This window comes from Eublepharis macularius, chromosome 3 (assembly GCF_028583425.1).
Source record: "Eublepharis macularius isolate TG4126 chromosome 3, MPM_Emac_v1.0, whole genome shotgun sequence".
Taxonomy (NCBI): domain Eukaryota; kingdom Metazoa; phylum Chordata; class Lepidosauria; order Squamata; family Eublepharidae; genus Eublepharis; species Eublepharis macularius.
In genome coordinates, this window is record NC_072792.1 from 87,280,235 (window position 1) to 87,411,566 (window position 131,332).

General features: G+C 43.9%; 1 protein-coding gene and 1 long non-coding RNA gene across 2 annotated transcripts; one reads left to right on the forward strand and one right to left on the reverse strand.

The window, feature by feature from the left end:
• Positions 1-39,902: 39,902 nt before the first annotated feature.
• On the forward strand, positions 39,903-118,211 carry MAOA (monoamine oxidase A). The gene is made up of 15 exons (XM_054973515.1): positions 39,903-40,074; positions 63,023-63,117; positions 71,961-72,098; positions 83,339-83,443; positions 84,339-84,430; positions 90,992-91,133; positions 92,784-92,933; positions 93,689-93,848; positions 95,908-96,004; positions 101,017-101,070; positions 109,219-109,276; positions 111,491-111,588; positions 112,792-112,903; positions 114,633-114,695; positions 115,444-118,211. The coding sequence occupies exons 1-15, from the start codon at positions 40,029-40,031 to the stop codon at positions 115,603-115,605; spliced, it is 1,572 nt and encodes a 523-aa protein (XP_054829490.1). The 5' UTR covers positions 39,903-40,028; the 3' UTR covers positions 115,606-118,211.
• LOC129325686 (uncharacterized) lies at positions 108,306-114,963 on the reverse strand. Its single transcript, XR_008596658.1, has 3 exons — positions 114,852-114,963; positions 111,200-111,349; positions 108,306-108,767 (listed from the first exon to the last, which is right to left on the reverse strand). It is a non-coding gene; the product is annotated as an uncharacterized LOC129325686 (long non-coding RNA).
• Positions 118,212-131,332: the final 13,121 nt, after the last annotated feature.

The window sequence follows — 131,332 nt, forward strand, 5'->3', positions numbered from 1 at the left end:
TCCTCATAGAAAAGGTGTTTAAACCCCCTAATCATCTTGGTTGCCCTCTTCTGTAGTTTTTCCAAGTCTGCAAAGTCCTTTTGGAGACACAGCGACCAGAACTGCACACAGTATTCCAAATCAGGCCACATCATAGAGCTGTACATGGACATTATAATATTGGCCATTTTATTTTCAATCCCTTTACTAATAATCCCCAGTGTAGAGTTTTCCTTTTTCATGGCTGCCGCTCACTGAGTTGGCACTTTCATGTCACTATGACCCCAGTTTCAGCAAATTCAGAGCCCATTAGTATATACTTGAAGTTTAGATATTTTGTTCCAATGTGCAACACCTTACACTTGGCTACACTTGCCACATGGTTGCCCACTAACCCAATTTGTGGAAATCCTCTGAGAGCTCTACACATTCAGCCTTGGTTTTCATCATCCTGAATTGTTTCATGTCATCTGCAAATTTGGCCACTACACTGCCCACCCATCAATTCCAAATCATTTATGAATAAATTAAATAGCACCAGCCCCAATACCAATCCTTATGGACCCCACTTCCCTCCATTGTAGAACTGTCCATTTATTCCTACTCTTTGTTGCCTGTCATTTAACCAATATTTGATCCATAAAAGTACCCATCCTCTTATCCCATGACTATTAAGCTTACCCAGGAGTTTTTGGTGAGGAACCTTGTCAAAACCCTTTTGAATGTTCAAATAAATAATGTCTACTGGGCCACCCTTATCTACACGTGTGTTCACTTTCTCAAAGACCTCCAGAAGACTGGTGAGGCAGGACTTGTCTTTGCAGAAGCCATGCTGATGTTAGTCTATAATTTCCTGTTTTTCTAAAAATCAGTTTAATATTTACTACTGTCCAGTATTCTGTTACAGTGATTGATTTTAGTCATAAATTACACATATGGGTTAGTAGATCAATGATCTCACATCTGAGTTTCTTAAGAACTCTTGGGTGTATGCCTAGGGTTAGCACACAGCCCCTTGGTGGGGGCGAGGGATCACCTGCTCCCAGCATCTGCTCACAGCTGCCTCTTACCTAGCTGGTGGGGGGTGGTGCAGGAACAGGGCTGGAAACTCCGCTTCTGCATTGTGCAGAGAATGATGTCATTCCAGGCACAAGAAACACAAAAAGGGTATACCACGGGCTAATTCAGTAAAAATCAGCCATAAACACTTGATTTGGAGCCAACATTTACTGAATTAGTTCCCAGAGCAACCTGGTACCTCTGAATTGTTCAAGAAATGACAACATTCCCATTATGATGCAGGAGCGTTGCAGAGCACATATATGCCACCCCCCAGCCCTCTATCCCCTGCTTTCAGCCCCAGGGGACCTGGCAACTCTATGCATGCCAAAAGGATCTGGAGACTTATTGGTTTTTATTTCCCCCAATAGGTCTAAAACTGCATCTCTAATCACCTCAACTTGACTCAGTTCTTCAGATTCCCTTCCTGTTCATCATTGCTGTGGTGTGGTTACATGACCTAAGCTTCGGGGCCAGGAAGCAATTTTCTCCAGGCCAATTTGGCCAGGGATCCTGGAGATTTTTTGCCATCTTCTGGGCATGGACAAAAGCAAAACAGAGTTATGGTAAAAAGCTAACCAAACAAGTAGGAAACCTGCTGTAGCTAACTATAAGAATTCAAAAATTCAAGTTATAAACACTGTGATATACAAAATAAGTATAATATGTAGTCCAAAATTCTAGGCAAAAATTTCCTTTTAAACAACACTACCAACATTGGCAAAAATTACAGCATATATACACCAAAGGATCTCTTAAAGTGACATAGTGCAAATATGAATCAATGTATAAATCAGAGAATTATACAAAGACGTCAGATTAATATAAACATTGTAGGTCCTAATTTTCTCAGGTAAGTCCAATGAAGTGTCCCAGTGCAATAAGTTGGCATGTTCTTGATAAAGGTTACTGGAAATGAGGTGGCAAGCTGGATGCTCATCAAGCAGAGCCATGAGGGTGTCTTCTCCTCTGAAGAAAAAAGAAAGAAAAAGGAATATAGAGTTAGCAACATTTGGAAATTATTGCATTGGGACACTTTATTGGACTTACATGAGAAATTTAAAACCTACAATGTTTATATTAATCTGATGTTTTTGTATGATTTTCTACCTTCACTATTGTTTATTTAACTGAGAACCTGATAAAAGGTTTTAAGAAAATTAATTCAAGGATAGAGTTATGAGTATGTTATATAGTGGTTTGCAATCTCTGCACAGTATGCATTCTCTGCCCCCTTCTTACATTTCAAGCATGCAGACTTAAAGGAGGCATATTACAGTAAAAACATTATTATCTGGTCTTGGGGATCTCATTGATCCTGGCATTAATTTATTACAAGGGTTCTTGAATTTTGAGCTAATTATGTCAAAGGCATGGATGTCTCAGTGTAAATATGCTTTCTTTTTTTGCAATCAAAGGCATAAATAAGAGGTAAGGGTTATTAGAGCAATTTCATGCCTACTTGAGCATCAAATAGTCAGCACTGTCCACTAATGAATTAATCAAGTTCACCGATCCAGTTCCTGACTTCTGCTCTTCTGCCCTTTTGTGCATTCTCTGGTTCATTAAATGTAATTAACATATAGTATGGGGCTTGTGAAGGCAATTGGTTAATTTCTTGTGCAACTGCAAAGAAAATGTTCTCTAGATTTAGTACGTCCTGATACAAATGGAGTGCATTCAAACTACAGGCAGAATCCAGCCCACTTTAAGCACATTTAACAGCACAATTCTAAGTGCTATCTCCATAGATCTTAGGATGGTGACTAAACCCTAAAGTGGCATTTTGTGAAGACATACCACTGTATCCACTAGACATGCTGACATATCTAGAGATGCAGCAGTGCATCTCTACTCTGACTCAAGCATAGACTGAACCACCATCATTAAAGGTGTATTGAATGTGCAGGGGTGTTGTATTTTAATAGGTGTTTTTCAAGTTATTTCATCGTTGAAATTTAGAAGAGTGTCCCATTAGGAGACCATAGTCTGTTGCTGGGCAGAATACTGTACACTGAAGGAGAAAGCAAAGTAAGGAGAAAGAAGAAAGAAGGAGGAGAAAGTAGAGCAGGGCCTATAAAATGGACAGAATATTAAAACCTGATGTTAAGAATCTTGGCTTGTGTTGTCTCTTTGCCTGCATTAAACTACAAAAGGAGGTCTTTGTAGGCTCCCAAGTCCTCTTCAGTCCAGGTCATGCCCCCAACACTAACATAATGTTACATCAGCAATAACCTTGGAGTAAGTTTTTAATATCCTTTAAAGCCCATTGTGAGTTTAAATACAAGTTTCCCCATCAGCCTCCCATTCTAGTGCATTTTTGATACCAACTAATGGCCTGACTGTACATCACACAAGGACTTTCAGTCAGATGGTTCCTGATAAATTCTGTGCTCAGAACTGTCCCAGGAATGAAGGGACCCAATTTGGATCTGAGTGGCTGCATGCAGGGAGAGGTGGGCTCAGTGGTCCCTGCCTCACACTATTTCCCTAACAATCCCAGGGAGATGGTGATATTTGCACTGTTGGGGAAATTTACATGTACTTATGATTACACGTAGGTTTCCTGAACAGGGCAGCAGCAGCTCCCTGGGGCTGTTTCAAGTGTGTGGGATAAAAGCTTAAACCCCTTAAACCTTACACATGCAGTTGCCTTATACTGAATTAGGCCACTGGTCCATCACAATCAAGATTATCTATTCAGACTGGCAGAGGCTCTCCAGGGTCTCCAGTCAAGGCCTTTCACATCACCTAGTGCCCGGTCCATTAAGTGGAGATACTAGGGGTTGAATCTGGGACCTTCTACATGCCAAGCAGATGCTCTGTCACTGAGCTACAACCCCTCCTCTGGGCCCACTCACTCCAACAGAAAGCCTAGGTGAATAGATAAGTTTTCACTGGGCACCAGGTTCATAAACCAGGAAGGGGCATTATTGTAATATGTTCAAAGCTGGGCTTCTCTGAAGATTATTTATGTCAAGCAAAGAAAGTTGGTCTAGAAATATTTTTAATAAATTCAGAAACTTCTGTTTATACAGAATCCTGCAACTAAGTTATTAACTAGCAAAATAATCAGAATATGCTTGAAAGATCTGGACTGAAAAGATCCAGACTGAAAGATCTGGAAAGATCTAGAGTATTTCTAGATAAAAAATAAAATATTTGTCCCATCCTTACCTTGAGAGCACAAAAACTTGAGACCAGGGTGCCTGAAGGTATCAACCTGCCTATCAGCATGGACCAGATATGAATCAGGCCCCCATGTGCCTGGGAACAGAGTTCTTGTCACTGAATTTGCACTGATGATAGTCCTCGTGGCATACAAAGGGGAGACATAAGGACAACATAACATAGTTAGGCACTAAATGTACAACCAATCACAGTCCTCTAAGCACTAGAGATGCCCCCCAATCAGGACACCTCTAGCTCAGATGGCACAGTGCATGGGATGGGACTAGGGGTGTGCAAGGAAAAAACTTTCGGCTTTCTTGTTTCGGGATTACCCGAAACAAGATTCTCTACCGGCATTAGCCGAATGCCGAAACAAGAATCTCTTTCGGGATTCGGGATTCGGCATTATTTCGGCATTCTTTCGGGATTCTTTCGGGTTATTTTGCTGGGAAAATGCCTCCGTCTTTCAGGACGCCTGGAGGAGGCATTTTCCCACCAAATAAGCCCAAAATTGGTGGGGACCTTCCTCTAACCCTTCTCTAACACCCACCCAAGTTTCAGACAGATTGGACTTTGGGGGGCCATGTTATGGCCCCCCAAAGCAGGTCCCCCCATCCTCCCATAAAGGAGCATCTTCTTCATTATTTCCTATGGGGAAAAAATGAAGAAGCAGGCTTCCTTTGCCAGGGGTGGCATTTTGCATGCAAAATGCCCCCCAGCCCTCAGGGGCCCTTCTCCCACCCCTCCTCCCACCCCCCACCGAGGCTCAGCCTGCTCCCACTTGGGGGGGCCATTTCATGGCCTCCCCAAGTAGGTGCTCTAATCTCTACCACTGACAGCTGGGGGAGGCTTGTGTTGCCAGGGGTGGCATTTTGCATGCAAAATGCCCCCCAACCCTCTGGGGCCCTTCTCCCACCCCTCCTCCCACCCCCCACCAAGGCTCAGCCTGCTCCCACTTGGGGGGGCCATTTCATGGCCTCCCCAAGTAGGTGCTCTCAGCCCCTAAAGTCCACCCTTCACAGCCCCACACAAACCCAATTCCCCCCCAGCTGCCACACACAGACCCAAATCCCCCCAGTAGCCCCTCACAGACCCAAATCAACCCCCACCTGCCCCACACCCACCATAACCCCAGGAACAGGCTGGCCTGCCCTCCCCTTTTGGGAACCCCTAAACTCTCTTTCCCAGGGCAGTTCTGCACAGACAAGGGGTGCCACAATGGTGGCAGTGCCAAATCGTCCCTGGGAAAGAGCACCTGCCCTGGCACACAGACAACCACCCCCCTGACCCCCCCACCACCCGCAGAGAAGGCTGGCCAGCCTGCCCCATTGTTCCCTATGCTGGGAACCAACCTCCCATCAAAGAAGGGAACACAGACACACAATCATTAAGTTTAAAAAACCTTTATTTTCTCATTTTCAAATTACAAGTGGTCAACAAATCACAACATATTACACTTATTGTCCCTCATAGCACAACACAACACAATTAACTACACATCAGAGAATCTTAAACACATTTTTTTTTTTGAAATGGACAAACAGTAAAGTTTTGAACATTACAACAGGTCACATAGTGAGCGGGCACAACAGGGCATGGAAACAGAAGATGATCATAATAACTACCAGCCTAATACAACTCTCCCTCCATAAAACGACTTAATGGGGGGGAACCACTGCAACAAAATCCCCCCCCCAACCCTCTGGGGCCCTTCTCCCACCCTTCCTCCCATCCCCCCACCAAGGCTCAGCCTGCTCCCACTTGGGGGGGCCATTTCATGGCCTCCCCAAGTAGGTGCTCTGCTCTCATCTCTACCACTGACAGCTGGGAGAGGCTTGTCTTGCCAGGGGTGGCATTTTGCATGCCAAATGCCACCCTCACCCTCAGGGGCCCTTCTCCCACCCTTCCCCCCACCCCCCACCACATGCATTCCTTGACAATCAAGAAATCTGGAGTTAAATATAATGTGCATGTAAGTCCCTCAAAGACAGAAGCAATATGACCCATTTGATTTCCACAACCTCAGACACAATTAGTGATCCGTTTCCCCTTGGTGGGGGATCCCCCACTCTCACCTATCACCCCGAAGGGGGAAAGTCAGTGAATGAGCCTTCAAGGTACGCTCCAGGGGCTGCTGCCGTGATGTCACTGATGTCATCTGGCTGCCCTGAGAGTATGCCTGTGCTTTGCAGTGGGCTGATTTGGGCCCTGCAGGCCAAAGCAGGATCCCTTGTGGCCCAAATCTGCCTGCTGTGAATTGTGCGTGCTCCCCAGCCTTGTGTGATGATCACATCACTTCCTAGAACAGACATCATCATGCCAGAGCATTGCCATTAAATGATCATGCGTGTGTGAACAGACCCTATGTATCCTGTAGGCTTCAGTGATGGTATAGTAATGTTTTCACTCACATTATAGAGAGAGAGAGAGAGAGAGAGAAGGGGGGGAGGCACTGAAGCTAGATTATTTCTTCTATTTTACTGTCCCCTTCCAAAGCCAGGGTGGCATTGGCACAATGCCCCCCTCCCCCCGGCCAGAGCCTTAGTACCAGTATGCATTGACAGGCCCATGCATCATAGTCCTTTTTGAGACCCAGCCAAGTTGTGTGCCTTTTGGAGAAAAATGTTCAAGTTGCTGGTGGGGGTATGAACAATTTTTAGATATCCACTGTAGTGCAATGGCTAGAGAGTTGGTCTAGAATCTGGCAGACTCTGATTCTGTGCCTTGTAGGCTTGATGGATGTTCTTGGCTCAGCCTAAGTAAACAATTGTGTTGTGTTTTCCAGAGGCAGTCTAGGTGATTTTGGGGCCCTGGACAAATGTTCTTGACGGGGCCCCAGAACCAGTGCCGCCCCACCACTGGCTCCTTGCCAAGGCCAAGCAATTTGGCAACCTAGGCCCCAGATAGAGTGGGCAGGAGTGCGTTGTTTCCTTCCTCCCCCCCCCTCCACCCCCTCATACAACTAAGAAGGCCATCGGTGGAGTCACTCCAATGTGAGGCATGGAGCAGCTGTCTATTGTTAGCCTGGTTGTGATGAGGGTGAAACAAATCAAGGGAGAACAGCAATGTGTAAACCACTCTAGGTTCCCATGGGGGAGAAAACCGGGGCATAAGATAAACCTTTAATTTGGTGGGGAGGGGGTATATACATTTTATGTGTATGTGTCTGTATGTTTTATGCATTCAAATCACTTGTGGTGTACTTTAGAATTATATTGAGCTCCACAGTATCCCAAAAACCTTGTCCATGTATTGCAAACCGAAGTCAATCTACCACATCTAGGGTATTCTTCTTTTCCCTACTGCCTTCAATTTTTCTTAGCATTATTGTCTTTTCTAGTGAACCTTGTCTTCTCATGATGTGACATAAGCACTATCATCAATTGATATCTTCAAGGGAGAAAGCAGGCCTGATTTGGTCTGGACATGTCTTTTTCGGAGTCCATGGTACATGTAAATTGAAACTTTCTTCCCACTTCACAGTGTGAATGTTTTTTCCTCCTATGAGCTTTGTCTAAATTTTACTGTACTGATACTGCTCATTTGGCCAAAAGGCCTGCCCTTGATCAATGCCACATTAAATACTTCATAATAAAAATATGTTTTTAGAACCATTTAAAAGTGTCCTTAAGTGCCATACGCCGATTTAAAAAACCATAAGCTAAATGTTTGGGAACACAACCAGATATGTGAATGACTGAAATGCAGCCCAATCCCACTGCTACTTAAAATCCATTTTTGATGGAGGTCTGGATTGTCTTACATTGGTGTCATTGGGCTTGGAATCAGGAACCTGGAAGCGTTCCATGGTGGCTACAACTTTCATGCCAAGGCTAAGAGGGTGGGAACGGGATCTCTCTGGGGTGGCAAACTCTGGCCTTGGAAGTTACTGGCAATTTGGGGGTGGGACTTGTGCAAAGGAAAATCTGAGTAGGGATCTCCCCCAGAATCCATGGTCCGCATTTGCCCTCTAAAGAGATTGCCCTTGGAAGCAGCCAGTTTATCTGTAGGGAACTACTCTCTCTAACCTGAACTCAAGCCCAACCAGGAGTTTGGCAGCCCTAGGAAAATTTCTGAAAAAGATGGCAAAGGAGGGCCAGCAACTGATAGAGGCATGGAAGCCCACACCAGGACAGTAGCAGGGGCCTACTTGGGCAAAAGGGACGACCAGTGCTCTCATCCCCCATAGTCCACTCCTTTCAGCCCCACACAAACCCAGTTCCCCCACCCCAGCTGCCACACACAGACCCAAATCCTCCACTCAGCCCCTCTCAGAACCAAAACCACCCTCAGCTGCCCCACACCGAGTACCCCAGGAACAGGCTGGCCAGCCTGCCCCATTGTTCCCCATGCTGGGAACCAACCTCCCATCAAAGAAGGGAACACAGACACAAAATCATTAAGTTTAAAAAACCTTTATTTTCTCATTTTCAAATTACAAGTGGTCAACAAATCACAACATATTACACTTATTGTCCCTCATAGCACAACACAACACAATTAACTACACATCAGAGAATCTTAAACACAATTTTTTTTTTGAAATGGACAAACAGTAAAGTTTTGAACATTACAACAGGTTACATAGTGAGCGGGCACAACAGGGCATGGAAACAGAAGATGATCATAATAACTACCAGCCTAATACAACTCTCCCTCCATAAAACGACTTAATGGGGGGGAACCACTGCAACAGGGTCCAGCAGAACCTATGTCATTTCCTGTGGCTGTGCTTTCAGTTCAGACACACAAAGCTGAACTGGGCACTTCCAAGGCACTGGACAATGGTATTTCTGGAGCAGTTCTGCAGAGGTCTCCCCCCACCCCCACACCAGCCTCAGAATTTACCTGGGAACATCTGTGAGAGATCATCATTGGCCGGTGCCCATCCACCACTCTTCCCGCATCCCCCAACCATGCAAACCCAACATTAACATCAAATTTTTTTTTTTAAACATGAACTGAACATCAACTTTTAAAAAACATAAGCACAACATTTTTTTTTGGGTTTTTTTCCTTTTTTTTACATGAACAGAACATCAACTTTTAAAAAACATAATCACAACATTTTTTTGGGTTTTTTTTCCTTTTTTTTACATGAACAGAACATCAACTTTTAAAAAACATAAGCACAACATTTTTTTTTGGGTTTTTTTCCTTTTTTTTACATGAACAGAACATCAACTTTTAAAAAACATAATCACAACATTTTTTTGGGTTTTTTTTCCTTTTTTTTACATGAACAGAACATCAACTTTTAAAAAACATAATCACAACATTTTTTTTTGGTTTTTTTTCCTTTTTTTTACATGAACAGAACATCAACTTTCAAAAAACAGTACAACAATTCTTCTACAATTTTTTTTACAATGATTTCATCTGATAAAAACACCTAAGCAATCCCTATCTAACCTGTTTCTCCCTCCAGTAGCAATCCATGTTTCTGGGGCATTATTTTTCATAATAAATTTGGTCCCACAGGGTATGTCTCAGTGATGGGAGATGTTTTGAATACCCTGGGGGGGGGGCTTTCAAATTGCTGGGTGTTTTCCCTTTGCCACTGGTTCCTAACCACCCTCCCTCTACTGGCCGGTTTTAACTGTATATACAGGGTTTTATACAGGGGAGAGCGCGATTCCAAAGGATTGGACTCATAGAGGATGCAGGCCACAAGTTGGGCTCACCTCAGTCACTCTGGAAGTCCAGTCCTGAGAAATCGAAGAGGCGAGAGTTGACCTTCAGGAAGGTCAACTGCTCGACTCTCCATGGGAGAAGGCGAGTGCGATGTGGGCCGACAATGTCGCCCGCATGTGAAAAGACGCGCTCGCTCTCCACGCTCGTCGGAGGGCATGAGAGCAGCCGCTGCGCCTCGAGGGAGAGGTCCGGCCAGACCGACTCCTTCCTGGCCCAGTAGCTGAGCGGATCGGTGGAGAGCGACTCGCAGGGCTCCGCGAGGTAGTCCCTGACCATCGCCTCCGCCGGATCCTCTCTCACGGTCCTCACGACCCCAGAGGGGACGAGGGCCCACCGGAGCATCTCCATCTCCATCGGCACTCCGGTGGTGGCCTCGGGGGGGGCCTGCGCAGAGGGGGCGTCAGAGGGACCCGCACGGCAGGGCCCCTCTTGCGTCCCCCCTGTCGACAGGCGTCCCCTCTTGGCCTGCCTGCGCCTCACCCAAGAGCAGAGCCCGTCTCTGGCTTGGGTGAGGTTCCCGTCCCGCTCGGCGAAAGTGCCCTTTATGCGCGGGTCACACATGGTCGCCAACATGTATGACTCTTCCTTAGTGAGAGGAGTTAGCCTGGCAGCTATGCCCTGCTGCAGCCTTCTCACTAATGCGCGCACCGCTGGAACAAGGTCAGCACGGGGCGCGACCCGGTCTGCAAGGGTGGCCAGATTCCTCTGGAGCGTGTGCACCAGGGGAATGACCAGACCGAGGGTCGCCGTGTCTGACGAGACCGCCACAGTGAAGTCCTTGAAGGGCTTCAGGACCTCCACTGTCTGGGTGATGGTGAGCCAATCCTCCCGGTTGAACTCACCCACCTGACTCGCACCGCGGTGCTCGGAGAGCCACGCGTGGAGTGCGGCCTGCTGCTCCACCAAGCGCTCAAGCATGGCGCAGGTGGAGTTCCAGCGAGTGCTGACGTCAGTGATCAGAGCGTGCTCTGGCACACCTGTCCTGACCTGTGTCTGGCGCAGTTCGTGCGTGGCCTTCACGCTGCGCGAGAAGTGACCCGTGAGCCTCCGACATTTCTGGACAAGTAACTGGAGTTCACGGGTCCGGGTATCCACGGGTTCCTTCGAGGAGCCCAACCCCAGCGCATCTCTCACCACTAGGTGAAGCTTGTGAGCGGCACAGTAGACGCTCTCTCGGCTCACTAGATGCGCCGCTGCCCTCATGTTCTTGCCACCGTCCGTCACCATGCATCCCACGGTGGCGGGTCCCTGGCCTATCCACTCGTCCAACTGTCTCCTTAAGGTGGCAGCGATGTTCTCCGCCGTGTGGGACACGTCGAGCACCTCGGCGTGAAGCAAGGCCTTGCAGTAGCCGGCCTGGCGGTCTCGCATCCTTCCCTGTCTAGCTGTGCTAGGCACCTCCCCCCGGCCCCCACCCAGAACCGACTCGGGTTCCCACCAGTGAGCAGTAAGCGAGAGGTACGCTTGCTGCACACTTGGGCAGGTCCAGATGTCCGATGTGAAGTGCACAGTTCTCCCGGCAACCCGGGACAGCTGTGCCTTCACATGATCCCTGGCAGCCCTGTAAAACGAGGGCACCACCGATCTGCTCAACGACGTGCGAGCAGGGACGGCGTACCAGGGAAAGCAATCTTGGAGCAGCCCTGAGAAGCCGAAGTCTTCAACTACGGAATACGGTTGCCCATCCACTGCTATCATGTTGACGATGTGGCGCGTGATGCGCCTGCTCGCCCTCCGGATCCCCTCTCTGGGCACACTAGCGCCCTGCATACCAAGCATCTCCGGGAGAGAGGCTTGGCGTCCCTTTCCTGCAGGTACCCTTGGGGGGAGAGCACCAGAGGAGCCTGCCTCCTTCTGGCTAGCTGGCGGCCGTGCGGCGCCACTCGAACCCTCCTCCCGAAGAAGCACCGCCTGGTGGTGCCTCTTCATATGGTACCTCATCCCAGACGTGGAGAGATGCCACACATCTTTGCCACGGCTGACGCGCTGCCTACAATGCAGGCACAGGGCTGCTCGGGGATCCTCCGTTGTCTGGAAGTGCTTCCAGATTTCGGAGGAAAAGGGCATCCCACGCTTCCCAGGAGAAGCGCGTTCGGGACCACCCTGCGGCACCTCCTGTGAGGTGCTCTGGCCGGACACACCGTGTCCCACTCTCGGCCGGGCAGGTGGGGATGGACGAGGCTGAAGGGGCAGAGATGTGGGCTCTTCCACCACAGTCTCTGCCTCTTCCTCCCGCGTCCTCTCCTCCTGCACAGCCGCGAGAGGCCTGCTGCTGGCCTCAGAGGAAACTGGGGTGGACCGCCCCAGGGGGGGTCTCACGGGCAGTTCCTCCAACATCCTCCGGGTTCCTGGGGTGAGCGGGAGCGCAGGGAAAGTCATGTGCTCCGCGCCCATCCCAGGAGACACCACATGCTGCCCCTCCTCCAGCAGCTGGCTCGCAACCACTGGAGGAGGAGGAGCCTCAGCAGCAGGCCCCTGCCCAGTGCCAGCCCCTGCCTCACGCACCCGGGTTGGGGGTGGCCCTCCAGCAGCTGCCTCAGGAAAGAGAGTCTTGCGAACCCTCTTCCTGTCACCAGAAGCCAGGCTGGTGAACGGCAGCAGCGCAGGGGAGGGCCTCCTCCGCTCAGATGGAGGGGCTGCCGCAGCAGTCCCCCTCCCCCTCCCCTCCTCCCCTCTAGATTTCTCCCTAGCCTTTCCCCCGGGGCCCCTCTCTGCTTTCCTCTCCGACATACTTTCCCCTCCCAAATTCAACCCTAACTAATCAGAAAAGATTTAGAAAACAAAGGTCAACTTTGTTTTCAAGACCTAACTAACCTGCTCTAAATCTGTGCTTCTAGTGGCTCTGTGACTTGGAGATGAACAATCAAGTGCCTTTTTAAGCAACCCTATTTATGTCAGGGAACCTGAGCCTGCCAATCAGCTGAATTCCTCTGGAATTGAGCTGGCCCTAAACCCCAATAACAGGTGACAAAGCCTTAAACACTCACACACTAGTATGCCCGGGCCGGCCTGGCACCACCACGGGTGCCAGAGATGGGCAGTGGAACCCTAGTTATGGGGGCACTAATGGGAAGCCTATTGACAGCTATTACAAATTTTTATATATATATATATATATATAGAATTCAAACCTAACACTCACTCACTAATGCTTTCCCTGCTGAGTCCCTATTTAGTTTTTTAAAAAAAACTAGGCTCGGTTTCCCTAATAATTATGTTGAGGGCAATTATCCACTGATCACCTACCAACTGGCCTACCTACCTAAGAGACACTATTTAGCGGGACCGATGTATCTGTGGTATGTCGGTGTGGGGTGTGGATGTGGTGTTTTGAAGATGAGCCTCCCCCCTCCCAAGCTAGCAAGAACCCACCCCCAAGGCCACCCAAATGTCAACCCGGACTCGCTCACACTAACACCAGTCCTGCAGTCCAGCGATGTTCAGGCGGTCTTGCAGCTGGTCCTCCTCTCCTCCACGATGCTGTCAAGAAAATTGGAAATGTTAGCAGAGTCAACACCACACGCCGCACACGCAACCCCAAAATTCAAGGCCCCGTTGCACAAGCCAAGTCAGCCCCCCCCCCCCTTAAAGGCTAGGGCCAACCAGCAGCAAAACAAAACACATCCACCCAGCAGAGCTTCTGGCCTGTGCAGGCCAGAAGCTGGCACACTCATTTTTTAGTCCTGTGAAACAGCAGTTCATGCCCACCCCACACTCAAACTTGAAAAATGAAACATGAAAGAAAGCTGGCACTGCGATCAATGCTGGCCCCCCTAACCCCCAAACAATATCCTCTTGCCCAACCAGAAAATGCCCCCCCCCCCCGGCCCAAGCCATAAAGACAGAGCCAAAGCATATGCTCGCAGGTAGGCACAGCAGCAGACATAAGCTCAAAAACCAAATTTAACAACAACCCTACCAGTCCACCAGTGCAGATGTCCAGCAATGTTGATCCTCCACGCAGAGATCTGCAGGCCGATGTCCACCAAGTGCAGTCCAGTCCAGAAGAGGTCCACCAACGATAAACAACCTGAATGTGAAGCAAAACAGTGAGTGCCAGGCCAGCAAACGGGAAGGGTTACCAAAGCCGGAGCAGCAGGCCTGTGTGTGGGCCGAAGGCTGGCACAGTTGATCAGGACGGAGCCTGTTGGGAATCCTTGCAAGCAGGGGACCAGACACAGAAACGCAAGCCACACCATTCCAGATTGTGGAGCACAACTGTGAGTGCCAGGCCAGCAACCAAAAAGGGTTACCTTGGCCAAAGCAGCATACCTGTGTGTGGCCCACAGGCTGGCACAGTTGATCAGGACGGAGCCTGTTGGGAATCCTTGCTAGCAGGGGACCAGACACAGAACAGCAAGCCACACCATTCCAGATTGTGAAGCACAACTGTGAGAGCCAGCCAGAAGAAAGGCTTCTGGCCTGTGTAGGCCCGAAGCTGGCACACTCTGGTTTTAATCTTCAAACAGTGGATCAAGCTTAAAGAAGGCAAGCACAACAACCAATGCTGAACCCCCCCCCCCCCCACCATCAAACATTGTCTGCCCAACCTGTCCCCCAGGCCATACCTGTGTGTGGCCCACAGGCTGGCACAGTTGATCAGGACGGAGCCTGTTGGGAATCCTTGCTAGCAGGGGACCAGACACAGAAAGGCAAGCCACACCATTCCAGATTGTGAAGCACAACTGTGAGAGCCAGCCAGAAGAAAGGCTTCTGGCCTGTGTAGGCCCGAAGCTGGCACACTCTGGTTTTAATCTTCAAACAGTGGATCAAGCTTAAAGAAGGCAAGCACAACAACCAATGCTGAAACCCCCCCCCCACCATCAAACATTGTCTGCCCAACCTGTCCCCCAGGCCATACCTGTGTGTGGCCCACAGGCTGGCACAGTTGATCAGGACGGAGCCTGTTGGGAATCCTTGCTAGCAGGGGACCAGACACAGAACAGCAAGCCACACCATTCCAGATTGTGAAGCACAACTGTGAGAGCCAGCCAGAAGAAAGGCTTCTGGCCTGTGTAGGCCCGAAGCTGGCACGCTCTGGTTTTAATCTTCAAACAGTGGATCAAGCTTAAAGAAGGCAAGCACAACAACCAATGCTGAACCCCCCCCCCCCACCATCAAACATTGTCTGCCCAACCTGTCCCCCAGGCCATACCTGTGTGTGGCCCACAGGCTGGCACAGTTGATCAGGACGGAGCCTGTTGGGAATCCTTGCTAGCAGGGGACCAGACACAGAAAGGCAAGCCACACCATTCCAGATTGTGAAGCACAACTGTGAGAGCCAGCCAGAAGAAAGGCTTCTGGCCTGTGTAGGCCCGAAGCTGGCACACTCTGGTTTTAATCTTAAAACAGTGGATCAAGCTTAAAGAAGGCAAGCACAACAACCAATGCTGAAACCCCCCCCCCCCCACCATCAAAGATTGTCTGCCCAACCTGTCCCCCAGGCCATACCTGTGTGTGGCCCACAGGCTGGCACAGTTGATCAGGACGGAGCCTGTTGGGAATCCTTGCTAGCAGGGGACCAGACACAGAAAGGCAAGCCACACCATTCCAGATTGTGAAGCACAACTGTGAGAGCCAGCCAGAAGAAAGGCTTCTGGCCTGTGTAGGCCCGAAGCTGGCACACTCTGGTTTTAATCTTAAAACAGTGGATCAAGCTTAAAGAAGGCAAGCACAGCAACCAATGCTGAAACCCCCCCCCCCACCATCAAAGATTGTCTGCCCAACCTGTCCCCCAGGCCATACCTGTGTGTGGCCCACAGGCTGGCACAGTTGATCAGGACGGAGCCTGTTGGGAATCCTTGCAAGCAGGGGACCAGACACAGAAAGGCAAGCCACACCATTCCAGATTGTGAAGCACAACTGTGAGAGCCAGCCAGAAGAAAGGCTTCTGGCCTGTGTAGGCCCAAAGCTGGCACACTCTTGTTTTAATCTTAAAACAGTGGATCAAGCTTAAAGAAGGCAAGCACAACAACCAATGCTGAACCCCCCCCCCACCATCAAACATTGTCTGCCCAACCTGTCCCCCAGGCCATACCTGTGTGTGGCCCACAGGCTGGCACAGTTGATCAGGACGGAGCCTGTTGGGAATCCTTGCAAGCAGGGGACCAGACACAGAAAGGCAAGCCACACCATTCCAGATTGTGAAGCACAACTGTGAGAGCCAGCCAGAAGAAAGGCTTCTGGCCTGTGTAGGCCCAAAGCTGGCACACTCTTGTTTTAATCTTCAAACAGTGGATCAAGCTTAAAGAAGGCAAGCACAACAACCAATGCTGAACCCCCCCCCCCCCCACCATCAAACATTGTCTGCCCAACCTGTCCCCCAGGCCATACCTGTGTGTGGCCCACAGGCTGGCACAGTTGATCAGGACGGAGCCTGTTGGGAATCCTTGCAAGCAGGGGACCAGACACAGAAAAGCAAGCCACACCATTCCAGATTGTGGAGCACAACTGTGAGAGCCAGCCAGAAGAAAGGCTTCTGGCCTGTGTAGGCCCAAAGCTGGCACACTCTTGTTTTAATCTTAAAACAGTGGATCAAGCTTAAAGAAGGCAAGCACAACAACCAATGCTGAAACCCCCACCCCACCATCAAACATTGTCTGCCCAACCTGTCCCCCAGGCCATGCCAAGAATAAACTGCAACACCTTTTTGCAGAGGCAGGCCACAGCAGCACATTGCCCAGCATCAAAAAAATTTACAAAAATTTTAAAAAGGCCTACCAGGTGTCCTCTCAGGATGTCCAGCACAGTTGATCCTCCAGGCAGATGTCCTCCAGGCTCCAGGTGCAGTCTCTCTTCTTCTCCTCTCTCGGTCACAGCTCAGCAGCAGCAGCAACAGAAGTGTTCCAGACAGTCTTGCTCCAAATTTAAATCCCCTGCTGCAGCCTCAGCCAAAGATTTAAATCTATTGGCTGGCATGAGAATGCAGCAGTGGGATTGGTGACTCCTAAAGTCCCCAGTCCCCTGCCTTTCCCCACCCACACTCCAAGAGCCACCCTCCTCCTGCTCCCCCTCCCCTACCTGTTAGTTTTGGCGGGAATCTCTGCTGCTTTGCAAATGCAAAGTGCAATGCAATGCTTGCACCTTGCATTTGCAAGGCAAAGCAGGATTCCCTATCCTCCTTTGCAAGAGGGGTGGGGGGTGACAGAAGGAGTGAGTGATTCACTCCTTCTCCCCCCCTCCCCTCTTCTAAGAGCCTGCAGGAAGCCTTTGCTTCCAGCAGGATTTTGCTAGCCGCTTGCTAAGGCAAACGGCTAGCAAAATCAAAATGGCGATTCTCGAATGCCGAAAGAATGCCGAAAGAATCCCGAAACGTTTCGGGTTTTTCTTTCGGCAATCCCGAAACGTTTCGGCATTCCCCGAAACGTTTCGGGATTCTTGAAGAATGCCGAAACACTTTTGTTTCGGCATTCTTTCGGCATTCAGAATGCCGAAACGCACATCCCTAGATGGGACGATAGCTCTCTGGCCTCATGTCATGCACACTTACAACATGTAGAAGGAGACATTAGAAGTGTGGATTCTGCAGAAACAGGATTTTGTGCAAACAACTAAGGGAGAGAAAAAACACTGTAACGTATGTCTACTGTCCTGCTTAGAACTCTGGCAGGCATTGAATTTCACACATGCTATCATGCTACCATGCAATTTAGGGACACAAGAACCTCAGCCACAGTTCTGGATGATGAGCTCTACCCTGTATGTCACTTGTCACTCCACCCTGCATGTCACTTTTACTGGTGCTTATTGCTTTTCAGGATCTGAGGAGCACTCCTGGCACACAGCACAAATTCAATGCAAGGGAGGGTAAGTATTGGGGCATTGGCTACACCATACCCCCCAAGAATTACATCTTGCCATACAAGAATCCCCAAGGCAGAAAGGGGCTAGGGGGGACCAAAATAACATCATGTGCAGTTTGGAAGCCCACATGCTGTTTGCTGCTACTGCAGAACATTACTCACTACTGCTCTTGTGACTGGACTCTTTGCAAGCAGCCATCCTGCAGAAGTAACTACTGTGGACTCCATTCACAGTGTAGTGCTAACTGCAATCAGCAACATCTGCAGTAGCTAGTGCAAATCTTGCTCCTTTACTGTGGGTTGCCAACTTTTTTGTACTTGCCTTGCTCCTCTGCCACTGCACGTTGCTTAACGAATGCAGTTGTCCCTCTGTTAGACATGCAGTATATGGGACAGCTTTCCCTTTAACCTTGTAGTCTGTCAATACATCTTGAAAAGGCACAAGAGCCTTGCTAGGACAAAAGAGTTGCCACCCCATTTATCTGACTTGCTTTCAGTATTTCTGATTCTGTTGAATAAACATCATAGTTACAGGTGTGTCTCTGCTTCCCATTTCCTACTCCTTACTGATGCTAGAGGCCTTCATAATAGGACTCAAACTAGGAGGCTGACAGGGAGGAGGTATCTGATTATTGCACATGCATGTTTGGGGGAAGAAGGTACACAGGTTGCTCATTCCCTCAGATCACTCCTGGCATCTAATGAGCCATGCAAGTTAACAAAGGGGGTGGTGAAGGATGAGGCACAAGGCTTTCTGAGAAGAATAGGAGCAGAGAGACAAAGAAATCTATTATAATAACCAGTACAAAGAAATAGAAGAGAACAACAAAAAAAGAACAAGAGACTTGTTCCAAGAGATCCAAGAAATTAAAGGGAAATTCAAGCCATGGCTTGGGATGCTGAACGATCAACATGGAAATACAGCATCTGATCAGGAAAAAATAAAGGAAAGATGGAAACAATACACTGAAAAACTCTACAAAAGAGATGGAAGGATGACAGATACTTTTGACGAAGAATCTTTTGATGAAGAACCAGAAATCCTAGAAAGTGAAGTAAAAGCTGCACTCAAAGTAACTGGAAAAGACAAATGTCGCAAGTAGACATGGGCACCATCGGAATTATGGACTGAAAATTGCCCCGATTTTGGCGTTTGTGCCATCGGGACCGGGCTGATTGGTTCCGTCCACGGCTCCCGGTTCAGCGCTCTGGTGGGGCGCTCTATCAGGACTCGATCGGATCAATCGGTTTATGTTCGGGATTGCAGTCTGCAGACAGTCTGGTGCCAGCCATCTGTTCCCAAGGGAACGGAGCCCCATGGAAACAGAGCCTGGGGAATGCCGGAGCTGTTTGTCCTCCTTCTGTCACCCTGGAAACGCGAATGGATGCCCAGCTTTCCTTGATCAGCAGGGCTTCCTTCCAACCATGGAGCAGCCAGAAAAGCGCACGCCCGTCTCGTCCATTTGAGAGAAGAGAGGGGAGGGCGAGGGAAGGGGGTGTTCTTCTGTAGCCATGGGCACTCAAATCTCATCCCTGCAAAGCCTGAGAGGCAGCTCTTACAGCCAAACACAGCCCTCCTGCGTAGCAGACTCAGGCTTTATAAATAGCCATGTGCTGCGCAACAAAGTTTCACTTTCTGCTCGCGGATGGAGTGAGACAGAGGCGAGCTCTCGCTTGCTGCTTTTGGAAAGAGAAAGCGCAAGAGAGAGGGGGGGAGCTTTAGCTTTGGGCTTCAGCGGATAGGGAATTAGGGAATAGGGAGCTATCTCCTCTGGTTCCAGGGCTGCCGCCTAGCTCTGGGGCCCAGCTCGGTGGGCACCTCGGCTGAGGGCTCAGGTCTGGGGGGGAGTGTTGCAGCTGAGGTTGGGCTCTATTCCTATTCTCTCTCTCTGCTTCCAGAGAGACTGGCACACTCCTGTGGGGACAGACCCCCCCCCCTGAGGGGAGGCGGCTCGCCACCGCCTCCACAGGCCTGCTGGGCTCGGCGGCCGCCATCCTCCTCACCCACCATTCCTTTAGTGCTGGAAACTGTGGGGCGCCCTCCCACGTCAGCCTTCCCGATTCCCGATTCCCGATTCTGTATCGGAAACGGAACTTGATCGGTGAGGTTCGGGTACCTGGGTTTGGCACCGCTGCGGAATCATGATCAGCTAAAGCGGGATTATTTTTTGGATCGTGCCCATGTCTAGTCGCAAGTACACTTCAGTTCCCCCTCATCTTGGGACTTTCCTGGCTCAGTCTCCATGATCCCATCATCAGGTGGGCCCAACTGGACCTCCGATTTTGGGACTCATGTCCGCACCTGAACCAGCCTACAATCCTGACCACTATCACAGCTGCTGCAACCTCTCCTACTCTCCCCAACCTGTATATAAACTTCCAGGATGTGTTCAAGAAGAAGGGAGTGGACCAACTTCCGCCACACAGGCCACATGACTGTCCCATTGACCTGATTCTTGGCTCACCCCTGCCATTGGGATGCCTGTATTTGCTGTTGGAGCCTAAGCTGGCATCACTCAGGGATTTTCTTGCCAAAAACCTGCAGCGGGGGTTCATCCACCCGTCCACCTCGCCCACTTCTGCTCCCGTATTATTTGTCAAAAAGAAAAGTTGGGAACTCAGGTTACGCAATGATTACTGGGCCCTGAATAAAATCACTATCTGAGACAGGTTCCCACTCCCCCTGATCGCTGACCTTCTGGAGCAATTGAAGGGAGCCCAGATCTATACCAAACTTGACCTTCGGGGTGCATATAACTTGGTGTGCATCCGGAAAGGCAATGAGAGGAAGACAGCTTTTAATACTCAATATGGACAGTATGAGTACCTTGTGATGCCTTTTGGGCTGACCAATGCACCAGCTGTGTTCCAGAGGTTCATGAACGACATCTTTTGTGACCTCCTGGATCAGTTTGTTATAATTTATTTGATGACATCTTGATTTATTCTTGGGATCCTGCAGACCTCCCACAGCACGTGCGAACCATGCTCCAGCGACTATGGCAACATGGTCTGTTTGGTAAGTTGGAAAAATGTGCCTTCCACCTCCAAGCAGTGGAGTTCCTTGGCCATGTAATCTTGCCACAAGGGATTCGGACGGACCCCAGAAAAATTGAGGCCGTACAGACTTGTCAAGCCTCCCGCTCCCGAAAAGATGTACAGCGTTTTCAGAGCTTTGCCAATTATTATCACCAGTTTATCCCAGGCTTCGCTGAGATCACTGTCCCACTGATGCAACTACTACAACCCCAGGTGCCATTCCAGTGGACTCCTGGAGCAGATCAAGCATTCCAAACCCTGAAGGTCTGAACCAGTCTTGCATTACCCAGACCCCCAGCTACCATTCACTGTGGAGGCAGATACTTCTAGCACCGTGATCGGGGCCGTACTATCCCAGCGAGAGACCTCCTCACGCCCTCTGTGACCCTGTGTCTATTACTACTGCCAGCTCACCCCAGTAGAGAAAAACTACACCATTTGGGAGCGGGAGTTACTCGCCATCAAGGCAGACTTTGAGGTTTGGCGGCACCACTTTGAGGGGGCGCTACACCCAGTCCAGGTACTCACTGACCATTGAAACCTGGACCACCTCCAGACAGCTCATCGCCTGAACCAGAGGCAGATCCAGTGGTCCGTATTCTTTTCCTGGTTCAACCTTAAAATCACCTACGTGCCTAGCTCCCAGAATAAACGAGCCGATGCCCTCTCAAGAAAGCCGGAGTATGCTTCACTGGCTGGAGAAGAACAGCCCCTGACCACCAGATTGCCTCCAGAAACTTTTGCAGCCATCCAACCTGCACAGGGACTCTCCGCCAGAATTCGCACACAACAATTGAAGGACTTGTTCGCCCAGAAGCAGCTCCAGGACCTTCATGCTTCCCCACACCCAAATGCAGCTGGATTTGTGGAAGAGCAAGGCCTGCTCACCCATCATGGCCGGGTTTATGTTCCCCTGGGTCCGTTGTGCACCAAGGTACTACAACTGGCACACAATGCCAGGACCGCTGAATATTTTGGCTGTTAAAACCAGCCACCTACTGACCCCGGAATTTTGGTGGCCCCGGGTTCAATCTGATGTGGCCCAGTATGTAAGCCTGTGATACCTGCAGACGGGCCAAGGACCACCCTGAGAAACCCTCCGGACTTTTATCACCCCTGCCTACACCCCCGGGGCCCTGGAAGTTTATCTCCATGGACTTTATCACTGACCTGCCCTTCTCCAAAGGTCACACGTGTATCCTGGTGGTGGTGGACCTGTTCACTAAGATGGCTCATTTCATTCCCTGTCCCAGACACAGAATAGGACTCTCCCCTCTACATGGACATACACCTAGTCCTCCTACAAAGCCCAGGTCTTGAGTCAACAGCTTCAAAGTAGGGTAAGAGATACAAGCCCTCTGTACCCACAAACAATCTTGCATGGCCCCAAATCCACAGTACTGCACTCACTAGCCTGCCGCATACAACTAGACTGGTGCTGGTGCCCATCCAAACACTAGTTCTGGAGCTAGGACCTCCTGTTTGGGCTGACTTCCAGAAGCTGGTGTTTGGAACAGCCTTAATATCATATTTTTTATCACTAGTATGGGTTTTCTTTCTGCTATTACCTGCTTTGGGTTAACTTCTAGTAAGGTGTCAGGGGCTGTAAACTTTGACCAAATGGCACAGAACCCCTCATCTGAACCTGCTTTGATCAGACAAGGGTGACTTTCATTCTTACTTTTATTTTCTTTGGACTCTCAGAGAAATAAAAAAAAGAAGGTTTTTTTTTCTTGCATGTACAGTTGCCTAAAAAAACAAACAAATCCTCACTGAGCCATGGAAGCTTGCCGGGTGACTTTGGGCCAGATATACACTCTTGCAGGCTTTCCAACCTCCAGCGAGGGGCTGCAGGTCTCCCACAAGTACTAATGATCAGCACACAACAGAGATCATTCCCCCTGGAACAAATGGCTGCTTTGGAGGGTGGAGTCTATGGCATTCATTATACCTTGGTGATTTCCCTCCTCTCCCCCTAACCTGGCTTCACCAGACTCCAACCCCCTATTCTCCAGGAATTTTCTAACCCAGAGTTGGCAACCATACACTCTCAAAGTATCTTGCCTCGCAGTGTTGTTGTGAGGGCAAAATGGAGGGGAGGAGAATTATGTATGGTGCTTTGGGTCACCATTGTTGAGAAAGGCGGGGTGCAATACAAATAAGAAATAATGTTTTGTTTTAGGCAACTGTACATGTAAGAAAATTCCTGTTCTTTTTTTTAAAAAAATATTCCTCTGAGAGTCCAAAGAAAATAAAAGTAAGAATGAAAGTCACCCTTGTCTGATTTCTGGTGTCTAGATGTTAAAAGTGGTGTACTGGTAATTAACAGCCCAAAACAACCATTTTCCCACTGACACGTGAATTACTCGATTCTGGATCAAAGCAGATTCAGGGAAGGGGTTCTGCGCCATTTGGCCAAAGTTTACAGCCCCTGACACCTTACTAGAAGTTAACCCAAAGCAGGTAATAGCAGAAAGAAAACCCATACTAGTGATAAAAAATATGATATTAAGGCTGTTCCTAACACCAGCTTCTGGAAGTCAGCCCAAACAGGAGGTCCTAGCTCCAGAACTAGTGTTTGGATGGGCACCAGTACCTGTCTGGTTGTACTGGCAGTCTAGTGAGTGCAGGTATGTAGGATATGGGGCCATGCAAGATTGTTTGTGGGTACAGAGGGCTTGTATCTCTTACCCTACTTTGAAGCTGTTAACTCAAGACCTGGGCTTTGTAGGAGGACTAAGTATATGTCCACTTAGAGGGGAAAGTCTGCTGAATACGGAGGGGTATTACATGTGCTCCTACAGTCTTTATTTGGGGGTACAGAGCTTTTCAACTTCCTCCAATATTTGTGTTTTGCTCTGCCAATAAGGAACTGGGAACTGGCTACGCCAATAAGGAACTGGGAACTGGCTACGCCAATAAGGAACTAGGAACTGCAAATGAGGAACTAGGAACTGGGAACCAACTTCAGCTTCATCTAATGACTAGACCTGGGCACGAACGGGGGAAAAAAATGAACACGCTGTTTGTTGTTCGTTGCCATCCACAAACAAGGACAAATGAACAGTAACAAACATGGCCCGTTAACGGACATGTTCATTGTTCATTGTTCGTGGGGGCCAGAATGGCCCCCTTGGGACTTAGAGAGCTCATATTCACAGGGAGTGTTCAGCAGGCTCTCCTGCAGCCATCACCCAAGTTTGGTCAAGATTGCAATACAGATCTTGGAGTTATACATTCCCAAATCCGACGCCCCAGGAAACTCTCATTCGATACAATTGGAGCCATTAGTTGATTTGGCCCCGTTTACAACTGGAGGATTTGAAACCCCATGGTGGGCCACCTCCCCTCTAGAGTGGGGGTGGGGGGTTGGCCTCCTTCTGGTGGCATGCCCCAAGTGCCCACTCGCAAGGCCTCACAAAGGCTACTTTCTGGACGCCAGGGAGATGGGTGGTATTGGCGGCCACTGGGCCTGGTGGGCTTGGGGAGGCAGTGGCTGGCTGCCTCCCCTCTAGGGGGTGGGGGGTTGGCCACTCGCCAGCAGCAGCACCCCATATGCCCACCCACCAGGCCTCACAGAGGCTACTTTCCAGACGCCAGGGAGATGGGTCATGTCAGTGGCTGCCGGGCCTGGTAGGCTCGGGGAGGCAGTGGCAGTGGCAGGCTGCCTCCCTACTAAGGGAGGGGGGTTGGCCACTCACCAGTGGCACCCCCCATGAGCCCACTTGCCAGGTCTAACAGAGGCTACTTTCCGCATGGCTGGAAGGTGGTTGGCGGCCGCCTGGCCTGGCGGGCTTGGAGAGGCAGTGGCGGGCTGCCTCCCCTCTAGGGGGCAGGGGGTTTGGCCACTCAATGGTGGCACCCCCCATGTGCCCACCCACCAGGCCTCACAGGCAACTTTCTGGACACCAGGGAAATGGGTTATGTTGGAGGCTGCCAGGCCTGGGGGACTTGGGAAGGTGGTGGCAGGCCACCTCCCCTCTAGGGGACAGGGGGTTTGGGGTTAGGGTTAGGGAGCTGTGGGCTGCCCCCAGCATCACCCACCGGCCTGCCATCACGGATGCGGCAGTCTATTCAGCACCCTACAGAAGACGGCATTGCAGTGCAGGCTGATGCCCTTGAGGGTCCCTCCAGCCAGACACGGTGGATCCACGGTCAGCCCAAAGTAAGGACCCCAGGTGCGCAGACTGCTTCTGGAGACAAGTGTCCACCCCTCCTGTGTCGAAATGGAGGCTGCTGCCAACATCACCCACCTTCCTGCCTTCATGGAAAGGATAGGATGGGCAGGACAGGACAGAAGAACTCATTGGCAAGGGTCGGAGTGGTTCCAGAGAGGGAGAGGCTGAAAGAGGGACCAGGAACTTGTCAGAGAGAGGACAAAGGGTTACCAGCCATGGAAGCAGCCCCAAGAACTGAGGGGGGCTACAGCGGTTCCCTGCCACTCAGAGACACCTTGCCTGTGCAGGCAGGACAGGCACTAATAATAACCAGTGTGAGCCCCTCCAGCCTTCGCAGAAAGGACGGGAGTTGCAGGACCCATTCCCCCCTGCTCAGAGGGGACAGCAGGTGCCCTGGATGGGGGGCACCATGCTGTACAACCATATATGCAACAGCAGCTGAGCTGTCCCTTGTGCTCAAAAGCGGTGGCTACAGACATCACCCACCTTCTTGCCTTTGTGGAAAGGACAGGATGGGCAGGACAAGTCATTGGGAAGGGTCGTAGTGGTTCCAGAGAGGGAGAGGTTGAAAGAGGGACCAGGAACTTGTCTGGGAGAGGACGGGATGGGCAGGACAAGTCATTGAGAAGGGTCATGGTGGTTCCATCCAGAGAGGGAGAGGTTGAAAGAGGGATGGGGAACTTGTCAGGGAGAGGAGGACAAAGGGTTACCAGCCACATTGCGGAGCAGGACCAGGAAGATCCAAACATTTGTGAGCCATCGTCCAAGAACCAAACTGAGCTTGGCTCCAGACCTTGGAGCAGCCCCAAACACTGAGGGGGGCTAGAGCGGTACCCCACCACTCAGAGACACCTTTCCTGTGCAGGCAGGACAGGCACAAATAATAACCAGTGTGAGCTCTCATCCAAGATACCCACTGAGCTTGGCACCCAACTGTGGAAGCAGCCCCAGAAACTGAGGGGGGCTAGAGTATGACACCACCACTAACAAAAACCTGACCTGAGCAGCTGCGGGACAGGTAATAGAAGTAAGTAGCTTTGCCCCAGAGCCAGTCAGTGGGCCAGAGATCTTGAGGTCACTGCAGAGGAGCTTTGCCTAGATTAGAACCACAGTAGACTGGGGTGGCTCAGAGCCCAGGTAGGTCCAGGTACAGGGAAGGATATCCCAGCAGGTGGAGGTTGACCTTAACGAAGGTCAACATGTCAACCAGGTCTGGGTGCAGACATGCATGGCGGGGACAGAGGAGATCTCCCAGGTGGGAGAACACCTACTCGCTCTGCATGCTGGTGGGAGGGCAGGACAGGATGTTGGTTGCCATGATGGACAGGTCCGGCCATATGGCAGATTTACTTGCCCAATACTCTAACGGGTTGGACTGGGGGGCTCAGTGGGCTCTGCAAGGTACTCCCACACCATGGCCCCCGCTGAGTTCTCCACAGCGAGAGACACACCCACTGTGCTGTGGCCAGCCACACAGCCCACCAACGAGGCCCAGAGATTGAGTGGGCCCATTTGGATTGGTCTCTCCTGCCATGGATCTCTTCCACCTCCTCTCCTTCCCCCTCCTCCTCCTCCTTCTCCGCTGCCTGCCCCTCGCCCCTCGCCCCTGCCCAGTTCCCTCCATCCTGCCTTTTCTGCACTGCATCTCACCCCCCCCCCCAACATGGCAATGCTGCCCTTAATACGGGGGTCACAGAGGGAGGCCATTTGGTACGGCACCTCGTGGCACAGAAGATGCAAGCACTCAGCCACGCATGCCTGCATCCTCCTCACAAAGTCCCTCACCCTGGGAAGCAGCTCTTGCTCGTGCTCGAGCTCCTTGGCCAGGAATGGGTCGAACCCATAGATCAGGGGATGACCTGACCCAGGCTGGCCTCATATGAGGACAAGAGCTCGGTGGTCTCCTTAAAGGGTTTCAACAACCGGGACATCTGAGCAAGGACTCTCCATTCCATGGAGCTGAGGCTCAGCTCCTCTCTCTTCCTCAGAACGTCCGGTGATGACAGGATGTCCTGCAACGGGCCCTTCTGCTCCACCAGATGACTTATCATGTCGTAGGTGGAGTTCCAGCGGGTGGGCAGGTCCAATAGAGGTGGTGCTTGGGGTCCCCCCTCCCCCTGCCTCTGGAGCAGCTCATGGGAAGAGTTGATGCTGCGGGAGAAGTGAGAAGCGATGCCCCGGCAGCTGTCCAGCAGGTTGCATGTCCACAAAGTTCCCTCATCCCAGCTGTCCCTCAGCTTGCTCCCTAGCCCAAGAACATCCCTCATGACCAGGTGCAGCTTGTGCGCCATACACACCAGACCCAGGAGGGATGCCTCTTTCAGGGCTGCCAACATGTTGCTTTCCATGTTCGTCACCATGAAGCCATGGACAAACCCTTCCCCACCCCGGCCATCCACTCTCTCAGAGATGCCTTTATCGTGGGGGTGATGTTCTTCCTAGTATGAACATCGTCCATCCCCCGGGCCTAGAGAAGAACTACCCTGTAGCCCGGTGTCGAGTATGGCAGCTGTCTTCAGGTGCAAGTTCTTGGCCTGGGGTAGCGGAGGTCCTCTGGTTGCCACCAGTGGGCGGTGATGCCAAGGTAGCCATGATGACAGCCGCTCCACAGGTCTGCCATGAAATGTACGGTACAGCCTTTGGCAGCCGATAGCTCCCTGAGCACCATGTCTTGCACAGACTGGTACAGGGCAGGCAGGACTCAATGGCCAATGGTGCGCCATGACAGTATGGAGAACCATGGGGCGAAATGCTGAAGCAGCCTGTGGAAGCCCAAGCCCTCCACTACAGATAGGGGAAATCCTTGTAGGGTTATCGTCTCTGCCATGACACGAATGCCTCTCCTGAGCCCTAAACCTCACCCTTTTCAGCAGCACTATCCCCGACCCTGAGGGAAAAACCTCTGCAAGTGCGGCCTCCCTGATCATTCCACTCCCACCACCAGCAGCCTTGGGGCAAGGCTTCTTGCTTAGTGTGGATTCCGGTGACCGTCCCACTGATCCCTGGTCAGAAGAGCTGGTAGCCCTCTTTCTCCCCCGCTGGATGTTTAACTGGGCGAGGATGGAGACCACAGGCTTGGGTGGCCTTCGGGTGCCTACTCAGGACCGTCAACGACAGATGCTTTGGGTCATTGCCCCTGTGGACCAGGCCATCGCAGACATGGCACTGCACCATACAGGGGTCATTTGGAAGGGCCCGAAAGTGCCTCCATATGGAGAGCTTGAAATGTGGCCCACTAACTGTTCCAGGGGAAGGAAGATGAAGGGTTACAGGCTGAGCTGCAGAGCTGGCACCGTGAGATGGAGAGAGACATGGACTGCAAGCAGGGATAGCACCGAAAGTTTGGGATGGGGATGGGATGGATGTTTCATCAAACCCCAACCATTCATCTACAGACCCCTGGCCCTCCTCCTCCTCCTCAAAAAGTTTAAAGAGATCCTCTTCCCCCAGCAGCAAGACCTCTTTGGCCTCCTCCACAGCCCCCACAGCTGAATCTTGGGGAGCAGGAGTTTCTACTGCCCCAGAGCCCCGCCCAGTTCTGCTTCCCGCGTGGCAACCGGAACAATCTTTGCACTTCCCCCATGACCACCCTTGGCCCCCACCTGAAGCCTCATTGTGCCAGCAAACAAGAATTAAGAAGGAATGAGGAGAGAACACTGTGAGCCCTCAGTCGAGGTGCCCACTGAGCTTGGCCCCAGGGCCAGGCAGCACTGGAACCAGAGGGAGGGGGTAGAGCCCTAGCCCAGCACTCTCAGAAACCTGACCAGATCAGGCACTGATAATAATCAGCGTGAGCCCTCAGCTGAGGTGCTCACTGAGATTGGCCCCAGAGCCAGGCAGAAGCCTAGAGCCCTAGCCCAGCACTCTCAGAAACCTGACCAGATCAGGCACTGATAATAATCAGCGTGAGCCCTCAGTCGAGGTGCCTACTGAGCTTGACCCCAGAGTCTGGCAGCAGCCCTGGAACCAGAGGAGATAGATCCCTATCCCACCACACACACAAAAATTCAATCTCCAATGCACTCTCCCTGTCTCTCTCCCAAACTGCTAGCAACAGCTCTCTCCCACTCCACTGCTTGCTGAAACAGAAAGCCAGAGCTTGGAGCACACTTCCTTTTATAACCAGAGGTCCCATAGAGCAAAGCATAGAGCAAAGCAGTCTGTGGTTGGCAGTCAGAACTGCCTAACAGGGGTTGCAGGGATGAGACTGGAGTTCCCATGGCTACAGAACACCCCCTCCCCCTCCCTCCCCCCTGGTCTTTGCTCCCATGTAACCAATTTGGAGCTCCACACTTGGAAGGAAGACCTGCCCATCAAGCTAAGTTGGTCTTAGATTGGGGTTTCCAGGGCAACAGAAGGAGTGCAGACAGAATTCAGGCAGTCCCTGCCTCTGTTGCCAAGGTAATTGATTCAAGGCGCCTGACTGTCTGGTTTCACGAACAGCGGACAAATGCAACGAACGAGGCTTGTGACGACCACGTGTTCGTTTAAAATTGCGCCTCACAAACGGCTTGCTCGTGAACAACCAATTGGGCTGTTCATGGCTTTTTTTCATTCATATTGCTGTTGGTGCCCACCTCTACTAATGACTCCAGCCCAGAACAAAGATGAAAGTATATGTATGTAATATTATTCTAATAATCCTCAGTTGTACAACCTATGATGACCATTTGCACTCTTATCCAGAATGTGACCAGGAACTTTTTTCACTTCACCCTTGTTGCCTCACCCTGTTGCTCTGAGTAAACTTTTAAACTCACATTGGAAATAAAGCTGCTGAGGTCGATTCTCATGGCAGTTGCAGATGAACTGTTTATCTGTTCACTTTTGGCATACATTGTCAACTTGCTGCCTCTCACTGTGTTAAGAACTTTGAACACATTCTTTTACAACTTCATAACCATTTTCCTGTTTATTATCAATAAAATACTAGATTGCTTTAATGATATTGTAAAATACGACCTTCCAAAGACATGGAAATAATGCTGAAATATAAGTAAGCAGTATAGATGTGATGTGTAATAATTAACCATTTCTCTGCAGTATAAAGCCTAGAAACTTGCATAATTTGCCATTAACATGTGCCAATATGTACTTTACATTTTTAGAACTCATAAAGAACTAAAATGTCCCTGTCCTGAAACAGTATCACAAAATCTGTATAGGAACACTGAACAAATCAAAAAGAGAAAGTGAAAACTGGAACAGAAAAGAATATTTAAGTGTTTTTTTTAATAACAAAAACAAAATAAACTTACTTTTTCAAGAAGCATATCTGTTTCATAAAAGTAGTTCTCAGTTCTTAAAGTTACTTCATTTAAACTCATTCACACAGATCCCTTCTAAGGCTTCACACACAGTTAGCCTCTTTCTCTGACTCAATATTTCTCTCACAGAAATGCTTAAAATTACTTAGGCAGCACACAGCTAGCCTCTCGTTTCCTCACTAAATATTTTTCACAGAAAATAAACTGCTCAGGCAGTACACAGCTTGCCTGCTTTCCCCTGACTCAGACTTTCTCTCAGAACTGCTTAAATTTACTCAGGCTGCACACAGCTTGCCTCTTTCTCTTGACTGAAATTTTGCTCTCCACTCTCAGTCTAAACTGCATTCACTCCGCCAACACTCTCAGTCATCAACCAATCATAAGTGTATTTTTTTAAAGTGTATCTGTTTTATGGAAGATTTTATTTCCTGTGATATGACAGTGCTTTTTTCATTATGTCAGAAAGGTGCAAATGGAACAATGTTGAAGAAGCAAATGTTTCGACAAATTGAATAGCTCTCTAGGAACCAGAAAGACAGCAGAATGAATTATCAGAATCCTTAAGAGTTGAATGAGGTTCTTATCAGGAAAAGAAATCTTACATGCCTGCTAAGTGCACATTGGGTTCCAGGCCTTCACAGGAACACAACATAATTTACTACCATGGCACATTGAACTTCAAGATGTGTCTCACATCCTATGGCAGTTAGAAGTGAAACTTCTGCTGTTCTAAATAATTCAGATTTGCAAAATATATAGATCAATCCAGCTAGCAGAATTCTCAAGTCAGCCCTTCTAAAGTATCTGGACTTTTTCAGAAGCAATACTCCCTGGTTTATACCTTTCCTTCCATGCTTGAGCAATGTCTTAAAAATCAAATTAGTATGTTGCACAGACTCAGAGTCCTGACTGAGTTCCCACATGCAAGGAAACTGATGGCTCTTCTGAGTTCATACTCTGTCCTCAGTGATGGAATAGGCAACTCAGCATGCCTTGGACATTGGGGGCACTGCATGTCTCTCTCTGTGTATGTGTAATTCTCTTGATAGTAAGCTGCTTCTCTTTACCTAAGGTGGGAATGCCTGCTGACTTCTCCTCTGTCTCTGTGTCTCTTGGGAGATTTTCCGTTTCTTGCCTCATGGTCTTCCAAAAGAGAAGGATGTGTTTTTCAGAGCTCCTGCCATGAGGGCCTCATCCACAGACCCGCCTGCAGCCTTGCTGCTAGATTCTGGCCATGATGTGTTAATAGGGCAAGTGACTCTGTAGATTAGGTGTCATGTATGCCAGCATACCTGCCAATATTGTGTTATGTATCTTGTGCTGATTATAACTGTTTGCCAAGGTTGTATTCTGTATTCTGTATAAATCATCTGAGAGTGTATATACACTGAGCCAGTGGGGGCTGTCTGTCACCTGTTGAAAGTTTTTACTTTCATTTTTGTAGCAAGTGTCCTTGGAAGCAAGCTGTGGGCAGTGAGCAATGTATCTTTTCTCAGAGACTGTGGTGATTTCATTCTGTGCTCTGTCTAGCCTAAACTAATCAGTTCCCACATAACTCTTTGGGGTTTTATGCCAGAATGTCAACGGACCCAAAGGGTGGGAAGTTTCCCTATAATTTGTAGTGTTCATTTTTGAATAGTAACTTCTGCCAATTGCTGCCTTTGTGTGAACACCTTGAACTGTATGGATCTCTAATAAAGTTGCTTCAACTGGAACACCTGTGTGTTAACTGTGGAGAACTTGAAGGGACCTAACTGCCTTGGACTGACATTAGGACTCTTTCTCTCCACTCCAAGATATTGCTATGGCTGGAATCTACCTCAATAAACTGTGAGTTTTATCTTTCTACAATTTGTCTGAGGACTAATGCTGTACATTGAGGCAAATGCTTCTAAGTAATTCTTCTACCAAAATGAAATACAACTAATTTCTAATACTCAGAACCCTGATTTCAAATTCTAAGTAAGTTAACCATTTTCTGTCTGGTACTGGGCATGTTGTTTACTCTCAGCTTTAGTTCCATATTAGTAAAATGGCACACTAAAGACAAACAAATTGTGGCATAAGCCTATTTCACTAGATGCCTGAAGGTGTCAAAAGGGTGAAAAGATTATTTCTTTAAGAGAAATTAGGTGTTGTATAAATCATAAAGGAAGCCAATTTCAGATCTCCAAACCCATAGACAAGCTCACTTACAGGTTGATAGAAAATATGTAAAACATTTTATACAAATAAATGGATCTGGATTCACAGGCATCTCTTTATCCATATTTGTCACCCTGTGAGTCTAATACTGATGGTCTGCAAGCAACTCTTTTTATTCCAGTTTGTTGCCTTTTAAAGCAAAAACTGATGACTTAATATCCATGCTAGAGCAATAGTTGCTATTTTTCTGTTTGGCTATAAACCTGCTAAAATAGCACAAACTGTTCAGCTGCTAATGGCTGAAGGGGGGAAAGGGTATCTTCTTGGTTAGAAGAAAATGTTTAAATGTTCACACAGTCACCATTACATACAATTATGCTGATTTTAGAGAGGCAAAGTTTAGGGTGAACCAGAGGTGGGCATCCTTTGGTGCATGTGACGTGTGTGTAAAATATAGCAAAAAACTTGTCATCTAACACGTATGAACAGATGTACCTTTGAATGGTCTATTTATGTTCTAGCAATGCATCAACAAACCCTGAATTACCACTCCTCTACTCCATGTGAACTGATTTTTTTTCTTTTTCTCTTTCATAAGATTCCTGCAGGGCCAGATCAACGGGGGGCAGGGGGGGTAGTCTGCCCCTGGCGCTGCCAAAGAGGGGGCACCGGGCACAGTTGCCAGCCCCGGGAGCATGCAGCAAGCCGGCTGCCCCTTGTCCTGGGGAAAGGCAAAAGGCAGCACGGGTGGCTGGGAGGCTGCCTGCGCCGTTCGCCTTTCCCCAGGAGGACAAGGGGTGCGCGGCAAGCCGGCTGCCCCTTGTCCTGGGGAAAGGTAAAAGGCAGCATGGATGGCTGGGAGGCCGCCCGTGCCGTTTGCCTTTCCCCAGGACAAGGGGCGTGCGGCAAGCTGGCCGCCCCTTGTCCTGCGGGGCAGGTGAACGGCACAGGCAGCCTCCGAGTCACTTGCACTGCTGCCAGCTCCGCGGTGCACCGGGACAGTCAGCTTACCATGGGGGCGGGGGGCGCCCTAGCGTGATGACGTCACAGGAGTGACGTCATCACGCAGTGCCAGGAGCACGCGCACGTGTAGAGCCTGACTGCGGTTGCCCTGGGCGCTGGCAACCGTAGATCCAGCCCTGGATTCTTGCCCTGGCATGCTATTGCAAGCTTGGAGCCTCCTCCCAGGCCTGCAAAATCTTCTTTTAACACTCTCTGACTTCATAGTATGTTTTAGGTGGGTAGCCATGTTGGGCTGTAGTAGAAGAGCAAGATTTGGGTCTTGTAATATTATTTGTTGTTATTGTTATTCTGCTTTTTTAGTAGGAGCCTGGTGAGCCAGGGCAGCTTACAAACCCACTAATCACTACCCCTACGATGTATTGTCGAAGGCTTTCACGGCCAGAGAACGATGGTTGTTGTGGGTTTTCCGGGCTGTATTGCCGTGGTCTTGGCATTGTAGTTCCTGATGTTTCGCCAGCAGCTGTGGCTGGCATCTTCAGAGGTGTAGCACCAAAAGACAGAGATCTCTCAGTGTCACAGTCTGAGAGGCACTGTGACACTGAGAGATCTCTGTCTTTTGGTGCTACACCTCTGAAGATGCCAGCCACAGCTGCTGGCGAAACGTCAGGAACTACAATGCCAAGACCACGGCAATACAGCCCGGAAAACCCACAACAACTACTACCCCTACATTACAAATTTTTATACTAACAAAAAACCAACTACTAACTAAAAACAATGCAATTACTTATTTAGGTGCTATATGTGCACAATATTATTAACCTGTGAGTTTAGTACTATACATGCAGAATTATTTTTTTCTGTATATTTTTCAATTTTTGTACTTGCGGTTTAAGAGAGACAAGTTACAATCTGTTAAATCCTTCGAAAACTGCGGTCATGTGGCTGGGGAGGACTTAAGCTATCAGGAATTTGTCACTCCCATTATTTGATGGAGTCCAGCTAATGGAAAAGTTTAGGGGGATGGCTCAGCTTGATTCTAAACTTTCCATGGGCAAACTGGTGTGCCTGATGGCTAGAACTGTGTTTTTCCATCTGTGCCAGGCTCAACAGTTTTCTTCATATCTAGCTCAGCTTGACTTTGCCAAGTTGATTCATGCAACTGTCACCTCTTGTTTAGATTACTGCAACTCACTTTATGTAGGGCTATCCTTGAAGATGCTTCAGAGACTCTAGGTGGTCCAGAATGCGACTGCTAGATTGTTGACCAAGTCACTATGGTCAGTTCATATAACATCAATTTTGAGGTAGCTGCATTGGCTTCCAATTAGTCTTTGAATCCAGTTCAATTTGTTGGTCCTTACCTTTCAAGTGGCAAGAAAAAGTATTGCAAGCAGCAAGAAAAGTGTTGCTTTCAAACTTCCAACCCCGCAGGAAGCAGCGGGGCAGGAAGTTTGACACTTTTCTTGCTGTTTGCAAATATAAACAGCTAGAAAAGTGCTGTGGCTGCTGCTGCTTTGCCCAAAGCTTCCCGAAGTGATACAAATCACTTTGGGAAGCTTTCCTTCAGGATTCCCAAATCGGTTCAGCAATGATGGGGCCAATTCAGGAACTCCGAATCTTTCCAAATTGGGCCAGATTTGGATTAAAAAGCTGAATCAGAAACCCAAAGCACACACCCCTAGTCTGGGACCCTCATACCTTCAGGTCCGCCTCTCTGATATGACTCTCCCCCTTTGTTCATCTTTGCAGGGTTTGCTAGCAGCTTCCGGACCTAGGATAGCATGACATTTTTCCACCAGAGGGAGGGCTTTCACAATTATGGCACCCTCTCTCTGGAATTCATTGTCGGAAGACACTCATGCCCAGCAGGGGCTGTTGGCATTTCAGAGATCTTTTAAAGCTATTCCAGTGTACTTTTGGCTCTTGACTTGCTGTATACTGTAATTACCTGTACTACTGATGTTTATCTGTAGAGTTATATAGTCTAGGGCTGGGATTAGAGTGGTTTTATGTACTTTGTATTATGCTGTGTGTTCTGTTTGGATTTTATTGGATTTTTATTACATTTTGCTGATATTAATGAATGTAAGTGATTATTGATGTTAACTACCTCAAGCATTTTCTCAAAGAGAAGTGGTATAAAAATCAAATAAATAATAAATAAAATTGATGGCTGAATTATAGTCCAGTCCTAAACAGAGTTACACTCTTCTAAATCCATTGATGCATACAGGCTTAAAAGGCTGTGACTATATTTAGGATTATAATCTATCACTGGTGCTATTTCTGCTATTGTTTTAGCTAACCTTGAGATTGTTTAGTTTTCATATAACTTTATGTTATGTTTGTTTTTAAGGTCTGCTAGCTGCCTTGAATGTTTTTATGACTTAAGGACAAGTAACTGAAAGTGTCCCATAGACTGGGTTAGAATATTTATTTATTTACATTTATTTATTTAGATGGATTACACAGTGTTGGAGACATCTAGATTTATTGTACTGGGGGACTTCAACATCCATTCTGAGTGTTCCAAGACAGGGCCGGCAAAAGAATGTTTAGCTTCCCTGGCAAATCTGGGCCTCTCTCAAATAGTGAAAGGCCATACACATTAAAGAGGTCACACCTTGGACTTAATATTTTGCGCTGAGCCTTTGAGGGAAAGTCTTGTTTCAACATTGGCAATTTGACCTGAACCATGGTTAGACCATCATCTGCTGAAGGCAAAAGTTAATATGGCCCCAACACCCTGTAATATGCGCGCAGGGGGGCGGGGTCCAGTTACAATGATTCACCCACAAAGGTTCACAGCTCCTTCTAGATTCCAAAATGCCTTGGAGGATTTTAGAATTCCAGACATATGTTCTATGGAAGCTGTTGTAGGAGTGTGGAATGCAAAGCTCTTTGAAGTTATTGAGACCATTGCTTCTTGTTGACCCCTCTGGCCCTTGGAACAGAAGCCAACCCCATGGTTTACCACAGAGCTGGCTGACCTAAAGAGAGCTGAAATATGCCTAGAAAGACACTGGTAGAAAACTCACACGTAAACTGATAGAGCATGCTACAGAATCCATTGGAGGACTTATGAAGTGGAAATGAAAGCAGCAAAGAAACATTTCTTAGGAACCATTGCATCAACTAGTTCACGGCCATCCCAGTTGTTTAAGTTATCTCGACACCTTCCAACCTCTAAATTGGAACCTTTACAGTCTCAAGAACAGACAATTAGCTGTGAGGCCTTTGCTAAGTTTTTTGCTGATAAAATAACACAAATAGGCTCTGTTCTGCTCTGGATGCTAGCTGTAATACAGTCAAGATGGAAGAAATGCTTAATACACAGTACACATATGGACTGCCTTGAACCAGTTACAATGACAGATCTTAACAGGATCCAGACATCTATGGAAGCTGCTACTTGTGTGCTGAATCCTTGCCTACCTTGGCTGTTAAAATCAAGTAAGGACCATGTAAGTGTTCCACTGAGGTCTACTGTAAATCAATCACTTCCCCTGGCTGCTCAAACAGGCACTGTCCACTAATTAAAAAAGCATCCCTAGACAAAAATGATGTAGCTGATTATCACCCAGTCTCTAATCTTCCCTTTTTTGGAAAAGTGATAGAGAAAGCAGTAGTTGACCAACTCCATGTTTTTTTGCATAACGTGCTCTGGATCCTTTTCAGTCTGGATTCAGACCTGGTCATGGGACAGAGACAGCTCTAGTAGCTTTAGTGGATGATCTTCATCTGAATATAGGCAAACGCCATGCCTCCTTACTGCTCTTCCTGGATCAATTTGCAGCCTTTGACACAGTAGACCATGCCATCCTGTTAAGGTATTCAGAGACAAGAAGTTAGCATCAAAGGATGTGCCTTGGACTAGTTTAAACCATTTTTCATGGAACAGACTCAAAGGATTGCCGTCGGAGATCAGCTGTCCCCAGAATGGGAATTATCTTGCAGCGTTCCTCAGGGTGCAATCTTATCTCTCATGTTATTCAACCTCAACACAAGCTTTGCAGAAAACCAGGAGAGTGGGAAACTTCCTAACCTTGGTCAAATCCACATTACTCATTCTAAGTCGCATGTTCCCCGCATTCCCCACGCAATCCCGAGTGCCGGTCATATTACCTCATTAAACAGACACATTTCATTCGCATTTCTCCCGAATATGTGGTCACAGGTTTTCAACGGGAGTTTCACGGTGGCCGTGAACGGGCCAATGCGCAATTTACATGTTTTTTTTAAAAACTACCCCCCTTCCTGTCTCTCCGGCCGTTCCGAGAGTTCCTATTGGCTGATTCAACTTGCAAGAGCTCCGTGGTCTGCAAAAGACTGTTTTTGACTTCATAGCATTGGATTTATTGATTATGCTGTTTCTGACTCAAATCTGGCAGTTTGAAAAATCATTTTGGGGTGAATCCACCCTCAGAACGGACTCGCGAAACTTCCTTTTAAACTGTTTTTTATTTTTTTATTTTATATTACTGTAATATCAAAATTATGAAATATCAAAATAATGACACTCCAAGGAAGTGAAACTTCAGTAAAATTCAGGCACTGAACTGTCCTGCATAGGAAATGCCCACGAAAGCTTCCCACATGCTTCCAAATTTCCAAAAAAGAAATGGGAGAGAGCCATCAGTGCTGTCAGTGGGGGAAAGAGAGGCATCATTATCTTCAACGATGTTTCTTTATAAGGCAAGATCGAAATAACGGAAAAGTGCGCTAAAAAAAATTTTAAAAAATGGGCGGGAAAGAAAGGTCCTGCCCAAAAAAGCGGTTTTCGAGCAGCCGTGTGACTGGAGGGATGCGCGAGAAAGACGGATTGGAAGCAGGAATGTGAACAAAGAGGAAAAAATCGCGGATTGGAGGCAAACGGAAGATATCCGATAAACATGCGGGTAATGGGTGAATGTGGATTTGACCCTTATCAGGCAGACCATGCCGTGAAGTGCTGGCCTAGGCTTGTCAGATCCCTATACCTTCCCAGCAGGAGGGAGGAATCTGACACTTACCTTGTGCTTCCCTCTAGTCTTGTTTCCAGCACTTGCATGATGACACCAGCCATGGGAGTGCTCCCGCACTTTGCATGGGGCAAATTCAGCCCATCTGGGGACAAAATTGGTCTCAGAGAAGCATGGGAGCACACCCTCAGCCAGCGTGATGATGTCACTTCAGGAAGTGATGTACTTATGCCCCACTGGGAGCACATCTGTTGTACATTTTCCTGGGGTGCCTGCCAGTAGTGAGTGATCACTGAAGGATTTGCCACTGCCTGCCAATCATCAGCTATCGGGTGAAAACCAAGAAAGGCAAACTGTTCAATGTACAGAAAATAATGTATTCAATAAAATCACAGTCAATGAATCACAAATAATAATTGTTTCTTCACACAGTTAGAGCAATGAATCACAAATGATAAAGCTCAAATATCCTGATATGTATAAACACACAGGACCACCAAATTACAATGTAATATCAATACAGTGTAGTGTATTACAAAACATTAGGTCACCACAATGAAACAAGCTATACAGTGTCCTTCAATCTGTAGCAATCAGTGGAAAGTCTTGTTAATAATCATGTGGGTGTTAACGGGCTCATGCTTGCATATTTGATATTCCTGTTTCACGGTAATTGCTTCCCGTGAAACGGGAATATCAAACATGCAAGCATGAGTCATGGCTACTGGAGATCTGATTAGCTGTGCAAATTAAAGTGCATCCTATTAAACAGAGCTTCCACCTGAAATGATGAAGCAGAGTGGTAAGAGACAGTACTGCAGCCCAAGCTTTGCTCACGACCTCCCACTAGGAGGTTGACAACCCTTTTCAGGGAACAGTTCTAAGAAGATCTTCTCAGAAGCAAGTTCCACAGTCCTGGAAGTGTCCTTCACACTGTAGCCTCAGGCCTTCCTCACACCTCGAAGTTCAGGTTCTGAAATGTACTCCTTAAAAAAAACTCCACTAGAAAAACAAGTGCAGCAATCAAAAAGAGACCACCTGTAGGTTTTTTAAAAACCCATAACCACGCCTCAGGTACAGTCATAACATGCCCCACCCCCACCCCCCATTGTCCTTACAGAAGTTTAAATGGATTACATTGCCCACCTACCCACCCCCAGCACATAGATCCAGAGGAGTTAGTTGTGTTAGTCTGTAGTAGCAAAATAGAAAAGAGTCCAGTAGCACCATTAAGACTAACCTGACGATGAGAACTGTGATTCTCGAAAGCTTATGCTACAGTAAAGTTGGTTAGTCTTAAAGGTGCTACTGGACTCTTTTCTATTTTACCCCCAGCACAGCAAGTGAATCGCAAAAGGCACAGGCCAGGCTCCAGCACTCTCGTCAGATCCCTTCTTGCCAACCCTCGCCGCTGACGGCCCTTCAGGGGGCATAAGCGCAGGCCGTCAAAGCAGGGCTTCCTCGGGCCAGCACCAAGCGAGCGCCTTTCACGCCCGGTGAGAACTTCTCCGGCTTCCTTTCCCAGGACCCGGCTGCCTCCTGCCCCGCCCCTAAGCTGCCTGGCCGCCTGGCCGCACTCGACCTTTCCTCGCCGCAGCCAAAGGAGCGCCCTCCAGCGAGTCGCGATTGGAGGCGGTGGAAGGCGGAGCGACTTCCAGGGAGACCCCGCTAAGGAAGTTTCCCGTTCCCGCGGCGCCGGACTTGCGGCTCTGGCTTTGGCCAAGCGTTTGCTGCGCGCTGATAAGAGGACGAGCGCCGGGGACAGCCATGAGCAACAAGTACGATGTGGTCGTCGTCGGGGGAGGAATCTCAGGTCAGTGCCCGCCATTCGGACTTCTGCCCTGAGTGCCCCACAGTGCTTTCGGGGCTTCTGTCCAGCCGGACGCCGCTCCCCCTCAGAGTTTCCTCGCTGTCAGAAGAGACCACCGGGGGTGGAGGGTGAATCGTGGGAGTCCGCGAATTTGACGGGGCTTGTTTGAGCCTCAAGCAGAGCCTCTTTAATCGTTTTTTTAAAAAAATGGCTATTCACCAAAAACACCAAGACTGAGCTATAGGGAGTTCTTAACAAGTGTTTCCTCCCATCTGACAGCTGCGGTGTGGGAAAGAAGGGGCTAAATGAAATCTAAAGCTGATTAGTTGTCCCAGCTCGGACACTACATTCTCCTCCAAGGTATCACCCACAACTTTGACAGGTGGATTTTCCTTAACTCGTGTTCATAGGTGATAGTCACCCTTTTCGGAACTGCCTAATCCTCGAAATGGTAGCTGTTCTGGACTGGGTGTATAAGAATGTGACAAAAAAAAAGATCATGTGCTGCAGTTTGCTTTACTATTTGTCTTGCCTTTATGGACTTTGAAGCCTCTTCCATTTGCCTCGACGGGGTCTGGGGAAAGGTGACATAAAGTGCATACTTGGACAATTCATTAAAAGGTCTTGCCTCTGCAGGAGGCTGGACTGGACATACAGCTGCTTCCATTCTGTTTTACACTCCTGCCCAGGTGTAGCTAAAGGAGAGGACCTGAGGAGATGTTAAGAAAAATGTTATTAAATAACTGTTATTAAAGACTAACGAAATGCATTTCAACACAGGTTTTAAAGTGCACTTGACTCCTGTTTTATTTTGCTGCTTCAGATAAGCATGATTGGCTTCTTTAATTTTATTATGAAGAAGTGTTGGGGGGGGCATTAAATCTTTCTTTGGGAACAAAGGCAAAAGCAATACACAGAGATGCTCCTAAAGAAGAATTTAAATCTGAAACGTATTGGGCTACAGCATATTGTCTTGGTAAACTGTTTCCTAGCACCTTTCCTTAAAGCTAGCAAATAATTATTTGCTCTTTTAAAATGGAGGATCCCAGATTCCCAAGAGCTTATGCTTGCTCGGATATATGTGCACAGTGTTTATAATACACTTGAAAATGTGGAAAATCCAAATAAATTTAATAAATACTCAGAATATGTAAATTACAGCCAACTGTGGCATGCTTGCCAGTGCATGCAACTTTTTCCATAGATAGGGAACCTAAGGCTCTGGCTGTGACAGCAGTCCTAAACCAGTCTATTCATAATCCTACTCAGTTCTATTCAGTAGGGCTTACTCCCAGGAAAGTATTCTAGGCCTTGCACATTTAATTTCACTTCCTTGGCAAGTTCTGAAATTGTGTTTCAAAGACATGCGGTGTCACAGTTAGTGTTCCATGAGTGACTGATGTTTCATTAATTAATTTATTTTTGACTGACGTTTTATTGCTTTATGTTACATACTTTTATGGGTGTTTTTTTTATTGTGCTCTGCCAAAGGAGGTCAAAAAGCAGCATATACATAGACAAACTCAGTGGTGCATTTTTTCATAATTATTTCTGGGACTTGATGGAAATGTAATATCAGAACTATGATTTACTTATAGCAAAGCCTCATGCTGCTTATAGAGTTTTGCTCCATATTTTTAAAATCTCCAGTACAGATTGGTTGCTACAGCTTTTACATATTTTCAAAGCTAAATGGGTGTTCCAAAGAGAGCACCTTTGTCATTCAAACCTCATTTGAGAAACAGCACTTAATGACAGCCAACGTTTCTACTATTCAAAATATAGTTATAGCAAAGCTGTAAAACAGAAAAAAAGATCAAGTTTACAGTCCTGTACACATTTATGTACAAGAAATAAGCCCAATTTTAACTTGGAGGGATCAGTAATGTGGGTTTTCCAGATAAATATGAATCAGAACTTTTTATGCTTTAAATACTGCATGATCAATTTAGCAAGTTTATTTTGACTTGTATTTAGTAAACAAAATTTTAAATGATCTCTGTTAATTTTATGTCCACATAGTAACAAATATTTGAGCTGAAATATATGATTAAGAAAATAGGTAATCAAGTGTGATTTAAACATATAGTCAAATACATTCAAAGCTTTATGTGGAAATTATTTTTATTAGAATATTTGTAAAAAGTAAAAAAAAATACAGTAATGTATTTCCTTTACATTGTTTACATTTAAGAAGATAGCCCTGAAAAGGCATCACATGCATTATTTGCTAATTCCATACCAAATTGGTGGTGATTACAGTATCCTTCCACTGTATGAGAGAACACATATAAATAAGAATTTTGGATTTGGTTTTGGTTTTACCAGCACAGCCAATCAAGTGAATTCATAACTTTTTTTAATTTGAATTTTTTAATTTGAATTGTTTTATGTGTTTTTTATCCGCCTGAGCCTGCATATATAAATTGATAAAACGATTATGTGCTTTCTCACATAGTTCTTCGTTAATCATCTGAAAAATGTTAATTACACTTTTGAAACTGTCTAGTTTACTTGATATTATATTGGGAATGGCACTCATTTATTGTTGTTAACTTTATTAAGCAGTAAATCTTCAGGAATGAAAAACTTTCCAAAGAAAAATAAATCACTGATTTTTTTCCAGAAAAAAATTCTTTCTTTCTTTCTTTCTTTCTTTCTTTCTTTCTTTCTTTCTTTCTTTCTTTCTTTCTTTCTTTCTTTCTTTCTTTCTTTCTTTCTTTCTTTCTTTCTTTCTTTCTTTCTTTCTTTCTTTCTTTCTTTCTTCTCTCTCTCTCTCTCTTCTGTTACTGTTCCTCCAACCCAGTGGTCTCGAACAGCCGCTGAGAGTCTATGTTTAGGCAATTAATAAAAGCTACCCACATAATATTAAAGTTTATGCAGTTGCTTTAGGATGTTTCTGTATTTCTAGAACAGCAGCCAAAAATCTAGCAACTCTATATGTAACCCATCTGTCTTTATTGCTCAGTAGCCTAGAAGTCTCAGCAGTTGAAGAAGCAAAATCCTTACTAATTAGGGGGGAAATGAGCTCTTGTCTGTTTTAAAAATTCAGGGCAACTTAAAGAGTATGTGTCAATAGATTTGATGCGATTAAGGTCACAATTACATAGTCTCTTTGAGTATGGAATACTAGCATTTCTACCTGACAACAGTGCAGATGGTAAAGCATTAAGACATGCCAACATAAAGGCACGTCTATATTTAGGACATGTTAAATCACAAAAATATGTTGGGATACGAACTGATAGGAAAATGCCAACTGTGAAGGTTGAAAGAAGTTCATGAAAGCTAACTAACAGTAACAATGAAAAAGCCATTTATATATTCAATCCCATGTAATTAATGTTTCAAAAATCATGTAACAAGCATTGTTCACAATGTATACAATTCAAGCCACACGTCATCACCACAGCCACATAAAGAATCATTCAATATAACTCATTATAAGAGGTCAGAATAAAGTGCTACGTGCTATGCCTTGCTGAGGATAATAAATATTCCTTGAAAGTTTACAGATAAATATCTAATACTTATTTTCTAAGGTGCAATAATGGATAATATTCTTAAAGTGCAAGGTGCTGCAGCAAGAAATTGTTCATTCAAGCACAATGTGCCTCACAAATTGTTTCAATAGTCTATTGAAGTGCTGTAGGTGAAGTAAACCAGGAAGGAGCAATCCAATCACAACCAAGCCATCGAGGGATGGACCGGTTCCACGCTGTTGTACTAGGTCCTCATGAAAGAGAGGGGTTGACGCATGAAGAGTATCATCATATTGACATAAATGCATCAGGAAAAGCGTCAACATCCTTGGTGGTAACATCAGGCCATCTTTGAAGAAGATTTGAAACGGTTTCTCTGGAACCGGTCCATCCGTCGACTGTTAGTTAGCTTTCACGAACTTCTTTCGGGTTGGTTCTTCTCGTGATACTCTCTTACGATTGTTAACTGTGAAGGTTGAGCAAACTCTTCTTGACTTCATTGATGTACTTTTATAATCCAGATGTTTTAGACGACTTTCAATCAGATGTCTTAGCTCATCAAGATTTACTCAAGTTTCCATTTTGGAAAACTTCCCATGGAAGTTTGCCCCTCACCCCACCCCGATCTCTGGGTGAGATTTACTTTTGAATAGTTGGACTGCAAAACATCCATTATGAAGCTGATCCAATTTAAGAGAACAAAAAGCGCTCTTATTTGGTCTCTATTTTTCTGTTAGTATTTCAAAACACAGAGGAATGGGTGCATCAGCCAAGGCAGCTTACACACAGTACCAGCCTTGTTGCTGTTCTTTAATACCAGTTGGCTGTATCGTATTGCTTTCTGACTGCTTGCCACAAGCTAGTGCATGTAGAACTGCTTTGAAGGTGTGCTGAAAATGACCTCTCTTCAAGCCAGTGTCTCTATAAGTTACCAAGAATCAGATGTTCCAATTGGACTAAGTTTTATTAATCTAATTTGAAGTGGGGGACTTGTCAATAACAACAATAACTAGATTCAATACACCGCCCTTCAGGATAACTTAATGCCCACTCAGAGTGGCTTACAAAATATGTCATTATTATCTCCACAACAATAATCACGTTGTGAGGTGGGTGGGACTGAAAGAGCTCCTAGAAGCTGTGACTGACCCAAGGTCACCCAGCTGGCTTCAAGTGGAGGAGTGGGGAACCAAACCTGGTTCTCCAGATTAGAGTCCCGAGTTCTTAACTACTACACCAAACTGGAAACCGGGCTCCACTGGACCCAAGGCTCAGCCCCCGATCATTTTTCATTACCAAGTCTTAGCCATCATTTTTCATTACCAAGTCTTAGCCATGAAACATGTCCCTAAGCAAGGCTGAATCCACACTTACCGGCATAGTGCTAAACAGTAGGAATGATAGCGTCGGATTTTAATTATAGTTTTCTTCTCTTTTTTCTTTTTTAATTGCCAAGCTAGAGATTTCCCAGGTTTGTTTGCACCCTCAAATAGAACTTGGGAATGGAAGATGTTCCAATGCAGTACAGAACATTGTTATTTTACATGACTACAGCAGCAAGACTTTTATATGCGGAGAAATGGAAAGTACAAGAAATACCAACAAGATTGGATTTACAAATTGCTGTACATGGCTGAGATGGATAAAATGACAAGAAAACTTAAAGACCTTGATCCAGGAGAATATATTGCAGATTGGGGGAAATTGAAACAATATCTAGAAAAAAAATGGGATGTGAAAGGAGAACTGTGGCAGTTTGAGAACTATTAATTTGTGATTTCTTAAATAGAAGAAAGAAGTAACTTTACCATTAATGGGAAAATTTAGCTATTAATTAACCTAAGCTAGTATTACTATTAAGAGACTTTATCAAAAATATACAGTTTAAACAGTGATGTAGAGAATGGATATATTAGTGGATTTGATAGAGTATATATAAGAGAATTTGAATATGCTTAGAGTAAGAGATATAATACATATATGATTTAGAAGAATTTAATGGAAAATAAGTTAAGTAATAAGATAGGTTAAGGGTTGGAAAACTGTTGGAAGTCTATAAGGAGGGGGGAGGGAAAGGGTGGGGGTTGAAATAAATTAGGTATGATGGAGAGTGTATGTAATAACTATGTACTCACCAATAATTTTTTTTTAAAAAAAAAATGAATGATAGCGTCTTCCTGGCACATTTTATGACGTCATCACGCCACGATGCTGCTCTCATGGCACAATGACATCAGAAAAAGTGCTAGGAAGACACTATCATTCTGACAGTTTAGCGCTATGCCGGTAAGTGTGGATTCAGGCCAAGAGCAGACACACACCCAGGGCCGGATTGACGGGGGGTCAGGGGGGTAGTCTGCCCCCGGTGCCACCAGGGAGGGGGCGCCAGGAGCAGGGGCCGGCTGCCAGAGGGCACAGGCAGCAACACGGGCAGCCTTGCAGCCCCCCGCGCTGCCTTTCGCCTGCCCCACAGGACAGGGGGCGGCCGGCTTGCCACAGACCCCCTGTCCTGCAGGGCAAGCAAAAGGCAGCACGGGGGGCTGTGGGGCCGCCCGCGCTGCCTTTTGCCTGCCCAGCAGGGCAGGGGGTGCGCGGCAAGCTGGCCGCCCCATCCTGCAGGGCAGGCAAATGGCGCGCGTGGCCTCGCAGCCCCCCCCCCCCCACACTGCTTTTGCCTGCCCTGTAGGGCAGGGGATGCGCGGCAAGCCGGTCGCCCCCTGCCCTGCGCGGCAGGCAAAAGCAGCGTGGAGAGCTGTGAGGCCACCTGCACCATTCGCCTGCAGGGAGGCGATCTGGCGCTGCACACACACCAAGTAACAACTGTCAGTCACAAAATATTCAGTTTTTGAGGACAGAATACAAAGTTGGAACATGACTTTTAGCAGGCTTGTGCTCTAGTGCATAGCATTTCAAAAATGAAGCTGTTTTTAATGGATCTGTATATTTACAGTTAGAAAAGTTAGTAGATTCAACTTAAAACGTATAGAAATGGAAGAAAGTAATTATTTTCCTCTTGCAATGGAATAGAGCTGGATGATCACTTGTAGGAGGCCAAAAATATTCTTTCATGTCAATTTCTATGTTGCTCTATGTAATTTATTGCTTTGTGTTGCAAGAATGAAGGGAGGTATGCCTATTTATGATGTGGTCTTTGGCATTTAGTAAGCATTTTTTTTAAAAAGTATTTTTGAGACATAATTAGACGTTAATTCTCATTATTAAAATGCAAATTCATCATTGTGTTTGTTACATGCCTGTTTCATATTTTGTGGCAGCTTCTGAATTCAGTACATTGACAAAAGACATGTTGCATGAAGAGGCAGTGGATTGGATCTGAGGCTAATGCGGGAGCCTTTTGCAGGTGCAAGGAGGCTTCTGCTGAAGGATCATAGCATTTTTGCCTAGAGCAAGGCATCATTGTTAGCAGAATGGAAGCTTTGGACCCACTCCATTCAGAAAAAGAGATGGTCTTGGCCAGGGCTTTTTTTCTGGGAAAAGAGGTGATGGAACTCAGTGGGTTGCCCTCAGAGAAAATGGTCACATGGCTGGTGGCCCCGCCCCCTGATCACCAGACAGAGGGGTGTTTAGATTACCCTCCGCGCTGCTCCAGCGGCTCGGAGGGCAATCTAAACTCCCCTCTGTCTGGAGATTAGGGGGCGGGGCCACCAGCCATGTGACTGTTTTCAAGAGGTTCCGGAACTCCATTCCACCACGTTCCAGCTGAAAAAAAGCCCTGGTCTTGGCAATGAATGTACTGAGTCAAACCATTCATCTAATTTGCTCAGTATTGTCTACTGTGACAGCAACTCTCCAGGGTCTGAGGCAGACTTCCAAATACCTGCTCCTAATATACTTTAAATGGAGGTGCCGGGGACTGAATCTAGGACCTTCTGTATGCAAGCATTTCCCCTACCAGTGAGCCATGACCCAACCCCTCAGTGCTATACCCATTTATTTGGGAGTAAAAACTTGATTCACCTCACCTTCTCTGCATTCAGACATGGAAACAGCAACTTGTTCTTAGGCGTCTCTCACAGTTCCTTAGTTGGATACATCCCCACAAATTCCTACAGATTTCAGTTAGAAGTTCTTCCTCCCCTTAATTGAAAGGGCCAGTTTAAGGGACATTAATAAAAGTAATAATAATGATACAATATTTTTACCAACTCTTCAGCATTTCCCAAGTTACAATGAAGAGGCTTAGTAACATATATTTGTTACAGTTGTTTACCCTGTGTTAGCCAACCTTGCAGTGGCTTCTGAAACAGAAAATGTTAGTAAACTTACCATAACATTTTCCTAAGACTGAAAGTTGACTGTGGGGAGAACAGAAAGGAAGCAGTGTGTATTCTGTGTATGTTTTTGCTATTTGATGTATCCTCTGCCCACTCAGGTATTTAACTTCTAAAGACCTGAGGGTCTGAGCTGAACTCTGTGAACCTTTGCATGCTAACAAATTTTTAAAAAACATCATTATATTTTATCTTTTAGGGAGATTAAGTGCAAAGATATCAGAAACTATAATGTGTCCCTGGTACATTGGGACAGCGGGGAACCATAAGTATTTATCATATATCTAATATCCAAGTGGTCCTTGCATGCAGATGTTTTCTCTTCTGGAGTGCTTTTTTTGGAATTATGCAATGGAAGTAAGTAGACATAAAAAAGAAGCTAGAAAATGAGTATCTCTCTAGAGTGCTTTTTGGAAGTATGCAATGGAAGTATGTCAACATCAAAAAGATGCGAGAAAATGAATATATCTTTAAAGTGAATTTGAGACTAACAAATTCTAAATAATTAGTATTAAGGATCATCTAATTTATCACAGAGGACTTTGATGTTCCAAATAACACTCCACTACAACTGTATTCAAAGACATCTGACTGTCAGGATAATTGGCTTATTGAATTTGTGGGTACCAATGGAAAATGAAAGCATTTCCTACCATAGTTATTTATTAATAGATAATAATAATAAAACATATATGGTTGGGTGTGTGTGTGTGTGTGTGTATGAAATGATCTCTTCCTTTTCTATTCAGTCAGATCTCCAAAATTGCTAATGCAACTATATCTTCAAAATTTAATTTTGCTTAAATTTGAAATGTTTTAAAAGTTGTATAGCTGTATCTTGTGAATGCTATCATATAGAAACTATTAAGTTATATACTGTACTGTTTGGTGCATAATATCTAGATTTGTTTTTGGACAGTTCAGACGTAGAGTTTTACTTCTGCCAAAGATACTGTGGAAATTAGTTATGCTTATGAAGTTATGGCATGATATCATTGACTATCGTATCCAACTTAATAGGCATAATCCAGAAAAATTTAGAGGTACCAAGTCCCATCAGAACTAGTAAAACTCAAACAGTTAAATGCTTGACTCTGTAGCTCTATAAGCCAGAGCAATTCAAGGACAGGCCCAGTGAATAATCAGGCAGTATGGAAGCCAATGAAGAATAAAATGAATTAAGTCTGAGTTATAATTAAAAGTGAAAAGATCTAGCAGGAAAGCTCAAAGTAATATGATATATGAAAAAATTCTTTATTATAAGAGAAACATACAAGATATGTTTAATGATGCCTTAATAGAATACTCTATGTTAACTGTTTAATATGTGATAACTGCATATGCTGTACTACAATGCCAAGATGTTCCTCTTCCAAGATTGTGTCATGTTTCATGTAACCAGTGTATTTTGGAGTGACATGCTACAATAATCTTAGTGCAAAGTGGGGCTAAGTGGAATAGATACCCATATAAGAGTTAAGAAATAATTTGTGACTGACCTAACCTGGACCCTTAAGGACCGACTAGATTTCCAGGATATGAGCTTTCAACAGTTGGTGCTCCTTTCATCAGAGAAAGGTTTGACTCTCATACCCTGGAAATCTAGTTGGTCTTTAAGGTGCTATTAGACCCGAATCTTACTCTTCTACTACAGATCAACACAGTTACCAACCTGAAACTAATCTAGACCCATAACTCAGACCACTGGCTGTTGACCAGTCAACAGAAGACATCTGTTGACCAGTCAACAGAAGAACCCTATGGAGGGTTCTTCAAAGAATGTAGATGAAGACCAGATTTGGGGTTAATAGAAGACTGAATGGACCCAGGGTGAAGTTCTGTCAGTGTCGACAAGGAGTTTAACAGGGTACATAGAGTTGAATCTTGGTCTGGCCAAGCAAGCGTTAGAATTCTATTGAATTGGTAGTAAGAGAAATATTGTATAAGAATTGAACTGTTAGGGTTAAGGATGGCTGACTTGGAACAGAGCTTTCTCAACTCCCACCCGCTAACACTCTTCCTGTACTTGAGATTTATTGATAACATTTTCATCATATGGACACATGGGAAAGAAGCAGTGGAATAATTTCACCAGGCCTTCCGCAACTTCCACCCCACCATCAACCTGACCATGAGCCAGTCCACACAGAAAGTACATTTTGTAGACACTACTGTACAAATACATGATAGATGCTTAAGAACCACCTTGTACCGGAAACCTACCAATCAGCAAATATATCTAAATGTCTCCAGTTAACATCCTAAACACACCAAACAATCCATCGTCTACAGTCATGCTCTATGTTACAAACGCATTGTACTTATACATCCTGACATCTTCCTTTGCTAAATCCCTCCCATCTAATCAAGCTGCATTGTGCCTTTACGTGCATTGTACCTGATGCCCTCCCTTGTAACATCCCATCCACCTTATAAAGGCTCAGGGATCTCCATTCCTACTTGGGTCTGAAGAAAGGAGCTCTGACTTTCAAAAGCTTATACTCTGAAAATCTTGTTCATCCCTAACGTGCCACCAGACTCAAATCCTGCTGTTCATTTGTACTGTAAATCTAGCCTGCTGTTCAGTGACAGAGAATGCTCTAATAGATTTGTATGCCATTTGTTAGAACACACATTTCTGATATCTATTTTCATATGTATAATATCTGTAATAACTTTCCAAAGCCATACATACATATTTGATAATCTTTTCCTTGAAAAATAACTTTCTATGATCTGATCCTCTACCTTGGTCAGATACCTTAATTGATATGCTAAAGATGAAATATCATGGATTCCCTGTTTCAGTATCAATATTGTAATTGCAAGGTTTGAGAAGGTACTTTTAAATCAGATTTTCTGTCTTCAGTAATGCTAATAATGTTGTTAATGTAATGCCAATATGATTTTTCTAAATTCCAGCCATCTCTTATTGGCAGGGATCATTTGGTAGAAAAAGAGCTGCAGGAACTCATTAGCATGTGCCATGCCCCCTTGCCATCACCAGAAGTGTGTCATTGGCATAACTGATTTGCATATGCCACACCCCCTGGCCTCACCTATCCTGGCTGCTTTGTACCCAATCCTGGCCATTCAGGGCCAAAATTGGGCCCAAAATGGCAAAAAGGGGCTGAAAATGGCTGAAAAGGGGCCCAAAATGGTCAGAGTTGGGCTGCTGCTGAGCAGGAGAGTGATCCACCACCTGTAAGAAGCCCGATCCTGGCCGTTTTGGGACCAATCCTGGTTGTTTTAGGCCCAATCCTGGCCATTTTGGGCCCAATCCAGGCCAAAATGCCCCCCCAATGGCCAAAAACCAGGTGGGTGGGGCCACCTGACATGTGACCTCTTTGGAGAACTATCGGAACTGTGTTCCTGCACGTTCCCCCTCAAAATGAGCCCTGTTTATTGGAAAGATTGAATGATTAAACTCATACTACAATTTTAACTTTGAGAACTACTAAACCATTTCCTTACATGCTTCTTTTTGTAATATTGGTACCACCCTAAATTAAAAATAAAGCTATCTTGTTTTTTGCATGTGCTTATATCAATATAAGGGCTACTTTTTTTTTAAAAAAGGTCCAAAAATGGACACACTGCCTCTGTTTGTGTGGAGAAGCCTAAAAGGGCAGCAGATCCACCACCCATCCATAGCCTACACCGGTCTAAACCAGAACATACCAACTGAGCCAACCAACCCAGAGCAAGGATGCAGAGGCCAGTGCCAGTGGGGAAAACCCACCTCTGTGGGAATGGAGGCTGGAGCAGCAGCAGCTATGATTTTTTCAAACTGCGCTGCTTGTTCTGGCACCAGAAGTACCGCCCCCCCCCCAGGCCACCAGCACTTTTGCAATTGTACTATAATATTGTTATACTGATATAGTGCTACATAAGGGAAAAGGCATGTCTCCACAATGGAAGGGGCTAGGGACTTACTTTTTTAAATGAAAGCTGGAAACTCAGAGTCTTTCAACACAAGACACATGAAGAACACTTGTTAGGAGATGCAATGTTAGCTGGGAAGAGTAGTTTAAAAAGACAGAGCCAGTGGCAGAGCAAAGACTTTGCTATATACTAGAGCTGTGTGAAGGGGCTGTAAAATGCCAGAAGGGAAACTTCAGCCCATTATAACCTCTCCCGGTACAAGCCTGGCTCTGGAAGGCAGCTCCAACCCATTTCCATTCCTTGCTGCCCTCTAGTTGCAATCACACACAGTTTTAGACTGGAGAGATGAAATTAACAGAGCCTTCAGGGAGATGAAGATGAAATTAACAAGCCCTCTGAGGAGCGATCTTTGCTAGCTCTGTCTTTTTAAACTACGCTTCCCAACTACCATTGCATCTCCCTATATTTGATGAACACACGCCAAGGCGACTTGTGTAGAGAGAGTCTCAGACAATCTGCTATACCTACCATTTCAATGGTATGTTGATATAGTGATATAAATATTGCAATAAAGAAGAATAAAAACAAAAGCTGGAGAAGGGGAGGGAAGGTGGGGGAGGAGTGATCTGATGATGACAAAATCATCAAAAGGTGAGTAGGAGTGAGTGGGAAAAAGAAGACTGAAAGAAACATTATGCACAAGGAAGAAAGGCAATTCAGAATGTTAAAGTCTCTGTTCACCTACTTTTCCCCATCTGTCTGCAAAATATTTACCACTAATGTACTGCTGAGTGTGCAAAAGCTTCCTATTATATAAATATTTATAAGTGGCAACATTTCTGTAGGTAGTTCTGGGTCATGCCTTATGTCATCATGGTTGGTTTACCACCAACAATTATGGGCCTAATGATAGAAATTTTGAGAATGAATCACTGCTTGAAGATGCCTTAAAACAATTTTAGACTCTTTAAGTTGTTCATTGTTGCTACTAAAATTTCATTATAAGATTACAGTAAATTGGAAAAGTATATCCCTAAGGTTGACCAAGTGTTATCTAGCTCATAGTGGCAATTTCATGTTTACTTGGTACAGAGATTCCTATTTGGCTAATGAGAGCTGAGTTTAAGATGACCACTGCCTGATTTCATTCCACAATTGTGTGTAGAAATAATTAAATTTTCTGTCATTGAAGCAGAGAAAGTAAACCACAGCAAAAGTATATTGTTACTATGGAGCAGTAATATAATGAAGATGTATTGATAGTTAGCTTGCTTGATATTCTGTAAGAGTATAAAAAAGGGAAAACATAAGCTACTGTTATGGCCATGGAAAGCTGTAGAGATAACGCTATAAAGGACCGATTTAGTATTTACTATTCAGGGTCAGCTAGCCAGCATACTTCTGTAACAGACTGACAACTTCTTTATACACTTTAGTAATCATCATCCCATGAAAAATGTGTGTGTTACTGTACAAGCACAAGAAGTTGCTATTTCTTATTAAGCTCTTCCTAGTTGGTGAATGCTTAGGATTAGGAAAGCTATAAAAAGTAATACAACAGATCATTGCTGTGTCTACAAATAAAGCTGCTTCTGTAAAGTTGATTTGGTTCTTTAAATAACACCTAAAGATGATGAAAAGAGCAAGAGTCTAGTAGCGCCTATAAGACTTTACAAAATTAGTGATACGGTATGAGCTTTTGTGAGCCACAGCTCAATTCTTCAGATACAGCTAGAATATGAGTCCTTCTGTCCTTATAGCTTGAGTGATTATAGAGGCCGAATGATAATAGCTGGTGAATGACAAAGGGAGGCATGATTGAATAGGGTGGGGTATGCAGAAGGGTAGTGGGTGTGGAGAAATTAGCATTGGTAATAAGTAGAGATGGGCACGATCAGCATTACGATTTGAAAAAAAAACCGATAATGGCGTTCGCGCCATCGGGACTCAGCTAATCAGTGCTGTCCACGGCAACCGATCCAGCAGTCGGAGGTTTGCTTGTTCAGGGCTTGATCGGATCGATCGGTTTCTGTTTCGGATTGCAGACACTCAGGCGCCAGTAATCTATTTCTGGGGCAACGGAGCCAAGGGAATGCCTGAGCTGTGTTTGCCCTCCTTCTGTCGCCCTGGAAACACGAATGGAAGTCCAGCTTTCCTTGATCAGCAGGGCTTCCTTCCAACCACGGAGCAGCCAGCAACACATCACCATTTGGGAGAAGAGAGGGGAGGGAGGGGGAAGGGGGTGTTCTGTAGCCACCACGGGCACTCCAAATGTTTTTTGCTTTTTTAAAAAAATGGGGCTTTGTAGGAGGAATGGCTGTTTTTCTGTCTGTCACTCTCTGTTTTTAACCTGCTTTTAAAACACTGTATTTTGTGGGAAAACCTCATTCACGGCTCTGTGTGTGTGTGTAAAAGGGAGTGGGTAAAAGCTGAATCCAGATGTTTTTAAACGGATCCTCATGAATTCATATGATTTTATATTGAAACAAAACAAAACAAAAAGGCTGTCATATTATAGATCATGTCCTAGTCTACAGACAGCAACAAAACAATCATGCATCCACTAATCCGTGGCGCTGCCACGGCACAAAAACATGCTAAAAAAGCACGGATCAGCATGGATCCTCTTGATTTTTAAGTGGGGCCACCCCAAATCCACCACACAATCACAGGCCATGTCTGTTGCCAGAAATGGGACCCAAAAATTCAGCCATCCACTACTTCGTGGAACCACCACGGCGCAAAAATACAATTCAAAAGCACAGATCCGCATGGATCCTCTAGGTTTTTACATGGGACCAGCCAAAATCCACCATACAATCCCAGATCATGTCCATTGCCACAAAAGGGGCAAAAAAAATCAGTTACCCATCGCTTCGTGGCACTCCCACGGTGCAAAAACATGGTCTAAAAGCATGGATCCTCATGGATCCTTGTGATTTTTACATGGGGCCACCCAAAATCCACCATACAAAACCAGATCATGTCCATATCCACAAATGCTTTGTCTACCATACAATCCCAGATCATGTCCATTGCCACAAATGGGACCAAAAAATCATTCATCCACAGCTTTGTGGCAGAGCCATGGTGCAAAAACATGGTCCAAAAGCAGGGATCCTCATGGATCCTCTTGATTTTTACATGGGGCCACCCAAAATCCACCATACAAAACCAGATTGTGTCCATTGCCACAAATGGGACCAAAAACATCATTCATCCACGGCTTTGTGGCAGTGCCACAGCGCAAAAACATGGTTCAAAAGCACGAATCCTCATGGATCCTCTTGGTTTCTACATGGGGCCATCCAAAGTCCACCATACAATCCCAGATCATGTCCATTGCCACAAAGGGGACCAAAAAAATCATTCATTCACTGCTTTGTGGCAGCGCCACGGCGCAAAAACATGGTTCAAAAGCACAGATCCTCATGGATCCTCTTGATTTTTACATGGGGCCACCCAAAATCCAGTATACTGTCCCAGATCATGTCCAATGCCACAAACAATCCTGGTTTTACTTTCTTCCTGTTTAAAATATGCTTTTGGAAGACTGGCTGCTTGCTTTTAAAATCGGGTGGGGAGGAATGGAGGATTCTATCCCTGCCTTTTTTTAAAAAGCTGGCTGAAACATGTTGGCCTGGGTGTCTCTCTCTCTCTCTCTATTTGGAGAGGCAGGGACGGGTTAAAAACTCCCCCCCCTGCTCTAAGTGCGTGTGTGTGTGTGAAAACGTCCCCTCCCTGAGGGGAGGCGGCTCGTCGCTGGGTTAAAAACTCCCCCCCCCTCTGCTCTAAGTGTGTGAGGGGGGCGCCCCTCCGCTTTGGCCTCCCTGATCCCCGATCGGAAATGGGACTTGTTCGGTGTGGATCATGATCTGGGGTCATCGCCAGAGCGGATCCACGAACAGCTTGATCGGTATTTTTTATTGGATCGTGCCCACCTCTAGTAATGAGACAGGAAGCTTTTGTCTCAATTCAGTCCAGGTGGATGCAATGACTTGAGCTTCATTATCAGTTGCAATTCAGCAGTATCTCTTTCTAATCTCCCTTTAAAATTCCTCTGCAGAACTGCTACTTTTAGGTCAGCAACTGAATGTCCTGGAAGGTTAAAATGTCCCCCCACTGGTTTTTGAATGTTTTGGTTCCTGTTGTCAGACTTATGTCCATTAATTCTTTGTTAAAGGGACTGGCCAGTTTGTCCAATGTAGAGAGTGGAGGGGTATTGCTGACACATGATGGCGTAAATCACGTTGGAGGATAAGCAGGAATATGAACCCAAGATGGTATGGCTGATGTTGTTGGGTCCACTGATGATGTTGCTCAGATTGATATGAGAGCAAAGTTGGCATCTTGGTTTGTTGCAGGACTTGGTACCAGAGTCCATGTTAGTGTAAGTAGTTTATCATTGTGGGTGAGTAGTTGTTTCAGGTTAGCAGGCTGTCTGTAAACAAGAAAAGGTCGTCCCCCCAGTGCTCAGAGGAAAGTGTCACAATCCAGCATAGGTGACAGGTCATTTGTAATGCGTTGGACTGACTTAAGTTGTGGGCTGTAGGTGACCACCAACGGTGTTCTGTTGTTATTTTCTTTGGGCGTGTCTTGTAGCAGGCTGTCCCTGGCTGTCATTCTGGCCTTCCCAATCATCTTTCTCATTATGTCAGGTGGATACTGTAATTGCAAAAATGCCTGTTGCAGATCCTTCAAGTGAGTATCTCTGTCTGTTGGAGCAGTTGCAACTATAGCATAGGGCTTGGCTATACACAATGGTTTGCTTGATCTGGCTGGGATGGTGGCTCGAGTAATGTAGATATGTTTGCCGATCTGTTGGTTTCCAGTATGATGTGGTACTTATGTGTCCCTTGTTTATCCATACTGTGGTGTCCAGGAAGTTTATTTCTCGTGTAGAGTGATTCATAGTTAGATTGATGGTGGGATGGAAGTTGTGGAAAGCCTGGTGATGTCAGGATGTCTCCTGTCAATCTTTGCAAGGCCTGGTTGGTTCTGTGTAACTCTGTAAGGATTTTTTAATTCTAGGTAGCTCTGATGCTAGAAGTTGCTGTCTACTTGGAATGTAGCAGCCTGCTGTTATCTCTTTCTCAGCATATAGTTTCTTTCATCTGGGAGGCTTGGAAGCTCTCACTTCCTATCTGCTATGTTTTTCTATTCATCTGTTAAACTTAGCTGTTTCCTGAATGGAGGGTAGGAACTTTGGGGCTGGGCTTATAATCCTATATATGTTGTGCTTGTAGAAAAGCGCCATTCCTGGCAAAGAATGTAACAGTGAACTAGTAGCTTATCGAATAAAATACTTTAATTCATGCAGTTCCTGGACTCATGCAGTGAAGTTTCTGAAAGTTACCTGACAGAACCTTACAGGTGAAATCTCTTGAGGGCTTCTTTGCTATGGGTCCAGACAATAAAGATGTCATCAATAAATCTTAAGTAAAGGAGAGGTGCCAATGGGTAGGTGTTCAGATAATGCTGTTCTAGGTCTGCCATGAAAATTTTGGCATACTGAGGAGCCAAGTGGGTGCCCATAGCAGTGCACCTGATCTGGAGATATAGGCTCTCACCTGGGCTTTATCCATATAAATTTGTTCCTGTTTGTAAGTTGGAACATCTTCATGATTTTGTTGAGTTCCTGCTGGTATTTGTGTGTGGGGTCTGAGGATAGCAGCTTGTAGAAACTGGTGTTGGAGAGTTGTCGTTCAGCTTCTTGTATGTAATCTGTCTTGTCCATTATAACAATGGCTCCTCCCTTGTCAGCTTGCTTTATTATAATGCCAGAATTGTTTCTCAGGCTGCTTGTGGCATTCTTCTCTTTGTGGCTGAGATTGGGTCTTGAGTGGTGTTTTTTGTTGATTATTTCAGCTTGGGCTTGGTGACAGAAACGTTCTATGTATAGGTCTACTGTGGAGTTGCAGCCTTCGGGGAGGGGGGTGTCCACACAGAGTTCTTTCTTTAGTGTTGAGTGGGAGCTAATTGGTCACCCTTAGACTGTTCATTGGTGGAGGGGTGAAAAGGCAGCTGTTCAACAATGGATTGTTGAGGCTGTGAGGAGGCTGTCTGTCCAAGCATGTTCTGTTCTGTGCTGTGGTGAAAGTATTCCTTCAAGTGCAGACAGTGGAAGAAGGCTGTCAGGTCTTCCCAGAGCTGCATTGTCTGTTTCGGTTTGGTGGGACAGAAAGATAATCTTCTTGAAAGGACAGATTCCTCTGCTAAGCTAAGTGTATGCTGGGAAAGGTTAATAAATGGCTGGTGGGATTGTTGTTATGACTGGCTTGTAAAAGGTTGGAAAGTTTTTTGTCCTGCTTTTGTAGAGAAGTAAGTTGCATATTCCATAAGGTATGGAATGCAAAGATCACTGGGAAGCTTGTTGATACCACATATATTAGCTAGATAACATATTGTCATCATTGCGCTTTAAGCCACCAACATTGGCAGTAGAGGTAAGAAGGAGCCTGGCTGGCTTGCTCACTCCAGATTCTAGCCAGTCTGGTAGTAGTGGTGGTGAAGCACACATAGAAAAGGTGACATACATAGTCACCATCTCTATGCCACTACTATCAGGCCAGTCCCTGCTGAGTTCTCTCATCACCAGCCAAACAGGCAGGAAGGACAACAAGGTTTGGAGTGGAAGCATACCGTGCATGGATGAAAGTGTGTGAATCTGGGTGAAGACAGACAAGCATTCTAAAACATTGTTGGAACTGGCTTAGACACATACTGTCAGCCCTGAAAACAAATGCCTATAAAATGTTCAAACCATTCCCTCCATTCTCTGTCTACATATTCAGTGCATGGACACCAAAGGATGTGTATACGATCAGAAGGTAAATATGGAAGGGGTAAACATTTTGCAACTAATCAATTTCATGATGATAATCATATCATCACACTGTGTAGTATATTACTGAATTTGGTCACTTTTTCGAATTATTTTCTTTTCATAGGTCTTTCCAGGGCTGGCCCGCTCATTGAGGCCGGCCTGGCAGCCACCTCAGGGCACTAAGGCGCTGGAGGGGTGCTGGCCCGGGGGCAGGGGTGCGCACCACAGAGCTGCCACCGGCAGCCAGGAGCACGTGCTGGCAGCGGCAGCGTGGGGCAGCTGAGTGGCAGCCTCCCGTTCAGTTGCTCTGTGGGCCAGGCGCAGCCGGCGCGGGGCCGGAAGGACCCCCATGTGCTCACCAGCCCTGCATGACGATGTCACACACAGTGATGTCATCATGCAGTCTGGTGTGCGTGCATGCGTGCACACACACACACAGAGTCAGCCCTCAAGCTGCCTCAGGTGCCAGTGACGCTGGAGCCGGCCCTGGGTCTTTCCTCGTGGATTCATCAATTGTCCTTCACACCAAAGACTCACAGCCTCAGTGCTCCCCTTTCTATAAAATTGATAGCTTTTTCTAGAATGTCTTCTAAATGCTTAATTTCCTGCTTAATTTTGAATTATACTTATGACAAGATGCCAGCATGTACGTAACCTTTCTTGACATGACAAAATCAGAGCTGAAGGACTGAATATCTGTTGGCCTGGTGTCAGGTAGGGATGTATTGCTTCCTGTCAGGGTAACCCAGTTTTAACTCAATAATATGACTGTTTTTACTCTTATGCATTGTATTTTAAATTGTTTTATTGTTATTATAGTGTCGTAACCAGCCTGAACCTGCTTGTGGGGAGGGCAGATAAAAATCAATTAAATTAAGTTAAATTAAATTAATGTGATTACATGGAATAGCTGTAAATTTTTTATGAACAGAATATTTTCTACAGGCTCCACCACGCTCCACCCCTTTACCCTGCATGGATACTACAACTTTGTCTTTCAGCAGATGGCAACAGTATCCTGCTGGTAGCATTCTTTCTTTGATTTCCACCAGCTGAAATACTCATACCACTAGGGTAGTCCTTATGCGCTTCCCTCACTTCTTCCAAGTATAGCTCTAGCAATTCTGCTAGAATTGATATATTTCAGCCCTTCCACCATCCAAGCAATCAGGCCCCATTTGTCAGTATGTCATAATGAAACATTCCTCTCAAATATGTAATCTCTTTGCAAGCTACTGGCCTTAAAGGTCGCTTGTGGTTACATTAGGATAAATAAGTTATGGCCACATTAACAGCCTAGGGGTTTCCATAGCAACTGAGGACAAGCTCCAGAGGTGCTGCAAGAGAAAAAGGCATTTCCAATCAATTTTGCAGGATTGTTAAAACACCAAACTGCAATTTCCACATCCAGCACCAGCACTGACTGACCTACTTCTTGTAAAAGTTCTCAGATTCATCACACTCACAGGCCAGATACACAGTAATATATACAATTTGTGTTACTGTCCAATAAGATTAGAGGGACAATAAACTCATAACAGGCTAAAGAATACAATTGACTAACAGATGCCTCACAGAACTGCTTAGTAAGTGGACAGGTGCTGAGTAGCATTCTGATTGTAGCTATAAAAGACAGGAGTAGAATGTCTACAAACCATATATTTTCTCTCAGACTGAGTCTTAAATTTGTGAAAATCATGTCAAATACAAAAAAACTACTTATTTTCAATCTCATTCATATTAATCAAAGTTCTTGTACATGAACAAATTGTGGTTGCATTTTCCATTTTAACACTAAACAATATGCATAAACTGTTACTTTGATGTGTTTAATCACATTTAAATGTTTTATAAGAATCTGTGTTAAAGGGTACCAACACAGGATATGTTGGAATGATTGTGAGAAACTATTTAGTAACAGCTCTCAAAACATCTTGAGGTGCTGATCAGAAACTAATCAAGGATCAAGTCACTGAACGCGACTCCTTTCTACAGAATCGAGCTTTTTCAGAGGAATTTCAAAGCAGGACACAAGGCAGCTACAATGGCTTGCTTGATGAGGTTAGGAGGATCCCATTCTCTTGGCCCTCCATGAACTATGCAGAACTGAATTATTCAGGAAGGCTTTTTGGCACAGGTAGGAGGGCTGTACTGTAAGGAAATGGTTCAAAGAGATACATTAATAAAGGGACAGGGGCTGTAGACTAAACTACTGTGTACTGTCTGTTGTTGTAACTATGTTCCTACTGGGTAGTTTCTGCATTGTTTAATATGTCATGTTTAATCACTTATAATTTTCGATCTCTGTATTGGATTTCTGCATGTTTCTAATTTCCATAAATTTGAATTTGTGTACCTTAGTGCATTGTTTATTGAATGTCCCCACTGTTGATCATATTGACTTACACTGTGTAATCTGCCTTGAATCTCGGTGAGAAAGGCAGGCTATACATTATGTAAATTAGACACACACTCACAAAATAGGCCAAAGTAAATAAATAGTGAACAGAATTGCTCAGTGCAGGGAGATAACTTTTGCCTCCCTAGCTGGAAACTTGAGAACCACCCCCCCCCCTAAAAAAAACCCAAGCACACTAGTGGTTTTTTAAAGATGGCAACTATTCCACGATGACATCTGGCTGGTTAGGCACTTGAAACTCACTGTGGGTGGGGATTATCATCATATTGGAACCAATTGTTTGAAGCATCTTACTGATCGTTGAAATGTCTTTTAAAACATTCCTGGTATTTTACATGAACAGTTGGAATGGGTGGGGGAATGGCAACCCTATTTCCTTCTGTTTTTATTTTAAGCCAGTTTGATGAAATGTCAGTTTTAGTTCTCATTTGGAGAATGTGCTCTTCATCAGGCCATGAAAGATTCCATCTCTTCTTTGAGCAGGGCTTTGCTGAGTTACCAAGATCAAACTAAGTTGTAAAATGGAAGGATAGTAGTTATTAACACTGAAAAAACCTAGTTTTTTTGTGTTTTGAAATTTGCATTCTAGGTCACACTATGTAATTTGACTTTTAGATGGTTTCCAGGCCTATGATCGAAAACATAAAAGTCACACACAGTAATCGAAAGGGCTTTCCTTTCCTGTCTCAAAGCTTACCAGATACAGTAGAGTCAACAGCTGGTTTATATTCCACCACCATAAAGAAAACTGCCAGTTGTTCTGCTTCCTTCCTGATTGTTGGGTGCCTCAAGACATATTTTATGTTCCTAAGAAATTCCTGTCTATTGACTATTCCTAGCCTATTTGATTCTTGATAAAATATTGCTTATACTGCCATTTTTGTTTTGATAAGTATTAGTGTTCTTTGTGAAGCCCTGCTGCTTAGCATGGTTCTCATTCCATGTTCGTCTAAAAAGTCTGACCCAGTTTCTCTTTTCAGCATTAGATGTCTCTTCAGGTATTTCCATGAGTTGTAGGTCACAAACTGGAAGCAGAATATACCTAATATGCTGTTGAATTCTTTGATTAATTGTGTAACTATTTTTTTAGTAGGTAGTACAGCTCTAATGTATGATATACAGTGGTAAACATGGCACAACCCTAGGTCATGTGGTAAAGTGCGATATTCTTTTAAAAGATTATTAAATTTCAGGTGAAGGAATGTACAATTTTAAATTAAGTACATTACATTATTAATTGATATATAGTTTCTGTGGTTCTCATTCCATCAGTTAATAGATTCTTTTTTTTCTTTTTTTTTTAGTGAAACAGCATTAAGACATCAATAATTTTTGGCCATAGCCACCATATTTGAATTTAGGGTTGCCTGTCCTCCACTGGGGATGGGGGATCCCCTGCTCCCCCCTTCCCCTGCTTACCTGTCTGGCAGGGGGAAAAGCAGGGGAATGTGCCTCTAGGGGCATGCTCATGGGTGGTATGCTCCCGCATGTTGCACTAGGCAGCCCGAATCAATTGGGCTCACTGCTGCGTGCAGAAGCACTTCAAGGCCTGTTGCGCCACCCCTGCAGTGCTCTACAGCAGGCTGGTGTTGACCTGCAACAGGCCCAGTTTGGTCCCAAATGAGCCAAAATTAGCCTGTTGCAGAGTACAGGAGCACTCCAGGTCCGTCATGCTGCCCTGGAGACGTCCTGAACTTTGCAGAGGGCCGATTTCAGCCCCAAACATGCCAAAATTGGTCCACTGCAGAGCATGGGAGCACTCCTAGAGTGGCATGTAGTCTGCCCAATAATGTCACTTTCAGGAAGTGATGTCATCACATAGCCCCAGGAGCACACACGAGAGGACATAGGAACAGTGAGTGCCAGGTCTCCCACCCGAAAGGTAAGGAGAGCAGGCAACCCTCTTTGAACATCCTATTTCTTTCATTGTTTATTCTGTGAGATCAGACTACATAGATGACGGTGTTCCAATATAATTTGTAAGTGTGTGAACATGTGCCAAACTACTAACAAGACCAACTTTTCATGTACATGTACTTTGTTTTAGGTATGTCAGCAGCCAAGTTACTATCCAAATCTGGACTTAATGTTGTGGTTTTAGAGGCTCGTGACCGAGTTGGAGGACGAACATTCACAATTAGAGCAAGTAGCTTTTTTATTATATTTAAAACCTAACATACAACACACAGAATATGTCAAATCACTGAAATCATATTATATTAGTGGACAGAGACCTGAATGTTGTCGTTTCCAATACTGGATAAACTAAATCCATTTTTCCAAGTATATCTGTTTAAAATAAGTCATTTTTATCTATAATGTCACTTTTCAAACTTGAGCTTGTCTATCAGAGTAGGTACAGACAGATTTCCAAACATGTGCAACACATGCTCTTAAAAGAATAGTAACCAGTTCAGTATAACAACAGTATAGTAATCCAATAATAGGATTTAAGGATGGAAATTATTTATTTAGGAAATTTATATGCTAGGTCTGTAGACTTACTCAGGGTGGCTCACAGCTAAACAGTAGAACAAAACCTACCAAGACAATGAGTTAATAAAAACAAATCACTGCAATTCAATGCCAAGTCAATAAAATAAGTAAAAGCATTTCAGTATAAACAAGCCAGGGCATAAAAGCACAGAACAAAAAAGGAGTCTAAAATGATATTGAAAGAACAATCCCCAGGCTAAGAACAGAGCATAAAACAGCTGGAAAAGAAGGAACCCTAGTTAAAAGGTGTATAATCCCTGTCGTGTCTCTGATACCATCTATAATGTGTGTACAACAAGGTGTTATTGTTGAAACTTTCCCAAAAATATGAATAAGGTCAACAACTGGCACATAGCAATGCAACATTTAACAGTTGGTCTGTGATGAATTTTGTGTCTCTGTATGTGCAAAAGTGAAAAAGTGTAGTCCTGCTCATCAGCCTGGGATGGGCTCTCTGGGACCTCTCCTTGCTGTGTACCAGGTTTTTCCAAATTTAGCATTTTTTAAAACGAATCAGGCTATTTTACGTAAACATTCCTGCATGACATTTCTGAGGATGGTACCAATATGGAACAAGTTATCAGTTAGGCATATGGAACTGTAATAATAGAAAGAAAATTATTTTGGTCTTTTAAAAGATTTTTATTGGGTGAGTAAAATTTAATATTACAAATTTTTGGATTAATACCCTCATTTCCATATCCCCCCACCCTTTCCCCTCCCCCCTTTATCTCAGACTTCCAACAGTTTTCCAACCCGCTGTCTAACTCTATTGCTTATATCTTTTTCTTTTCTTATTCATTCTAATATACTACTAAAATAGATATTATATGTTAAACTATAAAAAACCTAATATCAAATTAACAATTACAACATGTTTCTAACTTATCTCTTCTCCTCTTGTAAAGATCGCCCTCTCTTCCCTTCTGCCAAATTAATAGTTATCTAGCACCCACATTTCTCCCTTTACGTCCCACTTCTTTTCCAAATACTGTTTTAGTTTCCCCCAATCATTAAAGAATTCCTCTGAACTCTGTTCTCTCATCTTTCTTGTCATTTTGTCCATTTCTGCCATGTACAGCAATTTTTGTATCCAATTTTCAATAGATGGTACTTCTTTTGTCTTCCACTTCTGGGCGTATAAAATTCTCGCCGCTGTTGTCATGTAAAATAGTAATGTTCTATATTGCCTGGGAATCCCCTCCATATTCAAATTCAAGAACAGCAGTTCTGGGTTCTTATTTATTTGAATTTGTAAAATTGCAGTCATAGCTTCTGTAATATCTCCCCAGAACTGCTTTGCTACCTCACAGGTCCACCACGTATGATATAATGAACCTTCATGGTTTTTACATTTCCAGCACTTATCTGACATTTTGTTATTCCCATATGCTATTTTCTTCAGCATTAAGTACCATCTATATATCATCTTGTAAACATTTTCTTTAATATTAGTACAAGTCGATATCTTCAATGTATTTTTCCATAAGTGTTCCCATGCCTCCATTGTTATGTCTCTATTGCAGTTTATAGCCCACTTCACCATCTGGACTTTAACAGTTTCGTCTTCTGTATACCATTTTAAGAAGATCTTATAAACTTTAGAAATCTTTTTCTTGCCTTCTTGTAGTATACAGTCTTCCAATTCCAAATTTTTCCATTTAAATCCCAATTTTATACGATCCAAATCATACAAGTCTTTAATCTGCCTATATTGGAACCATCCATAATAAGATACTTCATCTTCTGTTTTAAGCTTAATCATATTCTGCTCCATTTTCAACACCTCTTTATATGACACACATTGTTCCCTATTATAAATTATCCTCAGGTCAATGGCTTCCATTGGCACCACCCACGTCGGGATACCTTCATCCAAATATTTTTTATATTTTTGCCAGACTGTGAAGAGACTTCGCCTAATATAATGATGCAGAAACATAGAGTCCGCTTTAATTTTATCGTACCATAAGTACGCATGCCAACCAAAAAATTTTTTATATCCTTCGAGAGTTAAGAGTTTAAGATTCTCTAATAACATCCATTCTTTAAGCCACACCAAACATATTGCTTCATGGTATAGTCTTATATTTGGTAATTGTAATCCCCCTCTTTCTTTGGCATCACAAAAGACTTTCATCTTCACTCGAGGCTTCTTCCCTGCCCATACAAAGTCCGATATTTTCTTTTGCCACTTGTCAAATTGCTTGTTGTCTCTTATTTTTGGTATTGTTTGCAGTAAAAACCTAATTCGTGGAAGTACATTCATTTTAATTACTGCTATTCTTCCTAGCCATGACAAATTCAACTTATTCCATTTGATTAAGTCTCTGTCAATTTGTTGCCACAGCTTTTCATAATTGTTCTTGAATAAGTCAATATTTTTAGCAGTAAGCTCTATTCCTAAATATTTTACTTTATGTGTTACCTCACAGTTGGTAATTTCCGTTAATTCTTGTTGTCTTTGTTTCACCATATTCTTACATAATATCTTAGATTTTCTTTTGTTAACATAAAATCCAGTCAAATCACCAAATTCTTTTATCTTATCCAACAATCTTGGCATATTTTGGATTGGATCCTCTACAATAACCATCACATCATCCGCAAAAGCTCTGACTTTGTATGTAAATCCCTTAATCTTCAAACCTCTTATGGCATCGTCTTCTCGTATCTGCATCAGTAAAATTTCCAATATCAAGACAAACAACAGTGGAGACAATGGGCAACCTTGCCTTGTACCCTTCCATATTTCCAGTCTCTTAGTTAATTCGTCATTTACTACGATTGCTGCACACTGGTCTTTATATATAGTTCTTACTGCTTGGATGAACTCTTTTCCCATCTGTAACTTCTCCATTGTGGCGAACATAAAATTCCAATTTAAATTGTCAAAAGCCTCCTCTGCATCCACAAAAAAGAAACCAACTTCCTTTTCACAGTGTCTGTCATAGTATTCTCTTGCATTTATTACAGTCCTTAGATTGTCTTTAATCTGTCTGTTTGGTAAAAATCCTGCTTGCTCTTCTGCAATAAATTCAGCCAGCCATTCCTTCAGCCTTTCCGCCAATATTTTCGCAAAAATCTTGTAGTCATTATTTAACAGTGATATAGGTTGATAATTTTTTACATTACACAGGTCCTTCTTTTGGAATCAGTGATATATTAACCTCATTCCAGGTTTCTGGAATCTTTTGTCCCTTTAAGATCCCATTCATCACTTTTTTCAGGAAAGGCACCACCTCTTTTGCCATTACTTTATAAAATTTAGCCGTTATTCCATCAGGTCCTGGTGCCTTCCTGACTGTATTGCATCCATAATTTCTGTTTCTCTTATTTCAGCATTTAGTTTTCGCTTCCACTTCTCAGATAGCTTTGGTAAGTCAATTTTGCTCAAATATTGATCAATACTATCCTCCTTTACCACTTTACTCTGATATAATTTGGCATAAAATTTATAAAATGCTCTACTTATGGCTGATTGACCCATTAACGTCTTATCTTCTTCTATAATCTTAGTTATCACTCTTTTTTCCCTCCTCTTCTTTAATTGCCAAGCTAAATATTTCCCCGGCTTGTTGGCACCCTCAAATGTTTTTTGTGTTAGTTTCTTCAATTCCCATTCCAATTCTTTGTTGTCCATTGCTTTTAATTGTTCTTGCAGAATCTTCATCTCCAGGTGTAGTTTCTTTCCCCCCCGTCTTTTCTTTAATTGAGTCTCTTTAATTTTTATCTTTTCCTGAATTTCTTTCCTTTTTTCTTCTTTTCTTTTTTTGTCTCTCGCGTTTAAGTCCATTAAGACACCTCTCATTACAGCTTTATACGTATCCCATACTTTATACGTTGGTACAGATTTATCCAAATTATATTGTATAAAAAATCTGGTTTCTTTCTGTAACAAATCTAGATTGCCCTCCTGTTGCAGTAAATCTTCGTTAATTCTCCATCTAAATTTTTTAATACATTTCCCAAATCTCCACATAACTGGATTGTGATCTGATCTTACTTTGGGCATAATTTCAACCTCTTTAGTCCATATTGCCAATTCCTTAGAGGCCCAGATCATATCAATTCTCGATAGCGACGAGTGCCTTGCTGAATAATAGGTAAATTGCTTGGCTTTGGAGTTATTTCTTCTCCACATATCCTCCAAATTTTCTTGTTTTTGTATTTCAAAAAAAGATTTTGGCAATAATCCCCATTTCTTTTGAGTCCCCTTTGTTTTGTCTTCCTGTAAGTTTACCACTCCATTAAAGTCCCCTGCCAGGATTATTTGTGAATAAGTCACTCCATCTAGTTGCTTCTGTAATTCTTTAAAAAAATTGTCAGTAGCTCCATTTGGTGCATAAATCCCTACTATTAGTGTCTTTTGGGAGTTCCAAATAATTTCCACCGCAAGATATCTGGCTTCAGAGTCACTAAATATCATTTTAGGTTGCAGTTCCTCCTTGATATATAACACAACTCCTCTTTTTTTCTGTTTTGCTGCGGCATCAAATTCTTTTTCTAATTTGTGATTTTTAAAGTACTTTTGATCTTGTTTTTTAACATGGGTCTCTTGTAAACAAATTATATTTCAACGTTGCTTGGATAGCCAATGAAAAATAGTTTTACGCTTGGAAGGTGAGTTAAGTCCGTTTACATTCCATGATATTACTTTACACTCCATAATCAAATTCTGAGTCTTTTAGGTAAATCTTTATCATTGTCCAACAAGAACATCTCCATCTCATTCCGCGATCTGATAGTTCTCCTAATTGCTTGAAATTCAAAACTCAGACCCTCTGGAATCTCCCATCTATATCTTATATTCAACTCTTTCAAAATCTGAGTCAGATCTCTATATTTTTTCCTTTCTATTAGGATTTTTTTAGGTAACTCCTTCATTATTCTCACCTTTTTTCCTTCCATTACCAGTGGGTTTTGAAATTGCTTGCTCACAATGTCTTCTTTCATTTTTTTGGTAGTAAACTGCACAATCATGTCTCTAGGCAGATTTTTTTGAGCTGCATATCTTGAATTAATTCTGTACGCCACGTCCACATGTCTTAAGATCTCTTCCATGGTTTTATTCAAGAATTTTGCTAATATTTCCGATATCTGTTCTTGGGCTACCTTCCCCTCCTGCTCCGGAACGCCACGAAATCTAAGTTGTCTCTCCATATATTTACATTCCATCACCGCCACTCTTTCATTCAAGCCTGTGGTTTCTGCTTTAAATGTAGTGGTTAGCTTCCCCGTCTTTTCTTCCACCTCATTAACTTTTTGCTGCGTCGTCTGTAGTTCCTTCTTGACCTCGTCGATACTCTTTCTTAACTCCGCCACTTCAGATTTAATTGTCTCCTTGAGATCCTTCATCATCTCTTGTATTACATCTTTTAGTTCTCTGTTGCCTTCAGCCACTTTCTTATCCAAATTATCAAATGACGACTGCCAGTCCTTTTTCGCCATCGTGGGGCTCGATTTGCTCCGCTCCCATGAGTCTGCTCTCTTTCGCAATTCTGTGGCTTAAATATTTAAGTTCCCAAATTAAATTTCTTGTTTTACTAGTATTTTGTTCAAAAGTTAGCGCTTTAACTGTCCAAAATGGCGGGCATCTTTTCTCTATGGTTTTAAATGGAAGCTTTGCCTTTACCCTTCTCCAAGATGGCCCACTTCCGGTTGCAATGAGGGCTTGCCCTTGCCCTCTTTCAAAATTGTGCACTTCCACTTCCGCCTTTTCCTTCATAGCCGCTCTAGCCTCGCATCTCGATGTTTATGACGCACTTCAAAAGAAAATTATTTTGGGATAGTAGGTTCAATGTTTAGCAGTTTGGATATTTAATGTCAAATGTGCGGTTAAAACTGCTCTAAAAACTAGAGTTCCTGGTCAAATTAACAGCTACCTCAAGGTATATATACAATGGGCCATACTGCACATTCTGTGCATGGAGCAGATCTTCAGGTTCATTTTTTTCTAAAGCATCACAATATTTGGGAAACTAACCATCCTCTATTAGTTAGTATTCAAACTCCTAAAACTGTAGGAGTTTGAATAATATGATATGAATATTAGAATGTGGGTTCAGTTCATCAATATCCTTCCCTTTTCAGCATGCAACTTCCTTTTGTATTAATTTTCTGCACCTTGATTTCTTCATTCCCATATCATAAACATTTACCTGCGTTAATGCCATGTTCCTTTCTCAAGATAATTTTTAGCTATCTAAAAATACCACATTGTAGTGCTGAGCAGTGAAGGGCAAAGTCCTTCCAATTGCTAGTAGTCCATCCCTCTCTCACACTGAAAGGACAGCTTATGAATATGGATATATCATAAGCCTTTTACGCCATGAGCTTCAAGCACCAGACATGCTGCCTGGCTAGGCAGGACAGTTCCCAACTCTGTCTGGAGATGGAAAATTACTGAAATGTGAGTCATGAGGCAGGACTAGCTATTAGCCCCACACCCCAGAGATGTGTAAAGATGTAAAGACAAAAAGGTCTTCCAGAAGTTCCTGTATTATTCACCCATACCTTGCCAATCTTCTCTACCTTTCTTTTCCCTAATCAGAGTTAATCAGGGACTTGATAATTCCTTCCATCCAACAATTGTGGATCATCAATCACCTTTCTTACCTTTAGTAACACCCAGGAAGATTTAATCAAACTGTCCTCATTTTATTGTCTTACCACCGGAGATAGCCATCAAGTCATTGTCTTTGGGAGCAAGACATCAGTTTTGCTCCAAGATACGATTTGCTCTATAATTGCAAAATCTTGCCATATGCACACTGTGTGTGTGTTCTGGACCCTTCTATGTACCAGACTATGTCTGAACCCTCTCTTCCCCCTTCCATGAGACACTGGCTGTCTTCGCTGCTACTTCCACGGACCTTCTTTTCTCCCAGAATTGGTAAAAATAGCCCTTCCCTGAATTTCTCTCCCTCTTCCTCACTGATTTCCTAGTTAGTTTGGTGTGTGTTGTATTTCATGCGATTGCTATCTCTTTTAATTAAAAAAACGTTCCTGTTGAACATCTGCCTGTTTTCCTGAGCATTCTCTAAGGGAACAATCCTGGTATACATTGATGGAGATCCTGTTAGTTACCCCCTCTCGCTGTGTCTCCATATATGCTAATTCCACCAACTCCCCATTTGGGTAACACTCTATCATCATGATTTGAAACGAGCTTGGTCTTCCCCACCTGTTTCAAAGAAGTCTTTAACAATGGGCTTTGGGGGAGTTATTTGAAATCATATTAAAATCTGGCCTATTCCAAATGCTTCTTTGGCAGTTGTGCACCATCTTTAGCAGTATTTCCTGAAAAGAATAGAGGGCTGCACCTCAGGTCTTCTTTACACTTAAAAGCCTTATCAAAAGGAAATGCTCAGCGCAAAGGTTTCTGGGAATTACAGTTGACCAGAGCTTCTGAATTCTTTCCTTCATAGGCATCACTAATGTACCGAAGTGCTCTTGCATTTCCTGGTTTACCATATGTATCACCAATCAGTCAGCTTCACCCACTACTTTGTGCACTCATATGCGTGCTCTCTCTCTCTGCTGCTGCTGCTGCTACTGCTGCAAAGCTAGTCTGTCCCATCCCATAGGCAGAGATCAATAGACTTTTAGAATCATCCCCCACACACACCTTTTTTTGTTTGTTTGTCAGTCAGCTTCACCCACTACTTTGTGCACTCATATGCGTGCTCTCTCTCTCTGCTGCTGCTGCTGCTACTGCTGCAAAGCTAGTCTGTCCCATCCCATAGGCAGAGATCAATAGACTTTTAGAATCATCCCCCACACACACCTTTTTTTGTTTTGAGCCACAATTGTGAAGAAAATTTTCTGGTGAACCTCCAACTCCAACTGTCACTCTACTTCCATGCTTACTCACACTCAACATCATTAGTGCTGAGGAATTTGAGATAATAACTAGTGATCATGAAACATGAGCATATAAACTCTGTCTCTCTTCCCTGGAGGCTGAAAATGTATGGTTTCTATTGCTTGCTATAAACAAGATCCAAAAAGTGATTGCTTGGAAACACTGCACAAATAAAATCATACAGTTCTTTATTTTGCTTTCATTCTAAAAGTGAGTGACTGAGGGCCATAGTTTTGTATTCTTCTGCTCCTCAAACTCAGTTATAAGTTCCTTTAAAGCTAACTGGATATCTTTAAGCAAGTCATGGTCCTTTGACAAGTTTCCCCCCACAAGATAGTTTTTAACTTGAACTGAGTTACTGATATACTGTTACCTGTCCTGGAAACTGGAGTTAGAGCAAGAAAAACACACACAATCTGTAACTCCTTTTTTATTGTATTGTGGAAAATTAAGGCCTGATGGCAATTACAGTTAGTCCTGCATCTTGAAACAAAAATTTGTGAAAGCTGATAAGCTTTTATTTGACATGGTCTGGTGACATTTGACTGGATTTTTAGGGGTTGGCTGTGTGGAGCAGCCTCTACTAACTTCTAATATTTATGCAATGTTTGTCTTTTGACAGAACAAGCAAGTGGACTATGTTGATGTTGGTGGAGCCTATATTGGACCTACTCAGAATCGAATTCTGCGACTGGCTAAAGAACTTGGCATAGAAACATACAAAGTAGATGTTCTCAAGAGGAGTATCTTACATATAAATGTAAGAATTTGATCATTGTATCTACCTTTTGGAATGTTCTTCATTGGAAAAACATTTTGTTGATGACTCAATGTGTAAGAATAATAGATCTTAAGTATCTTTCCTTTTCCTTTCTTTTTCCTTCAAGCTCCTTTGATCCACTTATCTTAAGCAGTGGATGAGTCTTTATTTCTTTAAGGAAAATATGGTGTAAAGATACTTGGCCAAAGCCAGCATGATCCTTGGATGGATACAAATCCACCAGCAAATAAGGAACTATTTTTATCTTTTGATACAGTATGAGGTAGTTTAGTTAAAATAAGAGCAATCCACCATTCACTGGAAAAGTCGTAATGAGGACATTCTAATATCATATGGGGCAAAGAGTTAACCTTTTTCAAGTCACATTGGCAAAGTCTATCCAAGTAAGGCATTTTACAGTATCTCCCATATAAAGCTGCTGAAGGAAAAACATTTAGACATGCGAGCATAAATGCTCTGCAATAGCTAGTAATTGTTAGGAGTTTAATGTAAGCTGAGATTGGAGATGGAAGGATGCCAAAGAACTGAGTGGAGCATACTGTCCAAGCTCATATAACTGAGCTAGAATATCTTTTATACGTTTCTTGATAATTAATAAAGATTCACTTTTCCCAAGTCTCAGTATATCATCCTTTACTAAACCGAGACTGAATAGTTTCTTGTCTATTTCTTACATCAAATGGGAATGACATTGATCTTAAATTGATTTAGCTTGTAAAGCAGACCATCCGTCTTTGTGGAGAAGAAGACCTTTAGCCTGTGTTTAAGCACATGCAGCCATGCTTTGACTTCAATACAGCCCTGACCCCGACCTAATATTAAAGCTATCCCACCTATACATTTTGGAGTTCCTGTGATGTATAATAGAAAATAGCTTAGTGGATAATCTAAGTTCTCATTTACTTGGAGAATCCATACTGAAACTCCATAAAGGACTTATGGAATGATTTTCATATTAAATATATGCAGACCTCCTGGGATATATTTGCTTCCCATGGGAAAAAAAGAAGCGTTCAATCAGTGATAATGAAGGTTTAGTTCTATTTGTTAAAAATTTAAAATGAGATTGCCAGTTGATTGGGGATCAAAGACCATCCTCAGGTATGGGAATTTAGAGACTTGTTCTAATTGAACACCGTCAATTCTCCAGACTGAGGCTTTGGAGAAGACCATAGCCTTTGATTTTGAATAGCTTATCTTGAGTTCTTCATGTTTACGCTGTTTTGAAAAGGAATTTAAAAGTTTTCTCAGCCCAGTGTGGGACATAAAAATGGCATCATCCACATAGAGGAGTAAAGTTAGTGCCTTTGTTGATAAATATGGAGGATGGGATTCTGCTGAGGAAAGGGCAGCTGCAAGGTCATTCAAATACAAATTAAAAAGTAAAGGTGATAAGAGACAATCTTAAATATGGATTTTAATGTATGGCTGGCTTAATGAATAAATTCTTATTTATGTTATCCATATTGTAATAATTAACTTTCACAGATCATGTGAATGAGCAGTGGAGTACTTCTGAGTGAAGGCAGTTTGTCTGAGGTTTCACACAATCCCAAATCAGTCCATTTTTAAAAAGAAGTACTCTTCTAAGCTCCTCCCAAATGCCTCCAATAGTCTGATATTACCCTATACAACACATTCATAGTATTTCCCCCCACAAACACAGTCAAGAGGGGAACACACAGCTGGCATCCTGCTGCAAGTCCCCATGGCAATCACATCATAAAGGCAGTGCTTTTTTTTCTTTAAAAGAAAAGTGCCTGTACTCATGATGTTCGCTGTATTGGGGATCCTATTTGGGAGGTTGGTGGCATAGAAACGTTTTAAATAAATAATTAAGAAATTAACAGTTTCCTCACTGCCTTATTTTCGTGATTGTGTCATGCCATTTCTGATCCCGCTTTCACGACGCAGCGTTCACATGCAAGGTCAAATATCTTGAATTTGTGTCTGCATTGTGCTTTCAGAAGTTCACATGCTGCAGAAAAAACACTATAGTGGGCAGTAGATGAGCTCGCATCACAGCTAACAAAAACACATTCACACCCATTTTTGTTTTTTTAAAAAACCTATATTCAGATTTGCACTATATCACTGTTTCAGTGTGTAAGCTTGAAGCCAGCTCATCATGGGGCTCCCCTTTCCTCTCCTCTCCTGCCACTGGTTAGCTTGGCAGCACTGTTTTTTGTTTCGCTCCCTTTACCCTCAGTGTCTGGGGAAGCCAGGCTTGCCCCCTAACTCCCTGTCGCCAAGTGCTGGAGGGTTGTCCGCAGTGATGGAGCTGTACAAATGCTGCCTGCCCCAAGCTGCTTCCCTCCCCCTGCCTGGTTTGCTTGCTATTTGATGGAGGGAGGTGAGAGGAAGGATCACCCTCTTTTCTTTATAATAAACACTATTTTGAAACAGTGGCAGGCTGGAGGGGGATAAATCTTAAGTGAGCAATTCTCCCCACCCTTTTTTAAGGAGAAACCTGATTAATCAAGGTAATTAAAACCAAGCTGTGAATAAAGCGTCCATTTTTTTGTACTACAAATTGTGAGTTCTACACTTGTCCTTTCCTTTATCTCCATTAAAATCACCAGAGATGTTTTTAAAAGGAGGGAGGGTGTGTGTGTTTTGAATCTAGCTGCTACCACTCTCCTTTCAGTTTCATTGCCTCTGTTCCAGGACCTAAATTGCTTTTAATGGGAAATGCAATCAGTTCCTTTTAAGCGAGAGATCACAATAGCGTAATTAACATATGTATTTTTTAAAAATGGTTGTGGGGGGAAACTTTTGTCAGGAGTCTGCAGAGGCTTGCAGGATTCCTGTTTGTGAGCAGGAGCAACTGTTCTATGGAAGCACAAACCGAGAAAGGAGGAGTGGCTGAGTGGGCATTCTCTGGAGAAGCGTTTCTAGGCATTCTCATGAATGCCAGAAATAGTACTAAAAATGCATTTCAAAGGAGAAAAAGCGGGAAATCTATGTTCTCAGAGAAAGTGCAACAATAATGGGAGGATGATGGGATTTGCACAGCTGGATTACGAGGATGTGTACTAATGTGAATAAAGTAACATAATAGTGATACTGTGCCACTAAAATAAGGACGTGGGGAAACAGTTCTTTATATTGTAAAAGGACCATTTTTTCAGTGGGGTTTAGTCCTAGGAAAGTGGGCAGCCTTAGGGGTCTCTGACCTATTGAGACTCATCTCTCGTCTCTGCTTCGGGTTCTTGGTTATCCCTAAGGTCCACTGTCTGATAAATTAAGGCCTCCCCTCCAACCTTGTATTTCCCAACTTTCAAATGCTTCTTTGAAGGGAACACACCTTCTAGAGTGGAGCAAATAGAAAATGAGGTTCAAATGAGATCCCCCTCCTGCCATTAAACTCAGTTGAAGTAACCATACACTCTCACGGTTCACCCTCATGAAACTTCACTCTCTGCAGGTTTCAGCCTTAATTTGGAGTTGTAGGACACTTTTACCACCATCACCTGATTTTGCAGGTCAGGAGCTGAGGTTCAAATGATTTCTTTCCCCTCCCAGTCAGACCTCCAGTTTCAGTTTCTTTTCTTTGGGGGATAGGGAAAACCACATTCTGTTGCAAGGGGGGAAGGGAAACTGAGGCTCAAACTGCTTCTCTCCTTACCAATCCCTTTCAAAGTCCACTTTTAACCATCCTCTTTCTTTGCGGGATCATCTTCCCCTCCATTTTCTCTCCTCCCTCCAATTTCAGCCTTCCTCCTTTTTCAGAGTACATTGCTCCTTACAAAGAGTGGTGCGTCCAAGCCAAGGTAGAGGTGATGGCAATCTTGTGGCCAGCCGTGGCACCAGGAGAGTCCTCTTTCCAGGACTTGGGGCCCATGGGCAGAGGTGACAAAGTGCATGGACCTGACATCTTCTCCAAGGAGGAGGAGGAGCTCTGGCAACAGCCCTAGCCCAACCAGTACTGGCCCTTCTGCTACTGCTTCCTGCACAGCAGCCTCACCTTCCTAGCTGTGCTCAACTTGCCCACTGCAGCCTATGCAATACAATCACATCTCAGAAGAGGTGCTGATATGTTGAAAAGCATGGGGAAAGTCCTTAGAAGATATAGTAGTTTGTCCTTAAGGTATGGCCTAATGTATATTTCAGTTCAATGCAGGTATGGGGTATCTGTGAGCTACAGCATGACAGCCTGCCTCATCTCTCTCTGGACTGAAACTACATCTGAAGTAGTGTTGAATGAATGTTACTTTCCCCATAGTTTTGCTGCACCAAATGTTGATTGTACAGCCGCTGAGAATTTCTATGACTTTGGTTTGCATGTGCAGTGCGCATGTTTGATATGATTTTACTTGTGTTAAATGTATTGAACACTTTTTGGAATCCAAGTAAAGACATACTTCTAACAGTTTTCACATGGTTTTGTTGCAGTTTGGCATCCAGACTGGAGCGGAGGTTAATTTACTGTCTCCACATGGCCTCTTCCTACTTTTGTATTTCCTCCCACTTTGCTGTGATATTTCCCAAGCTAGTTTGCTATGATTTTTTGGGACAGAGCACAGACAAAGCATGTTTGCATGCCATGCGTACGAGGTAGTGTGGATTTTTGCAGGTCCCACTGCTTTGGGGGACACATCCCAAGCCTTTTCCCGTCACCCTAGGCTGCCATTTCCCCCTGCCATTGGAAGGCTTGTGGGGAGGCTTTTTACAAGTCAATAATTCACTTATCGCTATAGCATTATAATGATCTATTACTAGCTTCTCTGAATTCCCAGCTTTTATTTATTTAAAGAATGCAAGTCTTTCTCGTAAGGTATAAAGGGAAAGGTGTATTTCTGCACCAAAAAGGTCTTGAGGCACATTTTTCAATGAAAGCTGGAAATTCAGAGGACCTGCTAGAATCATAGCAATAGAATATGTGAAGAAATCCCCCCAACCCCACCCTAGAGATCAAATTGATATTTCAGTAATTGGGTTTACACTGTATCTGTGTTATAAGAGCCCCTATGCATTTCTCTAGCTGGCAGAGAGGAAAAGTACAAGGAATGATTCATCCCTCCCTGAAACATCCATTACTTCAGCACTTACAAATGCAAATGGCTCTGGCCAAAGCAGGGGGGGTAGGGGGGAGAAAGTTTACCATCTCACACCTTGCTTGATTGTCTCATTGGGGATAGAAACTGCAAAACGTGGCTAGATAATTTTTCTTCCTTTTGATAAGGAAGGGTGTGAATAACCCCAGAGGGAGACAGACTGTCAGGGGTGCAAATTATACATTCTTGGAACGAGGGGAAGAAGCTCTCTTCCATCTTGCTGTTTTCTTTATATGGGCACAAGCCACGAAGGGCTAAAACTTTGCTTAGAATCTCTATCTTGTCCATATAGCGAGGGACAATGAAGAGACGTTCCAACTCTGAAAACTAAAGTAATGATGGACTTTTAAATGCTGAAACTTCAATAACTAGCAATCAATGCTAGTTAACCATAATTTAGGATAAGTACTAAGTGTAGGGTGAGAAAAGCATGTTTTCACCTTTTCTTTATTATCCTTGTGTGACGGATCCCCCAGCCTTATCTGGCTGACACCCTTCGATGCCACCCCTTGTGAATGATTCTGCTAGCTTAGGACGGTTCTGATTTGGGATCTCACAGCTCCTGTCACCACTTGTGAAGTATTCACTGGTCGTGGGACCCTTCTGACAGGGAATAGAAATAGGGACCACTTACACTCCGGCTCAGTAGGTGTGTTGTAGACCTCTTCTCATGAGGAAAGAACTCTGGCTGGAAGCGGGTTCACTCTCTGGACAGAATGGAATCCTCCTCAGCTCTCACAGACACAAACTGGAACTAGAATATCACTTCGTTGCACCAGCACCTCCTCAAACTCTGCCACTTAGTCTGACAGGCTGAGAGCTGGTTCTCCTCAGGGAGTATAAGATAGGCAGGAATTATCAAACCGGACTCAGATGGTTAACAGAACAAATTAACTTTACTGAAGCACATTTTATCTTCCTCCTGCACAGCCTTAAACGGTTAAACGTTCCAGATACCTCATTAACTAGTCCTCCTCAGAGAACTCTCTAAACACATCTGCCTTCTCTGGTTGCTAGCCCTCCGCTTCCTTTTCCAGAGTCTCCCTTAACTGCCAAAACTCCCAACTAACTATTCTAAATGGTCTTAACTGCTCTTCACTGCCGCTCTCTCTCATCATTCTATTCAGGACCTGTCACTCAAACAGGGCCTGTCCATCACACCTTGCTCAGTCTGATGTTTGATTGTTAAACTTACATATATTTCTTATATTTTGAAAGTGCTAAGCCTGATCTCTGTGAAAGCTCTATGCCTGTTCAGTTTTGCTTTCCAATGAGTGGTAAAGGGGAGGGGCAGCAGGTGAGTTCCTCATTCCTTGAGCACAATAGCTCAAAATGGCAAAGGAGCGCTACCTGGAATGCCTGAAATGAGTCCATTCCTTCACAGTGTTATTAACACTATGTCCATTTCTGATTTTTTTAAAAAAAGCCAGAAAAGGCTTCCAGCAATGGAGAGCAAATGGCAGTTGCAGGGGGCTGAAGCAAGGAAAGTGTGAGGACAACAGCTGTTGAAGATGCTCTGTTGCTGCTGCAAAGGCCTCTGCGTTTGCAGCCACAGTGAAAGCTACCTAGTGAATTGTCACTGTTTGGAAGCATCCTCAGTCTTCAGGCTCTTGCCTGGTGGCAGGTTTTGCTGAACTGCAGAGCTCACAAGCTCATGTGAATGATTCATGGGTTTCTTCCACCTGACTGCTTTGATCTGCCTTGGCACCCACTTTATCTTGTTTTCTATTTGTCCTGTTTCTGTTTTCTCCCCAGTTTTGCTGTGATCTTTCCCAAATCTAGTTTGGTGTAGTCCTTTTAATAATAACATTTGATTTATATACTGCCCATTCAGGACAACTTAACACCCATTCAGAGCAGTTTATAAGTTACCCTACCACAAATTTTGTTAGTTTTATAGGTGCTACCAGACTCCAGCTCTTTTCTGCTGCTACAGACAGATCAACATGGCTACCCATCTTGTCTAGCCCAGTTTAATTAATAACCGCTTTGGATAAAAGTGTACATTAGAGTCCCAACACCAACCTTCCTTGTCACTTAAAATGCTAATTCACCAAAATGTTAGTTTAATAAGGTGTGCCTACCGAAACCTGTTGTGCAAGTTCTTTGTTCATTTTCTTAATATTTCTAGCATGTCCCTGGGTGGGGAACAACACAAATTGCCCTTTTTGTCTTTTACAATGGCAGGGGCTTGTCTCCTTATGTAAATGTATTAATGAATTTCTGAATACAAGTTTAGTAACCATTTTGAATGTGTTGGAAAAGCCTGTGTACTGTAAGGTTTAAGTTGTGTGTAGAGTTGCCAGGTCCCCATGTACTCCTGGCAGGAGGTAGGGGCCCCAGCACCTACCTTCTGGGTTGCTCAGTCAGGCATGTGCAAATCACTTCTGGGAAGTGACATCATTGCACAGCCCGTGGCCACCCTGGGAGCGCTCCCACACTCCACGAGGGGCCTGAATTGGGTTGAATTCAGCCCAGATCGGGCCTGAATTGGCCTGGAAAAGGCTGCTGCGGTGTGGGGGAGCACTTCCCCACCCGGCAGCAGCCTGATCTGGGCTGTATCAGGCCCAAATTAGGCAGAATCAGGCCCAAAATAGCCCGGATTGGGCCCGAATCAGCCTGGAACAGGCCACTACTGTGCAGGGGAAGCACTCCCCTGCACCGCAGCAGCTCAGTCTGGGCTGATTCAGGCCCGATCCATTCTGGGCTTGTGGGAGCACACCATGCTACCTGGGAGAGCACCCATGAGGCCCGTTCCTCTCCCACCAGCCAGATAAACAGGGGTGGAGGGTGGGAGCGGGGGATTCCCTGCCCCCAATGGGGCACTGGCAACCCCAGTTTTGTGTATTTAGAAGTTGAAAAAGTGCACGGTGTATGCAACACCATGCACTGTGCACTGAGAGAGCCAGTTTGGTGTGGTGGTTAAGTGCACGGGACTCTAATCTGGAGAGCCAGGTTTGATTCCCCACTCCTCCGCTTGAAGCCAGCTGGGTGACCTTGGGTCAGCCACAGCTTCTAGGAGCTCTCTCAGCCCCACCCACCTCACAGGGTGTTTTGTTGTGGGGATAATAATGACATAATTTGTAAACCACTCTGAGTGGGCATTAAGTTGTCCTGAAGGGCAGTATATAAATCAAATATTATTATTATTATTAACTGAAATCTGGTTGGACCCACAACCCCTTGTGTAGTCTCTCGTGCAAACAGAATTACATTTTAGATTCTGTTTTCACTCCTGAATCATTTCTTCAGTATCAAATGACACCCCTTTTTGACACTGAGCAGCATTTCAGGTCAGGAAAACAGCATGGGATTAAACCTGCCATCACTATGCCATGGCCCAGATCCAAACCACCCCTCTTTCCTAGGTACTGTTTGTCAGGGCTTGCAGCTGCCGCCACTGGGCAGGGCACTGGGCAGTCTGCTCCTGACGTCAAAGGGGGGGCCAGGGATTCTGCAGGACCCTGCTCTGTGGAAGGAGGTGCAGTATACATCACCCAGACTCCCTCTCAATCCACTCGCTGGCCTGCTCAACCTGTGCCACTCACCCTCTTTGGTCTCTGCCATCTCCTCCTTCTTCATCCACTCTCCTCCTTGCCTTTGCTCTTGCACTGCTCTGCTCTCACTCCATGCCATCACTCCTTACTCACACCCACCACCCCAGAGTTCTTCCCAGCCAGCTTTTATAGGGCCTTCTCTCAGCACCCTGCCCTCCTTGCAGGTCCTGCCTGCCAGGCCACACCCCTCCTTGGCCTCCCAGCATTGGCCTGGGCTGTATCGAGCTGGGGTAGCTGGCTGGGCTGCCTGGATCAGCAACAGCTGCGTTATGTTGGCTGGCTGCCAGGCCTCTCTGGCTGAGCTGATTACTGAAGGTAGGCCCAGCTGTGGCCCCTTGGCTGGCTGCCCAGCTCTTCCCACAGAATGCCTTCAGTAGCTCCACCTGGAGGAGCTTGGTTGTGAGCATCTCCTGAGCTAGGCTGCTGTCTTCAAGCTGAGGTGGAGGCTGGGGCATGGCTCTGAGCTGCTGTGGCTAAGAGCTCTGTTTGGGCTGCTGCTGGGCCCCTATTCCCCCTGCCTTGGCCCTTTTCCTCTGGCCTGCTTAGCTCCCTCTCCTCCCCCTGGAGGGTGGGACTAGCTGGTCTCTCCCTGCTCCCTCCAGCCCTCTGAGGCTTTGGCCTTTTGCCCCTTCCCCCTGGAGTAGGCAGGTCCTGGACCTGGTTGCTGGCTGGGGCGGCAGGGCTGCTGCCTCCTGGTTGCCTCCCACTGTTCCCTCCTGGCAAGTCTGGGGGCTGGGACTCAGACCCCAGACACTGTTTACCAATTAAAGGTGCTTGCCAGATGCATTCACAGATTTCTGGCATCTCATCATATTTGGCCTTCAGCCTGATTTGAAATACCTGACGTTGATCCCTTTGGAGCTGTATAAACATTTTTAACTTATATCTGTCCTAATTGTTGAGTAGCCTTTAACCTTATTCTAAATGTCATTTGGCAGGTTCTTTCCCTGCATCCTTAACTCTTTACTTAAAGGAATTGTTTTTTTAAAAATGGGAATAATCTAGTTTTGTGCTACCCTGCCCCTTCCCTGAGTCCCCTTTCAATCAGCGCACTGCTTATGGTTCACTTGCTGGTTCTCACAACAGTAGCTTCTACAAGAACAGCAAGAACAATCTCTCTTTAGAAAATAGTATCTCCTTCCAAAATAGATTTTGATTATAAAGACCATATGACTTTATATGCTTCATAGAAACTCCTGCATTCTGTAGGCATTTTCAGACAAGTCTGTGGTAGCTTTTAGGGTAGACTTAGGCCATCCCAGTCAAGAGACCTCAGGCTTTTAGTATTAAATATAATATGAACATATAGGATGGAAATATAAATCCAGATCCACACTCCACTCAGTCAAGCCCCAAGAAAAAATCAAATGCCTCGATCAAATCCCAAAAATAATTCCAAAGAGGCATGCCCCAGGAGCATTTTTGCACATGATAGCCAAAACACCTTTTAGCCTCTCTATTTATGTGTGGAAAGAGGAAGAGAACCATTTTGAAATCAAATGTACATTATATACTGTGCAAGTAATACCTGTCTGCAGGACCTTCTCCACGTGTTACTTCCAGCAGCAGATATCCTTTAGGAGATGGTTGCCTTGGCAATGGCACCAAGATTGTGGAATTATCTCTCTATAGGAACCTGTCATGAACATTTTCTAATGGCATTTAATTGCTGGGACGGGGGAACTATTTTTGCATTTGGACATTTGTGCTCCTTAAGTGAGGATTCCAAATGTTTCTTACATAAAAGGCATCAGTGATTTGGGGGCTATCCACTAATTCTTTTGTGAAGAGCTGACTGAGATCTCATTTGCAGTCAAGTGAATTCCCAAGAGTACAGACTTGACTGCTAACTGAGTTAGAAAAAAGGTCATTCTAGACAGCTACACCAGACAGTAACTCCAAACTCTACAAATATATGAAGCTCTCTTCTACTGCGTCAGGTCAGTCAAGATCTGTACTGCTGCTAAAACATTTTTTAAAAAATCTGCACAGACAATCAAAAGCCCTGCTGGGCAAAAGCCCCATCCAGTCCCACCTGATTTTTAAAAACACCTTGTAGATGCCAGGAAAGATGTCAGCAGGTGCCATGGCATCCATGGGCACCACATTGGGAACCCTTGGCCTACCAGGTGGACAGTAGTTACAACAAGAAACCCTTTGTTCCAAACATCAGCAATGCATTTTGAACTGCAAATGCAAGGGTGGTAGCAGAAGTTTTGCCTAGTTTGGCAGAATTGTTAAGTTTCTGGGGTGGGGGTGGGGAATCACTTTCAGGTTTTGAGATTCTTGAACTATTTAAGATTAGCACTGTCTGCCTCTGTGTTTATTCCTATATTCCATGTTTCTCACCGTTGTCACTGCTGGAGTCTGGTAAGAGTTGGTGGACTCAGGGCAGCAATCAGCTGTAAAGTTTATATTTAAAGATTTTACTAAATTCGTAGTAGCCTTTTACCATTTTTCAGTCAACGGATACAAATAGCACAACTACTATAATGTGGACAAGCCACAAAATTCTTTGAATTAAAAATGATTTTTTAAATTCCTCCTATCAGAGAGATTTGATTAAACACAAATACCATAAATGTTTTATGTTTGTCTGTTTCAGGGGAAATCCTATCCATTTCTGGGTGCCTTTCCTTCACTATGGAATCCTTTAGTATACCTGGATTTTAACAACTTTTGGAGGACCATGGATGAAATGGGGAGAGAGGTATGCTAGGAGTCATTAATGTAAGAACATGTTCATACTCTTATGAAAAGTTATGTACCTGGGCACACATCATATATTCACATTTTTTAAAAAAAAATTCACATGGAAAAATATTGTCTTTATTTAATCAGCTATAAGAACCAAATAAGAAGCAGAAAGTAAACATCTGATCATTAATAACTGAAATCTACTGTAATATATATCAGGCTATTACATCTGTACCATCTGTCAGGATTAAGTTCCACTGTGCTGCATGGACTTCTTGAAAATCATTCTTGGCCTATGTTTTCCTTAGGTGAAAGCATATAGTACTATGTGCTAATTAAATATAAGTAGTTGAAATTAGCTTTGCCTCCCATCCATCATAATCTAGGTTCAGTCTCTTTGTTCAGAAGTCATACACAGTAGTAGTAGTAGTAGTAGTCGACTAAATTTTGTACTGTATGCTACATAATATATGTTCCCAAAGAATTTAGTTAGAATTATTTGCCATTACAATCATTGGGTTGTGATTTTGGCTACAAAGAGAAACACAGAGAGAGAGAGACATGCAAAAACATACTCTTTCTCTCGTTTCTCTTACATACACTCAGAACTGATCATTAAGGTTCAGGAATGTTCTTGTTCAATGAAGAGGTAGCTAAACAGAAGCAGCAGTAGAAAGAGTAAAATTGACAAGACTAGCCATGGACAACCTCAATAGTATTCTGATCATCCAAATTGGGTAGGTTTGTGCTGCTGCTGTGTGTGTGTGCGCGCACGCACACATGCACACTAAATTCAGGTGTGGAAAAAACTGGAGAATGGGAAAAATGGAATAAGTGAGTTGGTAATCATCCATGTTCTGGATACTCAGAACTGAGTGAATGGCAACATATTTGTTCTTTGTCTTTAGATTCCTGCTGAAGCACCCTGGGATGCCCCAAGTGCTGAAGAATGGGACAGAATGTCCATGAAAGAACTCATTGACAAAATTTGCTGGACAAAGTAGATTTATTTACTTTGAAATTATATCTTACTGTGACATTTGTTTTTTTAGCCTGTTGCATGGTACTGTTGCATGGTCTCATCATGATTCCTTTTCTCTCAAGTGGGAGTAACCAATCACACATGCATAATGGGCTGGACTCAAAGTTACAGCAACATTTATTTATTCATTTTATTTTTAACCCACCCTCCCCACAAGCGGGCTCAGGGAGAGGTACAACATTGGTTAAAATACAACCTAAAATCGATTTAAAAAAAGATAAAATACTGTGCCCCTTTTGGGGCAACCAGCGGGAGTGAACTCTCCATACCCCTTGTAGAGGGAGACCGGTGGAAGGCTTGGCAATGATGGGCTAAAAATTAGCCTCCACCATATGCCTGGTGGAACATCTCTGTCTTACAGGCCCGCCTAAATGATACAGGATCCTGGCGGGCCCGAGTGTCCTCAGACAGAGTTCCACCAGGTTTGGGCCAGGACCAAAAAGGCCCTGGCCCTGGTAGAGGCCAGCCGAGCCTCCTTAGGGCCAGGGACCACCAGTAGATGTTTTCCAACATGAGATGGAAACAATTTTTCATCAGATTCCCCTTTCCTAGAAGTGCTGCTGCTTTGGAGGACTTGATAGAATAGCAGGCCATATGACAAGGGTGTAGCTAGGGGGATGGCAGGAATTGTCCTCCCCCTTCCTCCTGCAACTGGTGTAAAGTTGTGCAAATGAAGGTTACTGTGAGCTAGTTTGGTGTAGTGGTTAAGAGCACTGGGACTCTAATCTGGAGAACTGGGTTTGATTCCCTACTCCTCCGCTTAAAGCCAGCTGGTTGACCTTGGGTCAGTCACAGCTTCTAGGAGCTCAGTCAGCCCCACCTACCTCATAGGGTGATTGTTGTGGAGATGATAATAACATACTTTGTAAACCACTCTGAGTGGGTGTCATTATTATTATTTGTAATAGTAGTAGTAGTAGTAGTAGTAGTAGTAGTAGTAGTAGTAGTAGTAGTAGTAGTAACAGGAAGATGATCTAACCAATTCTGTCTCCTTACGGCTGCCCTCATGCTATGTGGCATCCTGTTTTGGAGTGGCCCCCACTCTCAGCACTAGCATTGGAAGGGTGGAACAGGTTGCAGGAGGAAGGTGCTTCTGTTCTGTTGTGATTCTGACATAAATTTACATCCACATTCAAAATCATAGTCTCAAAGAATTATAAATGCTTGGGAAGAGAAAGCAGAATGTGTAAAACAGGTTTGACAAATTTGATGTGCTTCTAATCAGTGAAATGAGCTTTTCTAAACCTCAAGAGAAAATGGCTTGGGTATGAAGGAACAATATAGAAAGTCCAATCCAGTGCCCTAGAGGCTCTTCAGTATACATGAAGCTGTCTTAACATAGAGTGATTTCCTACTCACTCCATAGTGATGTAATTATAACATTATATTTTCCCTTTTCAGGGCTGTTGCCACTACAAAACTGCTTTCTTATAAGTAATATATGGATGTTCAATAGCATGTTAATAATGTGATTTCTTATGAACCTACACCTTCTTTGGGACTATTGACACTGTCATGAGAAGTACCTGCACGAGCCAAGATTATCACTATGATGTGGAACTTTCATGTGGTACTGTGTGAGAGAGGATTACAGACGTGGGTTGACAGGGGCAACAAAATTAGAAATATAATATATGAGTTAGGCATGAGAGACAACTCAGTGGATGCCTTACATGCATAAAGCTGTTCTAGATATTGAAATTAGTTAGTCCATGTAATTATTTTCTGTTTTAAGATTGCCTTGGATCTTTATTACAGCTCCATTACAGCTTCATAAACTTTTACCTCAGGAGGTCTCTGGTCACAATCAACACTGCTTTTTTCTCTTCCCCCACACTGCTTCAGGTGTTCTCTACTTTACTTCAAGAACATCTTTCTTTTGGGAATTAAATCCCATTGCTAACACCACCTGCGGCATTTAGCCCTGTTTGTGTAACCGGTATATTGCAGCCTCCCTGACTCCCTCAGTGTTCCCAAAAAGTTTTTTCTGCCACAAAAGGCTTTTGTCTTAGATCTGTTGGCTGTTGCTGTGCAGCTATAACAGTTTATCCAGTATTCCAGGCTTGTTGTCTATCAATAAAAGGTGGAAGGGGCAGGGCCCTTTCCAGGGCTGTTTGGGCCTTTGAGAGAGAACTCATTGGGCCTGGCCCAGAATCAAACACTAGAGAACTTGATACCACATGACTTCCATGACTCACCCAGACCTAGTTGCTTCAGACAGTTCAACAGCATCTGCCTCCCCAAAGCCAGTGTAGTGTAATGGTTGGACTTTCAGAGTAGGATCTGGGAGACCCAGGTTAGTATCACCACTCTGCTGTAGAAGCTCACTGGGGGAATTTGAGCCAGAAGCTCACTGGGTGAATTTGGGAGGTTTTTTAAAGTATGAATTTGATTTTTTTAAAGATCAGTTACATCACCCACTCCCATCTCTATTAAAATAATAACTGAACTTAATACAAAACAAAATGGTAAAGTCCACTCTCATCATCTCTTAGCTTGAAATTATCACAATATGTTGCTTTGTATCTAGAGATGGGCACGAACAGAAAAAAACCCGAACATGATGTTCATTGTTCATTGCCATCCATGAACAGGGACTCATAAACAACCATGAACATGGCCCTGTTCACGAACATGTTCATGGTTGGCTGTTCGTGGGGGGCAGCAGGCTCTCCTCCAGCCATCATCCAAGTTTGGTCAAGATCCCCACTGCACCACTCCCAGAAACCTGACCTAAGCAGGCAAGAGGAAAGGTACCAATAATAAATACTATCTTGGCTCCAGAGCTTGGCAGCAGCCCTGAAACTTGAAGTGGTAGATCCCTACAGCACCACTCCCAGAAACTTTTCTTGAGCAGGCAGCAGGAAAGGTACCAATAATAAATAATAGCTTGACCCAGAGCCTGGCAGCAGCCCTAGAACTTGAAGCGGTAGATCCCTATCCCACCACACACAAAGAAAATTCAAGCTCCGATGCACTCTATCAAAATGCCAACAGCAACTGTCTCTCCCTGTCCACTATCTGCAAAGCCAGAGCTGGGAGCCCCCCTCCCCCCTGGTCTTTGCTCCCTTGAAACAAATTTGGAGCTCCATACTTGAAAGGAAGACCTGCCTATCAAGTTAAATTGGGCTTAGATTGGGGTTTCCAGGGCAACAGCAAGAGTTCAGACAGAGTTCAGACAATCCCTGCCTAAGTTGCCAAAGGAATTGATTTCAGGTTCCAAACTTTCTGGCTTGACAAACAGCAACGAATGAGGCTTGCAACGACCACCTGTTCATTTAGAATGGGGCCTCACGAACAGCAGATTGGGCTGTTCATGGCTTTTTTTTTGTTCGTATTGCTGTTCGTGCCCATCTCTATTTGTATCCTATGAGATCCTTAAACAGAGTAGAGCTCATGGAGTGGAACTTCCATCTCATCTGAGACTAGCATCACAAGCTGCAGTGTACCCCCACCCCAAACTGTTCTTGGGATCAGAGACTCTCAACAGAGACAAAAACAGGGATTTGCAGTGAGAGAAGTAAACCAGCAGCACTCACCTCTCTGTTGTTGGAAGTACCTTCTGTTGCCAGAAACAGACTATGAGATGCAAAGTCACTGCATGAAAGCTGCTTTTTTGTATAAAAGAGCAAGCCAGGACAAATATGTGTCTGTCTTGAGATCAGACATTATCAGTATGATGCAAAATGTCATATATTATGGTGGTATTTGGATTGTCAGTCAAACTGAGTACATTTAATTTCCATTTCATGATGAAATATTTTTCTGCCCAACAACTACCAGCCCTTGTTTCTGAATTTATATTCTTTTAAGTAAACTCATGTGTATAAAGATAGACAGAAATCTTTGATTTCATGTTTGCTTGCCTATCTAGTGTTACCAGACCCCCAGAGCCCAAACCGGGGGACTGGGGTTTTGGGGGGGGTGTCCCTCAGAAGTACTTATCTTACGTGGCATTCCCAAGCACTTCCTGGCATGACAAGGAAGTGAAGGCCCCTGCATGGGACTGATTTAATAAAAATTGGCCCCTGGGATCATTCCCATTCTCCTGGGCCCATTCTCCATGCTTTTCCTCCCAACCGCCAAATGAGTCACAGTGGCAGGCAGAGCCTGGGACTGAGGGATCCCCTGTCCCCACCAGGGGAATGGGTTTCCTATCCCTATCAGATTCAAAGCCTGTAGTACAAATAGGTGTATGGGCAGCATGTCTCTTTAGTACTCTCTCTAGAGTAAAAGACTATAGTCACAAACCAATATACTAGAGTCAGAGTAATCTGTACTGGGATTAATGAACCATTGACCTGACTCAGTATGAAATACCTCACTCAGTCCTTAAATATGTTACGTTTCACTTGCATGCTATTGAATCCCCAGTCAATCCTTTGTAAAGGCAAAAAGTGTAAAAACAAAATCCCTGTCCAACAAAATAATAAAATCCATGGAAACAGAAGGTGACATCTGATTTGCAGTACCATTTAGCAGGGCTGAAAGTGCAAGTAGTAAACATACGACATTTAAGGGTCACAGAAGCATCTGCTTTCTGTTATCATGGTAAAGGCTGCTTTCTGTCTGCTCCTCCTGAGATTAATACAACATGACTCCATTATAAAGGAAATGCTCCGGCTAGAGCTCAGTGTACATTCCAGTTTGTAAGTGCATCTTTTTCTTCAATGGATGGGTTGGCAGTGGGCAAAAAAAAAGATCATATACTGTATGCCTACAGGAAAATGTGCAGTATGAAAATTAAAACTAGAATGTTTAGGAACACAAATTCTGTTGACATCAGTAATGGTTTACATTGTTTTAGTTCCCACGTTTATTTAGCAATAGTCTTATTAATGTCTTGCTTTCAAATGAGGCCCCTCTTGTACATTATAGGAAATGGTGAACACAAACTATTAAGGATGCAATCCAGTACATATTTACAAGGGAGTTAATCCTTTGGAACACATTGGGACTTCTGAGGAAACATGCACAGGACTGAGATTTTAGTGCTTATGAATGCACTGGTAGTCTTTCTTAAATCCCTGTGATTTCAATGGGATAGTTGTGCTTGATTTTCTCTTGATTGTTTCTAAAACTACTCTATGAAACTGTCTTGCAGTGCCATTTTTTCCATCTGCCAGAATTGTGTCAAAATCACAAGAAATATATTGTGTGCATCACAAAGCAAAGAGGAAAAAAGTTGTAAAAGTTCAACAATTAATTCCATTCCCACAGATATAATTCGTGAAACTATTGGTATTAGATGCGATACTTGAAACTAAACAAGATCTGCAGGACTTGAAACTCTTTCTTTACTGGCTTACTGGCTTGGAATCATGGAAGGAGGGCCAAAGACAGTGTTTTTTGATACCCAGAAAGGTTCCTTATATTGTTTTTCTCAGTTTTCATTTTTTTTTTAAAAAACGTGAGAGACAGGATCAAGCAGACCCATGGCAAGCAATAAATAAAAATACTCTATAAAGTACAGCAAAGTGAATCAGTATCCCTCAAACTGTGTTGTCTGCCTTTGAATTATATGCAGAGCTACCAGGAATTTTGCTCTTCTCTTTGTGAACGTCAATGTCACTTCTGAACGGAAAGTGCGAACCTTTAAGGGAAGGACACCTCCTCAACAATGAGAGAGATTTTTCAGGAGGCAGTGAAAAGCCTTTTAACTACTGAAATGATTACCTTAATGAGGCTTTTTTTTCAAAGTGGGAAGGAAAAACGTACTACTAAATATATCACTTCTAGCAAATAAAATTTGATTAATTAAGGTTAAAGAATGTTGAATTTATGATATCCCAGTTGCTTTTTAGATTTGCAATCTAGAGAGAAGGCCCAAAATATACCAGGGAAGGCTGAGGCTGGGGTTGCCAGCTCCGCCAGGGCTCAAAGTGGGGGATAGGTTGGGGGCCAATTTTCACCAAATTGGCCCCTGGCATGTCCCTGCCAGAGGTTTTAGACAATATATTTCTACTGGAATTATTGTGCAATCCTAAACAGTTACACTTTTAAAGTCCATTATAGCCAATAAACTTAGAAGGGTGTAACTCTGCTTAGGACTGCACTATTAGCAGCATCTGGACATAGAAGTGCTATAACCGGAACTGGTTAATGGTATTGAAAATTAGTAGGCAAAGGGGCAAATGTCAGTTCTCTTATTGTACAATCAAATTATCTTTGTTAATTAAGAGAAAATATTCTTCATGCGGTTCTGATTTTTAGTCTCCTAAGTAAATAAGACTCACTGGAAGAGACAATAATGCTAGGAAAGATGGAAGGCAATAGGAAAAGAAGACTCAAAATGAGATGGCTTGACTTAATAAAAGAAGCCACAGCCTCCAGTTTGCAGGATCTGAACAAGGCAATGAGGTTGTTTTTGGAGGTTGTTAATCCATAGGGTCGCCATACGTCGGAAGGGACTTGATGGCACATAACACATAGAAGTAAATAAATAAAAATACTCTATAAAGTACAGCAAAATGAATCAGACCCCTCAAATTGTGTTGTCTGCCTTTGAATTATATGCAGAGCTACAAGGAATTTTGCTCTTCTCTTTGTGAACGTCAATGTCACTTCTGAACCACATGAGGTCTCTGCTCTCTGGTTTCTGTGGTATGTCAAGCAATGTGGAGGAACTACCAGGATCTTTTCTGTAAGCAACGGTGGACAGGTACATGAAGTTAATACACAATTCCTTCCCTTTTAGAGGTCATAAAGAATTAATGTGTCATTTTACTTCTGTAATTCATGAAGAATTTATATCAGTGAAGCCAGATTGTGCAAGAAGCCAATGTGATTTTGCTATCCAAATAGAAGACCAAGTGTTTTGTGGGGCCCGTTAGTCTCCTTTTGAAATGATGGCGATTTTACTCTTCTCCTTACAACTGTTTTTTTTTTCTCAGTAGTTTCTGCTGTGCTGTAATAATGGCCCAATTTGGTTTCCATGGTTACTGGGCACTTACTCTGTTTTAAATAGTACTTCAAGTGTATGCACCACCAGCATCACAAGCTTAGTAGGCATGTAAAGCAACTACTATTTATTGGGTGACAGAATCAAAAGGGAAGGTTCTTCAATCAATGTAGAATTACAAAATAATATTCCATAGAATATGAAAACCATGAAGAGAAACCTTCAGAGAACACACCACAGAATCCATTAAAAGATATTCATACTTTATATCTTGGAAATGCTCTGCTTCTGCTTTTCTGTTGCTTGTATGAGTTGTGACTTTTCTGATGGTCTGTAAAAAGAATGGCAAGATATTATCACGTCGTAAGTTTTAAAAAGTCTGTTTTCAAACGATTTTGTGGTTCAGAAATGCCCATTCTGGAAGATATAGTGCATACTGCATAATGTTACCAATGAGATGTAAAAGGAGGAGAACATTTCTGGCCTCAGTGTTCAGCTCTTGATTCCAGTTTGAATCAGTTGCAGAGGAAATAATGTATTCTGGCTTTAAGAGACCCACAGCATTTCATATGCTGCCTCTCCACTACAGATGCTCTAGGCAGCTTGTGACAGTATTCATGTTCTAGTCAAAAATAAAGCATAAGCTTGCAGTAGACATTTAATCCCCATCTGTTGCAAATAGACAGTTTAACCCCCATCATGGTCTGTTCCTGAAGAGATGCAATTGTTTCAATATCATTTAACTATTGTACAATTTTATATGCTGGATTGCCCTTCCAATTAAGTTCCTGTGAGCAGATACGAAGGCTGCATGCAGTGCTGAAGACTAGAGTCTAGATTCTGACAGTACTTGAAATTGTGTTTATGATCCTGCTTTTGAAGAAGGACCAAATTGATGATCTGGTAACAGTTCTTTGATCTACGAATTATTTGTTAGGTACAGGGGTCATTTCAGTACCACCTTCACTCCTTACAGGTAATCAGTGCTGTCAAAGCTGATATCAGCTGATCTGTAGATCAGATCTGTAGATACTTTGCATCGTACTGTTCTACTTGAGGATTTTAGAATTCTGTGCCAGCTGATTGAGATTGAGCAAGACCCTTCATACTTTTCGCTGAAGTTCCTAAATGGCAAGAACATCCAAAGCTTTATGATCATACAGAACAGCTCTTTGAGCTCAGTTGGTTTCTTTGTTGTATGGGTGGCTAAAATTTGCTTTACTTTACAGTCCAGATATTCAAGAGACGTTTCTTTCAAGATTTTGGACTTCTTGTAAATTGTTGTTACCTGAGAAAGTTTATCTGGATTTCCTTCTCCTTTATCCTGCCTATATCTGGCTATTGTACATTAATCATTTAATGCTGGTGATAATAATATTTTTCCAATTCCATTGTTGCTGTTGTTCTCAGGAGAGGAAGTTTGTTGGGGGTTCTGGACAAATTACAGAGAGGATAATGGAACAACTCGAAGGCAAAGTTAAGCTGGAGAGACCAGTAGTCTACATCGATCAGTCAGGTGATAATGTCATTGTGGAGACATTAAACCATGAGATATATGAGGTAATCCAATAAGAATAAAAAGTAGTACATGTTTAATAGGGGCATGTCTGCTACAGCTTTTAGCTGAATGTAATCAGTCCCACTCTTGAGTATTGCTCTGCTGTTCACACTGGTCAAGAACTCTTTGAAAACATTTTATTGATGTATATATGACAACTTCCCCTCACAGGATACTGTAATTAACTTCTGATATTTGCGTGCCTGCTCTGTGCATTATTCCTTTTTACAATTGCATCATTAGATATCTGTGGTTTTCACTGCTTTCATCTTGAAGATATGTAGATGTTATACTGGCTGATGTGCTGAAGTGTATTCCATGATAAAACAAATGCATCTGAAGAGCTCAAGCTACAGAAAACTTCAAGGCTGTGTTTCCTGTAACAGTCTAAGGGCCATGCTAGATGAGATAGTAGGAGAGTCAAAATTAGATCCCCTGCAGTTTTTGAAAAATTCCATTATCAGCCTTGATGAATTCCAAGTCTGGAAAACCTGAATGTTTTCACTATGGCATTACCCACTCCAGGGGAGCAATTTGCAATGAGAAAATATTTCCAGTGGAGCAGGGCTAACCTCTTTCTCCCCAACCTTCCTTGGTCCTGATCAGATTCTCCCACCCCCTCCATTATTTGTGCACACGTCTACTAGAATTCTGAAGGGGGGAAAAAAGAAAAGGATATCTGACCACAGATCTCCTGCCATCTCATTTAGCTGCATATTAACTTGGTTAATTTTCTTATTTCTGTTACATTTTACAGGCCAATTATGTGATAAGTGCTATACCACCAGTCTTAACCCTAAAAATTCATTACAAGCCAGAACTGCCAACAAAAAGAAATCAGTTAATCCAGCGGCTCCCAATGGGCTTTGTTATTAAGTGTATGATGTACTACAAGGAAGCCTTCTGGAAGAAAATGGGTATGTGTAGATCGACTACAGAACAATTAAACATTTGTGGCATTTGAGGGCCAACCTACATATTATATGGGGTTTCATGAAAATTTCTTCTGACAATTTTTGTGTGTGTATGTTGTTTCTTAGTGAAAAGCATGAACTGGAGATTGCAGCCAAGAAGGGGGAAGGGGGGCAGGTTGATGGATGTTTCAGACTTTCACAAAATTTACTTTCACAAAATTATCCTCTATGTCTACCCCAGAGAGGAAGGATGGAGATCTCAGCTCTTGACTGCAGCCTTTAGAGGATTCATTTTATAAAAGAAAAACTACAGGAAAAATTGCATGGAATTCCATGTAATATAGCTTGTAATATACCATGCGACTTTAAAGTTGTGAACTCATAAAGCATTTAAAATCACTGCTATATAAAATAAAAACTTTTTCAAGTATACAAAACATCTTTGGTAATTATCCTGCTAAATATTTGCAATTTTTCTCTGAAATAGAAAGGGTTTACTACTTCTCACGATTTTATACATAGCAGTATAGCTGAAGATAAGGTTTCATGCTACAAGTCTGGCACAGTCTGTGCGACTTATTTATGACCCACCAGGCTTAGTTAACTTCTGAGTCTTGGACTGTAAAAATAGAGGCGAGATGGGAGACTGCTTCTGATAAGCTCCAGGAGATTGTTGGTGGGATGTGTTTGGCTTAATACAGCCCAAGTTGTGCAGGCTTGATCTGAGCTGTGTCCATGTCTTCCTGTAATGATTCTGCACATTCTCTTTTCAGACACTAATCACAGCACAGTCTGCTTTCTTAGTTGTGTTAACGATTACTACTGTGTATGAAATAGACATTGGCCGTTTCCAGACGGCTTACCTGGCTCCGGAACGTTGCGCCATCTTGTGGTGAAAACGCGAAATATCGCGTTTTCTCGCGTGAGTTTTGCGCGACGTCGCATGACGTCTAATCTGCTGTTCGCAAACAAGCTGTTCATGAGGCCCCATTCTCAACTAACAGGTGGTCGTTGCAAGCCTCATTTGTTGCTGTGTTGCTGTTCGTCGAGCCAGACAGTCTGGCACCTGCAATCAATTCCCTTGGCAACTTAGGCAGGGATTGTCTGAACTCTGAACTCCTGCTGTTGCCCTGGAAACCCCAATCCAAGCCCAATTTAGCTTGATAGGCAGGTCTTCCTTTCACGTGTGGAGCTCCAAATTTGTTTCAATGGAGCAAAGACCAGGGGGGAGGGGGGCTCCCAGCTCTGGCTTTGCAGACAGTGGACAGGGAGAGACAGTTGCTGTTGGCATTTTAATAGAAAGTGTATCGGAGCTTGAATTTTCTTTGTGTGTGGTGGAATAGGGATCTACCGCTTCAAGTTCTAGGGCTGCTGCCAGGCTCTGGACCAAGCTATTATTTATTATTGGTACCTTTCCTGCTGCGTGCTCAGGTAAGGTTTCTGGGAGTGGTGTGGTAGGGATCTTGACTTGGATGATGGCTGGAGGAGAGCCTGCTGGCCCCCACAAACAGCCAACCATGAACATGTTGGTGAACAGGGCCATGTTCGTGGTTGTTTGTGAGTCCCTATTCGTGGATGGCAACGAACAATGAACATCATGTTTGGTTTTTTTCCTGTTTGTGCCCATCTCTATCGCTAAGACACGTGCCAACAGTGGCCCTCCAGACCATTTTGTTTGGCACTCAGATCCAATCTCTACCCAAGCAGCTGAGACACAGGCAGCACTGCTAGGGCCAGCAGTGCAAGAGAAAAAAGCATACCTATGCCTGTTATCACCTCCCAGACTTATACAGCCACCAGCCAAGTTTGAGGAGAATCCTTGAGATTCTGGCATTGCAACTGGGACTTGGCTTGTTCCTGATATGTCTGGCCAAATAAAATCCTCATCTCCCTCCCCCCTATTTGCTGGCACACTACCATCTTTGTAGGTAGATGTTGCTCCCCCCCCGCCCCGCCCCCCAGCATTTGGTCCAAAATGGTAGTGGTTATCTGATCTGTCTCCAGAATAATATTCTGAATTAAGTATTTTTGGTGGCCGTGCTGGCTTTCTTTTTTCTGTCAGGTTTTTGTGGCTGTATGATGATTGAGGATGAAGAGGCTCCAATTTCAATAACCTTGGATGACTGTAAACCTGATGGATCCATACCTGGCATTATGGGGTAATTAAGTCAGGCATTTCTATATTTAGGAACAAAAATATTCACATAAATACGTATCAAGCTTGGTGTGTAAGAAGCCTTGGAATTTCTCCTAGGTAACAGAGAACCCCATAGACAAGCCATATTTATGCCATGCTGTTAATTCTGTTATATGCAACTTTGTTTCCCTCCTGTCTGTTTCACATACATGCAAGCAACCTCTGTGCCTCTAGGGTGCTTGACCGTAAATCTTCCATTTTGTATGAACTACAATTGGGGACCTGCAAGGACTTGTGGTGTGCATCTAATTTTCCTCTCCCCTGCTATTTCCTCTTTCCCTTTTCTGAAAACTCTATAGTCTCATCAGTGTCCCTGCTTTCCTCTCTCTTTCCCACCCACCAGCCAACCTACCTTTATCTCCCCCACCCCCATCTTCAGCTTTCCTTCCCTCCCTGTGCAGCCTTTACCCAGGAAAACCATGGCCCAGTTGAATGGTGCTGGCCCCTAGGCCAAGCCCAGTTGCGTAGTGAGGAACCCATAAGTATAAGTCCTTATGGGTTCCTCACTATGCACATCATTTCCACCTGTATGCCCTTCCCCATACTATTTCCTCTTTCCCTCCTCTTGGCAACCCTGCTATCCTCACCTTTCCCTACTTGCTTCTCCCCATCCTAACTACCCATCAACTTACCTTTTATTTGCTCCCCCCAATCTTCAACTATATTTATTTTTTCTCCACAATGGGGACCCAAACAACTTACATCATCCCCCTCTCTTCCATTTTATCCTCTAAGCTAAGTTAGGCTGAGAATATTTACTAAATACTAATTTACAAACTAAATTCTGATTTGGTTCCTATTTTACTATATGCGAACGACGTAGTAGTTCTCTTTTTGACTAAGATAGGATTAAAGCACTTCCTATCAGCATTTATCTCGTTTTGTAGTCATAATTCTTTAGCTATTAATTTTGATAAAACTAAAATCATGGTATTTTCTAAATCATCGAAGCAATCTGTTTGGAAAATAGATGGAAAAGAAATCAAACAGGTTAAGCCCTTCAAACATCTGGGGTCCTTTTTCATTATAACTTCAAGTGGGCTTTACATTGAGAGCATTCTATTACCTTGGATAAGAACAAGATATCTGCTATAATCTGTTTTTACCATCAAAAAGGCAACCAATATGTCCCAGCTGCTCTTCAGATCTTTCGGGCTACAGTGATTTCTTTCTTTTTTTAAAAAAAATGTATTGGGTTTTTATAGTAAAAGGGAGGGTTACAAGACATAAACATTTACCAGATTCATATACAAGACACATATCCATCCGTCGAGATACAAAAAGCCACTATATATGTAATTAGCACTCCATATACCTTCAAAATTCCCTTTTATTTTCTATAGTCTTTATTTAATTTCTATACTTTTTAATCCACTTACTCTGTTCCTTATATCATTTCGAATAATTTTTTCTTTTGTGCATCTTATAAGATAGATCACATTTCACCTCTTTTACCTTTTAATCAGGGATCTTAAATCCTTAATCATTCCAGGAGTGGGAGATGGAAATAGCAAAACAAAATATCAGCAGGACAGTAGTATACATCAACTTAAAGAAAAGAGCAATTTTTATACTAATTTCCCCTCTTTCTTGTATCTGTTCTGGCCATGCCTTCCAAACTTGTCTACTTGAATTTTCATAATAGTAAGGGTGGAGAAGCCAAATTAATATTTAGTTTAAAGACAATTTTATATTCTATAAAAAATATCTCTTTCATTTATTTTGTTCCAGCCAAACTTATTTGCTTGGGTTTTCATATTGATAAGGCTAGGGTGACCACATAGCTATAGCTAAAACACAGTTTTGCATTTTAAAAATAGTAGCTACGTCATCTGTTTTATTTAGACCATCTGCACTTGTTTACTTGGATTCTCATACTCGTAAGGTTAAGAAGAGCCGATGGTCATTTAGCTTAAACACTAGTTTGTATTCTGAGAAGGAGTACAGTCTAAGAACAATTAATAAATTCCAAAGGCCCATTTATCACATTATCACTATCACTTTAACAGTAGATAACAGTAGATATACAAAGTCTGTTATAATACAGAGCCTCCACAATTTTCACTAAATCTATATTGCATATCATTAAACATATAGAGGAAGTCTAAATCATAATCCATATTTCTCCTTCTTTCTTACTTTCAAAATTAAAAAAGAAAAGAGAGAACTGTAGTAAAACCAGAGAGCTCTATAATTCCATCAATCTCCCTCTCTCAACTCTTCAAAACATATACAGAATATATAGTGTTATATATATATAAAAAATAATAATAATAAAGAAAGAAGGGAAGAGCTATAAAAGTAAGGGGTTAGGTCTGCATTATTGGGTCCTAATCTGGTTCTGATTCTTGTTTTTTCTTTTTTCTTTCTGTAAAGTAGTACATCCAATCCTTAATCCATCTGGGCCACCAAAGGTAGATTCCCTTGTCTTCCAGCCATTTCTGAAGGGATTTGATATGAATGTTGTTACTCCTCTGCTTGTTTTTCTGCTTTACGATCCACTGGACTCTTTTTTCCCCCTTTCAGTAGTGGCATGCTGGGTTCTCTCCGTGCAGGTCTGCTTTGTGGCTCTGCCTTTTTTTTTTTTTTTTGCTAATGTTTTGTGTTTTCGAGGAGACGTCCTGGTAGAATTGTCCATTTTGTAGACTGTGTTGCACACTGTTTTCCCCCTCATTTGGCTCTATTTTTCTTTCAGTTAGATCTGTCCCTTTAGAAATTTTTTCTGCATTGTCGTTTCTTGTCATCCTTTTATCCTTTTCCACTCCAAATATCCTGTCTGCTTTAATTAGTAATTCAGTCATTAATTTAGATATTTCTTGCAAATTAGAGAGCACTTCTTCCCAACAAGCCATTTCAAAAAGTGGTAAAAAGCTTTGTTTTGGTTAATTATGTTCAAAGATTTGTAGCTTTCCAGCAATCTGCTGAGAGAGTCTCTTTAGAATTCCTCTCCCGTCTCTGCCCCTCCCTGCTCGCTTGAGCAGCCATCTTGCAATCAAGCTAGATTGCCCTCATAAAACCATAAAACAATCTGCTTACTTGATGGAAAGCTGTGGGATCACTTCAGCTGTCTTCAAGTTATTTTTTATCTGTCTTGTTAAGAATCTGCTTTTCACTGTGGTTCATTTTCGCTTGCCGGACTCTCTGTTTTGCAGCTTTGTAGCCATATTGGCTCCTTCGTTGGTCCTCACTTCCAGAACCAGTATCGGGGCTTCTGGGGTTTGCAAGACCCCCCTAAGCTCTTCCACCTTGTTCCAGCCTGCCTCCCCTCTCCAGGGGGAGGGCTTGGGGGCCTGATCTCTCGGGTCCCAAGGAACCAGGAAGGTCACAGCAGGGAGCTCATAACACTCCCTTATCATAATTTCACTGCCTCATCCCAGAAGTCAGTGATTTCTCAATTGTTATATGGGGTACCTGTGTGGATCCAGGGCTTTAACCAAAAGATCGAATGAGTTAACGCAATCTTTTTGCACTGTGTGCTTGGTATCCCCAATTCAGTAGGCTACTTTGTTCTGTGTGCTGAGTTGGGCCTACATACCATAGAATCCAGTGCTTGGATTGCTACCATTAAATACTGGTTACATCTTTATTTTCGGCCTCCCTTAAATAGCCTTATTGCTTCTATAAGGGCCGATCCATTTGTTTTTCAATGGTCCCAATCAATATCTGAAAAAATAATGCACTGAGTATTAATTTAGATTCTCTGGCTAATTCTAGTGAAACATATATATTCCAAATAATTCGCACGAGAATTTGGGACATTGATTAGGAAGTGAAAATGCTGGAGTAGAGGGGACTTGCTCCCCCCCCCCCCCCGATTTTTAGGTCTTTCCTTTCCACATAATGCTATGGCCCAGTATTTTTCGACTCTAGCAATTCCCTCTCAACACAAAGCTTTCATGCTGGCCAGACTTAATATATTTCCCTCAGTCATGGTCACTGGCAGATACAAGAGTATTCCTCATGAGGTAAGATTTTGCAGGTGTCACCACCGTAACTCTGACTCCATTCAGCATATACTTTTATACTGCCTGCAGATTATCCAGCTGTGCTCATGATTGATTAGCCTTCTCATTCAAACCCTTAAGATAGCGACTACTAGAGGCATGGAATTTTTGTTAGCAGACAGATCTCCTGAAATTACTGAACAGGTAGCAGAGTTTCTGGCAAATGTGCTGAGGGTGAGAGAAAGGGAGAAAATTGGTAAAGGGGGCAGGAAGGGAGAAAGCAGGAGGGAGAAGGTTTACTGTGATACCTGTGATTATTGTCAGGTCCCTGGGGGAAGGGGAAGGGCTCTTCATTTTCATCAGTAGTTAGAGTTATAACCACCTGTAATTTATTTTGCTTTTATTTTGATTAATTGGCAAATTGTACTGTATTGCCATTACCATTGCTTTCTCAATGCTTTTACTATGCCAATAAAGGTTACTGGAACTGCAAACCTGGGAAATTTTTCAGGTTTATAAAAAGATCTGTCTTGTTTGTTCATGACACCAGTTTCCAGATTAAAATATCCACAGATATTATCACACTGATAATTAGATATATTGATGAAGTCTTTACAAAAGGTTTCCATTTTAAATTGGAGCTAGAGGAACTAGAAGCACAGCATGTGGAAACAAAGGTAGATAGTAGGCTTCCTATTCCCTGCTTTGCCCCAATTTCAATAACCAGAAATATTTTGTAGGCAGGTGAGAGATGCATAAATTGCATCCCTGCTGCTTTTCTCCTTCACCTCCCCTACCTAACTGGTTGTTATGGCTGGCAGCAATTACTTATCAATGGTGGGAGAGGCTTTATGACTATACAGTATACATATATCTTTCTTTACTGCTTACAGTCTCTGCATGGTACAATGCTGTATAAAAATTGTGTGGTCTATTTTTTAATTCTCTAAGTAGAAATATTTTGTTTGTATATGTTTTGCAAATCAGTATGTTCACTAATGCAATACTGACCAGTATTTTTTCCATTTAGCTTTATTCTTTCAAGAAAAGCCTTTAGACTAGCAAGTCTTAGTGTCGAGGAAAGGTAAGAGTAAGCATTATTTATAAAAATAACCTTCTAAATATGTATTTTATTGAAAAGAGTGTTTTGTTTCTCTAATAATAAGTATTTTAGACTTGCAGTAGTAAACTGTTATCTTAGATTTTAAGAGAATTTGATTTTTATAGAGGTATCATCAGACCCTGACAGAATCACAAGACAACCATGAGGTTAGGTTGAGAGGGAGTGATTTACCCAAGATCACTTTGGCATCTGAATCTGGTTTCCCGCATCCAATTCAGTGTTTCAGTCAGTCACTGCACCACTCTGGCTTTCATAGGTACTGGCCTTCCATAACTAGCAATGCTCTTCATTGGGATTATTTTCTATGGAACATCACAGAATTTCTGAATGAGTGCCTCCTCCCATATTGCTCAGACCTCTAGTTAAGATCTGCCTCATAAATTCTGCTGTCTGCCCCTGCCTTCAGAGGTAGGCAGGTGGCAACCAGAGACAGGGCTCTTTAGTAGTGGCACAGTCACATATGGAATGCCCTCCCCTTGAGGCCCATCTGGCGCATTTCATTGCTTTCTTTTAGGCACCAGGCTAAGATGTTTCTGTTCACCTAGCCTTTTAAGTAAAGGGTTAATTTTAAATACTATTTTAACCTGAAAACTATTATTTTAACCTGTGGTCTGTTTCTGTGCTTTTAAAAAATATATATATTTTATTATTTTTCCACACATACATATACAGACATGAGACAGTTATCATTTTGCTTGTGGGTATCTGTTATCTATTTCTTTACCTCTTATATTTCATCTTGTTACATCTTTAATTGTGAGTTCTATTATGTCATTATACAGTTAGTCTTAGTATCATATTTATGTTTAAACATTGTAATTATTTGTCATCCATTTGTAGAAGGGATTTCATGGTACAGAGAAGTCTTCTTCAATTTGCCCTTTCATTAACAATGTTAATTTGTCCATTTCGGTCATCTCCATTACTTTTGTTATTAATTCTTCTTGCAGAGGGATTCTTTGTTGTTTCCAATAGGTTGCTAATAAGATTCTAGCCGTTGTTACTATATGAATTACCAGGTGTTCTTGCTCTCTCTTTATATTTGGCATACAGTTTAATAGAAAAATTTCTGGTTTCAAAGGAATTGATATCTGTAAGATATTTTGTAATAACTTATGTACCATTATCCAATATCTATGCACTTCTTTGCAGGACCGCCACATGTGGAAAAAAGGCCCTATACCTTCTTTACATTTGCAACACTTATTTGACATATTTTTAAACATTTTAGCCAGTCTAACTGGTGTTAGATAACATCTATGGAACATCTTATATACATTCTCTTTAAACACAGCAGATTTAGTTTTTTTAGCATTTCTGTGCTTTTTATGCTGCACTGCTGCTGTTGCTGCTGCCAAGGGAGCTTCTTCCACCAAGGGCTGGGCTTTCCATCTGCCCGGCCCCGCCCCTTGCTGCTCCAGCCTACAAAGGCTTTTGTTGCCAGAGGTCTGCCTACACTGCTGCTGTTGCTGCTGCCAAGGGAGCTTCTTCCATCAAGGGCTGGGCTTTCCATCTGCCCGGCCCCGCCCCTTGCTGCTCCAGCCTACAAAGGCTGTTGTTGCCAGAGGTCTGCCTACACTGCTGCTGTTGCTGCTGCCAAGGGAGCTTCTTCCACCAAGGGCTGGGCTTTCCATCTGCCCGGCCCCGCCCCTTGCTGCTCCAGCCTACAAAGGCTTTTGTTGCCAGAGGTCTGCCTACACTGCTGCTGTTGCTGCTGCCAAGGGAGCTTCTTCCATCAAGGGCTGGGCTTTCCATCTGCCCGGCCCCGCCCCTTGCTGCTCCAGCCTACAAAGGCTGTTGTTGCCAGAGGTCTGCCTACACTGCTGCTGCTATTGCTGCTGCCAGGGGAGCTTCTTCCATCAAGGGCTGGACTTTCCATCTGCCCGGCCCCGCCCCTTGCTGCTACAGCTTACAAGGCTGCTGCTAGGGGACTGCTTGCCTTGCTGATGTTCGTTGTTTTTATATCATGTGTGTTAGTTATTGTAGTCTATATGTATTGTTTATGTTGTTATTTTGGTAGGGTATTGGGATTTTTGTGCATGTTTGAAAGCTTAGTCTGTGACAGTTGGTGGATTGTTTGATTTTCGGAGGGTGGCGGGTTAGCACTATGATCATTGGTGAGGAGGCCAGCTCAGGGTCGGGGATCCCAGTGATCTGGGGATATGGGAGGTACAGTGGTGGGAGCAGATTATGGAAGGGAAGGACATTGAGACATGGTAGGGCTCGGTGCCCTTCGAATCTGCGTCCCATCTCAAAATATACTTGTTATGGGGCTAGGATATTAAACCACTCTCTGACACTAGTGCTGTGCAATGCCAGGTCCATAAATAATAAGATTGAATGTGGACCTGGCTTGCGTGACCGAGACCTGGGTGAGGGAGGGCGAGACGGTCGCTTTGAAAGAACTAGCCCCCCCAGGTTATACGGTCCTCCACCAGTCCTGGACAAGTGGTCAGGGGGGAGGCATGGCTTTGCTCATTCGGGAGTCTTTCTCCTTCAGACCACTCCCCACCCCAACAATTACTGGCATTGATTGTGTGGGCCTAGCGTTGGATGCCGAGGAGAGGTTGGCAATATGTGTGGTGTACCAACCGCCTACTGCACCTGCATCTTCCCTGTCTGGTCTGTTGGAGGCAGTGGCCGGCTGGGCCTTGGAATTCCCAAGACTTTTGGTTCTTGGGGATTTCAACGTCCATGCTGACGACGACGCCTCCATGCAGGCCATTGACCTGGTGTCCTCCATGGCGGCCCTAGGACTCTCCCAGTTTGTTTCGGCTCCCATGCATCAAGCAGGTCACACGCTGGATTTGATTTTTGGGGCAGAGATGATGGTGGTCCTGGATGCCTATGATGCAGTGCCATGGTCAGAACACTTTGTTCTGAAGGCTCGTCTGAGCATGCTGCTCCTTTCCCGGGTGGGCGGTGAGCGGATTTACGCTCGCCCACGGAGACTTATGGATCCAATTGGTTTCCAGGTGGCTCTGCGGGATCTGATGCCCCCTGGAAATATGTTAGATGAGCTGGTGGATGATTGGCATGGCCAACGTTCTGAAGCCATCGATGTAATTGTCCCCTGCCATCCTCTCCGACCAGAAACAAAAAAGGGGAAGGCAGCAATAACAATATTAATCAATTAAGAAAAACATTTTTTATATCTATATGCTTGTAAAAAATATATAGTAATAAGATGTAAATACAGAATAAATAAGATGTGTGTAAAGTAATTCCACAAATTATTGCCACAATTACAAATTTAGAGACCAAAATGATACAATTACAAATATAGAGACCAAAATGATACAATAAATACAATGAATATGAATTTATAATATACAAGATACCAGGACCAAATATGAATGAATTCCAAAGTAAACTGATATTAAACCACAGTGCATACAGCAATATCAATAAATTCCAAAGTAAGTTGGTTTAGACCACAGTACATACAAGAGGAAAATAAATCAATTCATATGTAATGTCCATATGTGGGTGGTACACTGGATGGCTAGACACCAACAACTCCTATGCAAACGCCAACGGGCTTATGCCTGCATATTTTTCATTTCCCTGTTTCACAATTCATTGCTTCCTCAGGGCGATAATCTGCAAAAAATTAATTAACATACATTGCAGGTAACCATAATCAGGTAACCATGAAACAAAAAACAGATCTCCACAGGCATGATCTCACCAGGTGCCACACACAAAGAGAAATTAATTAGAATCCAGTACCAAACCAACGCACAAAATTACAGCCACAATGGGAACGGTCCGGCAGCACAATGACGCGGCAGTAATGAGTAGAATGAGGACTGATATATACCCGATCCTTTAAAGGTACAGACATACATTCTACTACTCAAGTGTGAACACTGAATTAAAGCTGTTATAGGAAACAGATCCTTTAAAGGTACAAACATACATTCTGACTACTCAAGTGTGATCACTGAATTAAAGCTGTTATAGGAAACATGACAAATCCATGTTGTTGTTAAGTCCCATTGGAACAATGCTCTTCAATTTGTAAATAAATTCCATTTCTAATTGTATCAAGCGCTGGGAGCAGTCTGCTTGTAGTGGCAGATTTACTATCTTGATAACTGAAATCCTCATGTACCGGGATTGATGACCTGCACTGATAAAGTGTGAGACCAGCGGTGCTTCAATCGCTCTAGTTTTAATTCGAGACAGATGTTCCTGCACTCTCACCTTAAGTGCTCTGGTAGTATGTGTGTGGCACCTGGTAAGATCATGCCTGTGGAGATCTGTTTTTTGTTTCATGGTTACCTGATTAAGGTTACCTGCAATGTATGTTAATTAATTTTTTGCAAGATTATCACCCTGAGGAAGCAATGAATTGTGAAACGTGGAAATGAAAAATATGCATGCATAAGCCTGTAGGCGTTTGCATAGGAGTTGTTGGTGTCTAGCCATCCAGTGTACCACCCACATATGGACATTACATATGAATTGATTTATTTTCCTCTTGTATGTACTGTGGTCTAAACCAACTTACTTTGGAATTTATTGATATTGCTGTATGCACTGTGGTTTAATATCAGTTTACTTTGTAATTCATTCATATTTGGTCCTGGTATCTTGTATATTATAAATTCATATCCATTGTATTTATTGTATCATTTTGGTCTCTATATTTGTAATTGTATCATTTTGGTCTCTAAATTTGTAATTGTGTATATGTGGCAATAATTTGTGGAATTACTTTACACACATCTTATTTATTCTGTATTTACATCATTACTATATATATTTTTACAAGCATATAGATATAAAAATGTTTTTCTTAATTGATTAATATTGTTATTGCTGCCTTCCCCTTTTTTGTTTCTGGTCCTTGCAGGAAGAGCACACCCGTTTTTTCCTTGGTTGCTATCCTCTCCGAGCACGCAAACGGGTAGCTCCTTGGTTCACTGAGGAGCTTCGCCAGATGAAGCGGTCTCTGAGATGACTAGAGCAAGTGTGGAGGTGGGGGTGCAACGAGGCAAGAACATCTTATAGGACGTTTATGAAAGCCTATGAGGTGGCAGTGAAAGCAGCAAAGAGGGATTTCTTTGCTGCTTCCATTGGTCTCCTAGCTCATGCCTGGCTCAATTATTTCGAACAGTTCGGTCCTTGGTCTCCCTCTCTCAGGGAGACCACCAAATTCTTAATTCGACTATTGGCTGTGAGGCTTTTGTGAGCTGTTTTGCAGGCAAAATCCTGTCCCTTCGCCATGGCCTGCCGGCCACTGTTGATACAGTAAGGGAACTGGAGACCCCTTGGCCATCTTCTGGGTCTGTATTAGATCATTTCAGGCTGCTCTCCTGGGACGAAGTTGACAGGATCCTGCAGGGGATTAGGCCAACCACCTGTTCTCTGGACCCCTGCCCATCCTGGCTGGTGAAGGCCAGCTCGGAGGGGTACGGGACCATTTGGAGGCCATTGTTAACATCTCCCTGAGCTCTGGGGTTTTTCCAGGAGCATTAAAGGAGGCGGTGGTGCGGCCCCTTCTGAAAAAAACATCTTTGGACCCCACCGACCCGTCCAGTTACCGCCCAGTGTCAAACCTCCCGTTCCTGGGCAAGGTGATTGAGCAGGCGGTGGTGGTACAACTGCAGGAATTCCTGAATGATGCTGTAGTCCTGGACCCATTCCAGTCTGGCTTCCATCCTGGCCATGGGACAGAGATGGCCTTGGTTGTCCTCACAGATGACCTTCGCAGGCATCTGGATTGAGGCGGATCGGCACTGCTTGTGTTACTCGATCTCACAGCAGTGTTTGACACGGTCAACTATGATTTGTTGGCCAGCTGCCTTGCCGATGTGGGGATTAGGGGGACAGCCTTACAGTGGCTGGTCTCCTTTCTCCAGGGTTGGGGACAGGGTGGCACTCGAGGGAGATCTATTACCCTGTCACCCTTTGGTTTGCGGGGTTCTGCAAGGGGCGATACTCTCCCCGATGTTATTTAACATCTATATGTGCCCCCTCACCCAGTTGGTGCGGAGGTTTGGGCTGGGCTGTCATCAATACGCGGATGACACCCAGCTTTTTCTGTTGATGGATGGCTGGCCAGACATGGCCCCAGAAAATCTGGCCAAAGCTCTGGAGGCTGTGACAGCATGGTTGAAATAGAGCAGGCTTAAACTGAACCTGGTGAAGACGGAGGTCCTGCACCAGGAATGGGGGCTGCCAGATGTTGGGATCCAGCTCCCTGCCCTGGATGGGACACCACTGGCAACTTTGCCAAGTCTGCATTTTTCCATCTTCATCAGATCAGGCAACTTGCCCCTTACCTGACGCCCCAGGACCTGGCTACAGTGACCCATGCAACGGTCACCTCCAGGCTAGATTACTGTAACTCACTCTATGCTGGGCTACCCCTGGGCCTGCTCCGGAAACTACAACTGGTCCAGAATGCGGTGGCGTGGGTCCTGACTGGTATATCCTACCAGCCACATATCACACCTGTCCTGTGCCAGCTGCACTGGCTTCCGGGTTGAATTCCGAATCAGGTTCAAGGTATTGGTTCTTACCTTTAAAGCCCTGAGTGTGTTGGGACTGACATATCTTCGGGACTGCCTCTCCCTGTATGTTCCCCGGAGACTGCTTCGATCAGCTGATAAATGTTTACCGGTGGTCCCCAGCCCTAAGGAAGCCCACCTCACTTCAACCACCTCACTTCAACCACCCAGCCTGGTGGAACGCTCTGTCAATGGAGACCTGGGCCCAGCGGGACATATTATTGTTCCGCCGGGCCTGTATGACAGAGCTGTTCCGCCAGGCATTCGGTGGTTGAAGGGGGCGGTGCCATGTCGGCCTCCCACCTTTGGGGTGGGGGGTTCTCCCCACCATTGCACTTGGTTAATTTATTTCATTATTGTTTTGTATGTTGATTTTAGTATTGTTGTTTTCTTGTTTTTATTGATTTTAACTTGTTCACTGCCCAGAGCCCCTGAGGATGGGCGGTATATAAATTGAAATATAAATAAATAAAATATAAAAATGGTGGGCTGGGTTTTTTCAATGCTGGATTTGAATTAATTACCTTTTAATTTTTTTTGTTTTTATTATTTTTTTAATTTTGTGGGCCTCCATGCACAGGTTCCTGGAGAGTTGGTATACAATTTTTTCTAAATTAGTAAATAATAAATACAGCCCTGCTTTTCTTCTGTCATGGGTCTGTGGTACAGATTTAAACTTCCTTTCCCCAAAATTAATCTCTTATGGCCTCTTTTTCTCATAGCTCATTCACTAATAAAATGAGGGTTTTGAAATTCAAAACAACAGAAGGATTTATTGTTTACCAGTCTATGAAACAAAAGCAGTCTGATATAAAACAATATATGTATTCTCATCAAGGGTTTGCCCACTTCTAGAGTGAATTTTCTATTTGGTAGACTTCTTGCTAGTTAATAAGTTGATCTGATAATTCTGTATGCAGAATATCCTATTTCTTATATCTTATTTCTTAAGGTGGGAGATTGTTGTGAACTGGTTTGGTGGAGACTGCAGAAAGTAGCAATATGTGTTTCCACCTAATACAGGATATGATGGGCCAGAGAAAATGACACTAAGATGTATTGTAAGCAACAGAATGAAGAAATTCCCATTGCATCCCTTTTCCTTCCATAGCAAGTTTTCTCCAGCTCCAGCATGTTCTGGAAGAGAGCAGAAAGGCTATCATTTTTATTATACAAACATTTGCAAAGGGCATCTTGACAAGCTGTATTCAGGCATCAGAACTTGGCTTATGAGTTACCTCTCTTGCATGTTCCTTCTTTCCTCCTCTCATGCACAGAGCACAGTAGAAAGTTTCCTAGATTCAGAAGCTTTGAATTGAACCTACCTGGAAAATTGGACCAAGTTTTAAAGAGGGAAAAGAAAGAGGGTCTGTGGGAATGGCAACAATCTGGATTTATGCAAGCAGTGGATTGTTGTGATATCTGAATGCAGCCTTATAATGTATATATTTGAGCATTTGATTTTCAGAGGGTTTTTTAACAGTTTCTTTATATAATAAAATTATTTTTAACATTATATTAGTTTGAAACGTAAAGGGCGGTTTCTATCCTTTTAAATATTTGACCACTTTTTCCTTTTCCTGTGTAGAAAGAGAAAAATCTGTGAATTATATGCAAAAGTGTTGGGATCAGAAGAAGCTTTACATGTAAGAAAGAGATTCTAAAATTTGTGGGGTATGAATAAGTGTTACTTTATAGATAAGTTGTATGAGTATTTGGGCTGTGTGCCTGAACTAAAAGGTAACTGACAACTTGAAATTGGAAGGAAATAGTTAGATTTAAATATTCAAATGCTTGTTATGTTTGTGCAGGTTCACAGAAAGAGGTTAGAAAGATGGGAGAAAGGTTTGTAAAAAGTTTGTAATAGCTGCTATGAAGGCAGGACGTTTCATGCAGAGCAGACACTATGCTGTCATGAGGAGGAGTATTTTCGTAGTGCAAAAAAGAAAAAAAAGGACATTCAGTTGTTGCAGATTTCCAAGTACGTATCGTCAATGTAGCAATTATACTACAGTGAAGACTCAGTTTTTTCAACAGTCATTCAGTAGTATTTTTAAGGGATTGGACTCTGCTTCTTTTGCCATGTCCTGGACACTGTCTTAAACATAACTCATTCAAAACTGTACATAAATATAAGTCATATTTGCAATGGTAACTTTAAAATTATGCATAAAAATAAGAGTAGTCATAAACCTGAGCTAGTGAAAAAATTAAAGTCAGTGCAGATCACAACAAAATAATGCATCCCCCCCTCCATTTTAATCAAACTTTTCCACCAAATACGTTTTTTCAAAGAGGGAAAAATCCAGGAGTTTTTCTCTTCTGCTAAAAACCCTTGTCCTGGGGTTGACTTAAGAGTTCACTCCTGAGATTATAACACTCACCCTTTAGTTCAGTTTGTAGTTCCTTAAAGTTCAACTTCTTTGTCATCACTTCTTATGGTGGGTTTACCGCATCTCACAGACCCACAAGCCTTTCACACCCCTTTGCCACCCACGCAAGTAAAGGCCAGAAGACCACTGCCACACACCACCTGTCTAGCCTCCACTATGGCCGTTTCCACACAGCCAGTCTTTCCTGCCCTTTGCTTGCTTTTGTGTGTGTGTTGCTGAGTCTGTCTGAAAAATCAGCCTCCACACACACTTCCCAAAAACGCTTACTTTGCAGATTGGGAGGGGAAGTCAGGCACTTCTGTCATCATTGCCCACCTCCCTTTCAAATGTATTTTTTTTACTCTGCACATGCATGATTACATGCTCGGGGGAGGAGCTGGACTGTGATTGGACAGTTCCTCAGAGCGCTTTAACCATTCACATTCCCAAGAGTGCAGAAGAAGCGCTCTGTTAGCCAGTGGCAAAAGACCAGGGAAGTGAGTCCCAGAAAAGGCACCGAAAAAGTGGAAATGCCTGCAAGCATTTTGCAAATGGAGATGTCTAGAATCGTGGGGGAAAGCTGCCAGCATTCCATGAGTGGGACATCCCTATAAGGATGTGTGGAAATGGCCTATAGCAGGCAGAGAGCCTTGACCAAAATCCTCACAGGGTCCCCTCTCTCCTCTTCCAGAAGCTCCACCAAACAGGCAACCAGTTCCTTGTATGTACTTCCTCTCACCCAGTTACAGCCCAGGGCTATTGGGGAAAAGGGAACTCAGAGGTTACTTTCCATGTATATATGCTGTCACCATTTAAACTAGGACCCTTGGTCATGACCAGAGCATTTGTATGTGTGTCTTATTTCCCCTCAGTTAACAATCTCGAGCCAGGGTTAAACAAAACAAAAACAAAACTTTATTTACACAAGGGAACATAAGAGTGAATGGATTTTAAGTTTAAAAACATACTGGAGTTAAATAGGGAAGGTTTCAATATAAAAGAACAGATTATCAGCCAGCTATCCTTCTGCTGCCTTTCTTAGCAGCAAACCCTTCTCCCTCCCAGTCTCACCAAAAAGTCTTCTTTTCCCTCCAATGGACTCTAATTCTGATTGGCCCCACATTCCACCCACTCCCATTGGCTGTCCGTTACACTTCTGCATAGAAATGTTGCAAGAATAAAATAGTTTCTACTTACCTGTTTTCAAAGCCTTTTTCTGCTGCTTATCTTATTGAAGAAATGAATAGAGTGTTTCACTGGGGAAAGGTGTAAAGAATTGCACCTCATCTGGAAGGGACAGAATCCTGCTCATTCCAAATTAGTCTGTAGCAGCAAATGCCTGTTAAGCTGAAATCAGTGATGTTTCATTTATGTTCACAAATATACAGGCATTCACAAACATAGAGGAACTCAGTCAGACTTTAATTGTGCCTTGAATCAATGAGTTTCTTTTTTGCTTTCTTTCTTACCTGTGGCTTGCTTTTTCAGCCAGTGCACTATGAAGAAAAAAATTGGAGTGCTGAACAATATTCTGGTGGCTGCTATACAGCTTATTTTCCACCTGGCATTATATCCCAATATGGAAGGTAAAATTAGATAACTATTTTGGAATTTGGGGGGTAGGTGGCTTATCATCTAAAATTTCCAACATATAAAATATACTGAATATAAAGCATACTGTTATGCTCAAAACATTAAATATCATATCATACTAAGAAAATACCATAAAAACTAGTAGGTAAAAATTTGTATGTGTGCATGCACGCACTAGAAAGCGCTCTGTAAAAGTATAATTCTTAACCTGTTTTAAGGGTGCAAGAAATGAGTCATTGTCTGAAGTACGGCTGAACAGAACCAATTCATTTATTGCCATACAGTCTAGCTGTCTGTTACTCACAAATATGTAATTAGACCCCCATAAAAGAAAAAGCAGGATAAAGTTTAAAAAAATAACAGACAGGGAAAGAATTAAAAAAACACACCACCCAAGGCTTCTGTACTCAGTTGCCTCCTCCAAATGCCACTTTTCCTGGGGAAAATGGGCCATCTAGATACAGTTACTTGCATCAATGGATACTTCAGCCCATTACGGGCCCCAATGCAGTCCTTATTTATGTCTGGCAGCAACTTTTGAGTATTCTAGCAAATATTTGTTTTATTAAAACGTTTCCCCCCAACTTTCCTTGTGGTTCAAGGTGGCTGACAATAGTAGATTTTAAAAAATTTACAGTTAAAACTGAACTAAAATAAAAACCCCAAATATGTTTCAATATGTATGTATGTTGATTTATTAAATCATTCATATGCCACCTTTCCTCCCAACTGCAGTGGTTCAAGGCGGTTTCCCAAAAAAAGTCTCTGACCTTGGGCAACAACCAATTAAAATCAGAAACAAAATAGTAAGACGAATAAGAAAAACCTATTAACTGCCAAATGACCCCTAAGGATAGCCTTGCATTCTTATGAAACACAGATGATAACCCTTTAAGGCTCTTTGAGGAGGATGTTGTGTAATTCTTGAGTTGCTGCTAGAAAAAAATGGGCCTGCCTGGACTGTGCAAAATTAGACAGCTTGAAAAGAGAATTCAGCCATGAGGCATCCATGGGAGGATCTGACCTTGGTATCATGGCCAATGGAGGCAGTGAAGTAACAGATGACTTACTTCTGTCTCATGTGGATGCTGGAATCACTTAAAATGCTGAAGCTAGCAGTTCAACAAAAGCTACTGCATGGAAAATGATTATCATTGTTCACTTGTGTATATGTATTAATGTTTTATGTTTTAAAGGGTAATTCGTGAGCCAGTTGGTAAGATCTACTTTGCTGGCACTGAAACAGCCACCAAATGGAGCGGCTACATGGAAGGGGCAGTGCAGGCTGGAGAGAGAGCAGCTAGAGAGGTAAACAGAGGTTGTAAATCTTAATTAGAGCAGCTGAGCTAAGAAGGTTTTGGTCTAGTATTCATATATAAGTTATTGTTGTGCTAAAGAAAGGAGACTCATCACATTAGATGGATTAAAGAACAATTACATAAGGCAAATCTCTTATAAGAATAAGCTGCTAATGATCCCCTGCGAGTGGCTGTAGTCAATGGTTGAACACATGCTTTGCATTCTGAATGTCCCTGATCCAGCCTCAACTTATTTAGTTATTAAAGGATATCCTGTAGTACTCATTCCTGTCCCTGCTGGTCAGAGTGAACAACACTGGAGGTAGATGGAGCACTGGTACCTTGGTATGACACATCTGCTTATATTCATGTACACCATTGTAGATTAATGAATTCTAGAATACATTCTATGTATACACATGGCTTTTCAAACAAAGTTACTAATAAAGTAACTAGAATAACTTGAATGTCACTCAAAGATTTTCCTAGAGAAGTTTCAGGTGGGTAGCCATGTTGGTGAGTAAAACAATAAGATTTAACTCCAGTAGCCCTTAAAGACCAACAAAATTTTCAGGGTAGAAACTTTTGAAAATCAAAGCTCTCTTCATCAGACGAAGGTGCTTTAAGATGCTACTGGACTTGAATCTTGCAGTTTCTAGAGAAACAAGCATTTCCTTGTAGTCACATGCATGTCGTTCAGCTCTCAATGAACTTGTTCCTTCCCACCCCAAGTTCTTTTCATGTAACATATTATGATACATTTTGTTAACAAACAGCTTCAGATGAGCCTGTTTCACATGATTCTCTTCACTTTCCTTGAGTTGCCTGACCCTGCTTTGTGCTTACACTGTGCTTATGACACGTAGTGGTCTGGATTGTAAGCATTGTGTCTTGAAGTGGAGAAAGTATGGATAGACCCACCTTACAGCATGGATCAATGACAAAGAATCTGCTTTGCATGCAGAAGGTCACAGGTTCAATGCTAGACATCTTCAAATAAAAACGATCAAGTGGTAGGTAATGTAAAAGATCTTTTCATAAGACACTGGAATGCTACTAAGAGTCAGAATAGACAATCCTAACCAATAACAGTGTAAGATATTCATGTATTTGGGTTGGGGGGGAGGTAAATTCAAGACCAATTTCTATATTACCTTTGTGGTTCATTGCCACATAGTCCTGTCTAATGCCACAGCCATGCTAGTATTGTTTGAAATTAGGAACCATTTGGAAGGTAACATGTATCAGTAGTTCTGGCACAAGTTAATTGTCTGTTCTACATAAGGCCTTGTTTAAGTCATTACCAGGAGCGGCGCCAGTGTTTTTGGCGCTCGCGCACACACCAGGCTGCGTGATGATGTCACATGTGACATCATCATGGGCATGTGCGAGAGCCGGCCCGATTGCTGCAGTGGGCGTCTTGGACGGTGCACGGGTGGCCTCCCAGCTCCCCCGCTCGGTTGCCCTGCACCGCCCCAGATGCCTGCCTGCGGCTGCTGCGCCTGGCCGGGGGCATGTGCTGGTGGCCGCAGCAGCGCGGGATGGGATGCAACCACCTACCTGGCCTCAATGAGCGTGCCAGCCCTGGTCATTACCATTGCAAATTGGGATCCAAGATGGCAGAAGCAACAATGGTCTGTGTGTGCAACATAATATATAAATATCCCTTGGTATAATGTTCTTTATCCCTCTCACCTCCACCAGTGATTGTTAATGAAATATATTTGTCTATCTTCTAGATATTATGTAGCATGGGAAAGATTTCAAAGAATGAAATTTGGGTAATGGAACCAGAATCAAAGGTAAGTATTTGCCATGTTTTCTTTTAGCAAGGTTAGTCACAACATTCCTAGTAGCTTTTTTACTTCTTTCAGCATCTCACACATCTACAAGCACTTAGGTGGATGGATTTTCTGTATAGTAAACTTGTAACATCTGGGGCAGCTTTAAACATTTACCTGTAGCATGGAGTCTGCTGCGTCGGTGTGGGTCAGAGGGATGGAGATTTAAAGGTGGGTGAGGAGGGAGTAGAACATGAGCAGCCACTGGTTGTGGTAGGAATCACCATTAGTTGTGTCCTATAATGTGCAGAAAAAGAAATTAATCATAAGGAGCATTAATGTTTGTTTTAAAGACACATGGGAAATCTGTCCAACTTTCCCTTTTCTCTGCCATTTTTTTAAATAATTGAACAACTGTGATTAGGTACAATTCTACACCCTACATTGCTGTTCTCCTTCACTGCTCTCCAAGACCCCCAGTCTCTACCTTCTGCTAGTTTCCTTTAAATTATCCTATCATTCTCTTTTAAATTCTCCTGTCATTTTCTCTCAAAGGCCTGTCAGCTCTAAGCAGAACTGCATTTCTAAAGGATCTGAACTAACCAACACACTTTTACACTCCTTCTCCGCTTATTGGCTAAGAAAAAAGCAAAGGGGCTCTAATTTCTTTCAATCAGTGTAATATCTTGGGATTCTGAATTACTGCATTAATGAAAAGTGTCTTTGCTATATTATATTATTTACTAAAAAACAATATATTTCTACCTAGGATGTCCCAGCTCAACCAGTTACTACAACATTTTTGGAAAGGAACTTGCCATCTCTTCCAGGACTGTTGAGATTTCTTGTATTTTCCTCTTTCTTCACTTCAGTGGCTGCAACCAGCCTCTTTGCTTTTAAAAGAGGACTTATCTTTCAAAAGTGTACTTGAAGAAGGTTAAATCTTTGTCTTCATGCTGTGAATGTTATGGTTGAAGAGAAGTCTTTCAGATATTCTTTGAGACGCCTGAATCAACCCAGCAAAACGAGTTTAACCAGTATCATTTTACAGTCGCAGAATACACAGTAGTGAAGCAATGGAGGGTTCTGTTTTCTTTCTATATTGATTTTTCTTAATCAACAGTCACTTCCCCCACCCCCCGCCCTCACCAGTAAGGAGATCAAACTTTGCAAATTTCCAAATACCTTTTGAAAACTTCAACAATGTTTGTTTTGTTTTTGTCTTGTTAACAAATGAATGCTGAAAGCTTTGTGAAGTAGTTTATTCAGTTAGGTGTTTATGCTGTCAAGTGCCTGCTGCACCTAGTTTACTGCTAGAGTTGCCAGTTCCCCTTCCCTCCTGGCCGGGGGAGTGGGTGACCTGGCAGGTACCTTGCTGGTCTCTTCTGTGTGCTCTTTGTGCATGCACACTCTCAGCAGTCACAGTGACACTACTTCCAGATGTGACATCATCGTACCTGGTGGTGGGCATGCTCCTAACCTTCACAGAGACCAAAAGGCATGCCACCAGGCACAGTGACATCACTTGAGGAAGTGACATCTTTGTGTCTGTGGGGAGCGCACCCACTGCATGCTGGCCCAGGAGGTTTTTCACTGCCCAGGCTCATTCCCTGCGGCTTTCCCCTACCACCATCCAGGCAAGTGGCGATGGGGGGTAGAAGCTGGGAGCAGGGGATCCCTTGCCCCCACTAGGGGACTGGCAGCCCTATTTACTGGCATGTTAAAATTTCAAAACCTGTTAAGTGTGTTTTCAGCACTTAAGTGTTGGGATATGAAATAGCACCAACTTGAATGAAGTTAAGCTGAGAATGGGTTAATGGTAGAAGTATCATAATGAAGAAAAGAGGAAGGAGTGAGTGTTTGTAGAAGCTATATCAAGGAACAAGAAATGGTGACGTATTCTAGTTCCATACTTGCTGTATTTATGAGAAGGCAGACAGTTTCTCATTTATTCCAAACATATTTGGTTTTATTTCCCCTGGTTTCCTGGCATAGACATTTTCTAACTACACACAAAATAAATATTTCATCTTTAAAAAAAATCAAAATAGAAATTAAGCAGAAAAGACATTTATGAATTTTACTTTTTAAAAATGTTTTTCTGCCACAAAATGCATTGAATGAATGGAGATGGACTGCATTCCTGGTTGAAGTGCCTTTTGTTAAAGAAGACCATAGCAATTGTAAATAGTCCTTTTTTTCCTGAAAACAAGTCATGTGATACCTTGTATTAAGACCAACCAAAATGACACAGTGGACAGGCTTAGCCCAGAATTCATCAGACTAAAAGGGGAAGGGGAAGATTTATTTTGGGCCATGATCTTACAACCTCTTCATCACATACTGTGTACAATGCTTTGCAGACTTCAGTAGGAGCAAGTTGTGCCTAATATCAAGTTGACATACTGGGAATGAAAAGCAAAAAAAAAAGAAAAGAAGAAGCTATCCAGTAATTGATCAAATGTCTTTCTGGTGCCAAAGAAATTACAGAGGTTCCTTAAAGGCTGGAAGCCAAAACTTATTAGTCCTTATATTTAGAACAGAGTCAATGTAAGCCAAACTGTGGTACTGTTACCTAGAGATCTTTCCAGGTTCTATTTTCTCCAGTTGCAGTTAATTTTTTTACTGATTTTTTTAAAAAAATCTGATAATCAAAGACCTCTAATCCAGTGGTTCCCTACCTTTTGTATATGGTGTCCCACATGTCCTAATTTATTTGGTTCAATGACCCATCCATGGTCAACCAAAGGTTTTCTGGGATCTAGGTGAAGTATGACCTTGGTGCCCATGTAGTCTAGCATTCCATTTTCTGGTGGTTAACCAGATGTTTTTGAGAAGAAGCATTCTAAAGTACACAACCTTTGCATATGTTGGCTACACTCCAGCCTTTGACCAGCTTCTTCTTCTCCATTACTCCCTCTAATCTTCCTTAAGTTTCCAAGGAACGTACTCTAGTAATCATCAGGACAAATTTCACGTGATTCTTCATCAACCAACATACATATGTGGTGGGTCAGGTCTTAATTTCAAAATTACAGGTCAAAGCCTTGCCTCAAATTAAGCACCAGTCTTGGTTCTTATAGGAGCCACTTCAGACATAATGATTTTCCTTCAGAAATATTATTCTATGTAGGAAAATGTGTATACTTGTAAAGTTACTAGTTGCTAGATAGCTCAACCTCCCCCCCCCCTATTATTGTTGTAAAAGGTGGGGGAAGTGAAAATGTGAAAAGCTGGCATGGAAGAAAAGAAGAGAAAGAGCAATGCAAAGGGGAGGGGCAGCCATTAGGAAGTACTGACCTGTGACACAGTTTCAGAGGCTTCCTAACCCACTTTGGGGCCCTGACCAACAGGATGGGAAGAGACTATTAGTGGATTTAAAGGAAGTGTGAACGGCTGCATTCCCTTACTGTAGGGAGAAAGGGATGTACAGTTCATTTTCTTCCTAGATCTACATATTCACTTTCCCTAGTTTGATTGTCTGGCATAACAGCCTACCAGGTATTAGAAACTGGGCCGTTTTCACACTCTTTAACACCGCGCAAAACTCACAGTATGAGGACATTTTCATGGAACAGTGTCTGTCATCATCACGCCACGAAAACGGAATCATGACGAGGTGACGTCAGAAATCGTGCCATAAAGATGCCCTCGTACCGTGAGTTTTGCGCAATGTTAAAGAGTGTGAAAACAGCCCAGATCTCCCTGCTGTTTTCATGTGCCATTGACAAGAGCATTGACAAGAGGGGGAAAAGAAGCCAGGACTCTGCTGTTACACCTCAATCCAGCTCAGCTGTGAATCCCCTGCTCTTGGAATACTTTGTATTTATTTGAACTTGTCACTTCATGACTGCTTCACTTAGGACTCTCTGTTAGCCGATATTAAACTTCTTGAGATTCCCAACACTTGACCTTTTTTCCTTGCACATATATACCGCAGTTGCTGCCAATATTTGGAACTACACTGAGGTGGTGCCGCTTCAGACTGCAGGCAAGGCTCATATTATTAAGTACTCCTCCAAAAACCTCTGAAGACTCTTACCTTAAAAACCATATGGGGGTCACTATAACTTGGCTGTGACTTGACTTGATGGCACTTTCCACCACCAGAAAAACTAAATGATAGGAAGAAGAGTTTGAGCTTAGCATTCTCCTCGGCATGCTGATTTTTTGTGTGTTGGAATGCTTTTGTATAGGAGGAGATTCAGCTGCACGTCCCCCCACCCCTGTGGTCTAAAGTACTGTAGTTCTGATACTGTTTTACTACCTCAGTGAGAACTATGCTTTAGACATTACCAGTCTGTTAATTACAGTATTGTTTTACAGATGTGAATGCTTTCCTGGGAGTTACATGGATCCAACAGATATTTATTGGGGAGGGGGGATTGTTAAGCAGCATTTCTTAGAAAACAAACATGCCTGTGAGCCACTGCCCCACCCATGGTGAGGTTGCTGCCCTCCGCCATCCTCCCAGGTGCACCACCTGGGGCCTTCCCTCAGCCTTAGAGCTTGGCAGGGGAGAGGGTTGTGTCACCCTGGTCCTCCCTCTGCCCACTAGAATGTGAACTCTCACCCTCTCTAGCCATACACACCAGCATACTCATCCCCAGCTTCCCAGGGAATTCCCCCTTTTATGGCACTTCTCTGCTCCTCCCTTCCCTGGGCTACCAATTGGTGTCCAGTTTCACCTGCTCCCTGAGATTGTCCTCCCTCCTCCCACTGGGCATGCTGCCCCTTGACTGGCTCCCCTCCTGCTCCTCACATGGGAATCCCTCCCCCTTCCCAGGGTCCCAGCCACGGGGGCGAGGGCTTGCCAGGCCCCATGGCCCCACCTCCCAAGATGGCCTTCCCACCCTACGCCCTGCCCGTGCACTCGCCTGGGCGGGTCTGGCTGGCTCCAATCGGGCATGCAGCCTTGGTTCTGGTGGCGGGCATGTCTCCGTGGGCCCTGGTTGCTGGCCCACCAGCAGCCATGCTGCTACCTCTCCCTGCTGGTCGGCAGGCCTCCGCAATTTGCTGCCGCGCGGCTCCAATGCTGCGGGGACTTCCCTGTGCAGCCCAGCTGGGCGGTGGGGGTTTCCCCATGGTTCTTCATCTCCAGCTCCCTCAGCTGGCCCTGGCCCCAGCTATGCCTTTTCCCTGGTCTGCCTGGTACATGGAGAGAAGGCAGGGGTGCTCGCTGCAGGGTCATGGAGCTCAGGTTGGGGCCGTGGTGGCCGGTCCTGCCAGGTGCCGGCCCCAAGTACAGAGCGGGTAGGATTGGCTCTAGACAATGCCATTTCTTGTATCCCATGCAAAGACATTCTATACATTGTTACATTGGTTGATTGTAAAACAAAATGGTGGCCTTTCAAATTCAGCCATGTGGAGGTTACTTTTGCTTCTTATAGTATGTGATGGGCCTGGCAATTTTTCATGACATGGCACGAAGCAACTTATCACAGTTTACATGCCATGTTGTGAAGTGTCAATTTTGAACCACCTCACATGAAAGATTTGTCACATGGTGAGCTTCCACAGAATTAGATTTCAAGTAATTACTACCTCCTTGTTTGCTTATTTGAATAGATCCTCTGCTGAGTTCCCAACAGGAAGGGGATATAGGATTCTTGGTAGAAATATTCCTCTCTAGAATTAATATCCTACCACTTCCCTGAGGGTCTGAACCCTTCCTCTAGTTTCAGTGGTTCTTTCTCCCATTGAGCCCTCTGAAAAAATTATAATAAAGGAGAGGAGGAGGATGTATGCTGCTTCAGGTCCCCAGGTAGGAAAAGACAGGGTATAAATGAAGTACATAAATAAAAATAAATCTTGGACTTTGTATTTAACCATATACCTGAGAATTTTAGTTTTACTCTTTCCATGTGTTTATCAAGGACTTGTTAAATACCAAGGGACAGAGGAAGCACACATACAAAAGAATGCACAGATGTAAATCTTTCCTAGCCTCTCCATCAACATGTGGAGGCCTCTGAAAAGTCAATGTTGCAAGACGAGGAAGGAGAGGTGGGTTCAATTATCACATCATCTGCCATTAATACTTCTTTTGTCATAAGAAAGTGTGTTGGCATAAAAGTAAGGCAGGGTGAATTTCACCCTGCTCACCTTTCTCACTGCAGAGCCGAAGTCCCTTGACCTTGTTGGGTGAAAGGCGTAGACTGGGAAAAAGCAATTGGGCAAGCGCCTTCCTCTGGCACTTCTTGGATCCAAACTGTAATCTTTTCATATAAATCTAGACGGGTGAGGGAATATACTTATTTAAATTGTGTATATCTTGCACTCTTAACTAAAATGTCAGAAATCAGTTTACAAAGATAAGACACATGACATTTGCAAGTATCTGGAAAAAGTCACTTTTCAGTAGTTCTACCATGTCAAAAGTGTATTTACAGCATTTTGATCCCTTTCTCTTTCCCCTTTTGATTCTCACAACAATGTTGAGTAGCAAGTTAGATCAAGCGATAACTGATAAGGCTGCCTAGTAAGCGTTGTGGCTGTGTATAAAGTTGTATCTGGGTATGACCTATACAAGTCCAGTGCTACAGCTCTTGCATCACAAAGATTCACTAAAACAAACTGATATAGTAGTAATAAATGGTTCTCTGAAAAGTAATATTAATTTCAGGTAGTACTGCAGGTATTTAGATGCCTATTAGATTGATGATGATTTGTTGATAAGGAATTCTGGATTTCTTAACTGCTTTTGTAAAACTGCTGATAAAGTCTATAACTCTTTAATGCTGTAATTTAACAGAATGTGTCTGTGAATGTTCTTTGAATTGCCATTAAATGATCCATTTAAAACTCTTCTGAACTTTCAATTTGAATCATTTCAATTTGAATCATATAGCCCGGAAAATCCACAACAACCATAAATCATTCTTAATTTTGAAATATGATTTATCTCTTACAAATTTCTCACTACCAGCGTTCCCACGAACGTGCGCTCCTGCGCTACGGTGCAGGAATTGTCACAACTCAGCGCAGAGCTGAGAAGCCCCAGTGCATGGAAGGCACTGGGCGCTGGAGGAGGAGCTGCGGCAGGCACCCGTGCGGCCTTTCCCAAGCCCCTCTCCAGGCTCTGGAGGAGGCACCGCAGCAGGCGCCTGTGCTGCCTTTCCCTAGCCCCTCGCCAGGCTCGGGGAAAGAGCCGCAGCAGGCGCCCGTGCAGCCTTTCCTCGGCCCCTCGCCGGGCTCTGGAGGAGGCACCACAGCAGGAGCCCGCGCTGCCTTTCCCTAGCCTCTTGCCAGGCTCAGGGGAAGAGCCGTGGCAGGCACCCGTGCAGCCTTTCCCCGGCCCCTCGCCGGGCTCTGGAGGAGGCACCACAGCAGGAGCCCGCGCTGCCTTTCCCTAGCCTCTTGCCAGGCTCAGGGGAAGAGCCGTGGCAGGCACCCGTGCAGCCTTTCCCCGGCCCCTCGCTGAGCTCTGGAGGAGGCACCACAGCAGGCGCCCGCACTGCCTTTCCCTAGCTCCTTGCCAGGTTCGGGGAAAGAGCCGTGGCAGGCGCCCGTGCAGCCTTTCCCTGCCCCCTCACCGGGCTCGGGAGGAGGCACTGCAGCAGGCGCCCGCGCTGCCTTTCCCCGGTCCCTCGCCAGGCTCGGGGGGGGGGGGGAAGAGCCATGGCAGGTGCCCGCGTGACCTTTCCCTGGCCCCTCACTGGGCTCTGGAAGAGGAGCCACGGCAGGCACCCAGGCAGCCTTTCCCCAGCCCCTCGCCGGTCTCTGGAGGAGGCACCGGCGGCCTTTCCCCAGTCCCTCACTGGGTTCTGGGGGAAGAGCCATGGCAGGTGCCCATGCGGCCTTTCCCAGGCCCGTTGCCAGGCTCTGGAAGAAGAGCCATGGTGGGCACCCGCACAGCCTTTCCCCGGCCCCTCGCCACACTCTGGAGGAAGAGCCATGGCAGGTGCCCGTGCGGCCTTTCCCAGGCCCTTTGCAGGGCTCTGGAAGAAGAGCCGTGGTGGGCACCTGCACAGCCTTTCCCCAGCCCCTTGCCGGGCTCTGGGGGAAGAGCCATGGCAGGTGCCCGCGCAGCCTTTCCCAGGCCCCTCGTTGGGCTCTGGAGCACAGCAGCCCACATGGCCCACACGGCCTTTCCCCAGCCCCTCGGAGGAAAGAGCTGTGGCAGGCATCCACGTGGCCTTACCCAGGCCCTTTGCCAGGTGTGGAAGAGGAGCCACGGTGGGCATCCCCAAGGCCTTTCGCCAGCCCGCCAAGCATCCTCTCTGGCCCAGTGCTGTAGGAAAAGGTGGCGGCGGCAGCGGCAGGCACCCATGCTATTTCTCACCAGCCCACCGAGCAGCCTCTCTGGCCCAGCGCGGGTGCTGGAGAAGGAGGCGATGGCAGTGGTGTTTCACACTCCTAGGGTTGCCAGCTCCAGGTAGGGAAATACTCTTTTTTTGTGTGTGTAAATTCATGACTAAGGAAATCTATTTTACATGCACACACAAAATTGACTTCCTAGTCACAAAGACATGCATGGCAAGGAAAATTCATGACAGAGCTAGGGTCTGAATCTTGAAATTTTACACGTGCTGGTAAGACAGGCTGTCCTCTAGTTAAATTACTCCATGGGAATTGGGGAGCTGCGGCCTCAGTTTCACCAGTATTTTTGTACATCAATGGCATTCTGCTTATATCTTCAGGGGAGAATAGATCATTGCAATACAGTGTAATAAAACAGAATGGCAAGCAAGGAGAAGGCAGGACTTCAATGCTGACTTTACGCTTTTTGACTTGATTTCATTTCAAAGATTCCATGACCATAACTCACAAAGAGAAAAGGAAAGAGTTTTAAAGCCATGAAGCCTCTAGGGTGACTAAAGGCCAGTTCTAGGCTGTTCCAATGAGCAGCTCTCAGCTGGAAGCTAAATAGGTGCTCCCCCTGCAACTTCAGCCAGCTTCCTTCTTCTTTCTGCAGACCTGGCCACAGAAGAGACAGGAAATGCCAATCGACAGAGCAGAGGTAGAGGGAGGGATGACTGCACATCACATTCTGTTTAGGATTTGCTTGCGGGCAAAGAGGAACCCTTACTGAAGCTCATCTGCCTGATGTTGCCCAAAATGCAAAGAAAACTCTGGCAATACACTGATGCACATGGAAAGAAATGGTGTCTGAGCCATTTGCAGGCATGCTTCACAACACCTTTTTATATAAAACATAGAAGGGAATAGCCAGAGAGTGAGTGCATTGTGGGGCTGGATGATGCACAATTCTTCTTCTCCGTAGATCCAGAGGAGTTAGCCGTGTTAGTCTGTAGTTGCAAAATAGTAAAGAGTCCAGTAGCATCTTTAAGACTAAGGCATAAGCTTTTGAGAACCACATGACTAAGTGGGTGTCATCAACATATTGATGGCACCCAATACCAATGCCTCAGACAACCTAAATCAAAAGTCTTTTAATCAAATGGATTCTGGTTTTCAAAAAGGTGCGCTCACAACTTGCTAGTTGCTGCTCACAAATTGGATTTCTGGCTCACAACACTGCACCGCGTAGAGGGAACATTGCTCACTACCTTCAAATGCATAATCATTTTCATATTCTTTTCTTTGGAGTTCTGCATACACAGTAGTGGCACCTCTGACTTCCTTATGGTGTAAGGAAAGGAGCATTTAGAGTGAAATTCTGTAAGTGAAACACGAGCCATACAGATAGGGTTACCAGCCTCCAAGGTGGGCCATAGAGATCTGGAATTACAACTGATTTTCAGACTACAGAGTTCAGTTCCCCTGGAGAAAATTGCTAACTTGTATGGTGGACTCTGTGGCATTATGCCCTGCTAAGGTCCCTCCCCAGGCTCCACCCACAAAATTTCCAACTTGGAGTTTGCAACCCTACATACAAGCTTCTGCTATAAATGACAGGTACAACCTTGCAAACAAGGCCAGAAGCTGAACTCTTGTACCCATACAGCTACTCTTGCATATGTTATTGAGGTTCTTATGTTGGAACAAACCTAGCAAATCACTATTGATAAATAAAAGTTCATTAGTAGTAATTTTTAACAGGTAGGGCAAATCCACACTCACTCATCTTCCACTTATCTTACGCTGTCGTGGCCATCGCCTTTATTCCGCTACCAGGCTGTGCATCCTCACATCCACCCTTCCGGTGCGTCTTCATGGCGCAATCAGTTCTCCACACGCCACCGAGTAAAGCGTGGGTGGTTCCATCCTCTGCCGTCAGAATTGACGGCGCACATCACTTCCCTTTATTTTAAAAAAAGGGGTCAATTATCTGGTATACCGATATCTTGAATTTTGAGAAGTGGCAATGTACCCTCCCTCTTATCTTTGATTGGCTCTGGTGACCGTTTCTTTTCCCGCGTAAACTGCTGCTCACTACGGTTGGTTTACCGGTATACCGACCATTATGCACTGTTAAAAAAAAGGGGAAGAAAATGGATTTCCGCAAATATCACGTGGTTTGGAGGGAAGGCGCAATAGTGGCGCGGTGATGGCGGGGAACATGCAGAATGGGAAAGCGTGTGAGTATCTGCATGAATAGCGTGCCAATTGGGGAAAAAGCCATGGAAACAAATAGGTAGTGTGGATTTGGCCGCAATTAAGACATACATAGTTACTATACAGGATTGCATAGTTGTCTAAATGCATTTCTAATTCAAACAGCTTAAACCACCACTATATTACATACTGTTCTAGATGATTCTGTGTATATATAAATATATATTTAAATATATAATATTAGACATAAAGCTGATTTAGCATAACTCTCCACTACCACTTCCTTAACTCGTCAGGCCAATAGATCTTGATCCAGAAGTCCTTATGCTTGTCAGTGGCCTGAGCTCACACTACTGTGTACATGCATCCATCCTGCACCAGGATCAGCTCTCTCTGTTTTTATATATATAGAATGCAGTAGGAGGAATCACCCCCGCATGCTGCCCCCTATTATGTGCGTGATATCAGTCCTGAAGAATGATTGAGTCAACTTCTGCAACTGCACCAACTAGCCTTGTTTGTTTGGAGCCATTTATGATTAACTTGTTTTAGCATATGAAGTGGTGGTGTCATTCAGGAGCCATTGTCTTAAATCACATAATGTTTGGGGCAGCATTCCAAAATGTCACACAGAGAAAAGCACTTCTTATGACTGCAGGAGCTGTAAATGGGATTCTAAGTAGGAGATTTTCATTAAAATTGGCATTCTCCTGCTGCTTCCTTATTCCATGATGCTTCTGCTGTTAAAGAACATTTCTCTCTCCTTTTTTTCTTATTTGCATTGGAATTTTATAAACCCATTTTCATTCACTTTTTTACACTCCGTCAACCGGATGAAATTTACAGTTAATAAGACTCCCTGCCTTAATCATCATATAAAGTAGATGTGATGTTTTAAAAATACTTTCAGTGCAATCCTAGACAGAGTTACTCCAGTCTAAGCCCATTGGAAGTAACTGCTTAGGATTGCACTATTAGTCACTGAGCCACTACCTTAGCCCAAATGATTACTTCTCTCAAATTACAGAACAAATACTGTTGGTATAGAAGTAATAAAGATGTTTAAGTCACTGGTGCTAGATGGGCCAAAGACCTCTTGTGACTTTGTGCACTGTGTGTTGTGAGAACCAACTGGACAAACAGCTGATTCTTAGAATAATTCAGTTCCACAAGAAAGAACCAAGAATTCCTCTCCCTGAACCATTTCCAGCATATATTCTGCTAAATCCTGCATTTCCCCTGCTTGATTGTACTAGCAACAGTGGAGAAGTTCATGTAATTTTAAGCTCTGGAATTTAAGGAGGCCCCCTTTGATGATGATGTATATTTCAAATGCAAAACCACAGTCCCCTTTTGCTGGGACCTAAACCTATGAGCCAGAACCATGGACTTCCACCCCAGATTCTGGCCTTGATGACACCACTGCCTATGAAAGAAAGGGCTTTAATTAGAGGCAGTCATAAACCGAAATACAAACCGAAGTTCATCACAAACTGGCCCAGTTCATGGTTCATAAACCAACGGTTCAGGGGAGCTCATTTCTCACAAACCATGATGAATTTTAGCCCAGTTCATTTGGTTCGCATTTCATTTCATCACTGCAGACCACCTGGTGCTGATCAATCAGTTTCCAAGGCAATGGGGGTGGGGAATAGGCTCTCTGCAGACCTTCTGCTGACCCAGAAGTGATGTTTTCATGAACTGAATGAACTGGTTCATGAACTGGGGCATGGTTCATGGTTTGTGAAACGTGACGAACAACAAACTGCACATTTCAGAATTTTCCCAGTTTGTGCCCATCTCTAGTCTTCCCTTCTCCACACAGACAAATCCCACTGTTGTACAGAAGTCCTAATGCCTATATGACATTCCACTCCTCTTCCTGGCTAAAAATCTGGAGTTTCGCTGAAATGAATGGGATTTCCCCCCCATTGTCCTCAGCAAGTCCAAATTTCCCACAGTGATATAGGATGAAAAAATAATTAAGAATACAAAAAAAGAAGCATAATACATTTGCTTATATTTTAATGGATGTCTGTGATAACTTGAGATTTTGTCAATTTCTTGTCAATATTTATTGTACTTGCATAGTTTAACAAAACTTAATTTTCCCTCCATTCAAAACTGGCTTCAAAATGCCAGCATTCAGTCATCACTTTGACCTCTCAACACCTGAGGCGAAGGGCAGTGTTCAATTTACTAGGCAACTGTATAGTTAATTATTACTAAGCTACAGCGCTGGATGCTCTAGTCCATTTTTAAAAAAATCCCTGTGGTCTTCTGTGTTAAATATGCAAACAAGATTGCATAGGATATGCAATAATTAATAATGAATAATTAATCTATGTTAAGTGATCTTGATTAGTTAAGAATATGAGAAATGCCTTGTTTTTTTCTTCACTAAGAGCCAGTAGGCAGTAGAATGGTCTATTAGAAAGTGTGCAGTGGTCTGCTAGTGAACTGAAGTTACCTTCTGCTCTGAAGTCTATTGGGTGAATCCACCCTTTCACTGTTAGGATTCTTCCTCCAATGGAAGACACCTCTTCATTTAGTGGAAGAAAATTATCAAATGCAATGCTGTGTTGAACTGGCAAAAGGTAAGCTCTCCAAGGAGATTCATAGCATTCTAGTTTTGCAAGTCTGACTCTACCTTAAAGAGCTTGCACAAAAGATACTTCTGAGCAAACTTAACCACATGCTCAAGTTGTTATATACCAAGTAAAATGCAGACCACTAGCCATGCTCTGGATCTGCCAGTTGTTTGATAACTCCTCTCCCATTTCTGCAGCTCCACTCAACCATCACAAGCCCAAACCTGAACTCTCACTGTCTCCATCTATAGCTAGTGAGATGCATTAGTTCATGGGTTAAATGTTGCATCTGGAACCCTGTTAGATTTACATGTGTTGGAAAGTATCTTATATCCATTGAGGCTAGTTCACAGCACAAATTCTTAACTTGTTCAAATTAAGAATTGGAAGCACTGCTTAAACTTTTACTCACTTGCCAATGCACCCCCATGCCCTATCTACAATGCCCATTTATCAGTTCCAAATTTGTGTTTTCCTTACAAATGTACATGTGGAATTCTATCTCAGGAAAGTAGATGAGAATGTTTTTGCAGAAAAGCTGAGAGCTTGGATCCACGTATATACATGGATTTCCCCAACAGGCTCAATGGCACATCCCCAGATGTGTTTCAATCTAGGAAAATGACACAGGGAAAGGCTGAAGCAAATACTACACCTGTGCTGTGGTCCTGATTCTAATCAGGTCTTGTACATGCAGGGATTAAGGACAACTCACAGCTCCCATGTGATTATGTTACATCTGACACAGGATGGGCACCTCATAGCCAACCTGTATATTTTGTAATGTGTGAAGAGGTGGGGAAGGGGAGTGGTTGGGCAGGAATTAAGCATTCCTCCATCCCTCTTCATGTCTTCAAATTGTCCCCCTCATAGTGCTTTGCACTGATGAAGCAGTCTTGAAACTTTATATGTAATTGCATACAATATTGATTAGATTCTCGGAACAATCTTTCAGATTGGATGATATCGAGGCTCTGACTCATGTTTTTCCTTGTTTGCTTCATCTGTTTACAAAGGGAATGGTGGCAGAAATTCAAAGTTTATTCTTCCAGAGTTATGGTATTGCTGGAGTTTGACTGTTTACTATCATGAAAACCTGTCTCAAGGCTGGGCAACCAGTATAGTCTGTCATATTTCTTACCTATACCTAAACCAGTTCTATGCATTCTCCCTCTGTCCTAAGTAGGACAAAGAGAGACAGTATCCTGAACCAACTGTAACATAGCTATAGATAATAATTACTACAGCTAAGTCACCATTTGAAAAACATTAGAAACAATTACAAAACTGTAACCTAAAACCAAAACTTACAGTTCACACCTCCATAATATATAGACAGTTTCATGAAGTTCCATCCCTGTCTTCAGTACATTTTTTAAAATCCACGAGGAACTGTTTCATAATCAGGGCTGGCATGTCCATTGAGGCAGGTCCGACAGCCGCCTTGAACGCTGAGGCACCAGAGGGGGGGCTGGGGCAGGGGCGCGCGCTTTGGAGATGGTGGCTGAGCGGGAGGGATGGGAAGCCACCGTTGCACCACCCCGGCCACTTGCCATGCCTGGCTCGCAGCTGCTGCGGCCTCCCAGCCCTCCCGCTCAACACTGCCGCTGCTGCCAACACATGTCCCTGGCTGGTTGCAGCAGCCATGGGCCAGCTGCGGCAGGCATCTGGGATGGCATGCAAAGCAACGACACAGGAGGGCTGGGACGACAGACACGCACCTCTCCAGCCACCCGCCATGACATCATTGTGCAGTCTGAGTGCACGCACACACGCGTGCAGACCTGAAGCTGCCCCCAGCCTCAGGCGCCAGAAACCCTGGTGCCGGCCCTTTTCATAATCCAGCCTTAACACTTGGTGGTTCACCATTTAATAACTCTCAGCTGAATGTGAGAACTGTCCATTGTAAAATATGCTTTGGGTGTGCATTGAATGACCTAGAAGCTCTATGTGTAATGATTAGTTTTTGGTGGCTGATGCATTTGTGTAAGTCATTATTGGATGTCACCAAGAAAAGATGGACATGCACATGTGCTCTGGCCCTTATTCTTCTGTAATGCCATTGGACTTGGTTCAGGAAGGGACAAGATTCATAAAAATCATCTCTCCCATGTCTAGGAGAAGTAATGACACCTATTTTAAAAGGAAATCTACTAGATTTAGGCCTTTTCTGCATGGATGATTTTCACCCATTCTGGCTCCATATAGCTTTGAGTTTTCTTCTGAATTCAGCACCTTTAACTCCCCCTTCAGATTTCAATGCAGAACTTTCAGGGTTTCTCTTCAAATTTTCTACCTGCACTTATTCCTCAATATTTGTCTCAATGCCGTTTTGAGTCTGCTTTTTCAATCATGCAGAATTTTCCTTTCAGTTCCGCCCCCCCCCCCCCGCCCTCTGTTTCACCTTTCCCTCCACTACAGGCTGCTTCCCACTGATTAGTCTCGCCATCCTCCTCTCAGCTCCTCCTAGGGTTGTCAGGCTCCAGGTGGTGGCTGGAGATCTTTCGGAATTACAACTGATCTCCAGGTGACAGAGATCAGTTCCCCTGGAGAAAATGGCTGCTTTGGAGGGTGGCCTCGATAACATTATACCATTCCGAGGCCCCTCCCCTCCCCAAACCCTGCCCTCTCTAGCCTCCACCTCCCAAAACTCCAGGCATTTCCCAACTTGGCCCTGGCAACCCTAGCTCCTCCCTCCCCCTTCCTCTTCCTCCTTCCCATTGTCCTCCTCCGTTCCCAGGACATGCCTTTTTTGTGAGGAAAACTTAATGACATTATAGCGTTGTAATGTCATCATTATTGCATTGTGTCAGTTTGCTCCCCTGGTTCCAGTATCTGCCTCCCAGATGCAGGTCAGCCCAAGGGGATCTCCAGTTTGGACTGCAGGGGAGGGGTGAGAGGAGGTCATAAATCAGAAACCAAAATGTCTACTTGGACCATAGCTGTCATGTATCAGGGATTTTTTTTTTTAAAAAAAGAAGCATAATGACAACACCATAATGTTATAACATCATTATGCTTGTTTTTTTAAAAAAAATTCCACTTCATGACAGTCATGCTCTGAGTAGACATTTTGGTTTATGATTTAGACCTGCCTCCCCCTCCCCTGAAAACAAAACCAGAGAGCCTCACCTGGGCTGACCCAGAGCTGGGAGGCAGAGGCCTGCACCAGGGGGGCAAACTAACACAATGCAATAACAAAGACATTAAGACAGGATAACGTCATTAAGTTTTCTTCACAAAAAAGGCACGTCAACAATATAATAACAGTCTTAATTTGGGTTGTGATTACATTGGTCTCTTTTAGGTTTCAAAAGTTAACTATCTATGCTGTTTGAGAAAAAGTTCTGCATCAACACTGCACACACACCATGTTGGTTTTCCTTTTCCTTTCATTTCTTTGTTTTTGTTTTTTCCCCTCACTGCAGTGCTAACTCCTCAGTGCTGGGTGCTTTTGGTAGTCATAACATCGTAACAACACAATTGGGAAAACACAAAAATTAAAAAAAGGAGTGGTGGTGATGTGACTCCACCAGTGATGCCAACAGTGACACCAACGATGATATCCACACCTCATCACATAACCCTCTTTATTTCATAACGGTG

Excerpts from the sequence above, each read along its gene's own strand:
- MAOA (XM_054973515.1), top strand. The coding sequence starts at position 40,029 with ATGAGCAACAAGTACGATGTGGTCGTCGTCGGGGGAGGAATCTCAG. Across the intron at positions 40,075-63,022 it reads CGTCGGGGGAGGAATCTCAG|GTATGTCAGCAGCCAAGTTA; the intron begins GTCAGTGCCCGC and ends ACTTTGTTTTAG. Across the intron at positions 114,696-115,443 it reads TAATGGAACCAGAATCAAAG|GATGTCCCAGCTCAACCAGT; the intron begins GTAAGTATTTGC and ends ATTTCTACCTAG.